This window comes from Bactrocera dorsalis, chromosome 1, assembly GCF_023373825.1.
Source record: "Bactrocera dorsalis isolate Fly_Bdor chromosome 1, ASM2337382v1, whole genome shotgun sequence".
NCBI lineage: Eukaryota > Metazoa > Arthropoda > Insecta > Diptera > Tephritidae > Bactrocera > Bactrocera dorsalis.
This window is the reverse complement of record NC_064303.1, coordinates 98,522,653-98,666,831: the sequence shown is the minus strand read 5'-3', so window position 1 is coordinate 98,666,831 and position 144,179 is coordinate 98,522,653. Positions and strand designations below refer to the sequence as shown.

At 38.6% G+C, this 144,179-nt stretch overlaps 1 pseudogene; it reads right to left on the bottom strand.

Moving 5' to 3' along the window:
- Nucleotides 1–32,163: 32,163 nt before the first annotated feature.
- LOC125778109 (uncharacterized) lies at nucleotides 32,164–138,444 on the bottom strand (annotated as a pseudogene).
- Nucleotides 138,445–144,179: the final 5,735 nt, after the last annotated feature.

The window sequence follows — 144,179 nt, the reverse complement described above, 5'->3', positions numbered from 1 at the left end:
GAGGCCAATCCGAGATATCAAATACTGTAAGGTGCTTCTCCACCTAATCTCTCCAAAGAAGTGAAGATCTTCCTCTTTCTCTGCTTTCATCGGTCTGTACTGAATCCAAATCCTTCAAAGTGGGAGTGTTCCTTCCATCCACACAAAATGACCTAGCCAGTGCAGCTGCCGTCTCTTAATTCGCTGAACTATATCAATATCGTCGTATACCTGTACCTCGTACAGCTCATCGTTCCATCGAGTATTCGCTGTTGCCTCTGCTCGATATAGCAGGACGAGTGACTTATAGAATTTGGTTTTTGTTCGTCGAGAGAAGACTCTACTTCTCAACTGCCTACTCAGTACGAAGTAGTCCTGTTGGCAAGAGATACTATGCGTTAGATTTCGAGGCCGATATTCCAAGTATGTTCCACGTTAGACGAAATTATTTACGACTTAGAAGTTATGACAGTCGCCAATGACGTATTTTTAGGTGAGTGGTGAGAACCCGTTCTAACTTAGTCTTCCCAGTTATTAAGCATAATTCAACCAAGCACGCATTTAATAAACGAAACCCACAAAGAAAAATATAAAATGCAAAATACTTCCCACTATATTTCTGTATTTTACATTTCTCACCCATTGGAATTTGTTGGCAAAAATTTATGGCACATTATAATTCGTTGCGCTTTTCCTGTTTTTAAAACAACTACAACGATTAACTGCACACCGGAAGAAGACCATGCACATATTACAAAAAAAAAAACATATTACAAATAAAAAACAACAAAAATAAATGGCATAAAAACACATAAATTACGAAGCCATCAACATACTGCTTAGTTTACAGTAGAAAACTAAAAAGAAGAAGAAGAAGCAGCAAAGCCATAATAATCTGAACAAGCACAATATGAACTAAAACAATAATAATGCTGATCGTAAAGTGTTGAAGTGATAATGGTCTCTTGCATTTTTCGTTAGCCACACTCGAACTTTACTACACCCTTTTTGATCACTTGCAATGCCAACAAAGCGAACAGCTGATCGGTGAGTGATCCTCGACAAGTGATCAACGAGTGATCATCAACGGCGTTGTTGGCTTGAAAGCTCCACTCTACATCCATACAGTTTGCCCAACCATTAAAGCGATAAACCATTATTCTCGCAAATGACTGACTCACACTAACTCCACTAATTCGCCGGAATGACGGTATGACTCTGGTGACTTGGTTGGTAAGGCGCATGCGGCACTGCGCCTCGCCTGCTGTCTAGTTGTCCGTTGTGCGACTGAGCAATTTCCAGGCAAACTTGACGTCTGCATAGGTACGCATAAATGGCTTAAATGAAGATTTGATAACTCATAACTAGGCGTGACTTCTGACACTCGTAAAACAACTTAACGACTAAACGCTATTTTAGCAAGGCATTAGAGTTGGTTCGACGCGAGCACTGTGCAGCAACCAGACTGCCAGACGTGAGATTGTTAGCTTATGTTTTTGTGTCTTCTACAGAAGTCTCGATCAGCCCTCGATTGGTTTGTTGGTGGTGTGCTTTGTTGCCCGGTTTGGACTGCAGTTAATATTTTGTTTTACAATAAATGTTTAATGACTTTTCAGTTGGCTTCTATAAGGCCATAAATGTGCCTCAATGTGTAGTGACAATGACGAAAGTCACAACAACAACAGTAATCAGACTAAATGACAACAAAACGCAGCGCAAGAATTGCAATATTAACGGTGCCGGAGCTGCTGTTGGCCACTCAAAGCAGCTCTGACTTTGACTTGGTCACCATGGCATCTGCTGCCCATTTACATACATACATACAAGTACATGGGTTAGCGCTGATCTAGTGCAAACGCAGACTGAGGGTAGTACAAAAGCAAAAGAGTTTGGCTTTGAGCATTCGTACTTTTCATGTTAATTCTCGCACTAGTGTTGTTGCTGAATTTTGTGTATGCAGGTGTTGTTGTTGTTATTACGGCCTTCAACACCTATCGTAATATAATCTTTAGTTTACATATTAACTATGAAGAATATATGTATGTACACACATATACATATGTCTACATACATATGTAAATATGTGCCTGTATTGAGTCCTGTATAATAATAAACCAAATTTTAAGTATTTGAGGGCTTTTTATGATAAATTTGCCCAATTGACTGGTAGCCTTAAGTAGATATTTGTTAACTTATGTTATGCTAAGTTAAGTTATGTTACGGTAAATTAAGGTAAGTCATGTTATGAGAAATTAATTCAAGTTATGATAAGTTAAGTCAAGTTAAGTTATCTTAAGAGAAATTAAGTTAAGTTATGTTACGTTAAGTCATGTGAAGTTATGCTATAAGAATTTAAGTTAAGCTATGTTAAGTTATGTTATGTTACGTTATGTTATGGTAAATTAAGTTGAGTTAAGTCAAATTAAGTTATGTTATGAGAAACTAAGTTAAGTTAAGTTAAGTGAAAGGGATCTAAAAACCGGGAAAAATAACTTATGCGGGAATTGTTCAACCGATCGTGCTGAACAACTTTTCCCAAGAAACTATTGGTCTTAAATAGGTTTCGAGACAGCGATTATGGGTTTATGGGTCTTTTATGACACATTTGCTCAATTGAATAATAGCTTTAAATATGTATTTGTTAAGTTAGGATATATTTTGATGAATTAAATTAAGCTGTGATAAGTTAAGTTAAATTATGATAAATTAAGCTAAGTTAAGTTGAGTGAAGCTAAGTTGTTTTAAGTTAAGTTGAGCTATGTTAAGTTATGTTAAGTGAATTTAAATTAGATTAGATTGTGTTACGTTACGTTAACTTAAGTTATTCAATTATGTACTAATATCTTGAACATCGAGCATGATCAAAATCATGTTCCTATAAGAAAACTATGCTCTGTTATGGTAAATTAAGTTACGTTAAGTTAAGTTACGTTAAGTGAAGTTAAATTGTTTTAAGTTAAGATACATTACTTTAAGTAAAGTTATATTAAATTATGTTACGTTAAGTTATGTTAAGTTACATAATTATGTAAAAATACCCTGAATATCGGACCACGATCAATGTCAAGTTCGTTTATGAACTTTTTTTTATTTGATAACATATCTTCACGAAAATTGGACCGGAATAGAATGGACCCTATAAAGTAAAGCTGTCATTCAAATGATTAATTATGTTTATTCTACTTTCTATTATCTATATTACTAGTATTAGGTTTAAACTCTCTCAAATATTTGAGATAATTTTAAGGGTTTTTCGAACTACAAAGTATTCGATAAATACCCTGATAGCTTCTGTAACTAGCTGAAAGCAATTAAAGGATCCGAGCCCTTTGTGTTAGATTCATTTTAGTTATTGAAATAGTTTTGAGAAAACGCTGGCTGGCAAGCGCTATGAAATCTGTGCCAATATCGCCGATTCTGGCTTTGGGGTCCCCGTTGAAGTAATGATTATATGGAATGGGCTTGCTTGAGAGTGCTATTTCGTTCATACTACCTTTTAGTTCTTAGTATAATTTCAAAGGCAACCAAAATTATATTCCTCAGTGGTTCTTCTAAAGGGCATCGCCCAGCGCAAAGCAGACCAAAGTCGAAGGAGACACATTTACGAACCAAAAATACAAAAACAAGAACATGTATTAGTCGAGATCACTAATATGCTGATAAAGGCACGAGTAGGAATATACTATATATTGATGTATATACGTGTAACCATACTTGTCCACACACATGTCCACAGTGTTCATATGAGAGTATGAGGATTATGCCTGCGAAAGAGTTGTTGTATTTTTCGATTATGGAAAGTTGCTGATTTGGAACAAATTAGTATTGTAAAAATTGCGAAGGAAATACTCGCACCAAAGTGGGTAAAAGCAAACCAGAAAAGCAAAGATACAAATCCAAAAAAATACGAAGGAAGAATATTTCAACAAAAATATAAATAAGTGGTGAAATTCGTCACAGACGTAAAAAGCATTTTCTTGTTTTATGATTTAAGTGGATTTTAAATGTTAAACGAAAGGATTACGCTGCAACATGCGCTTTATAGCCCGCATGTGTGTTTGTATTGATGCATATCTGCAGATACAGACACAGAAATCTTACAGCGGATTATCACGTGTGCAACGTCCTACTTCATTGACGGACTAACGGTCTAAATGCATTTTAACCGCTGTCATCCAGCACTCTAGGGCATAGGACACTAAATCTTCCAGTGCGAGAAGGAACAGAAAGTTGGAGTAAAGTCTCCGTTTGTTTTCATTACATTCAATAGAAATGAACAAATAAGACATACCCACATGTTTTATTTGGAAGAGAAGGTTCCATGTCACACTAAAAGAATATGGATGGCTCAGAGGAATGCGAATCACAGGTGTATCTTATAAGTTTAAAAAGAGGGAAAAAAATGGCTAATGAAGTGAGATTCGCAATCTTTGAATTCTGCGGTTTATTTTATTATAGGTGGAAGTCTTTTTGGTCAGAAAAGTGGCTAAGATAGCTAAAAATATAGGAAACACCATAAAGAAGATCAATATATACTTACTTACATCGATAGTTAGATGGCAAATAAGGCAATAATCTCACATCGTATTGCGTAAGCGAAGGTCGTTAGAACCAGGGAGGTAGTATATGTAGCGGCTACTGGTAAGCGGTTGCATATCTACTGGGTACCAGGCCACAACGGAATTTTGGACAATGAAATAGCTGACAAATTTTTGAAAGGGATATCTGTGTGGCTACTGTACCAGTACAGGAAATGCGCAAGTCCCTAAAAACAATACACAATACGATTTTCGAAAGGGTAGACAAACGGATCAAGGTGAGAAGGAATACCTTAAGGCTATACAGGATCACGAAGATTATGCGCAAGAGCATCAAAGGAAAACATATTTTTTACTCACATGGTATCGAATGAACTGCAGCACGGTTGTTGGTCTAATGAAAGGTCACAACCTACTGGCATTACATGCGAACCGGAAAGTAACGATGAAACAGGGAAGTAAGTGCAGGTACGAGTAAGTAAGCACTAGAAAGACGCTGGAACACTTTTTAAGACTCTGTAAAGCATTAGCTGAAATTTGGCTTAGTTACTAGGAGCTTCGCTGTTCAAAGACCTAGCTGAAGTATTAAAATTGGATATCAAATCGCTTTAAAAGTTTGCGAAAAGTGTTGACGTCCAGTATGACAAATTAAACTGGATCATCATCTGGCATTACTAAGGATCATTCGGTCTATGTATAGCTGACAGCCGGCCAGTATAACTTAACCTATGTCCTGGGCAAGTTCAATTCCTGCAGCAGAGCTTATGTAACGCTTTCAATTATTGCAAAACAGTAGATTGTAGGTACACAAAGTTCTTATTGGCAGTCGATAGATGAGACTGTAGGAATATGACCGGAATACTAATTGGTCACTATTTGGTGCCGACACACGCTCACAAGATAGAGCTGACAGATCGAGAGCTGGGCACCAGGAAATACAACGCTTTAAGCATCTATGGTCCTCACAATATGATACACTGGAGGAGGTATCGACAAAGACACAACGGACGCGTTGCTTTCAGAGAAGGTTAAAAATGGTATCAATCCATGATGGATACTTATGTACATATATTGACGTTATCTGGACTTTTGTGATTCCCACACACTAAGTTATAACAGTTTACTGTTGCAATATTGACAATGGTGCCTCAAAGCTCAAGCACCACAAGCAGCTAGCTGTTAGCGTGTCTGCCAGTAATTATTAGCATATGTGCGCATGGATTTCTAGATGACTTGTTGTTGATATGCTAACGCTTAGACATGATTACCGTACCTAGTGACCGATAAAACGAACGCACCCAATCCAGTCACGGCGACTGCGTCAGCAACTTATTGCATGCGCTTGTGGCACGTTGCGGCGTGAATTGGCATAAATGCCACATATTTATATGCAACTTTTCATTTTTCTAATTTTTTACAAATTAACAATATGCATATCTCGGTTTGTGTGCAGTATTTTATTGCGAGCTGAGTGCGCATGCGTGTTGCGTGTCGCCAACATTTCGCCTTGGCACATTATTAATAAAATGCAAATTCATTTGCGGAATATTACTCTTCCAGCTCTTACTTGCGCTGAATATTTAATAAATACAACAACAACAATACGCGTGCAACACTGTGAACTTGTTGTTGCCGCTATTCTACTTGTAGCTACACCATGTACTCGTACGTGCCTGGTCAGCGACGAGTCGCTCAAAATGAGAAATGTGAAATTTCTATTCTGCAAAATTGTTATTATTGCGTTATTTTTCAGTTTTCGCGACTCTCTTTTTTTTGCAAATTCTATTTTATGCTTACGCAGTAGCCGGCGAATCGTATGGACGCATGCGTAGTATTTGCCAAAAGTGTCAATCATCTGCGGCAGCAACACAGCGCCATTGACAGTGTCTGCTGGTCTCATTGTGGTCCGTCTAGATCAGCGGCGTTTGTACTAGACCTGTGTGTATGTGTAGATGTGTGTGAGTTGGTTTGGTGGCACCAACCTTGGCGACAATGGACTTGATTGGTATGTGCATGAAATTCGCAATATGACTCCGTAAATACTTAGAAACTATCCATTTATTTATTGTTCGCTTGCGTTATTGATCGCACTCGATTCCATTGAATTGTGTTATTAGGTGTGGGAAAAGCCCAGAGTTTCGCTTATCAAGTTAACATACATTGGTTAGTTGGAAGTCATAACTAGTTATGATGTGGGTCAGGTTTCGTGGCATTGGATGGAGAGGAGATCGGGTGAGCAAATGTCAGCAAAGGCCTTGAGGAGGCATAGAGGAATTCATATTGCACGGTTTTCAGCAGAAAATCGGTTAGTGAAGAATTTACTTTCAGTAGTTCCTTCTGGCACTCACTGGTTCTCAATTGAGTTTCCTAATTCTCAGTAGTTTTTTCGTTCTTTTTGCCTCTGGCGGCTATCTATAGTTTTCAGTGGTTCTCAGTGGCTCTCCTTTGTTCTCATTGGCTCTGACTGATTTTCATTGGTACACTCTGGCTTTCACTTGATGATTCTCGGCGTTTTACACTGATTGTCACTGAGCCTCCCTGGGTTCTCACTGGCTCTTTATGGTTCTCATTGGATCTCTTTGGTTCTCAGTGTAACTCTCTAGTATTCAATGGTTATATTTGGTTCTCCATGGATCTCTCTGGCTTTCAGTGATTCTTCTAAATTCACAGGGGCTCTTCCGAGTTGTCGTTAGGCCTGACTGCCTCTCAGTGGTACTCTAAGGCACTTATTGGTTCTTCCTGATTCTCAGTGGCGGTCTCTGGTTGTCACTGAGCCTCCCAAGCTCTCAGTGGTTCTCTCTGGTTCTAACTAGCTTCGACTACTACTCAGTTGTTTTATTTGGTTCTCATTGTATCTCTCTGGTTCTCAGTGTATCTTCCTGATACTCAGGGGCTTTTCTGTCTTCTCGTTGGGTCTTCGTGGCTCTCACTGGTACTCTCTGGCTCTCATTGGCTCTTCTTGATTCTGAGTGGCTTTCATTGGCTTCCACTGAACCTCCCTGATTCTCAGTGGCTCACCCTGGTTTCGACAGGCTCTCTGTGGTTTTTCATTTTTCTAAGCCCTCGTTCCGAGTTATGGAAATATAACCAGAAATATCAGTATAAATTATTATATATTTAGTTCTGCCTATTTAGACTTAAAAAACGGAATACAATCAGAGAAAACAGTATAAGTTCGGGATTGGTGGAAAGGAAAGTCGGCTTAATCAAAATCTAGTAAATCTAATCTCGATTTATATTGTTGTTATTAAACAAACTTCTCAAAAATCTTATTAGACACTCGGAATCTACTTCATATATGGAAAAATTCTAAGGTCGGTCCAAAAAACTTAAATTGTGCTATGAGATGATCCAAGGTCTGATAAAGGAATTATCTCTCAGCAAAAATATATAGACCTCTTCCGATTTACCCCGAGGCAGAAGGACCTTGTGACTGCAGAGCTGCTGGTTGTTGACCAAGTCTTGTTGAGGTGGTCTGAGGCTCAACGGTCCACTAGTAGACCACAAGAAGCCAACGGAGCTCTTACACGTTTCCATTATGCTGTTATTGAGACCGAAGTGTCTGTCTTAGCAAGCTCATCAGTCTTACAGCTTCCTACAATACCGCTGTGGTTCGACACCCAAATCAGTCTAGTCCTAAAGTAATTTGATGCTAGAGATAAAATTTAGTTTTATCTTAAATAGAGAGTTGGTGGTTCTAGGATGAAATGGAGTTCAAAATCGTAAGTCTATCAACGCTCTGATGAAACAAAAGAGTACTTCATAATTTACGTGACTCTACCGGTTGCACTTTTTCAGTACTTTAGAGAACTCTTTCTCTTCTTAGTCACTCTCCTTTGCACGAGTACTCAAAAGACTCTACTGCTATCTGGTTAAACGGACCTTCGGGAAAAATCAGTTACCAACTTAACCTCACATAACCTCAATTCTGGAATTTTGATTACTTCATGCACAATGCAGGCACAGAGGTCGGCGCTTAACAACGCTGTCGGTATTATACTTTACACACTCTGCAAATATAACCGTAATCTTTTGTTTACTTTACAACAATTAATTTCAACATTTTCACACTTTTCATTAATAAATATTATGTCAAAATAATCACACCATTCGGACGCTAAAAGGTGCCAACACACAGCATGAAGATAAGGAAGGCACAAAGCGAAACAAACAACAAATCCAAAAAATGAGCCTAAAAAACACCCCGAAAATGATTAATGATGTTGATGGCGCTTGAGGCGACGCAGTCAAAGTGGCCGCACATCGCTCCCATACAAACCTACAACGCAGTCGTTCCACCAAAAGTGTATTAAACGAAAGAAAGAAATCATTAAGCAGAGCAATGCTTTATGTAAATATTAAATATCCGCGTGTTAACCCCTTTTCAACACGCCGCGAATTAAGCGCTGTTGGTCCCGTAAGTGAACTTAATTGATTCATATGTAGAGTCGTGCGGACTCAGTACACCGCTGTGGCATGTCAAGACCCATCCGACTGACATTCGTGTGTGTGTACGAATGCGTGCGCAGCGGCAACCGTGTCGGTGTCAGACCTGACATTCGCTGTCAACCGTGACATTTGTCGGTGTGGCTGTGTGGAAAACTGCGAAAAATTAGTCATTTAAATGTCATTATTATCAGCTGTGTGTTTTTTGGCATGAGCATATGGCATCATTCATATGTATTTATGTAATGCAAATACCAGTGCTCATAGTACAAATGAATATATCTTTATTATACATACTTGCGTCCCGCTTCGCAATGATCGAACCCGTAAGTCTAATTAATGATCTTTGGAAATCAAAATGTCAGTTAGACTTTTCAGCGCGTAATATTTGGTTGAAAGCGGGGAAATGCAGGCAAAATTAATGATAACTTCAAAATATAAAATGGATTTATGTATGTACACATGTATTCTAAGATATTTGAAACAACACGGAAAATCACAAACTGTGACGGTGGTCTAAATTATGCAAAATAATTTGTTCGATCTAATATACATAGTATGTAGTATGTATGTGGAGGTATAACATTGTTAGCGAATACATACCAACAAAGCTATCAGATACTAAATATTCAGATTTGTGGATTGGGCAGAGCATACTTAAATTCCAACCATCCGGCATGCTTTCGTCTGAACATATTCTAAAAAGAAGGTAATGCATGCTCTTGATCAGTTCTTCGCCGCAGTATTTGCATAGCTCAGTCGGAAATCCATCGGACTTCTTCTGGTCGAGCAATGGAACGTCTGTTCCATCGACATCGATTGGCGAATCGGGTTCACAAACTCCTGGTGTTATGCTTTCGCTGCCTTTCAGCAGGCCGGAGAAGTTTTCCCTCCATAATTTCAGTATGCTATCCTCTGGTGGTTCTACAAGAGTATGCTCCGATCTCTATACCTCTGTAATCACCCTCACATCATCTTTTTCTTCCTTCGGGGCTTGTCCGCAAAACAGCGATATGTTAAAGAACTTCGCTTTGATGCGGATTGTGGCTAGACGTTCATCCACCAGGGTAAATACCAGTACTCGGCGACGGAATCTCTTTCCCACCATGAATTTGAGCTCCCTTAGATGGCCATTTTAGTAAATACCAAATGGACCTACTCGTCTCAGTCGTTGTTCCACATCGCTATTTTTCAAAGGCGGTGATATGAGCCTTTATTCTTACGAGGACATCAAACAGCTGGGCAGCGGCACCTTCCCAATTAAGGAACCGAACATTCCAAGTGCATACCCTTAAATCGTAATCCTTAATGCGTTTGCTGCGATCGTCATCAAAAAAGGGGTCTCTCATCCAAGGCTGTTGTTTCGTTTGCATTATTGTCGTTTTTTACGTGGTGCGTCCAAAACCCTGCGCGCAACCCTGGAGGGGGGATGGTTCGCCTTCTCACTTTAGCTCATCTTCAAACGGTTGTTCTTTGGCTACCCAGAGGATACTTGCTTTAAGGCCGCAAGTCGTGTGCTGCTTGTGCCATATGTAAAAGAATCATTTCTGGCTACTCCCAAGTGAATGGCGCTCAGAGTTTTCTATATACCAAAACAAGTTAATACGGATTTACTATAATACTTTGATCTTATTTACATTTTCGGTACTTGCTACCTCTACTCCAAAATTTATTGAAATAAAAGAAAAGAAAACATTATTATTATCGAAAATCGGATATATTTTCAAAATATTTTCCAAGAAGACCTAGACATCTGGCAAACAAATGGTCATGTAATACTAAATGTTTGCTGGTCCCTCTAATGTCCATCTTAATCTCACGATAGTTCACATGACAATCTTCCAATAACAGTTTGGGCACAGCATCAATAGTTTCCGGAACAACTGATTTTGGACGACATTCATCTTGGAGTGATCTACGGCCTCTATTGAATTCAGCATAAATAAAAGCAGGAGCTTGATAGAGCTTCATCGCTCGGAAATTTTCACGACTTAAATTCCGAAAAGAATATTTCAAGTTACTGTAAACAACACAAGTAGCGTTGCTATGCCGTTTTATAAGTGAAATACCGACGTGAGTCTTCAAAGTGTGGTTGCAGTTCATTTTCTGTCTCTTTTTGTTTTTATATACCTAACTTATACCAGAGTTGCGGTCTGCTGAGCAGGGCGTTCCTAAAATGATGTTCCTAGGATTCTGTTTTTTCTTTTTTGTGTTTAAAGAAGTGGAAATCTACAGCTTTTTTTAACTAAGAACTCCGTTCTGGAGTTTCGGGTAGAGAAAACGGACCATATTTTGGAATCATAATCTCGAAAGTAGAGGTTTGCCTACGATCAGGAAAACTTCGATAAACTTAAAACATCGTAAGTTAAAATTGAACCTGCGAACGGCCAATTTCTATTAGGAAATCTATAATATAGTACCTACTATGTATGACTATGAGAGCTGAACCTGGGAACGGCTAATTTTTCGATAGAATAAGCATCGATAACGTCCATATTTACACTTTAACTAAGCACTTATTACAATTTTCACGACCTAAGCTTGGCCGCGAAAAAAACTGAGCTGTTCTTGCTTCCTCGAAAACATGTTCCGCTACAGAAAACATTAAAGTTCTTTCAGTAACTATGCAAAATACGAAAGTCCTAAATAAATATAAAAATGGATAGCAAACTAATCATGCTTTTATCAAAACTTATGGCAAATACCGGAGGTCCGCTTAATCTTCTACTATTTACTGCTCATAACACAACACTGTTCAAATAATAATATAATAAAATACCTGTACAGCATTAGAAAAACAGAAATTCCTGCATGTACATACTTATGGAGACCAACTATTAGACGACGCAAAACATACCTTTTTTAGGTGGGAACGATGGAAAGAAGCAAGCAGAAGATTAGAAAACAAGCTTGGAAAAAATTTAATTGAATGCACTAAAAAAGAGACTTGGACGCACCGACCACGGAGAATTTGAGTTACGTATAGAAGGTGAGCCGAACAGCTTGTTATTTGCTACAAAGATGTAGGCATCCATGGTCGCAGACATAGAATTGAAATTGACCTGCAATAAGTCCATTTTGGAAACTTTGCGCTGAAAGCGGTCACGGGTAAGGGAAAACTCCATGATGGAAGGAGGTAGTGTTTTAGTGGTTTATTAAACAAATTTTAAAGCATTTTGCTTATTCGAAGTCGTTTAATAAGACTGAAGTCATCCAAGAAAGACTATTTAGTTCCAAATATGTCTATATTTCGCAATATACAGGCAACAAGATAATCTCACAAGCGCACATAAAATTTCACTTAACCGCAAAAGCACTTAAGATTCAATTCGAAAATCACCACCAAACACTTGGCCGCAAAAAGGAATATTTTACACTTAAAAAATTGACCGATTTATTATTCATATCTAAAAGCATGGCAACAAACATATCAAAGTGAATGGATGACTTCACTGACTTCAATGGAGCAGCAAAGCCTACACCAAGCGCACATATGTACATATTTATATATGTAAGTATGTATGTGCATATTAAATTTCCAAAAACCAATATGCCAATAATATCAATATTGCGGACATGTTCTGTAAACACGTACCTTCATATGTGTTTATGTGTGTTGGTGATTTCTTTCAAGGATCTTCGGCAATATGCTTTTCGAGAGCGCACGTACTCACCACCAGGAAAAGGATATGCCGAATAAGTGGAAATGGAAAGCACATTTGAAATGAATGGGGCAGTTTTAAATTGATTTTTATTGCCAAAGCATTTCATATGAATATGAAAAAGGACGCTAGCAACCGAAGAATCCTTCGCCAGTAAATGCAATTTATTGAATTGACTGAATATTGCTGTACTTTTACAGTGAATGTATTTATTTGTGTGCTTGAAGGTTATGTAAACATGTAACATAAAATATTACGTAATGGAGTCAGAGGTTGAATATTTTATATTTTTTTAGTAGTGAGTGGGGGAGAAGAAGTGCAATAAAAGGATGCTGAGCGCCGTCACTTCACTGCTGATACTTTGAGGCTGTATTATTTTGTATCTTTGTAGCTCTATTTATAGACTTTTCACTGCTATAATAATTTAAAAAAAAATACTTTAAGTCTTTATTGACTGACTTTAATACATATAAAAAAATATAAAAGTTTCTCTACTCCCCTCTAACTTCCTGTCAAATAAGTTTTCATATCTTCAAGCACACACACATTCTATGTTTGTACCAGTGTTGCCAACTACAAATACACAATGATATGTAGCCGTCCATTCACTGGCAGCTAAGCAATAATCCTTGATGGACAGCACTCGACGCATACCAGCTCACCCCCGTTACTTTCGTACGCGCTTCATTTACGTCCATCGCCACTTCCTTAAAGCGTTTCATACGCGCTGTAGCATTTGCCAAATAAAAATTGTTATTTTCTTAGAGAAAAATGAATTTTTGTTGCAAGTATCACGTACGAACTTTGTACAAATAAGGATATGAAGCGAGTTCGTGACTGAAAAGTTTTTCATTTGCAGCTGCAGCTTAAAGCTAATAAGCTTTTGGCAAAATATTTGACTTATTTTGTTGCAAATTGTATATCTTCAGGCATATGGGTCCATAAATTAAGAATGTTAATGCAACGGTCTATATTTAATGGAAATAATGAGTTTGAGTTGGTAGAAGCAAAGTTCTTAATTGGAAGAGCTTTTAATTTTGATGAATTCAGTTTAGGTCAATCTTAATTCATTCTATGTAACTGCCGTCATCCATCGACTGCAGTATTCACCGTCAAAGTCAATCAGCCTCATCCCATTTGGGAATGTTTCATCATAGAGGCTGAATTTATCGAACGTTGTGCCTCAGATACCTCTTTTGCCCACCCTGGTATTAAAGTCGTCAAGCACGATTTTTATAGGTCACATCGTACTTCTCTTCCGTCGGGATATGGGCACAACTTAGCGATATATTGAAGAACTTCGCTTTGATGGGGATTGTGGCTAGACGTCCTTCGACCATGGTAAACGTCAGTACTCGACAACTGAGTTTGTCCCCCACCACGAATCCCACACCGAATTTGCGCTCCTTTATATGGCCACTGTAGTAAATGCCACAAGGACCTAGTCGCCTCAGTCCTTGTCCCGTTTATAGCACTTTTTGGAAGGTGGTAATATCAGCCTTTACTCTTACGAAGACATCAACCGGCGAGGTAGCCGCAACTTCCCAATTAAGGGACAGACATTCCAGGTGCATGCCCTTAAATCGCAATCCTTAATGCGTTTGTAATGGTCAACATCAACAAGGGGGTCTCTCATCTGAGGGTGTTTCCTTCCTTTCATTAGTGGTGTTTTTTTACGTGGCGGGTCCTAAACCCAGCGCACAACCGTGGGGAGGTATGACTCGCCTTCTCACTTCAGCTCGCTTTCAAACTGATATTTTTTGGTTAACTAGAGGATACTTGGTCTAAGGCCGGAAGTCGTCAGCTGCTTGAGCCATATGTAAAATAAACGTTTCTGGCCCCTCCCAAGTGAATGGGGCTCAGAGAACGTTCATCACTTGCGTGAACTTCTGCAAATGGCTACATCCTCCACAATTTCCTTTAACTCCGGTATACAAACATTCAATTTAAACCTACCGAACTTTATCAATATACTTCATTTTTTCTAGATTACTCAGTTATTTATGAAGTAAAACCCAACTTTTTTTGTTGATTCAAACCCAAAAGTCTCTTTTAAGTCATGTCCAATGAAGATGGCATACGAGCTTGGCCCAATAAGTACTTAGATTCGCCGTCCGATAACGCAACATCGCAATGGAAACATGCTACCGTTTCATACTTTTCTTAGATGATTACTATCAAAATTTCAGCTGAGTCGGACTCTTGGTGTTATTTCGACCACGTGTTGAGGCAAGTGCGTTCTTGGATTTTAGAAGAATGAATATTGTACAATATCGGTCGGCGATTCGATTCTTGTGTGGTAGGTAAATCGAACCAAAAAGTACTTAAATGCTGTATACAGAGATTCTTCTCCTTCGATGAAAACCATCAAAAATTGGATGAATCGTTTTGTACCCTTGGAAGACACATGAACCCTTTGTTGCAAACCAATAAACAACGAATTGTCGAAACAGTGAACTTCATTCGGCGAACCTGATTATAAGAGGCCGAAACCCGTGGTCTCGGTCTGAAAACAGACGGGCATCATTTTCTGTGATTAACATGGCTTAATCTTCAACTTCCTTCCTGAAAACGTACCGGCCCACGCATCCACCGTAGCCTTTAACAAATTGGATGCGAACTCCACACTCCGATATTTCAGATTTGTCGGCTTGGCGGACAGAAGGAGGACAATGAGGAAATTAACGTCGCTGCGGAAGCCCATTTTCCAGGTATCAGAAATCTTGATCCAAGTCTATCGCGCTAAAACAAGACTGTGTCTAGAAATAAGTCGCAAAAACATAAGTATTACGTGAGAAATTATTGGTAACATATTCCTGTTTCAGAATTTTCATTCAATCACGTTTCCAACCTTCTTTGCCCTCATTTAAATCGATTTACGAGCTTTCGCAGCTTCTTAACTCCACTGCCGATAAGATTTCGGTACCCATTCCAGTAACGATTAGAATATCATAAACATATCAGAATCAGCCATAAACAGCAAATAAAATTCAATAAGCTCGAAAACGCACCATTTATATATTTTCTGCTCCGAAAACAAGCGCTATGAACCGCGGCTGCGGATTTTTGAGGTTACACAGCCATTTTGAGCGAATAAGTTGTAAGCGACCTGAGGAATTCTGCCGGCGAGGGCGTAAAGTCAGCCAGTTGTTACGCAGATTTGCTGCCACAATCCTTTCACGCCGACAAAGTTATGCGGGGGAGGCAAGCGGTTGGGTTGCCTGTGCACTTGGAACGAGCTTCGAAGTTCATAAACTTTATAAATGCGCGTGTCAGACGCCATCAAAATTCTGGCCACAACGCAGCGACAGGAAAAGGGTACTTGTCAGCCAAGGTAAGGAGTGGGTTAAGCTCAGTGCATGACTCGCCTCTAGGGAATGTCGTTACATTCATATTGCTATAATCTTACATTTATATACATACATATATACAAGTAAGGATAACGGTACGCAAGCACGCGAAAGGGTTGTTGCAATGTGATAGACATATTCATGTTGTTGTTGTATTATGTTATTGTATATATAAAATAAACATGGCTTGTGGCAACGCATTTTGTTGACACAAACTTTGACTTTTGCCGGCTCTCCGTCGGCAAATCTGTGGTAATGCGGGAAATTTGCTTGGCGTAAGCGAGCAATCGCCCACACATACACGCAGGCAAACAAACATGGAGATGGCGGCAAAGTTAAACCAAAAATATGTATACACTAACAAATGCAAACAGCGCTTATAAGCGGCAGAAAGGCGCAGTGTCCGGGGGAGAGGAGTCCCGGCAAACTCCAGCCAGCTGCCGCGCATGAAATATTCAACGGATTATTATGCGGTCGGGTTTGGTGTGGCATGCCGCTACTGCGCGAATCGCGTGTTGCATTCATAAATTTTGCCCACGTTGCGGCGCTCCATGTATGTGCCCCAAACTTGGTCGGCTCATGTTTATTTACGCCAAGTTAATAAAGTTGTCAAAATCGCTACGAAAGTTCTTCAAATCAAATGTTCGAGCAAATATGGGGTTGCACTGGTATTTGGGCGACGCAGTGTTGGGTTTGGGTGTAGATTTTTTGGCGGAGTCGTTGAAGTTGACTTACGTACCGGCGATGCGTTGAGTTCGCGCTAAGTTCGTCGGTTTACTTTGGAATTGTAATTTGTAAGGGATTCCACATTTGATATATTTACTTATGAAACGGAAACTTGAGCTTGCGTGGCTAATAATCGGAGGGGCGGTAGGCGGTTGAAGATTTCGGCATAAGAAGACTGATTTACCTACCTTCATATATCAAAAATGTTAGTTTAAAAATGATGTTTAAAGTCTTTTATTGGTCGCTGTTGATTAGTTTTGGTCCAGATGTCACTTATAATGTTCAGCTTATAATTTTCGTTGGTACTCTTAATAGGTGTTGCTAATTTACGTCACTCTAAATTGTTACTCAACTGTTGTCTCGTCCCTGATATCTTCGTAATAGATATGAATCCTCGTTGGCACCAGATTGTTGAAAGTTGAGGAATGCACTGCGACCCGTGGTGTATTGTGCCCACTCCAGTTATTACAACACTTCGTTCAACCCAGTTAAATCGAAGAGGCAGGCTTAGTGAAGCTCCCAGATTAATGATTGTAATGTGTACTTTCGATGTATTGAACCAATAACCTGTCTAGGTTTTCTTGCGATTCTTGGCAATACTGTAGTCTGTCCTCTGGTGTCTCTGCCTTTAGTCTCGAAAGCGACACAGATTCATTGATTAGTACTCTAACCTGTGCAGATGACACTGTAGCCTGCAGTGACCAGTATAAAGTCCCACAAGCTGCCATAATTTGTTTCTGGGAAAATCAATTAGTATCTTGAAACGTTTACAGCCTCGTTTGTCGTAATCCAGGCGCTAGTTGCTAGTAACACTTTCTACTGGCCATTTTCTCTTTTCGTAGCACCTTTCGTACAGAAAAAAACAGTAGCTTCTTTCGCCAGGAGATCGGCTTGCTAATTTCACTTAACTTCTCTATATGACGTAGGATCCGATCAGCTTACTTATTATTGCTCAAACGAAGCTTACTCCGTAAATGATATTGGTGTAGACTCCATCTAGAGTATTGAAACCCCTTTTTTGAAACTAAAATACCATAAGTAATAATGAAAAAAAAAAATAATCCACATCGGTAATCCGCTTTAGACGTGGGAGGTTTTGGATGTGTTTAGAACCGTTTTCATGTTCTGCGGCCGAAATTGAAGTAGATTTGTTTTCAGATCGTAAGCAATCGCCATTTGAACTATCAAAATATTTTCTTTTCTGTCGATCCTCGGGAGAATGAACTCAGGTTCATTAAAACGTTGGACAGAAGTTTTCTCTTTATGAAAATAAAATACTTACATACATGTAGTTTAGGAGATGGTGTCCTTAATATAACTGTACAATATTTAACCTTAAATAGTTTCTGAGGCATATACTTCTGCCCAATTTTAGGAGACTGGAAGAGATTTTTGTAGTGAAATATCTATTTATGTGTTCAACTCCACAGAGATAGATGGCACATAGATAGGTGAAGTGCAGTAGTTTAAGGTAATCAAGGCATCGAAGGAAAATGAAGCTAATGAGACTCTGAAAGCTAGATAAGATTTTTTACGAAGAGAAGAGAAAGAACGGCGAGTCAAACAATCTGACTGAGAGTCTTGGGAATTTTCTTAGATTAAAACTGAGTAGAGGAATCGTTTCTTAGAGTAGACAAGAAACCATAGTCAACTTCTAAAATTGGTACCAGGTAATGAGAACAACTATGCTTGCAAAATCGAAGAATTTAATGAAGCTCGACAATGTTTAATACATTTTTCAAAAAAAAAAACTTTTTACCAGACACCTGTCAGATTTATAGTTTTATTGAATTTTGACGAAGTCTTAGTTATGGATATAAATATAGACTTCTTTGACCTGACTGTCGTAAAAGAAACTCTGAACTAAGGCTACATTTCTCTAGATGGTTAAGAGTACAGCCTCTTCGCCATTTTTTGCACTTACCTTCAAATATTTCTATCTCGTTGCATTGCTGTGTTGAAACTTTTTGTAGCTAGACACACGAGGTTTGGTCACTAATTGATTCGATGGAGCAGGGCACTCACAGATGACGTGTAGAACCGTTACATTACAAATATTCGAGTTTGCAGCTGCAACGAATGTTGTTATGGGCCGTTCTCATTATTAATGCGCGTTCTTCAAATGGCCAATGCTCCGTTATACTAGCAATAAGGAGTAAAAACTTTTATTGGATCTTTGTAATAAGTGCTTAGTTCTAGTCTTGTCATAATGTGATCACATCTGTTTAGCGATAGCTGAGCTCTTGATTCTATAGGCTTTTCTCACTTCTGTACTCACGTCTACAGGGTATTAACAAAGAAATTCTGAAATTTTTGGAAACAAATATTTTAAACTCGGCCATTGCGACGTCATTTCCGGTGAACCCTGAAGATGCGCCCGCGTTGGGAAGTTATCTCCTTATAGGATCATCTAAAGTGAAAACAAAATACGTGTTTTAGTTACAACCTTAACTTAGAACTTAGAAGAAAAAAACCTAAATATTGGATTTTTTGAAGACATTTAAAAAAAAAAGAAAGAAGAAAGTTTCAATGAACATTTCGTGCCATTTTTTTTTAAATAGTTGTATACGAAAAAAAATTCTTCGTCCATGTCTTTAAGAATTCAGAATCTCAAAGTCCTGTAAAAAAATTTATGAAGATCGGTTGAGTAGTTCTCGAGAAATCTTGCCAACCGACTCCAAAAAATACAGTTTCGAGAAAAACGCGTTTAAAGACGGTGGACTTAGCCTCGAGCGCACAAGTTCTCAAGGCTGTATCTCCGAAACTATTACTCAGATCAACTTGAAAATTTAGGACAATATTCTAGAGTTGTTGTAGAGTTTAATAAGATAATTTTAGAAATCCGTAAACCCATGTAAACCCATAAACTAGCGATGTGAAGAATTCTACATACTGCAGTGCTTGCTTTTCAAGTATACTATATTCTGTTTGCAAAGTTTATATTTGGTCCACGGTCTTCATTCGAATTATTGCATTTCGTCCGTGGGTTTTCTACTCTTTACTAGTAGAGTTTCAAGATATTTTATATCAATAAGCGCGCACACTTAATTGTATGCATTTTTTATGGAAAATTGCTTCCACCAAAAGATTTATAAACGTCGACATACATACATATACTACAAATATCAATTAAAATAATAGTAAAAGGTTAAAAAGTTCAATTTTTTCGTAATCTTCCTTTTTTAACTGCTACCATTTCCAAAGAAGTCCATATCAGATGGTGAAATGCTATAATATTTCTTCCTACATTCACCAATCTGCATATGTACTTATGTACACACATGTGTAAAAAGTCGCTAGCATAGGTGTGCACATAAATTCATTCATTTGTCTAACGCTTTGTTAATTCATTTACAATTTGCTCATTCATTAGAAAACTAAACAATATCTTCCAGCTGAAATCGCAACAGTAAAATAAGTTAATTAATCTCATCTCGTAATTACAGACTAACAACTTCCGCTATTGCGGCAACAAATTATAGGCACGTTGAACTTATGCAAAAAAGAAAATCAAAAATCAGACAAGAAATATAAAAATTTGTAAATAGAAATGGAGGAAAATAAAATTTTGTGCGCTTTTAAAAAGTAAATGAAAAGTAAGTGGCAGAAATATAAACAGAGAGAGCCATAATTGAGATGGAGTGGCATTTGAAAGCAAGATAGTGGCGGGCAAGTTGCAATAACTTTTCTTAAAGCTTAGAAAAGCATATAAATTTACATAAGATGATGGAATACATACTTACTCATACATTTATAAGGTGATATGTCTGTACATAGTTGATTAAGTTGTCATACTTCATGCCATCTCTTCCTTACTTGTGGGTTCTTACCTTCGCCATACAATTTACTTTGTCAGTCGTTCACCACCTTGGTAGTTAAGTTAGGTTAGGTAAGATGGCTGATCAAAGATCCCATGTAGACTAACAATTACCACCTTGGTAGTGTTCGAGGCCTATCCAAAAGCTCTGTCGCACTTTGAGTCCGGTACCCGGTTGCAATGCAACTCCACATTCAATTGACAAAGTGTTAGTTCTTCCCGCATTCGAGTTTTCACCACAACCACCACGATACTCTCCAAGGGGCCAGTCCGCATGAGCAGGTCAGAGAAAACTCCAAGGGTTGCTGCTCCTTGCAGTACCAAGTCAGACCGTTAAGTCTCCGATCAGACCTCGTAACCAAAACTACTACCAGTTTAGCTTCCAAACTGTTATGGACTGGTGACCTTGGATTGGATCCCATACACACAGATGCCAATTCGGCGTAAGCAGAAAATCCAGGAGACAGCGTTATAGTCTTAAAAAATCATCGTTTCTGCTAGCCCACTATCCTTAATGATTTTAACGCTTCAAAATTAGAGTTGAAACCAGAGTCAACATCAGCGAATAGCTTTATATCTCTGAGTGTCAATTAAACGTGGGTTTTCATCAAAAGTTTAAAGGAAAGGAAAATGCTCCCTGCTGCAGTCGAACACGTCACGCTCTATTGAGACAGGGAGTTTAAGCGATGTCGCTAATCGTTTGCGTAACTAGACCAGTGTTACCAGTGGAAGCTTCCCCTCATGCGACCTTCGTCACTTTACAGTTGGTTTTGCAGTAGTTGCGTCCGATCTTTCCCTGTCAATTTCGCTCGCACTCAGTGTGTTCGCTTGGTGCTAAGATATCTGTTCAGCATGCCCTAACGCTCCACGATTTTGGCTGATGTTGCTTTTGACTCTGACCCATGTACAGCATCTCATAAGACGAGCATGCTAGTGTTGGCGCTTCCGCCGTGAATGAATACTCTACCCACATCACTTCCCGGCAAGCTTCCACTAGCTTCTCCTGACCTATTGTTTGCAGAAGGTCCCAACTCTGAACATCCTACGACTGGGTTAGCGGTTCTTTCGCTACTCCGGTCCATAAAAATGAAAATGAAAGCAAATAGGTTTCTTGTCGTATACATACATTTAGGAGTTGTTAAGTAATTCGACCAAAGTTGCATCTTTTCAGGTAGATAGACACTCGTATTCAATTTTTTCTCTCCAGCCACTCATTCGCCCACTTTGCCCACTCGCAGTATTTTATGTAATTTGTCTAATTTCCTTGTTATAAAATTTAAATAAAATTATATTGTGAATTGTAGCAGAATTTCACAAAAACAGTTGAGCTGCGCACACTCCGTTCACTCAATGAGTGAGCTTGCGCTTAAGCACCACAACTGCAGGCTTATAAACATACATATTTACATATTAGTCATATATGTACATACTTATGTATATGGTATAAGCTTGTGTATATTTTGACAGTTCAACTCAGCGGAGACGCTTAGGTGCCAGTGGCGTTTAACTGCCTTCTAAGTTCGGGTTTAATACACTCTTGTGTGTCTATGTATGTAGATATGCAATTCACTGGTTGGTTCGCTGGGACTGTGCAACGCGCCGGTTCTTTGAGTATTTATGTTGTATATGTATGTATGTATTAATGAAAAATTTAAGTCATTGTATATGAGTTGGAGCTGCAAAATGCCGGTTTATGGAAAAGATTGACCAGGAGCGTCACATAAGCAGCCACGACATCTTTAAGGAACTTATCATTCATCATAAAACGATTTTGAGCCATTTAAAAACCGCTGGCCACAAAAAGAAATTCGATGTTTGGGTTCCACAAAAATCGTCTGTGAAAAGTATAATGGACCGAATTAACATCTACGATTCTTTGCTGAAACGAAATGAAATCGAACCATTTCTGAAGCGAATGGTACCAGGAAACGAAAAGCGGATCAAATACGGTAATAATGTGCGAAATGTGGTCGCAAAGCCAGGATTAACGCCTCGAAAGGTTATGCTGAGTGTTTGAAGGGATTGGAAAGGAATCATCCACTATGAGCTGTTACAGCCTGGTCGAACAATTGTTTCCACATTTTACTGTCAACAACTGATGAGATGAGGCTGAAGCAAACAATCGAAAAAACGGCCAGAACTGATAAACAGAAAGGGCTTCATCTTCCATCAGGACAACGCTAGACCACACACATCCTTGATGACTCAGCAAAAACTGGGAGAACTTGGCTGGCCTTGCACCATCGGACTACCATTTGTTTCGGTCAATGCAGAACTCCATTAATGGAGTGAAGTTGGCTTCAAGGGAAATCTGTGAAAAATACTTTTCGCAGTTTTTCGCCAAGAAACCAGAAACGTTTTTCACTGATGGAATAATGTTTCTAGCGCAAAGATGGCAAAAAGTAGTCGAACAAAATGGTACATTTTAGTTCATTAAAGTTCGTTATAAATAAAAAAAAAAGTAAGTTGAAGTTTGATTAGCGTTTTTATGCGAAAAAACTTTTTCGACTACCCAATATAACGCGAACTAGTCGCATAATTTTTTACGATAACTTTGCACACGTCCTTTTCCCTCCAAGAACCTAGTCATTGGTTGGAACGGGTCATATGGGATCATTTTAGCATATAGCTGCCACACAAACTGAACGATCTCAATCAAGCGCTTGTATGGAGAGCTTTTTCATTTTGCGAGATATCTTAGTAAAATTTGGTGTGGTTTAGTATCTAAGACAATGGTGCAATCTGCGAAGAAATTGTTCAGATCGGATCTCTTTAGCATATAGCTGTCATAAAAACTGACCGATCAAAATAAAGTTCTTGTATGGAAAATTTTCATTTGACGGGATATCTTAATGAAAATTTGTACGGTCATTACCTGAGACCGTGGTGTAATCTGTGAAGAAATTATTGAGATCGGATCACTATAGCATATAGCTGCCATACAAATTGAACGATCCCATACAAGTGCTTGTAAGGAAATTCTTTTCATTTGCCGAGATATCTTCACAATTCTTGGTATGGGTGGTTGCCTAAGGCAACGCTACAATTTGCTTAGAAGATCGACCAGATCCGACCACTATAACATATAGATGTGAAGGTACTTATAGCTTCGGTGCAACCGGTGTTAGTCTTTTCTTGTTTTAAACTTTTTGTTCTTTTTTTGGAATTTTTCAATAACGTATACCAATGTTCTTTTTCTCCTTTACTATTTCCTTATATTTTTGTAAATTTTCCTTACAATTTATTTTTTATCTTCCCTCTAGTTGCAACAATGCTCACCCACACCGTTAACGCTGGCGGTGATAAATGCATAAATTCAGAATTACATGAGCATAAACAATATTTACATACAAACATATACGCTTACCTACATATGTATGGATGTGTATTCTCCTGCCTTATAAGCAAAATACAAGAAATGTCTATAATTTGTTTTATTTCCTTGTGCTATGCGCATTTAACACCGAGCTTTGCCCGCGGTGCAACAAAACCAACAAAACAATGGATTCGTTTTTACGTTGTAAATATGTTTGTGTGAGCGAAATAAGCAGAAAAAGATAAAATAAATTTAAATATAAAGTAAAAGAAAAGAATAAAACAAAATACATAATAAAATAGTAGTTATTTAATTGCATTGTATTTATGCGCATGCGCAAGCGCGCTCACACACTCGCATACGCGTTCACCCCCTATCACGTGCTTTTTTGATAAAATGAAAAATTACACTCTGTTGTTGATTGTAAGTATGTATATATGTATGTATTAGTATACTTGTAGATGCGAAATATCATTTGCATGGCTTTTCGACTAGAATTTATTTGTATTTTATGCCAAATGCGTTTACGCCTGCGCACTTCAGTAAGCCTGCAAGCAATTGTATTGTAGTGTAACACATACACATATATATTTATGTATGATATGTATTTATGCAACTCAGCCGATAAGATGTTGGCTGTGATGTTGCCTTGCGGTGTTTCACTGGCACAGCTGGCACTCGCCGCTCTTCGAACAGGTGGGAGTTGGCTTATTTCATATACTAAATACATAGACATATACATATATATACATTAAGTAACAACAACTATTTTGTTATTTGTTTCAAAGTAGCAGGTGAAAATTGAAGGGTATGAAGTGAGGTCTCAGAATTTATTATTTTAAGACACCTCCAATATAATTTTTGAAGCATTAGAGGTCACCGCTGTTACCACAATTAGTTAATACCATGATGCGTCGTCGAAAGCTTTCAAAATCTAATTTGAATCTGCTTATTGTTATCCTCAAATCTCTTTTATTCTTATTAGATACTTAGATCTCCAAGGTCTAAAAGGTCGATTAGATAATCCACTTACATAAAAAGCGCGTGCGATCCAAATGGATAAAAAAATGTTCTCAGGTACAACCTGTTTTTTACATTCGTGCGAGCCGTCGATCTATCTCTGTGACAATAACAACAAAAAAATCTAATAAATTGTGGTTGAAAACCGTCGACAGCCCTTTTGGTTAATGTTTTGGGTATGAACTCGTATCAAACGACCTGGATTTTTTGCGAAAACGGCCTTGAGTAGAAGTCACAAAAGAAATGATTCACAACGTAGCTGACGACCCTTCAATTATCAAACGCAACAGTAGTGATGACAAGACGTGGACTTGTGAATTAGACGTCGAAAGTATCCAACGATCGAATCGTAAAAACGAAAATTCGAAGACACTGAAGACCATCCCAGCGTTTCGGGACGGGAACTTTTGTGACGCACAATCTCAAAGAAAAGTGTTTATTTCGTCTCCTGTGGCTATTTTAAGAAAAGTAATTTGATAATATATTTTTAGCACATCCCTAAAAGGAGATATTGTCCTGGGATAAAAACATCCCAAATCCATCTGTATGCAAAAATATTAATAAAAATTCTAGACTTAAATTCACTCGATTTCATTTTATTTTGTCGTTTATATATTCAATTTTATCTTATAAGACATTTTATTTATATCTGATGGCAAGGAGTAAAACATTTTTTACAAAATGCCAAGTTGCAAGCAATGCAAATCTGATTCGTACGGCTCTATTTGCCCTTTTTAGCACAATTTACGCATCGTTGTCTCTTGTTCGTTCTTAGTGGCAAATGATCTCCCAGATTTTGTTTAATTTTTTCTTCATTGCGGAGACCGGTCCTGTTCGAACTTTGCGCTGAATTTTCGCATTATTTTTCCCTTCGTCGATGAGGCATTCGGATAGCTCTACCAAGAATCCCAAGAACGGTTCTCTTTTCTGACGTGGATGGTTTGTTTCCGCATGGATAATCCAAACATTTACGGCGCATGTCATCATAAGTCGAAAGAAAACTTTTCGCCACCATTTAGCAGACTTTCGGTCTAGTTCATACAGGGTAACCATTTTGTCGGCCAAATCTACGCCACCCATAATGTTTTGGTATGTTTTCACTAAATCTGGACAAGTCACATCAACTCTGGTGCCATCTTTTTGTTTTCTTTGAACGGTGCCCACTGTAGCCTCATGGCAATTGCTTAGAAGCATTACCTGTTTAGTATCTTGCCAAACCACTGTCAAAGTACCAGATGAATTACACTTGAAAACATATTCTCCTATGTTTAGTTTTTCAGTAACTTTAGGTAAATTTTTTCTGTTATATATACTGGTACCTAAAGCTGGAAAAGGAATATTGTTTATCAATTCTGTTGACGTGAAAAAACGGTCAAAACACAATGTAGTGTCAGGATATCTGATGGTCGATGCCAATTTCATAACAACGCGTTCGCCTAATGTGGATGATGTATGCGAATTGTCTTCTTTTCCGGAATATATATTAAAATCGTAAGTACCGCCAGTCATACTGTCGCATCTCATCCATAATTTTCTTCCTCTCTTCACTGGCTTCAATGGCATATACTGCTTCAAGGTAGAGCGACCCAAAAATTTGGTCATAGACTCATCAATGCTTTGGAATGGAGAGTTGGATCTACATTTTTTAAAGGTGCTTTTGAAGCAATTGACCAAATCATCAATAAAATATGTTTTAGATTTTGGATCAGGCTGGTATGATAACGAGGAAAAACATAGTTTGGACATAACGTGTAAGAACCGATCTCTGGACATGGCTTTTTTTTATGTATGGATTCCACAATGAAGGGCTATTTGAAAAATAGTCCTTCAAGGAAGGCACTCGATTATATGATATTACAAATGTGCATCCGAAAATTATGAGGATCTCACCAAAATCGGTTCTAGCTCGTTTGTTTTTTACATGGCTTATATTGTGAATATCAATTCTCTCATTGGTACAATATACTATGTGATGAATAAAGCTTCTAGGCAATAGCTTGAAAAATACCTCCAAAGGTTTCAGTCCACGAGTTATGCCCTCATTACTAATGATTTGTTCTTGGTTAATAGTGAATCGTGGCTTGAATGTCGGTTGTGGGTCTGTCCATATTATAATATCATCAGGCTTTCATTCACATTATCTTCTTCCAAACGTTCAACTTCCTATATTTCATCATCAGTACTTTCATTTTCACCATCATTTCCATCCATAGCACTTTCATTTCCACGATCAATTTCTATTTCTTCATCATATGCTCTGCCGGGCTGTGTGTTTTCTCCATCTTCTGAATCAATGTTGCTTTTTTCACTGGGACTGTATGCGGAACCACTATCAGCAAACAGAACATCCTCATCACTCGATTCATTCAAAAAGTTCTGAATTTGTGAAACACCCAGTCTGCGTGGTCTCTCCATTCTCTAAGTAAAATAATGTACATGAGTACGTATGGGATAATAATATCCCACAAATAAACAGATTTGGGATGATTTCTTCCCACGGAACTTACCTTGACTTCTTATAAAGAAAATAAGTTATTCTTTATTCTAAACTTTTTATTTCAATAGATTAGCACTATTTGCACAAAATGTAAGTATAATTCAATTAAAAATCACTTATTTTCTAAGCTCTTTCCAAATAAATACCATCTACGCAACAACGTGTCTAAGAAAATGACATTTAATAAAAAACTGATGACTCCAACCAACAGCTGGAATTTTTGTTTTTGTACCAACCAAATCGCTTCCATATTGTGACAGATACGATTTTTTGAATTTCTTCGGGATAAAAACATCCTCATCGTCCTTAACCGTTTCGGGACGGGAGCTTTTGTGACGTCCCCTTGTAACGGGTGATTTTTTTGAGGTTAGGATTTTCATGCATTAGTATTTGACAGATCACGTGGGATTTCAGACATGGTGTCAAAGAGAAAGATGCTCAGTATGCTTTGACATTTCATCATGAATAGACTTACTAACGAGCAACGCTTGCAAATCATTGAATTTTATTACCAAAATCAGTGTTCGGTTCGAAATGTGTTTCGCGCTTTAATTTTGTTCAGCGATGAGGCTCATTTCTGGTTGAATGGCTACGTAAATAAGCAAAATTGCCGCATTTGGGGTGAAGAGCAACCAGAAGCCGTTCAAGAACTGCCCATGCATCCCGAAAAATGCACTGTTTGGTGTGGTTTGTACGCTGGTGGAATCATTGGACCGTATTTTTTCAAAGATGCTGTTGGACGCAACGTTACGGTGAATGGCGATCGCTATCGTTCGATGCTAACAAACTTTTTGTTGCCAAAAATGGAAGAGCTGAACTTGGTTGACATGTGGTTTCAACAAGATGGCGCTACATGCCACACAGCTCGCGATTCTATGGCCATTTTGAGGGAAAACTTCGGACAACAATTCATCTCAAGAAATGGACCCGTAAGTTGGCCACCAAGATCATGCGATTTAACGCCTTTAGACTATTTTTTGTGGGGCTACGTCAAGTCTAAAGTCTACAGAAATAAGCCAGCAACTATTCCAGCTTTGGAAGACAACATTTCCGAAGAAATTCGGGCTATTCCGGCCGAAATGCTCGAAAAAGTTGCCCAAAATTGGACTTTCCGAATGGACCACCTAAGACGCAGCCGCGGTCAACATTTAAATGAAATTATCTTCAAAAAGTAAATGTCATGAACCAATCTAACGTTTCAAATAAAGAACCGATGAGATTTTGCAAATTTTATGCGTTTTTTTTTTTAAAAGTTATCAAGCTCTTAAAAAATCACCCTTTATTAGCTCAAAAGACGCTAAAGATAATAATGATTTGTATTAAAATTCAAGAAAATGTTTTTCTCAGTCCGAGTCAAATTTGATCAGATTGTAATATGTAGAATTTTTCGAAGTTTTACTACCAACTTTCATATAAAGTGAGTTGCATATTTCTTCAGTGAGCTGTGCACACATCTGACATTTAAGCATCCATCAAATTCCTTTGCATACTGCAACCTTTCCGTGAAGCAACTCACATATAAATTATTTTGATAAATTATCCACTTGTATGGCATTCTCATAACGAATCAAAACAACAATATTCTGGCACAGACAATCAGAAATCAATTCAAACTATATAATAAATCTCAGTTTCATTGCTATAAACATTCTGAAAATAGACGTTTGCATGTATGTGTGTGAATATGTGTCATGAAGCGGTGCATGACACATAAACAATTATGTACATACATTTGTATGTATGTATTGTATATATGACACTCACATGTTATTCATTTTTATTTATTTCATAAGCTTGTGCAACTAATAAAATTGTCAAGTTGCACAGATAATCGTAATACGTTAGCCATAAACACTGAGTGACATTAAAAATATTGACGCAGCAAAGTAACAATACTGTAATAAATATTATAGAAAAATGCTTAAAATTATATTCATATACAAAAATATATATAAATATAAATGAATCTAAATATGGTATTTAAGTACAGACATTTATCTACATATGTACATATCTAATAATTTTTGACTGCTCAGTGTGTGAGGTCTAAAATTTTTCGGGAGGTAAAGGCCAATACTAATATCTGGATCCGGTTGAAGCGTAGATCCAACTTTCTTATTGGTTTCAGTAACCCAGTATTTTCGGAAAAATAAGATTAGACAAAGTTTCCTAGTTCGTTGACAGAGTTGCTCCCTTTACCAAGGTACCTTCTGTTAAAATATACACAATTATAAGGCTCCAATCCAGATGCCTGTTGACTGACAGCTCAGTAGCATGTGAACAGACATCGTCTATCGATTGTGTTATATGAATAGTTTTAGCTTCGGTACTCACTTTTACCTTACCGTTTTGGGTAGCCCCACCAGTGACTAAGCTACAGCCGACATCCCTCTTAGGATCTTTGTACTTACTGAGCTCCCTCGTTGCGACAAGACAGCAGGCCTTGAGAGGAAATTGAAGAATACCGGTGCGACAATTACTTAGCCTGCAAAAGCAAAACGAAAAATTTGTTTTTTTTTTTTTTTAAATAGACCCCTTTTAACTAAACACACTTGTCCCACCGATGTTTCCGAAGAGGTACAAGCTGGAGTATACGAGTTCTGAAGGTCTATAAAGTAGGTATCTGGAGCGAAAAAACCTTCTTTTTCTTAAATTTCTACTCGTCAAGTGACTTTAAAAGGTTGGAAATAAATGATATAGAACGGGGCCAGTTCTGAGGAATGCGGTGAATGTTGCAGCGGTGCGTTGCCTAATTCGACCAATTTGGTTATTGCGAAGGCAGAAGTGTAAGCAGATGCTTTGTTATGGTGGAAGAACATATTTGACAAATGGAGACTTTTTCTGCAGTGCGGGATCGAATCGGTCCAATACGCCGGCATTGAAGTGTCCTATGATCGTTTTACTTTTTTCTGGTAAATCATGTAGATCCACCTTGCAATTTCCGGAAAACGTTAACCATTAGCATTTCGGCCTTTTGAAGAGACCTCTAATTTTTCGAAGCAGCTTGGCCAGTTTCGTCCGCCTGTTGCTCTTTAACATTCGCGAAAAGACCCTGAAACTCTCTTGAACTCCGCCAAAATAGCTTAAAACATTCCTACCGCTACGTTTGTTTTCCAAAGTGAGTCAACGCGACACAAATCACGTCGAAAGTTTTCTCAAGCCTAATATTTCATACAGTAAATGATCAACGAGGTATTTTGAGGTGCCTGCTACATGGGTGATCTGCCCTTTCTGCGAGATCGGTGGTTTTTATTATATAGTCTTCCGTGTCAAAGTACCTGATCGTGTCCCTAAACCGACTTATTTTATTTTTCTAAAACCGGGGGAATCACCTCCCTCTACAAGCGGTCAAAACAAAGCTGTAAATCCGATTCGGCTAAAGTTTTTACAGATCCGTCTGTTGTAGCTGGTAACGGAAAAACTATCTGTTTTGGTGAGCTCCGAACTTTGAGCGTCAACCTAAGTTAATTCCTCTTTACACCATAAACAAGGTATATTAAGTTTTCCACGAAGTTTGTAACAGCCAAAAGAAAAGGTCGGAGAACCTATAAAATATGTCTTAAATGAACAGCATGAGGAGCTGAGTCAATTTAGTAGTTGTTATTGTAAGTCTGCCACAGTCTCTAGCTGGATAAAAAGCCGGGTCAGTTCCGGCTACGTAGACCCGAGTGTCGTGGGAACGATTTTGTCCTGCCCGTCTACATGTATATATGTGAACTAGTCCCTTAGTTTTTGAGATATCGATCTGCAATTTGGGGCACATAATTTTCTCTCCAAGAAGTTGCTCATTTGTTGGAACCACCAGAATCGGACCACTATATCATATAGCTGCCATACAAACTGAGCAATCGGGATCTGGTACTTGTATGAAAAGTTTAAGTATTTAACGAGATATCTTTTCGAAATTTGGTATATATTATTTTCCAAGATAATCGTACAATATCTGAAGAACTTTTTCAGATCAGACTGCTATAGCATATAGTTGTCATACAAACTAATCAATCAGAATAAACTTCATATAGGGAAAACTTGAGTCTGTGATGACTATTGTAGTTTCAGTGCAGCCAAAATTAACTTTTTTCTGGTTTTTATCTTTCTTTGATATCAGTAGTGCCTGTTGGTCGCAATACTTTCGAACTCTTACTACTGGCTTTGAGTATCAGAGTCAATGCTACACAAGTTATATGGATTAGGCGCCTCCTAATTTATTTTTGTTGTAATGTTTGATATGTTGAATTGATTTAGTTTTTAATAAAAGAAAGGTAATAGTAAAATTTCAAGAGCTCTCGCAATAACTTTTTGATTTTATTTTTATGATTTTCTACTTCTTTCATAGAAAGGTTAAAAGAGGTTTGCACTGGGTTCTCCTTCAAGTAAAATTCATTTATTCCTGCGCTATAGAAAATATATTTTAGAAATAAGTATGCAACTTCTCGATTTTCTATTTCCAGATTTGCCAAACTTGCATTCGTACGGTACTTTTCAGCTTGCTGCCGCCTTACTTGCCACCCACGAGCGTTCACCTTCCAGCAGCTACCGATAAAAGTGCGATCAATAAAAATTATGCAAGTCGCTATAAAATCAAATTCAATGCTAACCAAGTCAAGCAAGCGCATCAACTGCCACATGCCACACTACACATATCTATGTACATATATGTATTATATCTTGCAACACAAACATTCGCTCGGCCACAAAGCCGTGGTGAGCGCATGCAATGCACACAATTTAACACGAATTGCATTGCATTGCTTTGAATTGAATTGAATTGCCTTGCAGCGCATTGAATTGCATGAATGTTGCTTGCAACAGTTAGTTATCGCCTCGTTGTTGCTGTTGCTGTTGCTTGGCACGTTTGCGCATATCCTTTTGCGTAGGTTGCAAGTTGCAGCGCCGCGACACGAGTTGGCTGGTGCTAATGCCTGCCTGCTCTGGCTTGCCGCCTGCCAACAGCTGTGTGTGTGTGGTTGCTGTTGCCGTTGCTGCCGCGGCGAGCGCATTGCTTGTTGCAAGCTTGTAAATTTATTTGTAGCATGAGTTATGACCATATTTGCGACAAATGCCAAAGAGTTGTCAGCAACAAGCTGCACTCACACTGCATCCACATATACTTTGTGTGGCATTATTGCTAAAACTTGTTGCTGCGGCTGCTCTTGCTGTTGCTGTTGTTGTTGTTGTATGTGCGGCGCTGCTGCAGCTTGTTATGTGTTGCATTTAAAAAGATGTTTTACTTCACGACGTTGCCGGTCGCTTGCCATATTTTACGCGACACCAGCCAACTAACTTACCATTTTGGCAACAACAGCAACAACGATAATAAGCGCAATAACAAACATCAACTGCCAGCGCGTTGCCATATTTTTATGTCATTTGCATGTCGGTCGCGCCGAAACCGCTGGAAACGTGTCGAAATATAAATATACAATATTTACATGAGCATTAGGGTGGGTCAATAAAAAAAATTATTTAGAAAAAATTAAAAAAAAAATAAATTAAATAACCATAAAGTTATAAAAAAAAGTAAAAAAAAGAACCAAATAATATTTTTGTACAATTTTTAACAAATACACATTCAAAAAAATATTTAATTTTTTTTCTCAAAAATAAATTAACAACCAAAAAATTCTAAAAATTAAGTTTAAAAAAAAATTGAAAAAATTTTTGAAAAAAATCCAAAAAATATTCTTAAAAAATTAAAATTTTAAACAAATTTTCTAAGAAATATAATATTTTTAAAAAATTTACTTTCTAACTAAAAAAATTCTAAAAATTAAGTTTAAAAAATTAAAAAAATAAGTTTTTGAAAAAAATTTTAAAAATATTCCTAAAAAATTAGATTTTTTCTAAAAAAAAATTTAAATAATTAAAAAAATTCTAAAAATTAAGTTTTTTTTTACTAATTTTCAAAAAACAAATTCCTGAAATCAATTTTAAAAAATATTCTTAAAAAATTTAGTTTTTCGAAATAAAAATTTTGTTAAACGAATTTTCTAAAAATTATTCTTAAAAATTTAAATTCTAAAAAATAAATTATATACTTAAAACTTCTAAAAAATAACTTAAAATTAAATTTCTTAAAATTTTAAAAAATTTTTTTTTAAAAAAATATTTTTAAAAAAAAATTTTTTTAAAAAAAAATTTTTTTGAAAAAATAAACAATTCTAAAAAAAATTAAATTAAATTTCTTAAAAATTTTTTTAAAAAAAATTTTGAAAAAAATTTTTAAAAAAAAATTTTAAAAACCAAATTTTTTCTGAAAAATTATTTTTGTAAAAAAATTTATTTTTTTCTAAAAAATTAACTAAATAACTAAAAATTTTAAAAATTACGTTTTTTTAAAAATTGTCAATAAATGAATTTGTGAAAAAAAATCTAAAAGATATTTTTACAAATTTAAAATATGTTTTTCCATCCAAAAAATTTTTTTAAACTAATTTTCTTAAAAATATTCTTAAAAATTTTTTTTCTAAACAAATAAAGTTTTTAAAATAATTTGGTAAAAAATATTCAAAAACAATTTTGAAATGCCAAAGAAAAGTTCTAAAAAAAAGTATTTTAGACAAATTTTCCAAAAAAAAAACTTGTTACAGTATTTGTCCAAAACAAACGTAAAAAAAATTTTTTCTTAGATACTTTTAATATTCTGTATAAAATGGCAAAATAAATACAAAAAAAAAATGTTTTTTAGAAAAAAATTTAAAAATTAAATTTTTTTTAGGTCTTTATAAAATAGCGAAATAAAAAAGTTTTTTAAACAAATTTAAAAAAAATATTTTTCTAAAAAAAAAATTGGAAAAATATTCTAAAAAATTTAAATTTTTGATAGATACCGTGAAAATTCTGTATAAAATAACGAAAAAAAATTCTTGCAGTAACAACAAAAAAAAAAAAAGAAATGTTTGGATCGCACGGTTCGTACGTCCCTAATGCAAATGTGTACATATGCATTATTATATGTGTGTATGAGTGCGCATGTTGCAAGCTGCCACAAGCAAATCAAAAGCCAACAACAACACACGCATACTCGTATGCAGATTTGTATGAATTTTTTATTGAATGAAATGGCGAAATGTCCCCACAACATTGTTGTTGCTTTTGCCTTTGATTCATAAATGCAAATCCACCAGCTGAACCAGCCAGCCAGCTTCAACCGCTTTGAGATGCGCCCCACAACATACGCGCGTGTGTGTGTGAGCTTGCGAGTAGGCAACGTTTCATCGGCCTACGCACCAGTCTCGGCAACGGCAGAATCATTTCTTTGCTTTGCTTGGGCAAAGAGGTGCAAATTAACAACAACAACAATGGTAATAAATGCATTTGAATATAAACGCGTTGTCACCACCAACAACGCGTTGATAATTTAATGCAAGCACCCAAAGTGTTGGAGCGCGAGCGGAGTGCGCGCCGCGGTGTGGGAGATTTTATGGACACAGTATCAGATTTCATGCGCCATGCGTTCGGTACGCATGCACCTTTTTCCAATGAAATTTCATTTTATAAGCGCAAACTTGTTGGTTTATTGAAAGAAATAGTTTATGATGATATTTAATAAATGACGGAGTGGTTTCGTCGACTTTTTGAGAAAATATGATTTTTCAAAGAGTGAGTATGTTGAGCCAGCAGTCGCCAATGTAAAGCCCAGGTTCGGCTGGAAATTACATAGACTTACCAAAGGCATTGTATTATTACATCACATCCCACCGTTAGTTTTTAAATTAAAGTTTGGTAGTCTTAGAAAGGTACTCCACCTGGTGCCGGTCCGCTGAGGCCATCATCGTCTCTGCATTTTTTGATTTTCGATTTCTTACCTTTACAGTAAGAACCTGAGCTACCTATGATTAACGCCAACCTACTGTTCTACCTTTTAGTGTTTCGTTGGTTAGTTGAATAAGGTCGTTAAAAGACAGCTAAAGGCTACCTATCAGCCATGACTAGACTTATTTTAATGGCTTCTTGACGATATTTCGGAAATTGTACATACATATAAAACCTTTGTACTGATAAACTTCGTCAGAAGCACGAGGTGTTTCAGAGAGAAAACAAAATAGAGTGAGAGGATTACAGTCGCGGTGCACTCAAAATGTGCATCCTAAAGACCTAGGTGCGTCGTTAGACATTCACTCTACCTACCTGTTTATCTTTTTTGACCTCTGGTGAGGTTCAATTATCTAGAGCTCGGAACACACTGCAACCTTTAGAAGCGTTTGGATATTCTTCCTTCATTTTAGATTGGGAAGATTGGATGAATAAGTATTCCCGGAGCTTCTGATGGCGCACAGCTCCTATGATATTAGTCAAAGCTGACAGCTTTTGGGCGATTGCTTTATTCACCACTGGTGACGGGGCAAGTCCGAATTATGAGTTTGACCTTAGGGCAGGAGCTCATAGTAGATATTTCCCTGTCAATTCCACCATCAACACAGCAAAACCTTCCTGCCTATCAGTTAGTCGCTTGTCGTAAGTGGCCTACTTCTCATCTGCACTAACTGTCATTTTGCATCCGGTACGGAATCGATGAAACCAAACTTGTGCAACATTATCAGGACCATACACTGTTCACATTTCCTTGAGCCCAGCCAAAATGGAAAAGTACTATTTTTTTTTATTGAACGCCAAAAAATGCTCGAAATGCAGACCGTTTCAGAGTAGATTGCCACCCTAAAAAGACCTAAGACTACTGCTTTTGATTTGCATTATTGCTGTTAAACAAAATATTCTTCCGAAGAAATGGTTAAATAACATGGTAGTTTTTAAGTTATTTTGGTTATATACATAAATCCACTTTACTCAACTTTAAATATATTCTAAAATATTTTTCAACACGATAATGCAACTCTACTTCGCTTTCCAATACTTCTCGACGGTTCCGTTTAACTAACGAAAGTGTCAACTGCCCAACGGTGCGAAGAGAAATTTCTAACTCGTAACGTTAACTAATAATATTTAATATAATAAAAAATATTTCAAAAATATGCAGATAAAAATTATTGATTAAAATACTTTAGCATTTAATAAGCCTGAAATACGGCCTAGCAAGGAAATAATAACAATGTGCAATAATCGCCAGCTTCTTTTGTTACAACAGCGGAGCACCAGCAGTCAGTTGTGATTTAGTAACTACATATAAATATGTGTGTATGTGACAGCAAACAAAACTTTATAAGTATGTGTGCAAATTTTGCAATAAGTTGCATTGTCAACGAAATTCTATAATAAAATAACAAAAGTAACGAGTAGGAGTAAATATTACAAGGAGAGTGGGCGCTCTCACCTTCTCATCCCAGCGAATGCTGTACAAAACGTAATTAGCTATTCAAAAGCTAGTTATGAATTGATTGATTTGTGTGTGTCAATATTAGCTGACAAAGAGAGTGAGAGTTGGTTGAACTAGCAGGAATCGTGCTCGCTGCAACAACAAAGCGATCGAATAACACGAATAACGAATTGGAATTGCATATTTGCATACAAGTCGATGCTGGAGGATGGTGAAGTTGAAAAATTTTTGTGGAAATCTTTAAATTAGTTTTTATATGTACAAAAGTTTTAAGTGTTTAGTGTTAAATTTAATAGTGATTGCGATTAGTAAATGTTATTGGAAGTGAAATAGTGTTTTGTGTGATAAATAAAAGTGAAAGACAGTTGCGAAAATTAGCGTGAATAATAGTATAGCTATGCCGGCCAACTACAACAACTACAATGTAGCGTTTAACCAAGCAAGCCTGCGTTGCAAGCAAGCATCCAATAACAACACCAAGTAAGTCAATCTCACACATACAGTAATGTGCATATAATAAGCAGCACTTGTTGCGCGAGAAATATTAATATTAAGTATGTTCATATAATTCAAGTATTTCGTTAAATTTACGTCAGAAATATGAAAATTCTATTATGTAATATACAAACTTAAGTAAAATAAAAATTATTGTTTAATTTTTTTATATGTATATATTAGACCTCAACTGAGCTTTACTTGTCTTCAGATTTTTAAGAATGTATACATTTATAGTTTATCGGCTTTTTTTTAGAAAATATGATTTTTCAAAGAGCGTGTATGTTGAGCCAGCAGTCACCAATCTAAAATCAAGCTTAGGTCGGAAATTCCATAGACTAACTAAAGACATATTAGCTCACAACACAAAGTTAGAAGTGAAATTGAAACCCGAGTGACAGTTTGCTTGTTCGTCCGACCGTGACGGTCCGTCAGACAAACTGTAAATTGAGTAAAAATTTAGATATCTTGATTAAACTTGTTATGGAAGTTTCTTCGTACAAAATCAATTACGAGTTCGTAGATGGGCGTAATCGGACAACTGCCAATATTTAAAAAAGTGGGCTTGGATCCGCACTTTAATAAGTTTAATATATGTATATATCTCCCAAACTAGTAAAGGTACAATAACCAAAATTTACTAAACCCAAATATTATAAGAAAAGCTACCGGAAGGGAAGAAATCGGTGGAACTCGGAAAATAACCCCACTCACTCCTCATATAACGGTACAGTTAAAAGCTACTGAAAGAGCAATAAATCAATAACTAAATACGTCGCAGACATTAAATTTTACATCCGTGAGGGCTTTATGAGACCCGGTGAGAAAATTGAAAGATGGGCGTGGCACGGCCCACTTTTTGGCGATTGCCATATCTCATTGGTGACGGACCGTCTGATTTCGATAGTAAATCGAAGCAGTCGAAGCAGCTAATATTGCACTAGGCAGCTCTCTAAGAAAAAGCAAACTCTTAATAGTAACCTATAGTATAGGTTCCCAAAAATATATAAAACTATAAAAACTCAAACTTAGTCACTGTAGAAGAAATCAGACAAGCGGATCTCTACTACTTTTATATGGCTACTTTAGTAAGAGGTTTTACTGTATGCTCCCGCCATAAAAAGAGCATTTGTCATATTTAATCAACAATCAAGCAATATATTAGAAAAGTGTTTGGAAATATTATTTCCATTAACAGGAAATTTTTATAGATTTCCATTACTAAGCTAACCAGATAGCAAACACAAATATTAAATTCGATTCGTAGAAATCAGCGATTAGCCATTTACTATACTTAAGAGTTAATGTTAACAATTAAATACCACAAATTTGGTAGACAACAAAAAATACCATATTAATAGAAAGAAATGAAAATATTTCTAAAATGACATGAGAATTTATGACTTGGACGTTCAGTATTTATTTCTATGCATTTATAGATATTTATAAAGCGATAACACAGTGATGAGTGGCATAGAAATGACCAAGCCACACAAGCCACCATGGAATTCATTTGAATGCATATTCTCGATATGTTTTGCTATGTATGTTTCCACACATACGGCTCTCCACCTATTTGGTTGCATTGCTTAGAAGCTGCCTTGCAACGATCGCCTATCTGATATATTGTGCAGTGCCTTTGCTGCCACACAGTCTCATATGGTAATCATATGCCCATCAAAATGTCTCCCAAAGGTCTGTATGCATTGCAGACCAAATGTCTGAGCGTGAGCACAGCGCAAGTACATATCCAGTTATGAGCAAGTACATACTTTACATATCGTTTGTGAATAAAGCTGACACTGCGTTGAGTTAAATGATGCCCAAGACGTTGTTGGCGGTTGAATAGATTGTGTTGGGGTAACCTGTAAGGAAAAAATTATTCGAAGCTTGCGTTTTAATTTTTGAAAAATCTTGGGTAACAATAGAAAGTAGTAAAGAAGTACTTCAAGCAAAAAAATACATTTTGCAAAGAGTTTTAAAGCAGCATGAAGAGATCCAAGAGCTGGCATTTCATCCAGAAAAAACAAAGTGTTGGTGTGGTGTGTAGACCGGTGGAATCATTGGTCCATATTTCTTCAAAAATGATGTCGGTGAGAACGTAACCGTCAATGGCGACCGCTATCGCGCCATGATAACCGACTATTTGATGCCTGAAATTGAAGCTCATGATCTCTGGGTCATTTTGTTTCAACAAGACGGCACCACTTCGCATCAATCAATGGATTTATTGAGAGGTTACTTCGGTGAGCAGACAATTTCGCGTTTTGGTCGATTGGCTACCAAGATCATGTGATATTACACCGTTATACTTTTTACTGTGGGGATAAGTATGTAAAGTCTAAAGTCTATGCGGATTATCCCGTTTCGATTCAGGCCTTGCAGTAAAACATCACGCTTGTCATTCGCCAGTTAGCGGTCGATATGCTTGAACAAGTCATCGAACATTGGAATTAACGGATGGATCATCTGAGCCGCGGCCAACATTTCAAGGAGATAATCTTCAAAAAATAAATAGTAAAAACTTTTATTTTGACTGATAATAAACATTCCTCATTAAACCTTAAGTTTCTGTGTTGGTTCTTTTACAAAGTAGGAATCTTCCAAATGGATCACCTTTTATAACTCGTATATATCTAATTATTTCGGTTATTTGATCGATATTTTTAACAGTCGACCTTCCAGGACGTTATGAGGTCAAAACAACTTAGGGCTTGTTTCAAAAAGGTCTTCATCTCTTTTAAAAAGTTTATTGCTACAATTTCCTACAGGGTATGTACCTCTAGCACCTTTTGGCTATGAAAATATCAAATCATACAATATTTATATACATAAATCTATATACCAGTATGTCCTACGCTTATGAAAGCATCTAAGCTGCGACTAAGCGCTAAGTGATGTCAACGTTTTTTTTTATACATTTTTCTATAAATTTTTCCAACATTGCTCGGCTATGTATGATCAACGAAAATTATGCGCGAAGCACAAAAAAATTTATTTTTATCTGGCTTGAGAAATCAGATATTTCTTTTTGATTCATAGAACTAATTTATAGTTTCCTTTTGTCTTCGGTAAGTGAGCGGCTATCATCGATTGAATATGTATGTGTGTGTGGTTGTGCGCTTATGAGGTTAGCCGCAGCATTAGAGCGCCCCAAAGTGTGGTCGATCGTTTGTGCGATATAAAAATCAATAAAAATATATTAAAACAAAAGCAAAAACAAAGTGTAGCTGAGAAATCAAATGCCAGCGGCAGCAATGGCGAGAAAAAGGTGGAGCAAAAGAATTGGAATATTAGATATTAAAAAAACAGAACAGAGAGGCATACAACAAAAAACCTTCTAATATTAATAAAGAATCAATTTGATCTTTGATTTCGTTTAACGATTTATTTAGAAGACATTTCATGCGCGGCGGTCCAACTAAACTAAAATTAATACAAAAAAAGTGTTTATATGTGGCATAAAATATTTTCGGGTATAACTTAATGTGCGCTATAAACAAGTTTCGTGGTTTCGACTTTTTTCGGATTTTTTTTTATTCACATTTTTGTGTTTGTGTGTGCGTTTGCGCTTGGTCGAAACGGTAGGTGCCAGCTCACATCTTCTGGTGCTACGCAAGCTGCAATATCTAAGTCGACAATCTACATATCGAATCGCTAGGGTATAGTGGGAATGCGGCTAACAACGCTACGAAGGTGGGTGCAGGACAACAGCGCGACATTAAAGCTGTCTAAACTGCATGCCTGAGACCTTTATTAATATTTTATGGTCATTAAATGATCATGCCAATGGCAAGCAGTCAAACTCAACAGGTAAATATGTATATTATTTATTTATTTTAATTTTCAATTTTTTTTATTTATATATTTCAATTTGCCTGTTTTTCTTGCAGCTCCTTGACATTTACTGTATAAATGTGGCATACGTGGGTAGTTTTTTTTAGATTTTTGACTTGGGTTGCTTCTAATATTGTTGGATCCTTTGAGATGCTATCAGTTCGAAAGTATGACTTACTTTTTTACCATCTCATTGCGACAGCTGTACACTGTTGGTACCAGTATGAGTAACTGACTGTAACCTAATATGATGGAGCCTTCATTTGATAACCGCGTTGTGGACTCACCGGTTATTGGTGAAAAATTTTACAAGAAAACGAGCTACGGCGAGCTTGAAACCTTTGATCAAAATCAAGATCTTTTTAAACCCTTTAACGCTATGATATTTTCAGAGGGGAAATATAATAACAACCCTAATATATGCATATATCCCTGCTGACATATTTAAATTATTAATTAAACAACGTTTTCCGCTCATTAAAAAGCATTTCATTTCATTATAAGTGCTTAAGCAGTGTATCTCCAAAAAGACGGAGCTACCTGTTCGCAGCATAACCTCAACTCAACTTTTTATCCTGTGGACCGATCAAATCGCCTGCAACGGAGCGGACAGGATGCTGTATGTGTGTAGGAGCAGCGCATGCAAAACACAAATGTCAGAACACGTACACAAACATACACATACAAGCAAATCTACATACATAAGTGGACGCGAATATATTGTGTGTTGCATGCAACCGGAAAACATTAATATAATAAATTGCGACGAAAAGGCATAAAATATACTGCAAAGCAGAATTCTGCAGAAACGGCAAGCGGCAGAAACAAAAAATAAAATAAAATCAATAAAAGGAAAATAAAAATTAATTATGCAAAAGTATAACGCACGCTTATTAATAGGTTAATATTTTGATTGTACATAAATCAGCGACAAGTTATAAAAAATAAATACACATGACTACAAAAACACATGCAAGCATTTCATTCATATTTTATTTGCAGCTACAACTGGAGTTGCAGTTACTAATTGCTGGGGATGTCGAAAGATGCACGCTACAATATTGAAATAAAAAGGAAAAGAGAATAAAATAAGAAAAGAAGAAAAGAAGAGAAAAACAAAAAAACTCATTTTAGCTGCAACGAAGCTTTAATACCCTTCATAGCTGTATTTTTTATAACATAAAAGGGTATAAAAATACTTTTAGCTTGATTTTGCTAGGTTAGCTTGTATGACAGCTATATGCTATAGTCATCCGACCTGAAAAAATGTAATCGGAAAATATAGTGCTGACTGGGATATTATTCTAAGCGAAATTTATTGAAGACATTTTGAGAAATAAAAAAGTTTTCTATACAAGAAGAAGATTTTGAAGGGCCGGTTTGTATGGCAGCTATATGATATAGTAGTCTGATCTGAATAATTTCTTCAGAGAATATTGCGATACATTTGATAATAATTCGTGCCATATTTCATGAAGATATCTCAAAAAACGCAAAAGTTTTCCATACAAAAAGATGATTTTGAACGATCGGTTTGTACGGCAGCTATATGCTATAGTAGTCCGATCTGAAAAATTTTATCAGAAATTATACAATTCTTTTTAAAAATAATGCACGCCAAATTACGTGCAGATATCTCTTGAAATAAGTAAGTTCCCCATACAGGGACTTGAGTTTGAGCGGTCAGTTTATATCGCAGCTATACGCTATAGTGGTCCGATCTAAACCAATTCTTCGGAAATTTGACCTTTGTGCCAAGCCATAAGCTGCACCGAATTTCAAAAAAATATCTCGTTAAATAAAAAAGTTTTCTATATATGGACTTGAATTTTATCGACCACTTTGTATGGCAGCTATATGCTACAGTGGTCTGATCTGAACAATTTCTTCGGAAATTATATCGTTTGCTTGGTCAATAAGTCTTGCCAAATATTATAAAGACAGCTCTTTAAATAAAAAAGCTTTCTATACAAGCACTTAATTCCGATTCTTCAGTTTGTATGTCAGCTATATGATATAATGGTCCGATATCAGCAGTTCCAATAAATATGTAGCAGCTTGGAAAGAAAAGAGCATCTACAAAATTCCAAATCGATAGCTCTAAAACTGAGCAGCCAGTTTGCATGTATAGAAACAGAACTCCGCCTATTCGTTCAGGGCATAAAAAAGAGAAAAGTAACCAAATCAACTTACGGACGAAAAAAAAACTCTCTTCACAAACCGAGTTGACAAGTTTTAATTTGCATATGTTTCTCTTTGCGCGCAGCTTCCACCAGACCCTTCAGCCAAGCCTACGACAGCTCGCCCCTCAGCATTGCGTGCAACGCGCTGCCACGTTCAAACTTGAAGTCCGCTTCTTAGCAGCCTCAAATGTAGCGCGCTTCAGGTGATATCTCATGCTGCCTGCCCCTACATGCACACATGTGCAGCCATAACAAATGAATTATTGACATTTTTTGAAGCAATATTCACAAATATTCTGGTCCATTCGGCGGTCCGTGCGCTCTGTCGATATGGACAACTGTCAACGCACTGCTTACATATCCAATGATTTTATTTTGCGTTTGCGTCCACTTCATTTCTTGTACAACTACAAATGTGTCACTATGTAAGCTGTCAGTCGTCGTCTACCTGTCGCGAAGACACACTCCGCACACACTGTTCACGTCAACAACAACAACAACTCTTCAACTCTTTGTGTTTATTATTATTTCATCGTTTTATCATACGAAGCACTCACCCAATTGGCTGGCTCGCTCGTTGTCTTCGTTATCCAGTAACTTTAAAATTTTTGCTCATTAATGAATTTAAATGGTCTCCTTTATAATATTTAACGGCTTCTTTGCATCATTTTATGTTGATAATATTTTAACGGTTACCTTTTCACTTTAAATCAGTTCCCCCACGCACCCTTGCAGCGCCGCTTGGCCGCTCGTCTTGGCAACTTCTTTAAATACTTTACTTCTTCATTGGCACTTATGAGCGCTTTGGGCGCTTAAGACATTGGCATAATCATCGCCGGTCGCCTGCATTAATATTGCATTCTTAATGAGTTCGCATTAAGTTTTGACAGTTGACAAGTAGTGCGTTTTCAGCTGGATAAGCACATACAGACATGTTTATTTATGGCAATGTTAAAAAAATATTAATAATGAACTTGGCAGGAAGGGCTGAGTTCGGATGAAACCGCACATTTTTTACTCTCGCAATTCGCAAGGATCAAAATATATTCAATATTAAACGTTTACTTAATTTTGTTAAGTTATCTGACATATTAACTGATATTTATAGTGTAAAATCAACCGGAAGTTCGAAAATCTTAATATTCGGTATATGAGGGCTAAGGTAAATATGGACCCGTTTTTATCCTTTTTGTTATCACGTTGTATTATTACCAGAAAAAGTTGCTCACTGAGTTTCATTAAAGTAACTCACACTTTTGACTAATTAATTCGATAAAAGGTCAGACATAAACATTGAGGTCCACAAATTTGTTAACTGACGCCTTGAAAAGTTATGGTCCGATTGCAGCCCATTTTTGGATGTAAGATAACGCTATTACTGCAAAGTTTTACTCCGATATTTTCATTGGTGGTTAAGTCCTTTACAATAAGTCGAAACATGGATGAAGGAATAGAATTAAACACTTTCTAAAAGTGTATCCAATCGCAATTCTTCTTGAAGTGGTCCCTCTAACGGAGTGGAGGTCTTCCTCTTCATTCCATCGACTGCGATACTCGCCGATACGTAAAGAGCCATAAATTTACCACAGAACCTTTCTCTCGAAAACTCGTAACGCCGACTCATCAGATGTTGTCATCGTCCATGCCTCTGTACCATACAACAGGACGGGGATGATGATTGACTATTAAAATTTGGTCTTTGTTCGTCGAGAGTCCAAAGTAGCATCTGTTGACAATGATTTGCTTACGTTGGATTTCGAGGCTGAGGTTGTTGTCGGTGCTAATGCTTTTCCAAGTTAGACGAAATTATCTACGTGAGTAGTAAAGTAACTTACTTCCATTAAAATACCCGATTTTAAGAAAATCAACTATTCGACGTACAGAAAACTGTTTGCCTTTCTAGCACTATTCCTATAGTCGTATAGTTTTACGCCTCAGAATATTCTTCGGGGTTTAGTTTAAGCTTTTGGATACTTTATTACTCACCGATTCAAAACAAGTCTCCACGGTTTTTGGGCAGAATAATTACTGGTCTGTTCCGGAAGAATCGGCTTTATGTCGAATAGATTCTTTGGTCAAAAATTTTGTAAATATAACCTATAATATGATATCCTTTGGTGTAGAATTCCAACTGTATGTTAGGTAGGATTTAAAAATGGCTCATTCTTAATGAGAGGAGCTCATATCAATAGTATTTCTGCATTCTTATGAACTCTATTAAAACTATGGTGGGATGATCTCAACTTGGTCCCGATTTGTATAAGATCTGCCAAGACTTGTGAATTTACTCAATAATGTTCGCTTTTACTTCCAACATTGTAAGGGGAAACCCTAAGCATTTTTGGAGATATAACGTTATATTTAGATTTAATGGTTGATCCAGACATCGCACTTGGACTACTATATACATTTCTTTAAGAAGCTATATAAATGGAGCTCCTGTATTCGATCTTATAAGTCAGAAAAGCGCCCGGTGGCCAATTCATAATTGATCAAACGTTGAATTTCTATTCTTACAAGTTCGTTGAGATCTTTGAAGGTGTTAGTGACCAAGTGTTTAAGCCTTGATCTCGCAAACTCGGGCAATCAAGAAGAAAGTGTTGAGATGCTTCCGCTTTATCTTCTTCAATATAGCTTCTCCACCTGGTGTCGGGTAAAATTCTTAACTTTACAGCATGGGGGCCATTAAGACAATGTGCTGTTAGAGTTCCCATAATTAGGCTAGTCCTTCAGCGACCAAAGAGCTCACTAGGTCTTTTAGGATCAATTTTGGGCCAAAAGTTTTATGCGTTAGCGCATGAACTGATGATAGCTCAACGGTAAAAAAGTTTCTGCAAAGCCCATCTATTCAGTAGTAGAACACAGGAGGAGGCCCGAGCACCCATTGAACATAATGGGCTTGACTATGGTATCGTAGAGCTAAAGGTCTACTTTCGGTGAGAGACCCAACCTTTTGTCAATGGCTCCTCTGCAGTAGAACAAGGCAGGCATTCTTTGTTCTCTCCTCGATATAAGGTTTCCCTGAAAGCTTTCTTTTTGAGATGAGCCCTCAATACTGCACCTGTAGATATAGGTTACAGACGGATACTTCCCAAGAAGGAACAACACTTTGTGGTGTGTCTCTTCAGCGGGGACTATTCTTTTTTTCTTTATTGGCGTAGACACCGCTTATGTAGTTATGGCCAAGTTAACAACGGGTGTCTGTATACATATTCTCGTTATCCCAGAAAAAAATATTTGTAATTGAAAATTTGTAATTTGAACATAACAGATAATTGTATAGCCACATCATGCTCTAAGATATGATATAAAAAAGAAGAAGCTTTATTCCGCCCTCTCCTAAGCCCATAATAATTGCCTCCAGCTTAAGTCAGCATATGTCGTTTTATCTCAGTTGCATTAACTGTACGACACAAATCAATGCAGACCAATTGTGACCGACGCAAAGCAAAAGTAAATCACTCATTTAATCCGGCAAACCACTTATCCGTAGCGCTGATGATGATGAAACGTCTTGCAGCATTTGATTTGTGCTAATAAAGAAAATTATTTTTTCATGTTACAAATAAGGCGGAAATCGCTCTGCACTTATGAAACTTAGTTAAGCTCATCATTCCCCCTCCTCCACTCTCGCTTGCCTTCTCCTGCCCTCGCTACACGCCAACATTGCGAAATAATCAAGTGGAAGTGCTGATCCGGACGCATTTATGCGCTGCCCAGCTGAGCTATTCCTCAGGGGATGTATTACCGTATGTCAAACACACACATACACACACTTGAATGTATATCCATATGCTCATGGTGTTGTACTTATGAAAACTTTTTCGCCTTAAGCCATTGCGATATGTGTAATCAGCAATCGTCAGCAGACAGCCAAGCAGCCAAGGAGCTCCACATGCCGGACTAACGTACAAGCGCGGCGGAGTTGCGGACTGCAGTTGGTATGTGGTACTTGCAGAGACCACGTTACATAAATGGCTTAGAACCTTTTCTAATGAACTCAATCAAAAATCGATTTGCTATTGATAACTGCCTCGGCGCTGGAGAGTTGCAGCTGAAGCTCGAACTGGACGCGTTTGGCGGGGTGGTTAGGTAGTAAGCGGGCACATATTGCCTACAAATGGCAGCTATGAGATAAATTGCTTGGCATTAAGTGCTTAAGTGCAGGGTACTACAAACACACATATATATAAGTCTATGGCGCGCACAGATTTTTCTATGAATTTTGCCATTTTCAGTTGCAAACGCTTGCTTGATTTTCTCTGCTGTGACGTTTGATGAAAAGGAATTATTAATAATCGCTGGGGAATACGCGCTTTATGATGCAATGGCCCCCTTAGTGCTTATAATTCATATGTGTGCTCGGCTAATTGTTGCTGGAATAGCTTGGCATTAAATGCTAATTCATGTATGAGTGTGTGTGTGTGTGGTCAGAAAAGATCGAAGCATCTACTTGCCTTTAATTGGAGGAAAAATGAAAGTTGAGTGATAGACAGCTGGTACTTTGCGATAAGACTATTTATAGAAAGTTTGTGCTGGAGTAGAAGCTAATAAGCTTACATAAATACGCGTCTATATATAAATAAAGTTACGTAACTATGTCAATAGATTCAGAAAGACAAAGAAAAACTAACTACATACTCGCATCAACTCCGCTTATTTTGATGTAAATTACTATGAATTGTGGCTAAGAAGTACCCGAAAATTGTAAATAAAACGCAAATTTATTTATTATTTCATCAATATTTATCTTGTCACCTTCAAAGTAATACCCGCTATTGTAGTACCAGTAATTTTTCCATTCCTCGAAACACTTTTTATAAGCACTTCAGCTCCTTCAGCGAATTTTGTTTTATCTCTCGGGTTCCATTCCGATGATTGTTGACTTGTTTGCATATCAAACTCATAAACCCATGTCTCATCGGCAGAATATAATCCATGGATATAGAGTCGAAATTCGAACAATCATGTGCACTATATAAACATATTGATATGCTTATTAGACGTTATCCGGGTCTTTCATCCACTGTTGTTTATTTTTCATTGAAGTTGGTTTTTAGGTGGCGGGTCACAAACCCACGATTTAATACATGTGATCACAAGCTCTACAAAAGGCTTGCTCACATTTGCCGGGTACGCGGCAAGGACACAAGTGTAGGCATTTAGTTTAGCTCTACGACTGTAACTGCGTTCACAAAAGCATGACTACAGCCTCCAACAAAGTCACAGCTGAAATTTAACTGAGTAGGCAATAGAAATGTAAAGTCCTCACTCGACGAACAAAGACCAAACTCTAGAAGTCTCTTATTATTTCCGTCCTCCTACATGGTGCAAAGGCATGAACAATGACAGAATCTGATGAGTCGGCTTTAAGAGTTTTGAGAGAAAGGTTTTGCGAGATATTTATGGTATTTTCCGAATTGGCAACGCCGAATACTGTGGTCGATGGAACGATGAGCTGTACGAAATAAAGACCACACTGACATGGTTCAACGAATAAAGAGACAGCGACTAAGCTAGCTAGGTCATGATGTCCTTGTAGATAAGAATACTGTGAAAGCATTCGGTTCAGTATTTGCCGGTGGAAGTAGTCGAAGCGGAAGGACTCCACTCCGTTGGAGAGATCATATGAAGAAGGCTGTACTTAGTGTCTCCGATTGGCGCCAAGTAGTGCAAGGAAAAAACGACTGGCGAGCTGTTGTTAACTCGAATGTAACCGCATAAGAGGTGTCTATGAAGTAAAGAAGAAGAAAAAGAAGACGTTACCTGTTTCTTAGATAGTTTAAACAAATGAATTATGTGGAAAAAAAGATCTTGGTTTTATCTTCGGCAGTCAACAATAATATAAGTTTAATGATTTCCATCCATCCGATTTACACCATGTAATTGGTTGGATGTGAAATGTATTAATACAATTATAAACTATTAAAATATATTATATATGTCCAAATTTTCCACATCCATCTCGATTATCTGAGTACACTAACTTCTTGACATTCGTTAACTCTATCCAGGACGTAATTCTACAAAGTTTGTATGCATTTGAACGGGTGTCAACATATCCGAAAAACAGTTTACAAAAAAAGATATATAAAAAATCTTAAAAAGACTCGGACCCTTAGTTAAGCGAAATTGGTCATTAAGTCTTTTTGATTAGCTAGGCGTCTTTATACCATAATTTGGGTAAGATTAGTTATTCCTCTTATGTTCATGATTTATCCGAACAGCTCTAATTTTTTTCTCGGTAATATTGTGTTTAATAGCTCTCAAAAATAAAGGTAAACCTTTACCTTTAATACATATATGGGGAACTTGGTAAGAGCTGCTATTAGTTATTGCGCACTCAAGGCTTTTGGCATAAAATGGATCGCCAAAGGTCTAATGAGCACTTCGCCTGCAGTAAGATTAGCCTTTCTCCAGTTGTAGAGGTTCTAACTATTCGTTGGCCCTGTCAGTGTCCACGCGGTAATATTTAGAATCTTGCTCATTGTCAATTGTAGAGCTAATTGAAAGTAGAGGAATGGGAAATGTCCCGCCTTTGTGAGGTCAAGGCTTTAACAGATGGTGGTCCATAGTTCTAGACATCTCGCCGAGCTGGTAGGCATAGAATTGACACATCTAAAGATATTAAAGTTGGTCTCAATTCGGTTTGTCGACTTATGAAATCTGATTACAGTAGGTTTTCTGACCACTCAACGGATTGTATATATTAGTCCAAGTGCGATCCCCATTTGAAGATCAGCAATTGTACTTAACCTAACCTAACCTTTAAAATATATGAAATATCATGTAATTAAACAAATTTTTTATCTTTTCAGGATACCAATTGTAACATGAATGATGTCGGTAAGTCTCTTTTGAATCAATATCATATTTTTCTAAACGAAAGTTTTGTGAAATATGAAGCTTTTAAAGCTATCATTTATCAGTGAAAGTGGTCTTTTTTCAATACTACTGAGGGTACCACAGTTTTATAAGACCTATTTTAGTACAACTAACAACTTTCTTGTAATTTTCGAAATTATTTCAAACAAGGATATCGAAAAAATACCCTGAGCTATTCGTTAATAATACTCTCGCAACAAAGTTGCTAAGGAGAGTATTATAGTTTTGTTCACATAACGGTTGTTTGTAAGTCCTAAAATTAAAAGAGTTAGATATAGGGTTATACATACCAAAGTGATCAGGGTGACGAGTAGAGTTGAAATCCGGATGTCTGTCTGGCCGTCCGTCCGTCCGTGCAAGCTGTAACTTGAGTAAACATTGAGATATCATGATGAAACTTGTTACACGTATTTCTTGGCTCCATAAGACGGTTAAGTTCGAAGATGGGCAAAATCGGCCCACTGCCACGCCCACAAAATGGCGGAAACCGAAAACCTATAAAGTGTCATAACTAAGCCATAAATGAAGATATTAAAGTGAAATTTGGCACAAAGGATCACATTAGGGAGGGGCACATTTGGACGTAATTTTTTTTGGAAAAGTGGGCGTGGCTCCGCCCCCTACTAAGTTTTTTGTACATATCTCGGAAACTACTATAGCTATGTCAACCAAACTCTATAGAGTCGTTTCCTTCAGGTATTTCCATATACAGTTCAAAAATGGAAGAAATCGGATAATAACCACGCCCACCTCCCATACAAAGGTTATGTTGAAAATCACTAAAAGTGCGTTAACTGGCTAACAAAAACTGTCAGAAACACTAAATTTTACGGAAGACATGGCAGAAGAAAGCTGCACCCAGGCTTTTTTAAAAATTGAAAATGGGCGTGGCGTCGCCCACTTATGGACCAAAAACCATATCCCAGGAACTACTCGACCGATTTCAATGAAATTCGGTATGTAATATTTTCTTATCACCCTGATGACATGTACGAAATATGGATGAAATCGGTTACAACCACGCCTTCTTCCAATATAACGCTATTTTGAATTCCATCTGATGCCTTCTCTGTATAATATATACATTAGGAATCAATGGTGATAGCGGAATAAAACTATACACAAATACGGTATTTAAGCTGAGGTATCCCTTGTGGAAATATTGTCGTGATCGAACTATAACTTTTCAAGGTCCCTGATATCGAACACGAAGAACTCAGTGCCTAACCTAACCTAACCTATTTTTCACCGAAAATATCGGTAAATCTCTCAGAATTTAATTCTAATTAATTTTACAGCAACATAAAAAAATATGTAAATGACGGATAATGAAATCTCAATTATCACTTTATCATGTAAGAGTATAAAATGTTCGCTGACACCCGAACTTAGCCCTTCCTTACTTGTTTTTGTAAGCTTTTAGGAAACGTAATTTTAATTCTACGCCGAAATCTTCGTGACAACCTCGGTTTTTATGTTTTTGACGTTCTTCTGTTAGACGTTTTATCCAACTTTTCTTTAACGAAAGTAACGTTACTGTTATGAAAATAAACTTTTTAAGGTTAGCTATAACTGAGCTGGAATCAAGGTTCCTCTTCTGCTCTTTTCTGTATGCAAGTGTCTCGAAATGCAAAATGCATTTTCTGGATCGTTTTCGATAAAAAAAAAAATAATAAAAAAATATCAAAACAATAAATTATAACATAAACGATTGAATTAAAATTCCATAAATGAACTGGGTTATGAGGTCGCAACACATGCCAAAAATGATGAAAAGTGACGAAGAAACATAAATCGAAACAGTAGCGATTGCAACACTGCAATACAAGCAACAGTAGACTGAAGCGCGACCTACCCACAACCGCAAACTAACAACACACCGTAAGTCTGCCTGTTGGTGTGTAAGTCAACTTGGACGATTTGTGTGATATTGTCGCATCAAACGCGCCGCTTATCTGTGAACAATTCATCAAAAAGAAACCTTGCAGCGCGCCAAATACATACAAGTTATACAGAAATACAAATTTACACATACGCATGTAAAAGTGACGCGCGACGTCGTTATGCGCGTCGCGTGTATGTACATATGTGTTGGCAGCGCCTCGCAGCTCATATAAATAAATAAATTTATCATTGTAAATCATGCTCAGTATTTTGCAATTTAATTAATCACAAAAAGAAACAAAATACATATATATTACATAAACAATACGAACAGCGCTTAATAAGCCACAACAACTACTCGGAGTGCGCCACCAAAAACGGCAAGAACGCTGCAGTTAAGTAGCAAACGCGTTTGATATATTTTACGGCTACTTATTGTATTGAAAGTCAACATTGAGCCGGCACCGCCAGCACAGCGCGCAGTTGGATATTTTCAAAAAAGATGATATTTATGGCAACTTTGACAATGAGCGGCTAGCGCGCGCGTCCGCGTTGATGGTTATCGATGCTTACACTGCACTTTTCATGGAGCGCGCGTTCGCGTCGAAGCTTGTGTTCCCCATTTAAACCGCGCGCGTTTGCGTCAACGCTTATAGCGCGCATTTAATGCTGCGCGTAGACAACTCAAATGACAATTGAGTTGCGCGCGTCATGGTCGCAAATCACAATTTTCAACTTGCCACTCAATTGCACACATAAAAGCAGAGTTGAAATAAAAAGCGCAACAAGAATTACGTACGCATTGATGACGGAAAGCGCCGCGTGAGCGTACGCGGTAGGCGGACAGCGCGCATCTTAAGTAAGTGAAGCGACGTACATTTGCGCGCTATGCGGTCGGGAAAGTAATGCCTTGCAATGCGGTCTAATCGATTGATGAATGATTGAATGTATGAATGACAGCGATATGCGCACTTAACGCAGCAGGAAAACAGCTGTATATTGCAACAAAAATAAAAAAAATTGTATGTTTGAAGTTTGGAATGCGCGCTTCATACTTTTCAACATATACATATGCGGGTCACAAAGCCTGTAGTCGTTCAATTCATACGTTGTATGATTGGCGGGCAGTTTAATGCCACAGCGGCGCGTCGCTGATGACAGCCGAAGCAGCAAGTAAGCCTAAGCAGAGTTGTTGCAATGTAGACAACAAAACAACTGTTGTCAACTTGTCCAATATATTGCCACCAACATTGACAAGCATTACCAACAGCGCGCCGACATATTTTAAATATATTAATTGTAAAATATATGGAAGCAGTACTAGAGCGACAAGCGCGCTTAGCGCACTGTAGCGCCAAGCGTAAATGTCAATGAAGCGCTGCTCTTAAACTAAGCGCAGAGTGAAGCACTAATATTTTCTACACCCTACTATGCACTCAACCTTAGCTTTTGTACTCACGCTTCACATACTCATCATTCGTGCAGTTCGTCAAATACGCTGCTGAATTATTAAATTCGTTCTGCTTTGGAATTAATGATTTATCGTCGGCTTTTTGCGGCTTTAAAAAATAGCAAACAGTTCGGTGCGCCTGGTAGGTGGCCAAACCAATTGTAGCTGCTCTCAGTGGCATTGCGCGCTCCCCCAAAAGGCGGTCAATTGTGACAGTATTTATTGTTAGACGCGTTGGCCTCACAAGTTATCCGCGCGTTCGTTAAATCGCGGCTTATATGGTATGGGATCGCGTATACAAGATTAGAAATTTGAGTGATTTGTTGTTCATAGAGTAAATTGCACATTTTTGACTAGGGACTTGACCCTTTGATAGCTTGTAGCAAAGAAACAATGAAAAGCCAATGCCTTGATTATTCAACATCGCTTCTGAAATAGTTTATATTGCTTATGGTTTACATACAGGATGATCCAAGGGACGTATTAATTTTCAAACGATGGTAAAAAATAGATAAATTAGTTCCTCACTAGCTCTCCTTAAAGGAAACATGAACTACTGATTACTTTGTAAACGACCTTTTGTTCTTGTGTCAATTTCCTGCGATTCCGCTATGACCTGGCGTCCATACCAGTCATAAAGACATTCGATGCTATTGATAGCGAAGTTAGGAAGTCCTCGACCAACCCGGAACGCACTGATAATGAGTTCACGGCTAGTATCGCCGCTTTGCTATCTGACTAAAGGAGGCTGCACTCCGGATCAGTAGATCTTCTTCTTTATTGGTATAGACAGCGCTTACGCGGTTATATCTGAGTTAACAACAGCGCGTAAGTCGTTTCTTCTTTTTGATATTTGGCGCCAATTGGATATTCCTCCTCTTCCTCTGCTTCCCCTGGCGGGTACTGCGTCGAATTCTTTCAGAGCTGGAGTGTTTTCATCCATTCGTAGCCGCTGTATCTTGATTCGCTGAATTATGTCAATGTCGTCGTATATCTCATACAGCTCACCGTTCCATCGAATGCGATATTCGCCGTGACCAACGCGCAAAGGACCATAAATCCTTCGCAGACCCTCGCAACGTCGACTCATCAGTTGTTGTCATCGTCCAAGCGTCTGCCCCATATAGCTGGACGAGAATTATGAGCGACTTATAGGTTAGGTTTTTGTTCGTCGAGAGAGGACTTTGCTTCTCAATTGCCTACTCAGTCCTAAGTAGCACCTGTTGGCAAGAGTTATCCTGCGTTGGATGATCAGTTGATCTACTACTACCTTAATGGCTACAACCTCTGCTTGGAAGACGCTGTAATAGTCAGAACGTCTGAAGCTGAAGTTGATAGAGAGCTCCTGACAATAGATTCCTCCCCAAACTTTGACCTAACCGTAAAGAAGCTCACTGCCCCTCTCCCCCAACTGCGTCTTCCCATCCACAATTCCCATCTCGGTTTGGGTTGATGGCGAGATTACTTCGGGCTGTCTAATTTGTTACGACGCTAAGGCACCCTTGCTCCAACTCGTACACGGTACTCAGGAACTTTCCTTGGACCATAATTACTACATCGTCTGCATAGGCAATCACCCGGCTGCCTCGACATCAAGTGTTTTAAGCAGGTCGTTAACGACGTGGATGGATAAAAGAGGAGAGAGAACTTCACCGTGCGGGTTCCCCTGCTCACATTTCGTCCACTGGTTTCAATCACTCAGTCGCACAGAAGACTGAGAATGAGATGTTTGAGGTTTGAATCAACTCCAAAACCGTCCAGAGCTGTAGTAACTGCTTCCAGCAGGACATTATTAAAAGCTGCCTCAATATCAACAAAGATCCCAACAGCAAATTCCTTAACCTTAATGGCTTCCTCAAGCCATGACACGATAGTATGCAGGGCAGTATCCATTGATTTGCCTTTACAGTAAGCATGTTGAGCTCCTGAGAAATAGTCCCACGGAATGCAGTTCCTTATGTATCAGCCCATCAGTCTAATCGAAACCATAGTCTATGGTAAATTATAATACTCCTAGATCCCGTTTTCAAAGGCGCTTTCGAAATTACATAAAATCGCGGGTATATATGAGGGCAGAACACACTCTAAAATAAAACACCTCTGAGCTTTAAAGGGAGTATCAAACAATGTGCTAAAAGATATGAGCGGTATTTGAGATGTCTTAGAAATAATACACCTGCTTGAAGCGGAACCGCTTTCTAGGAGCATCAAGATGCTATTCCTGGACCTACCTTCGGAAGAGGTCGTGGACAACTTATTTGAACCTCACCATCCTAATGTGTACTAGGTAACCCTTACAATAACAACAGCAAGTGTTCTGATTACGAATTTGAGTTCAAAATTTTTCCAACCGTTTGACCCCTTCGATCGCTTCAGCTGTGCCATATCAGCCATAAAATTACAGCCCATTACAGACATAAAATGCATTCAATAATTGTAACTCATTAGAATCCGCTCCAAACCGAAAGCCAATAAACTCATAAGCAAGGTAATAAGTATATAAACCTGGGCCGCTGAAAAAGTCGAGCGAAAAGTTTCAACATTTGTTTAATGGATTGTATTAATTTGTTGTGTTGTTGTTGCCGTTGCTTGTCTTCCGCGCTTGCCAGCAGCCACAGTGGCGCATAATAAGCGATTAAAACATCTTTAAGCAAGCGATTAACGCAGCGGGTGATATGCGCCGTACCAACAGACGAGGCGAACACTGCAGAAGCCTTTGGCATAGGCGCGCACAGCTGTCTGCTGATATGACACTGCATAAAGGCAGCTTACCCATATTCACGTGAGTTCATGAGTTGAGGACGCGCAACACACCGCGGCTGGTAGCGCGCCGCTGGAGCACACCTGTCGCGCAGACAGCTTGATTTCATGTAATCCAATGCTTTAGGCGCCGCCAGCATGGCTAAGCATCTGGTGCACAGCGCTGTCACAGCGCGAGTTCGATGCTGCGCGTACCGCATGCCACAGCTTGTGCTTGCAACGCGCCATGCCGCGCGCATTTACACCTTTTTCGACGGCGCGCCGCGCTCCACGTGCGGTCATTATAATTTCATAATTTATTTGAAATAAAGCAGAGAAGGAAATAAAGTGCAACGGTTGCACACACACACACATACACACATGCGCGCGCAAGCACTTGGCGGCCAGCACACCAATAACCGCTAAGCAATTTAGACCACTTTAACGGTAACCGCAACGCTTTCCGGCATAAATCTTTGTAATATTATTTTGTTACGCTTTGATAGCGTAAATATTATCATTTCCCCACAATAATGTGAAAATATATTGATATTTTGCTTGTTTACCGCACGCTGCTGCTGCAGCCGTGTCAGTAGGTGGCAACACGCGCTTTATTTGCCACAAACGCGACTCCAAGGCACTTCATCTTTAAATGGCCCTTTCACCAGCGCGGCCTTACGTTTGTTTGTTTTTTGTTGTTTCATGCGATTTTTGTTTATTTGAAAGGCAATTAAAAATCGCGTTGACAGCCGTTTATTGTTTTATTTGTGTTTGTAGTCTAATTAGGAATTAATTGCCCAGCATACGCTTAATGGCCGCGGCACTCACATGCATATCACACACACACATTCGAAAGAGTTTCCAATGTGTTAAGGAAAATTTTCAATGTTTTTTATACTCAAAAATTAAGATAAAGTGCCTCTAAAAAGCGCCTGAAAATGAATGAATCGCTAATGAATGAGTTTATTTATTTACTTCTTAGCATTTTATGGTGAAATATTCAAAATTAATTGCATCATTTTTTTCGAAATCAAAATATGTAATTAGCGCAATTAACGGTTCGACTGCTTACGAAATAATCTGTGGAAAATTTCTATGAAAAAGTGAAATTCTTGTGAAATCTTAATTTTCTCGCCAAATGACCAAGCAATTTTTTTGAATTCCTTCTAACCAAAGCTCTACTGTAAAACATCCAAAAATAAATTCCAAAAAAGTTAGTTTTAACGAAAAGGGTTACACAGAAGTCTGTGTGTGTGGATTAGTTCAAGATTAGATAAGTATTTAAGGACTGCATTACGACTTAAAGTATATTGTGCCTTCTCCTAAGTCACAACATCTTACCTACCTCATCAAATTGATAAATTCCAATATACTGCTAGGTGCTATTGAGGCGATGTGATCACCCTTTGGAAACATGGATCCAAGGGCCTTTATCCTGTGGTTGCAGACTTCTGTGCGGTCTATTAGCAGATGTTCTGGTATTTCAGACTCCAAGTCGCAGAACCGGCAATTCGCACAAGAAGCGAGGCCCATGCTGTTCAAGTGCTTCTTAAGCTTACAATGGCCAGTGTAGAAGACGACAAGTAGCCTGATATTTTCCCTTGGGATGTTGATTACATACTTAAACCTTTTAAGGTTGTAACCACCCATTAACCACTTCGCATGGCGAATGCCTTGATGTTGTTGCCAATGTTTTTCCCCGCCCACTATTTAATCCTTGCGGAGCAGCTTCTTTATGGTGTGGAAGTTCCGGTCCTACCATATTGGTGGATGCTGCTGAGCGGGCAAGCTCATCAGCCAGTTCATTCCCGCCTGTATCTTTATGACCTGGTATAAGGTACATTTGGTTTCAATCTGATAGACTATTAAGATGTTCTACACACTCCTGCACCAATAGCGATTTGATCTTATAAGCACAGATTTGTTAAAAAATAAATAATAGACTTGACAGCACCAAGTTAGATTAGTTTAAAGGATAGATTCTATTACACGCTTCAACAGAGCTCTTGCTTAGACAGTCAGAACGCCGGTTCGTTATGTGGTTCGCCGCAGGTAAGACTGCCGAGATGTTTCAACCTTCAAACTCTTCACCAGCAGTGTGAGTTCCGCACCATCGTCATTTCTGATCCGATCCTCTTCGTATAAGCGCTCGAGATTCAAAAGGGGTCCATCAACCGACAGACCGCCTTTCGTGCTCACCACGTCTGAGAAGATAGAGCCGATCTCCATTTTAGGTTCGGCTGGAAGCCTAACACGATAACGAGATCGAGATTGGTTCCACTAACTTTTAGAAGTAACGTCATCTGATGAAGTTGAGGCAAACGATACTATTATGTCCTTTCGTTATTGTTAGAAAATGAGAAAATATTTAGCCACAACCATGCCCACTTCTATTGTGAAGGCTAATATTATATTTTTCTATGCGGTAAATAACTCCACTCTCAACAAACTTTATCAGTCATATTCAGGAAAGAAGGTCTATATTTTTTTCCTGATTATATGTACTTGTTGTGTCGTTTCTGACCCTTCGATAAACTATTCCTATGTCATTTGTATTGGACTAAGTACAGTAGACGATGTCTATAGAATGGCATCGTTCAATAATTCTTCTGACCCTCATATAGGCGACCGAGTAAAAATAAATTCATTATTAATCCAATATCGATTAAACAATACAAGTTGGTGAGGCAGATCCTCACATAAACACAGAAACCGTCTGGAAATACGAAAATAAGGCTGGATACAAAAATAAGCCGAATAGGAATGTGGATCACTTATGGCAACGTCAAGCGAAGACGTTCATGGTCGAATCACGGAGAGCCGGCACAAACAGTGACTAAACCAGAATTGACGGTAAGGGAGGCTTAGCTAAGTGTTTGCTGGAGTCCGGCAGGGATTTATCTACAATCAGCTGCTCTTTTAAAGTCAAGCTCTTAATTCGAGCTGTGCTGTCAAATCTTAGTCCGTCAGAAGGAAAGAACCGCCCACCACCAACCAAACCGTTTCCACGGTAATCAGGTCTATGTAACCGGAATGGACCCGGACTTTTATCCGGCCAAGGACTGTCAACTCGACGTAATTTTGTCGCTAGAACAACAGCAACAACAGCTTTGCCCGATAGGAGCGGAAATGTGATCCACCAGAACAAAGCCAGGCCATACACATCGATAATGTCTTGCCAGAAGCACCGGAAGCTTGGGTGAGAGGTTGAGCGATTCTAACGCATCCGCCTTTTAGTTGGGACCTGGCTTGAAATGATTACTACATATTCCTGAATATAGCGAATGCCTTTCCTGGCGATTGTTTCCCTCAAGAAAAGTTTGTAAACAGTTACTAGTCCAGTTTTTTTACCAATAGGGGATAGGGTTTCTATGAGAACGACTTTATAAAAGTACCTTCAGCCAGCTGAAGTCTGGGAACTTCACAATGCTACAACAGAAAAAAAAAATATTATGTCCCCGCTTCTTTACTAAAAATATCAGAACATCACAGTTCAAGCAAGCGCCAAAATCCATTGTGGTGCTACGTGCCTTAATGTGTTGAATTCATTTCGATTTCCCTACACATATCGCTGACACATTTGTATGTATCAGTTGAATGCCTACAAATCGCCACTAATTCCTGAACGTTAAATGCGAGGATAAGTCACTTGGAATTTTAGCTGAGCAGAGTTCGCTAGCGCCCACCATTTAATCGCTGGCAATCAGACAATTTTTCGCTTTTGCTTACAGCACAAATAGTATGGCCTGGAGCCGTTTATTGGCGCACTAAAATCCTTAACGTGCATTCGTATAAACCTCGTGTGTACGAATGTAATCGCATTGGTTCGAACAGTGCTGCTGCTGTCGGTGGGAACCATATTCATATCGCATAATCTGTGAGCAAATATGCAAAATGCAAGCGACAAATCTGGGTATGTGCATATGTCGGCATGTATATATGTATGTATTATCGACCGACTTGTAACAATTCACTAACTGCTGTACTTCCTTTAGGCCCTAAGTAATTTTTTCACTCGTATTTTTACTCCACTTCTTCTTCTTCTTCTTGCTTCACTTTTATGTTGTTGTTGCCCTCAGCTCACTGTTTAGCATCCTTAACGACATTCAAAATTCATTACAATTGTTATTGTTTCGACTACATACGAATACAAATATATATGGGCCTACATATGTAGATATGACCGGCTGGCTGATTGTCTCGATGACTGCGAAAGGGCAATACAACTGGAGCACAACACCCGAAGGCGTACGAGTACAAACAACAACTAACTAACCTAGTACAACAAACAATAACTACAACCACAACTCCAACTCAACTAAGAATGGGGCGAGCTCAAAGCGTTATACGAGTATGTGCATGAGTACGAGAGCGGTCATGTAAGTACTGGGCCGAGTTTGCTATCTTTGGATGGACAACTTCATAGCAATGTTCAACTCTTTTTAAGCGCAATTCGGAGTAGTTTCTGCATCGTTTCATGACCATCGACCAAGCAGGGATCTGCTGATATACACCCGGAGGCAAAGGAACAGTCAAAAGAGGGAACTTCATCAGACATAGCTGGTCCGAAAACTGTGAAAACTCTCTATCGACCGGAAAGGTGAAGCGACTCAGAAAAGAGAAAAACGGTCGAATTACTGAAGCAAGGTGATCTTCTACTATGATTACGAACATGATCAAACTTCTGCCGCAACCCAGCCGAATCGGAATAATTAGTTTACGAACTTATGCCGCATGCACCTTCAACTACTTATAAAAGGAGAAATCAATCCCAATTTTTGGATCGAGGTACTCTTTTAATATGACCACTACCAGTTCTCACCTTTGACGTTCCTCTGCCAAATGAAAATTAGGCTAGAAACTGATTTCTTTTGCATTCTAACCTCCAAATTCGCCCTATGCGACTTCATTTTGTTTTCAGACTTGAAAAAGTGACTCACTGGATAGAAATTCCAGTCAAAAAAATATATCCATGCCACAGTAGAGCACAAAAAGTTCGTGATCCCATCTCTTTCTGTACTCATCCTTCACGTGAACGGCTCCAAAGACCTTGCGCAGAACAATTCTCTGGAATGCTGCAAGAGACTTCTTATCTTAACTTGTAATCGTCCAAGTTTCTGCGCCGCATTATAGGACAGGCATCATAAGAGACTTATTAGCGTAATTTTGCGTGGGATCTGTTTCTCAATTGCCTACCGATCCCAAAGTGGCACCTGTTAGAAAGAGCTTTCCCGCTTGATCTCCAGGCTAATATTATCAGTGGTATCTATGCTTGTTCCGAGATAGTTCATAACGTTTCTTAAATTTATATGTAGCTGCCGAAAGTGACGTAATTCCCAAGGCGCGAAGAACTCTTATGTGTGGTTTTCAGGTATTTTTCCTTGCTTTCGCTTACGACAAGACCAATCTCTTTCACTTCTTTTCTTTTCATAAACTGGAGTAAGCTGAGCTGACGGCTTTGTGATTAAGACTTATGATTTCATTGTTCTTTTAGAGTAGATAGTGCTACTGTGATCCATATTAACGGCATGTATCACCTTGCGAATTACCCCAACTAAAACCTCATCTGGTATGCAATGGCTTGAAATCGGAGGCTATCTTTTTGACGTCATTGCCATTCAATTTTTACATGAGGTGACCGAATTTGCCGACAGTGGAGGTCCCGACCTGCAAAAAAAATTTTTTCACACAACTAAAAGAAGCTTGATCATTTCTTGGTTAAATGCGTCGACCTAAAAGGAGACTATGTTGAGGAATATAGTATAACGCATATTTCCAAAATTTTCCATCTTTCTTTTCTAGTCTCAGTACTTATCGTACAGCTCTCATATGTCTACTTTTTACCCCACCAGTCTTTCCTTTTCTTAGCTTTACATAGCCCTTTGGCCATTTCATAGGCGTCTACTAGACGCGCTGCTCTCAATGAAAGGGCGCTGTGGCACAAAGCAGTTGCTGCAATTGCTCCTACAACTGCGTTTTGTATACTTTAACATACTCTTACGACTATTCGCTCTTGTTACTATTGTTGTTGTTACCTACCAACTGTTGACTGCTGGCTGCGTCCAGCAACAATATCAGTCGCGCCACATCAGTGAAAATACACAAAAAATAACAATCTTGCTAATTGGATGATTTTAGCATAAACAAATGTATTTCGAGCACACCGGCAGCATTGTCTACCATTGTAGGGGCGGCGCTCATATCGTGGTAGGCAGAAGAAGAAGAAATAATCAAATAAAAGCACATTTATGCTCAGCTAATATGTAAAATACTTACATAAATATAATGAATACCCATGTGCCTTTTATTTTTTATTTTTGCTTCTGGCAGCGCTTCGCAGAAGTTTTGTTTAAACTTTTTTAAAGCTGATGGTACTCCTCAGGCATTGGATACCACGGAAGTCAAAAATTTGCTCATAAAGAACTTTCAACAGTACGGAGTTTTAGTAAAATCTGCAGGACTCTTCAAAGTCTGAAAACAGGAAAGGAAGATTGATCAAACCTTTTAACGGAGTAATCCTAATTTTTCCTTAGACGCTGTTTCAACCTTATAGAATGTCGTTTTGAGTGATCAATAGAAAAACCACCTCCACTTTTCTTGGTTTTACTTTCGGAATGACATATCGTGTCTGCAGACGTGTTTTACGGATCGAATCCATTTCAGAGAAGTCGGTCGATCCACAGCAATTCTAATACGTGAAGCCTATTCTTGTTCAGAACTGTGAAGTATCATTGTTTTGGGGAGGAATAAGAGTTCACCACCAAAGTCTTAGAAAATCGGAATACTTGTGATGGGTAATAAAATTTTCAAAAGAAGAATAATACCGGGTATCTGTCTGTCCAGCCGTATAATCGATCGAGCGAGTAGAACTAGAAATATCATTAATAAAACTTAGCTTCCGTGTTCCATTTTCAGGAGATTGGTGTTGTAAAAAGTAAAACATTAATCCAAAACCCTAATGGATCGATCTTTAGTCTATGAGTCGTTACAGAACCGTAACAAAATCGATACATTTCTGAAACGGTTTATTACTGTAGGGTCACTTATGAGCTCGTCGTGACCGAATTGCGGTGAACCGGAGCAAGTGGTGGCAAGCCAGGATAGATGGTTGTTGTTGTAGCAATTATCCCAATCCTGATTTTGGAAGATCAAGAAGTTAACTGTCATTATAATAAATTAACAGTAGGCCCTGGAAACAAGCTGTTCCGACGGGTTTGGACCATAGGGAAAGGGGATTTAAGTAAGTTGTCTTCATTGTACGTGCAAAGAATGGATTAGTATCATGCGGAGACTCATTGAATGCAGGTTTCAGGTTTCAGTCTCAGGGTCTATTTTGGAATTGACAGGAATCCGGTTAAGGACAGTTTTTCGAGGATCTAACCCGATCAGAATTGATGGCAAACGGTAAATATGATCCATCAGTTCAACGCTAGACCACATACACATCGATAGTGCCTCTTCAGAAGTTTAGAATTGATAGTCAATGAGGTGAGGTGTTCCCCTACGGCGAGACCCTTAATTCGGATCTGTACTGTCAACAATTAGATTGTCTGAAAAAAGTAATAGCTCAGAAGCTGCCATCTTTGGCTAACAGGATCGTAATTGGGATCCATCAGTCCAACGCCAGACCACACACACCTTGATAGTGACTCGGCAGAAGTTCTGGAGGTTAGAATTGAGGTCAACTCTTATGAGCTGTTCCCCTATGACAATACTCCCAGTTCGGGCCTATACTCCCAACGTCTGATGAAAGTAGTCGCCCAGGAGCTGCCAGCTTTGGCTAACAGGAGCGAAATTGTGATCCATCAGTCCAATGCTAGGCCACGAACAGTTACTCGCCAGAAGTTCCGGAGCTTAGTTAAGATGTTCTTATGTATCCGCCTTATAGTCTGAACCTGACACCGAATGATTACTTCAAACAGTGGTTCGGAACTTTACCAAAGGGAGACTTACTCCCTTTCTTTGACACCTTCGAAGAGCAAAGTGGTACAGTAAATACAAGTATATTCTACGTTCATTAATTTTAGTTAGAAAATGAAACTGCTTCTACTTCTTCTCGAAAATAATTCACTCTTCTTCTAAATCTTTGACTTCCCCTCTCTCCTTAAGATCTCATGAGTGCCTTACCTTCAGTATTTCTCGCCAAATGTTTGAATAATTTTTGTTTGCAAGCAATTTCAGGCGATTATCATGTCATTCAGTCAAATGCTAACTGTTAAATTTAAGCAACGTCCGGGCCCGATGCGATGGATGATCACGTTTCTGACAGCCCTGAGAGCGCATCATCAGCACATCATAGTCAACAGACAGTTAGGGAAATCAGACAATACTACAATAATAATAATAATAACAACGACAACAACAATGCCAAACCACTAGTTATAACAAAAACAACAATAATAACATCAACACCAAATTGCCCTTCCCAAACCAAAAAGCGAAGCGACGCCTTCGTGAAGGAGCGCTGTGCTCGCAAGAGGGCACAGAATGCGCTGCAATTCAGCTGCTGGCTCTTCTTCTTCTTCCCCAACTGTTTGTTACGTAAACTTTTATTTTTTGTGTGGCATCTTTTGATTTGTCATTACTGTCATTGCGAACTCGCTCGTGAGTTTCAACGGCGCAACTTGAAAATTACAATGATATGGCAACACGTCCATACTCCTTAGATATATATATGTATAGTACGTATATGTGTTTGTGCGTCTATGTGGGTGTATGTGTGTGTGGATATTATTACATATATTTTTCCATGTCATCTACGAGCATTCAAAGCTTCAGCCATTATACTTTTATGCATTTATTACTTCACTTCTTTACTATGATCGTTCTGCTACAACAACAACAACAGCAATAATGAGTACTTTTTGATGTAACCTAAACAAATTTTCAGCAAATACCAACAATAAGCACCGCCTCCACCAACTAACAACGCCGGCGCACAACCAACCAGCTGAGCTGGCTGAGTCGTGTGCAACGCTCACCATTGAAGACAATGGAGCTGAGCTCAGACCCCTCTGCGCTCAGCGTTCGCCTCCGCTTGGCTTGGTGTACGCATTCACAGACCAATTTTCCTTGCCTAACAAAAGGTAGGAAATAAAATGGTAAAAATTATACATAATAAGCATAATAGTGCATAACAAAGCCAACCATAAATATAGATGTACATATGTATGTATGTATGCATGAAGGTGTTCGTATGGTGTGTGTGACTGTGTGCAGTTTGAAGAATTCCCGCCTCACAAAACCATTTTTAATATGAACCAAACTTGACATTTAAATTATGGGAACAACACAATTTCAGCAGGAAGGCATCTGTATCTCTTAGCTCATGCCGTATGGCGAGGTGCCACATATCCACAGTCGTATGCTTACATATATTTGTTGTAAAGGTTTGCTTGTGTTATTGTGTTTAATGTAGGTTACTCAGTAATAGGAAATGTAGCTAAGAGCCGAATACAAATAAATGATATTGCTTGTATAAGCGAGTTTCAGGAAACGCGTCTTTCCATCATATTCTCTCGAAGGTTTCGAACAAACTTGTTTTTGCTCAAAGCTTAACGCTCTAGCTCTACATAAAGTTGGGTAATAGCAATAACTATATATATAACTATTGTATTTTCAATTGTTTCAATGTCTAGATTAATTTGATAAACGAGCAATTCTCTCCCGAATCACAAAGGCTCCCTTAGCTTCACCATATTGATAAAGTCTGCTGGGTGCTAGCGAAGCGATGTGATCATTATTTGGAAACATGGATCCAAGGGCCTTCAACATCTGTCTGCAGACTGTCATGCAGTCTATTATTGTTTCAAGTTCCCAAGTGTCAGGTTCTCTGTCGCTGAACCTGCAATTCCCGCAAAAATCTAGGCCCATGTTGTATAAAGTAAGTGCTTTTCAGCTTGGCCAGTGTAGAATGCGACAAGTAGTGTGAATTTGCTTCTAGGGAGATTAATTATATATTTAAACCTGTAGAGATTGTTTTGGTGCGTGGTCCTGCACCAATTTCTTCCGACGTTTTCGAGCCGTCAGTGTATCACTTGATTGTAATATCCCTATGCTATAGCTCGAGAGCGGAATTATTTCATTCAGCCTTTCTGGTAAGGGTTAACTTGAACTCCTTTGGAAAGTTTCCTCTTTTGGTAGTGCTGTCCCTTGAGAGAAGAGTCTATTGGTATTATACCACTTAACTCTTTCATCCGCTGGGACGAAATTATCTTATCTCTGCCACACCCATCTGCTGTCATCAGTAGCAGTGTGTGTTTGCTTACCTGGCCAATTGCTAGGTGAAGTGGTGTGAACTCAAACTTCTAGCGCTGCTGTCGGACAAGTACGCATTGGACCCGACATGCAGATCGTTGCAGCTTCGATAGATAGATCCCTACCGAAGTCTGCGAAGCTTTTGAAGCCCAAGCCACCGCCCCCTAAATGATTATCGATCGCACGATCATGCTGTACAACTGCTTAACGATTCTTGGCTTGCAGCCCCAAGATTTACCACTTAGTCGATTGCACACCATTAGTCGCTTTGACCATGGTCTGGTCAAGATGCTGCTTCCACCGCAGAGTGGAATCCAGCGTGAGACCAAATACCTCCACCTCTCGACCCCCAAAGGTAAGGCTATTGAGCCGGGCAGGGACTTACGGCTAGTGAACGGCACGATGGTCGCTTGGAGGGTTGATGCTTTGCTCAACCCTTCTGCACTACTTTTAACCACTTTAGCCAAAATTAAATCTCTTTGTATAAGGTCACCAAGAGTGTCCTCGAATTTTTCTCTGAATATAATGTCTAACAAATCGAAATAAATTACTTAACTCCTCTACACACAATCCACGACCTTTCATACTAAAAATACTAAAGAGAGTTTACTAAAACAAGATCGCAGTATGCTAAGCTAGAATATATTCAAAGAGTGGCTCTCATAGACATCTCTGATGTACTGACCAAATGGTGTGGTACACCAATAATACTCGTACCAATTAATTTTACACATAGCACACGTGCTGCAAAGCTGGTTTTATAGTTATTGATCATCTCTAGATACATATCACATTTCATTTGATGTCTTGCGGGACTATCTATCGTTAAGGGGTTCATGGGTTTCCTGCGGTAAAAAACAGCGTTTTTGAAACTATTTTTCGCATATAAAAAATTAAATATTTTTTTATAATTTTTTATTGTTACAAACATACACTATTTAGAATGAAATTTTTGAGATTTTTGGAAAAAAATATTTTAAACTAGGCCATTGCGACGCCATTTCCGGTGACTCCTCAGAAAAAAACTTCGCCCGTGTTGGGAGGATAACTGCTTAAAAGATCATTTATAGTGAAAAAATACCTGTTTTAGTTAAAAACTTAACTTAGAACTCGGACGAAGGGAAGCAAAACTTAAAATTGGATATTTAAGAGACATTTTTACAAAAAAAATCTCACAATTTTTTTTTTCAAATAGTTTTAATCGAAAAAAATACTTCGTTTAAGTCTTTAAGAATTGTATCTCAAAGACCTGTGTAAAATTTCAAGAAGATCGGTTAAGTGCTCAAGAAATCTTGCCATCCGACTTCAAAACACAGTTTCGAGAAAAAGGCGTTCAAAGGCTTAGCCTAGCTAGCCTCGAGCACTCAAGTTTTCAAGGCTGTATCTCCGAAAATATTACTCGGATTAACTTGAAGATTTAGGACAATATTGGAGAGGGGTTGTAAAATTTAATAAGACGATAAAAAACTTAATATTTTGAAACACGTAAATCCATATAACCTCTTAACATAATTGCAGATATGCAGTTTTCTTCGTGGTGTTTTCTGTTGCTTTTTATTATAATGATAGGTTCTCCGCATTCACAATTATCTGGATGTATTGCATCGTACATTTCAAATTTTCTGAATTTGATGTAAGTTTTCTTGCTTACGTCTACTTTTTTGAGTGACTAGTATTGTTTCTAGCTCATTTTGGAGTTTAGTAAGATACTTTACGTTTCATAGCACATTTTTTAAGAATTTAAATATTTTTATTTATTTTTTGGATGGTTTTTTCCAGCTTATGAACTTAAACTTTATTATTTTTTTTTTATTTTGTAAACTTTTCTAGAATTTGTTGTTTTACAAAACTCTCTTATAATTACAAAAAGATCTCAGCTTTATTCAATATGCCGGGAGCAGATTTTTAAATATTATTATTTATTTAACATATTAAAATTTAAATATTGCCGATTTTTAAAGTTTCATGGAAATGTGTGCATATACATATGTATATTAATTATCGCCAACAGCAATACCGTCACAACTAATGATTACAGTATCGATGATTATTGAATAACTACCGACAATAAGTGGCAGATAAGTAGGTACATGAAAATTAAAAACGAATGAAAAAGCAGTAAAGGGTAAATAAAAATGCATTTAATTAAAAACGCCGCAATAAAAAAATTTAAATGAGAGAAAAAAACGTAAAAAAAGTTGACTATAATGCATGCTGATGTATGAATATATAAGCGGCGCAAATGAGTATGGCATGAGCAATAATAACAACTGTCAGATAATTAAATTATTTAAACAACAAACATGCGCACACATGCGATGGTTTAACCCCCATGCCACCCCCCTTGACATGCCGCCCACACTTCAAACTGGCATTGATTGGGCATTGACTGACAGCCATTTGCATAAATGTGTGTTTGTTGTTGCACGCCAGCAAATTATAGACTTTTAATAATTGCAATGCATTACATTTTTTAAACGCTCGGCAGTTTATACGCTTTTTTCGCATTCTTTTTTTCAGCTTTTAATTGACATACACACACATAACTGTATATGTAATATAGTACATATGTATGTATGTGTGATGTGCGTTGATTTTTCTTTTTTTTTCGCTGAATCACCGTGTTTTCATAGTTGCAACCCACTCAATTATCATAAAATCAACATGACTGTGATTATCGCACGATGACGCTGCTGGCGCTGCTCATGAAAAATGGAAAAAATGCTTTCAAGGGAGCAAAAAAATACAGTTATTGAAAAACTCTGCGCATACATATATCAATAAAAATATGTAAATTTAAAAATGGCGAACACTTACGCACACAAGTTGCTGTTTGTAAATTCGTGAAGTGCAAGCCTACCCAATAGGAAATTCGATTGTTGTAGCTATTTTAATAATGGATACGATTACAAAGGGGTTTACAATAGCGCGTCAGTCGCAAAACTGGAAAAACATTGAATATAACGTTTTTTTTTGGAAACTATCGAACTTCGAAGTGGTTTGAGATGGTTCATCCTTTTAATACCATCATCTCTTGCGCCTTACATTCGTTTAAACGACCCTCTTTATGTCGTCACTATTAATGTACTTCAAAAGTGGATCATCGTCAATCTCTTAATTTTGTTCTCTAAGAACACGAGGAAGCCTTACGTCAAGCTTCGGCATTAGTCCTTGACGTTTCATATGCTTGTGAACGATCGCGTTATAGAAATTTAAACTTTCAGCAATCTGTTGAGTTGTTATTCGACGATTTGCATCGAACAACGACTTTATTTTATACACATCGAGTTCAAGAGGTCTTCCAATTTTTGTCATTTTTACCCTTTTGATCGTAAAACAGTAAAATATGTTAGCGCAATTCCCACAATCCCAGAATATTAAAAGTAGGTCTACTTTCCTTCTCTCTGAACGCAAGCTTACTGCCAGTACGAAGATAATATTCCTTGATTTCTTGGCCATGAATGTGATATCTTGTCTCTACTGGGTGTGAAGAGCTATACTCTCTAAGCTTGATTTAAACTGGATTGAAGTTGAAAGAATCACTATATTTTCTGTTTTCCTTTATACAGGAGTCTCAGCAGCCTATCTTTTACACTATGCTAAGTTTTTTTGTAGGTGTCTCAACTATGAGTATTTTCTTGTTAAACTCTATTTTTAACAATTCCAAAAAAGTCGCCACCTTAAGGCAGATATTTTAATCGATAGCATTTCAATATAAAGGGGTTTTCAATAGGAAGGCTACAAAAATAGACCGATAGGGTCAGCAACCGCGCTATAATTTCCCCGCTCTTTTGACAATTCTCTTCAGTAAGATTTGCCATTTTGTCATGAAAACATATACGATCCAATGACGAGTAGAAATTATTACAACTTACTACCGAAATTCGGAGTCAGTGGCCTCAACTTTAAGAGCGCTACGTTCAATTTATAGTCGTCATAATCATAATTGTCAGGTCAACAATTGAGCATCTGGCGCAAAAATTTGAGTCCACAGGCACAGTACAAAATATTCCCGTGTCAATGAGACAAAGAAGTGCCCGTAGTGTTGAATATATTGCTGCAACTAGGACACCAATTGAGGAGGACTTAAGTCAGTCTCTCACACGTCGTTCTCAAGCGTTGGGCCTCTCTGTCTCGGTGTCTCGAATTTTGCGAAAAGATCTTGGCCTACATCCTTACAAGATCAAATTGATGCAAGAACTGAAACCACTTGACTGTCAGAATCGTCGTATGTTCGTGAATTGGGTTGAGCAACAACTTGATACCCGAAAAATTGCGGTTTGGTGCGGTTTTTGGGCCGGCGGCGTCATTGGGTGATTCTTCCGTGATGATCAAGACCGGCACGTTACTATAAGTGAGAATCGCTACCGCTTAATGATACCAAATATGTTTGGCCCAAACTGCATAATATGGACTTGGACAATATGTGGTTCCAACAGTTTGGTTAACTCACGAAATGGCACAGTCAATTGGCAGTCTCGGTCGTGCGATTTGACGTCGTTGGACTCTTTCCTGTGGGACTACGTCAAATCTGTCGTCTACGCCAACAAACCAGCGACGATTGATGAACTTCGTACGAATATCGAAGGTGAAATTTGAGCAGTATCGGCCAATTTATGCTTAAAAACCGCCGAAAATTGGGTTCAGCTTCCGGACTTCTGCAAGGGTGCTCGTGGCGAATGCTACTATAACACTTTTGTGAGATTTTCTCTTTTCTCATTCTTTTCTCTCTCTCTCTCTCTCTTCTAAATTTCATTACGCCAGTCTCTTCTATTTATACACATACTTATTGGATTTACCACATTGAAATTTTTAACAAACTGAAATTTTCTAAAATATACCAAACTTCACATTCTCCATTTCCCGCTTGGCCACAAAATGGCTTCCGCATTAAATTTTTATTCAATTTACTTTAACATATTTCTCCATCGCTGCCTTAATATTGATTCAAAATGATATGACTTTATGAGTGTTTGTATGTGTGCGTGTGCTTTATATAATGCAATAGTTGTGTGCCTGCAAGTACATTACATTGTTGGCATGCATGTAGTTGTGTGTGTGTAATTTCATTAATTAAAATCGCTTTCAGTGCGCCTAACAGATTATGATATAAAAATAAATTCGAGTGATGAATGGAATTTTGCAAAGGATTTCACTACCTTTTTTGCAACTGTTGGCCACTTTTTTGTTGTATTGCCTTGCATTTTTCACGTAACTGTTTTTATACTGACTCCTGTGTTTTTATTTATTATTATGTATTTTTTTGCTTTTATGTTTTTTCTTCCTGTGCCAGTTGCGCTCTCATTCATTTTAATATGTGGTTTTGCTTTTTGCGTTAAAAATTTTAATTGGTATTTGTTTTTAATCTGTCAATCAATTAAAATACATGTAGTTGAGATTTATCTGATGATGCGTTACACACGAGTTGCATATGCAACATGCATATTGGCATAACTCATCGGGGAGGTTGCATGTGTGGACGCAGGTGTTTACAGGGAATTTCATTAAATATACGAGGGCTGTCCGATAAATAACCGACCTAACCATGATGCACGCGACTTTTTCAAATTTTTTTTTTTTATTTTTCTACATAGCCTCCTTGTAACTCCACACACTTCTCCCAGCGATACTCCCATCTCTGCAGCCCTTCCAAATAGTACTTGGCGTCTTTGTCTGCAAAATACGAGTTCACGAAAGAGATTGCCTCCTCATTTGATGAAAATCTCTGTCCGCCGAGCGCAGTTTTAAGATGAGGATACAAAAAAAAGTCGCTTGGTGCTAGATCCGGTAAATAAGGTGGATGGTCAAGCAGTTCGAACCGCAATTCGTGGATTTTCGCCATGGCGACTGTTGAGGTGTGAGATGGTGCGTTGTCTTGGTGGAACAAGACTTTCTTTTTTTGCAAATGTGGCCGATTTCTCGAAATTTCTTCCTTTAGCTTGTCCAATAATGATGCGTAGTATGCTCCTGTTATAGTTTTTCCTTTTTCAAGATAGTCGATAAAAATAATTCCATGGCTGTCCCAAAAAACACTCGCCATCACTTTCCCAGCCGAATATACTGCTTTAGGTTTTTTTGGGGCTGGTTCCCCCTTTTCAATCCACTGTTGAGATTAGATTTTTGTTTCGGGCGTATAATGATGAATCCAAGTTTCGTCTACAGTTATCAATCGGCGCCAAAACTCGGTCTTATTGCCTCTGAACTGAGCCAACAGAGCGCTGGAAATGTTCATGCGCGCACGTTTGTGGTCTAGCGTAAGTAAACGCGGCACCCAACGCGCGGACAGCTTTCTCATACCCAAATCTTGGTTTAATATGTGACAAACAGTTTCTTTTGACATCTTCATAATCTCAGCTATTTCCCTAACTTTAATCCGGCGGTCGTCTAGTATCAATTGATGAACTTTAGCGATGTTATCGTTAGTGGTTACATTTTTTGGACGCCCAGGACGTTCATCATCTTCCAAGCTCCTGCGACCACGTTTAAATTCAGCTGCCCAAAATTTTACGGTGGTAAACGATGGTGCAGAGTCACCATACACAGAGTCCAACTCATCTTTGATTTGTGAAGGCGTATTGTCTTTCAAAAATAAAAATTTAATTACAGCTCGATATTCAATTTTTTCCATTTTGGGGAAATCACCGAAATAGACTCACAAAAACGACTGTCAACAGATAATTGCGCAAGAAAAATTTCTGAAATTTTGGCGAGTAGCTATTATAATATGCACAATTTGAAGTAGAAACTTTTTTTTCAGATGTGCCGCTAGCTTCACGTTGAGGTCGGTTATTTATCGGACAGCCCTCGTATACCTTTATATGTACAGTTCACTATGTAAGGCTACAGAGGTAGGAGAACGTTGTAGCAAAGTATGAAATTAAATTAATTGCAGCATATTAACGCTGAAATTAAGTTGGCGGAATATATTTTCTGAAACAAACTTAATCAAAAATTGTTTCATTTATTTTTTTTTTTTAATTTTGGTTAAGTTATAACTTATATCTTCAAACCAACATACTAATAAAATTTTTAAACCAATAGCTTTAATAGTATCTGAGTTAGAGTCTTTTATAGAGAAGTCCCTAAGTTCAATCAGATCCATTTGCCTTTTTCTCAACAACATTTTTCGAGTTTGACGCAGTGATTCTTCTTTTATTATTGTAGACAAGATCCAAGTGTAGTCAGGTCTTCCTCTAGCTGGTCTTTCCAATGGATCGAATACCCTCAGAGCTGGAGTATTTTCATCCATTCGGGCCACATGACCTAGTCATCGTAGCCACTGGTCTCAATTCTTCTTGTATATCTCATACAGCTCATCCGTCCATCGACGACAATATTCGCCGTTGCCAATGCGTTAAGAGCCATAAATCTTCCGCAGAACCTTTCTCTTGAAAACTCTTAACACCGTCTCATCAGATGTTGTCACCGTCCATGCCTCTGCACCATATAGCAGGACAGGAATGATGACTGACTTGAGGAATATGGTCTTTGATCATGATCATCGAAAGAGTACTTACTTCTCAATTGGCTACTCAGTAGCAGCTTTTGGCAAGAGTTATTCTACGTTGGATTAGGATGCTGATATTGTTGTTCGTGTTAACGCTGGTTCCAAGATAGTCAAAATTGTCTACGACTTCGAAGTTATAACTATCAACAGTGACGTGGAAGCCAAGTCGCGAGTACGACGACTGTTTTTTTGATGACAGGAGATATTTCATCTTGCCCGTCTTTCACTACCAGCCCCTTTTGCTTCGCTGCTTAACCAACCTGGCTAAAGCAGAACTAACAGCACGGTTGTTATCTTCTCTTACAGAAGATTGTACTTCTCTATGCAGATCTGCAGCTCGAATTCTTTGCTCCAGGAGTAGATTGAAGAAGTCGCACGATAGGGTGTAGCCTTTTCTGATACCTCGTTTGTATCGAATAAGTAGAAGAGGTTCTTTCCAATCCAGACTGTGCTTTTAGTATTACTCAACGTCAGTTTACACAGCCGTGTTAGTTTTGTGGGAATACTAAATTCAGACATAACGGCATAAAGTCAGCTTCTTTTTTTTTACAAAATACGTTTTGCCCAATACTTGTTTTAAACTTAAACATTCTATATTCTTCGGGGTTTCACTATTTTTCCTTTCAAACTTCGACACTTGATGACTATAATACATTTAAACAGATTCAAAGGACTCAGTGCCCTCGTCCCAACAATACTTGGTTATACGTTAACGTAACAGACTCCGATTTTTATCCAGTCAAAGTCTCAAGTCATTCAAAAGCTATATGAGCCCTCACAAAAGATAATACATTTTTAGGATCGAATTTATTGTCTAATACAGAGATTTATTCACTGTTTTGCAGCCGATTTCTATTTCGTTATAAAGATATACCATACAAGTAAGGTAGTTTTTTTTTCCTTGGGGCTCAAATCTCATCATTATACAACTGTTTTCCTTGACGATCTTTACGAACCTCCATCCATTTAAGTCTTCAGATACTATATTATTTATAAGACATTATATATAAGACCAATATCCAAACTAATCATGCATAACGTCATTTTGTAGGTTATGTCAAGACCTTTCAAAGATGTATAGTATTGCCAGATACGAGCTCTGTAGCGCTTCATATATACGCGAAATTAAAAAGACAAAAAGGCGGAAGGGAGTTATTGGACAATCTAATATACATATATATTCCCACTTTCGTTAAGGTCTTATATACTAGTAGTTGTCTAAGTGGGTGACACTCTCTAAGGGAGTGAGTTTATTTAGCACCATACTTTGGGGAAGAGGGCCTCACATACGCAATGTGATGTGAATATTGAAGCTTTAATATTATTTATTTTCTCTTAAGCACCCTTTCCTAGGGACCCAACGAGCCAAGTGAGCCGTGCTGCACTTTATTTCATGACATTGGGTCCCCTTCAGTGGCCCAATAACGCCACCAATAGCATAGATGAGCTTATGAAACGGCGCTTTACTACTAGATATTATATATTAACCAAAATCGTATGATATGTTTATCATACGAGCTAAGTTCAATAAAATTTAATTTTTAAAATGTCTAAATAATTTTCTAACATAACTGCACCCTATATAATTGTAAGACAATTGTAAAGGGCTTATATAATTGCAATATCCATATACAAATGTATGAATAATCTCAAAAACTTTTATATGCAGATATTCATATGTACTCATATATGTTTAATACAATATATATATATATAACACCATACAACATAGTCAGATAATTTAGTATCTTGACTTGACTATTTGAATTGTGTGCTCACATAGTGCTGGCACTAATTTACATAATTACACGATTATGTTGGCCAAGTTACTACCAAACAACTAACTACTTTCACGCCAATAAACATGCAACAACAATAACAATAACAACAGTTATAATAACAATTACAATGCTAATAACAAAGTGTTAAGACACGCACAACTGGGTTGATAAAGAAAATATACGAGGGAAATGTATGTATGTGTGTGTGAATGCTACATGGAGTTGAAAGAATGAAACAGCTAAAGACATGTAGTTTGGGGCGCTGAAGTGGAAATTTCATATAAAGTAGACGGTAGATAGCGGTGTAGACTTTAAAACAAGAGGGCGGTGTGTGGCAAGCACCCGCGGGGTGCCTGAAAGCGTTGCTGATATTAATTATTATGTACATATGCCTTTTTATACATATATGTGTGCGTGTTTAACAAATGGCGGATATTTTATCATATTACAAAATGACTCTCAGAGGAGGCATAAAATGGCGAATCGAACAAGACTTCAAAGACTTGCATGGCGCATTTCCCGAAGTGGATTTTCTTGTTTCGAGAGCGGAAAAAAAGATACATGCAGCCAAATCTTGCGAATACGGTGGCTGACCGTTGCCTCATGTTTCGGAAAATCTTGGTGGGAAATCCATCAAATTTCTGCCCACAAATGACGCCTTAAAACAATCCTTATTGACCGTTTTATCATGTAAAAACGAATTCATAGTGAACCACACAAAAGTAGTCAAAAAATACGATAAGCATTACCTTGATTTTTGAGCTAGAGAAGAAATTTGGCTATTATCAGATGAAGAAAGACTTTTATGTCACATCTAGTGAGACATTGTACCAAAAACAGTTGCCTAAGAAATTTCCATTGAAATACATTGTTATGAAAAGCTAATATAATTATACGCGAAGGTATTATCAAAATCATTAATAAAAGTGTAATTATATGCTGTTGCTTTCTAGCCGTCAACTTCCATAAAACAATCTATAGGTTAGGTTACACTGACTGGCCGCCAATTCAACGAATCAACTCTTTTTGCGAATTTTAATAAAGACTTGATATCTAATTCGGATAGTTCATCCAGTCCCTTGAACTGCGAAACTTCTAGATAGGTGTTCGAATGTATCCCTTATGCCAACTTCTCTCTTTCTGATACGTGATGCCAGTAAGTTGGGACCTGTCATTAAGCCAACAACTGTCTGCCAGCTCTTTCGAAGATCTTATTGTGTATTGTTTTAGAGGCTTACGTATTTTCTGTACTGGTTCAGCAACCAGACAGATGGCATGCCTCTAAATCTTACTCCGTGCTATAGATCTCCATCAGCCATTTTTGATTCGTCCGTGTAAATGTTATGTCGCATGCCGCTGCGCCATCCACCCTGTTTTAGCGTGACTTGAAGCTTTCTGTCCCAGTTAAAACGTGATGGAATGAGATTTATTTTATCCAGCCCTTTTTAGAGTCAAAAACATTATACAGCTCACATAATACTGAAAATCGGCTGTAGTGCCGAAGTGTTGTGGTCAGTCAACTTTAAACTTTAAAAACTTTAATCGCGTTTTCTTAGGGTCTAAATATTTCAATTCGAGTCTCGATCGCACTCGGGGGACTATGTAAATCGCACATATCAAGCAGGGCCCAATTACATTGATGTAAAAAGTTTAAGTGCTTCAGAAAGAAATCTTCGAATTCAATTTGTAAAAGGTTTAAGGCAAGGCTGCATGAGACTATATGGAATACAGCTTCCCTTAATGTACAGGTAGATTATATTTCAAATATTTTGTAAATCTCGACAGTGAACTTTTTAGCAATATTTGAAGTGACCTCCACCGCGAAAATCCACGGCGAAACTCGAAATCTTTTACTACTTTCGATGTATTTTTATACACTAATACGAGTATTAAGTCTGTCACGAAGTTTTTAACACCCAAAAGAAAATGTCGGAAATTCTATAAAATATATATGTACATAAATGATCAGCATGACGAACTGAGTTGATTTAGTCATGTCCGTCTGTGCGTCTGTATATACACGAACTATTCCCTCAGTTTTTGAGATATCCATCTGAAACTTTGCACGTGTCCTTTTCAGAAACACCGATATCGAACCGCTATAGCAAATAGCTGCCATACAAACTGAATTATCAGAATCAAGTTCTTGTATAGAAAACTTTCTTATTTGACAAAATATCTTGACTCATTTCTCATTTTTTACGGGTTATTGTCTAGTCCAATAGTGCAATCTCTGAAGAAATTATTCAAATCTGATCACCATAGTCATAGCTGCCAAACAAACTGCCCGATCAAATTAAGTCCTCGTATGCAAAACTTTTTTATTTGAGGAGATAACAATATCAAGTTTGACATGCATTATTGCTCAAAGTAACGATACAATTTTCAAAGCCATAATTCAGATCAGACCATTATATCATACATAAGATCTTGATCTTTTGTGTTTGTAAAGGGCATTATTGCTCCGATGCAACCATTTTTTTTTGTGTTTTTTCCCATTGTAACTCTAAATACATGTATACCAAAATCGATTCTTTCTCTGGGTATTGGACACAACTAATTTGTTTCCGGAGGTTAAGTCTTAAGTCCTAAATATTTATCTTAGAATTTCGAAATTGAGCTTATTGAAGTATATTAGTTGATAAGAATGTTTGTCTGGACATTTTCATCTCATTTCCTTCGTATTTAATATTTTTTGGCCAAGCTTAAATGATATATTTTCTCTAAAAAAATTAGTTCCATCCAATACAAAGCCAAGTGCAATATTTTTAATTTTATATTCGCTTTATAAATATAGTATAAATAAATATTTTATTTTTCATTTGTACACATAACATATAAAGCTTCGCTCTTAAGGATAACATCTTCATATGTAAATCTGCTGCCAAACGATTCTTGACTAAAATCACCACTTTATGCATATCAAATTCATATATCTGTCATAATTATATGCCAATACATTAAAATAGCTGCCGATATCAGCCAATGCCATCAGCTTGAAGCAGAACCAGTCGATCTAGCGCGGTCGATGGCTAAAACTGCTACACAAATTTTATTTCACACACCTGACTCAGGCGATAAGTTTGTCGTTGCCGTTGCCGCTGCTGATGATGAGTCGTCGGCGTCGCGTGAAGCTGATAAGATCGATTCGCATGAAAGAGAACCAGTTCAAATGTCTTTCTAATATTTATGCTTAATTGAATTTTTATTCTTTTTTATTTTCGGCAAACGATATAATCGACTAAAATTAATAAATGCCAAATTGAACGATTTGTTTGCGTCGCCAATACACTAGCAAATTATGAATGCCGTTTTGGGAGAGAAAATAAAAATAAATTAGTTTTATAGCAACCGCAAAATGAAATGCAAACTTGTTCCGAAATATATATGTGTGCATGTGTGTACATATTATATATCGGGTATCTAACCGACTGAGATGTATTTAGCGACCAGCAACCACTTCATACTTGCGCAAATCGTAAATTGTCACAAAAATTCGTGGGAAAAAATCCATGCAAATTTGTGGCAGCTAAAAACACGCAAATAATTTTTTCGCAAATTCATTTTTGCAATAATTTTTTATGTATGCATGTGTGTTTTATATTTTATAAGTTGTTTTCGCAAAATAAAAACAAAAACTTTTTTCTTACTAAATTTTGGAAAATTTTCGCAAACTGTTTCTCATGGCATTTTTAGCGAATTTATAACAATCAATTTGAATAAGTGATTTATTTATTTATTCAACACTGCAATGTCACTCTGGTTGACAGCGCGAAAGCAGGAATCGAACTGTGCGTAGAGCACAGACCTGTGGCCACCGAAGACTGATTGACTCAGCACACCAACTAATGAACTTGTTATACATTTAGTAGCACTCGAGAGCAAAAAAATGCTGCCATAAATAAAATTATTCAAATTTTGTCTTCGCTTAGTGTGACAAACCGTTAAGATTTAATTAGCGCATTTGAAAATTTTTTTAATTTATTAAAGTCAAGTCGAGAGAGCTGACAAGTTTCGATATAGCGATGAGAATATTAGAATTCTAATGACTTTATGACACAAGTAGGGTTATATATGTTGTTCCAAGTGACGTCTCTTTCAGATAGCTGAGATTTACTCCGAGAGCAGAGCAACAGTACTTTTGGAATAAAAAGATAGGTCACTAATCAAACTGCTGAAAAAAATCCCTACTTAAAAAAAAAACACAGAAATTTCAAATTTAATTGTTGAATGTTTATTATCATTGAAGAGAACATTTTTTTGCATTTAGTTTTTGAAGATTATCTCTTGCTTTGGCCGCGGCTACGTTTCAGATGGTCCATCCTTTTCGATTACTCGTTCGGGCATTTTGACTGGTAACTGGCGAATGACACGCGTGATGTTTTGGTCTAAAGCCTGAATCGATGCGGAATTGTCCACATGGACATCCCCATAGGAAAAAGTCTAACGGTCTGATATCACACAATTTTGGTGGCCGAACGACCTGCCCAAACATGAAATTATCTACTCACCGCGATAACGGTAGCCATTGGCGGTTACCATCTCACCGCCATAATGTTTGAAGAAATATGGCCCGTATATTCCACCGGTCCACAAACCGCATCAAATTTCGCTTGTTTACGTACCTATTGAGCTTGAAATGGGCCTCATCCTGGGCAAAATTTGGCTCGAAAATATCGGATCTTCTTGGAACTTTTCAAAAGCCCATAGAGCGAAGCGATGTCGCTTGAGAAGATCGAGCGGCTTCAGTGTTTGCACAAGCTGTATTTTGTACGCTTTCAGTTTTAACTCTCGACGTTAAATGCGCCAAGTCGTTCTATGTGTCAGTCCGAGTTGCTGCGAATGGCGCCGAATCGACGCTCCACGATGCTCAAAGCTGCGCTCAAAGTTAGTTAAGGCGAGTCTCATTATGTCACTTTATTACCAGACTCGTCTGTGTGTCTAATGCAGCAAAGCCTAATTGACCTTAGGTCACTTTATTCATTAACTTAAGTGGCTCTAAAGGCCACGAGTGACTCTCAACATCGCGTTCAAGAATTACTGGTGAGATATAGAAGCAGTTTGATGAAACTCGGAGCAAGTTTAATTCTATTTAAGAAGTTAAAAATGCCTGGTCGAGTTGGCAAGTTTGAGCCTGCCACAAAACCTAATAGTAGTAGCTTAGTTTATATTTATATCTGGATCAGTATTACCTCTAAATTCAAGATTTATCACCAGAGAAAATTACCTTTGATCACTCATTAAAAGAGGAACCCAAATATTGGTTAAATTGGTAAAAAGATTGCTAAAATAAGGTTGCCAAATCCTGGCAATTTAAAGGCACCCCTCTTAGAAGATTATTAATATTCATAGAAATTTGCTAGTCAAAAGAGGAATCTAAATACTTTCTTGTAATAATTTCCACTGGATAACTTTATTGTTTTTTGCATGAGAGCAAACCTCAAACACAGCGAGCTTATTCGACCACAAATCTGAAACCAAAATGAGTCAAGTGATAGTAAAACAATGCAATGCAGCAAATAAGAAATTAGAGATAATTAAAACGAATGATATTGCTGGAAAATGTTTCGCTTGAAATTATCAGCGAAAAGCACCAAATGATTTCGGTTTTGGCAGAAACAAAATTTAAAATAATTAAAGAGTAAAAAGTCTGTATCAAAACAAAGATTTCATCTACCCTAACCAACCACCTCACCTTCAAGTCGTCTATAAGAAAAACACTCATATATACTATATATATATAAGCATATATGTCTACATACGAATATAAGCATCCTTTAAACCTCAGCTGCGTTCGACAAAGCGAATGCCAGTAGCTGATACTAAGTAGCCCGTTGTTTCACGCGTTTGCATTTCACAATGTCAAAATGTAGTGATTTAGAGTTGTCGAATTTTATTTAAATTGGAAGCAAACATGCAAAATTTATTGTACAAAATCAATAAATAAGCGAAGACACGGAAAAATAAACAAATAAAAATGAAATCGTTTAAAGGCAGCAATTCATATACTCCGTGTCTCAAGGAGAGGAAGCCCAAACTGCGCATGCGTGTCTGCTGCGCGCTTGACCTGCCAGCCAGGCTGCCTGTTTGACTTCAAGCTGACTGTTAGCCAGCTTCGGAGTTTGTCGCGGTGGCGACAGGGCAACCTGTTGATCGCGATCGATATTTGCATGTCACTGAGTGGTGATCAACGAACGATTGCACGACTGAAAGACCTACATACATATGTATGTACATACACACTCGCGCACGCATGCAGTGAAAGGAATGAAATACTTTATTAACTTGGCTTCAAAACATTTTATAAGGAATAATTTGCGTTGTCCTCCACGTACATGCGAGTTCATTAAAATTTTATTCCATTTCAATAAATATATTATTTTCTTACTTAATTAGGCTAATATATATACCCGCAGACGGTTTATTTATTTGTATTTTTGAAAAGGGAGCGATGTCATTGCAGGATGTCTGCGCAGTTCTTCGAATCATAGTTATTACACACATCCACATACGGATTTTTCGAAACGGATATCAGATACCAAATTAGAAAGTCACTTGCTGTAATGTTTGCAGTTTGAGGCTCAGCTTAAGTCGTCTCTTCATTTCCTCTTATATAATGAATTCGAGTCCTTAACTTTACGAAGCTTCGAAATTTTCTCAGAACCTCTACTAATACTACTTGGATGGAAATTGGTCCATTTAACTGCCGAGACCTATTTCTTATCAGTTGATAGTTCCAAAATTTTTATACTCTCGCAACAAAGTTGTTGTTGTTTGTAAGTCCTAAAACTAAAAGAGTCAGATATAGGGTTATATATACCAAAGTGATCAGGGTGACGAGTAGAGATGAAATCCGGATGTCTGTCTATCCGTCCGTCCGTCTGTCCGTCCGTCCGTGCAAGCTGTAACTTGAGTAAAAATTGAAATATCATGATGAAACTTGGTACACGTAGTTCTTGGCTCCATAAGAAGGTTAAGTTCGAAGATGGGCAAAATCGGCCCACTGCCACGCCCACAAAATGGCGGAAATCGCCATTCACCCTGATGACTTGCACGAAATAAGGGCGAAATCGGTTCACAACCACGCCTTCTTCCAATATAACGCTATATTTGCCTTCTCTGTATAATATATACATTAGGAACCAATGATGATAGCGGAATAAAACTTTACACAAATACGGTATTTGAGCTGAGGTATCCCTTGTGGAAAAATTGTCGTGATCGGACTATAACTTTTCAAGGTCTCTGATATCGAACACGAAGAACTCAGTGCCTAACCTAACCTAATTTTTCACCGAAAATATCGGTAAATCTCTCAGAATTTAATTCTAATTAATTTTACAGCAAAATAAAAAAATATATAAATGACGGATAATGAAATCTCGATTATCACTTTATCATGCGAGAGTATAAAATGTTCGGTGACACCCGAACTTAGTTCTTCCTTACTTGTTAGATTAAAGATTATGATAAACCTCACTTGGACAGATATTTGTCCTTTGTAGTACCGTCGAACTCCTAAAAGTTGATCAACAGATCTTCATAGATCGACGGAGCGTTTTGAGCTTAACAAAAGGATATCAGCGTTGCTGAAATTACGTAAACGAAATACCGTTATTTAATTTCCGACCATCATACACGCTCTGGTTCTAGCAGTTAATGACTGTTCCTACTCAGTCCAGAGATGGCGTTACTCATTAGGCACGGTTCATGGATCAGAACGTTTTAAGACGAATCAGTAAATTGACGGAGGCCGCCTTCGCATGTGTGAGATTAATCTGGAGGAAACTCATGCTTCAGACTCTCCTTCGGGCTGGCCGAGGGGTTCCTCTTACTACCTTTAAGAAGAGTGATGAGATAGCCGCCACCACTCTCTCATGCGACCTTTGTCGCTTGACCGCTGGTTTAGCTTCAGTTGCATCTGGCCTTACCTTAACGTCTTCGCTTTCACTCAGCACGCTTTTTTACCACTTGAGTGTATTAGCAAGCTGCACTTGACCAACACGCCTATCACCCCGACGTTTAACGATTTCGGCCGCAAAGCGGGCTGCTCTCTGTAGAGCACTTCAAGAGTCTAGCAGAGGTTCCTTTAAAAGTGCCGGCGGGCACCGTCTTTCCCCATCCTATAACTCGTAGAGTCGTCTGAAGTAGAAATTTCTACTCTACCGGTATTGCTGCATTTCGATAGCGACGGTTTCGTCGCCCCAATAATAGCGTTCCCATCCGGGACATATCTGGGCGTCGGTTTTGACATCCTTTCATCACCTTTTCGTCAGCGATGGTCTTCTTATTAGTATCCATGTAAATAGGGTCCCGACTCAGAGTCGCTATCCGTCCCCCGGAAAGGCAGTCGATTTAATGGTCCCAAGATTGTCTCAATAACGAGGCAAGGCGAAGGTTGTCGCACGCCTTTATGAGGCTATACGTTCAGACCCAACCAGCCCAAAGAAGGAGTTGTCTCAACTTACACCCATCACGCCAACCTTACTACGACGAGGGAGTACGTTCTTCTGAGGCCTGCCACGGTTTTAACGAGACGGGGGCGATTGCGACATTAGCCCCATCATACTCAGATTTCAGAATACCGCAACTATCAGTCCAAGGTTCTACCAAAATTCTACTAATAATCCGGTTTCACAGCTACAGCCGTCAAGAATTGAAAGGCCGATCATTAATCATCATCCAAGATGCACCAAATGCACTGTGAGGCTTATAAATTCCAAAAAATTTATAATTCTCAGGCTGAAACAAACCAGGCAGCTTTAGGTTCATCATATGAACTTTACAAATTTTTAACTCAAACAATAACTTATTTGCGTAGTGTACTTCGCACAAGAAGAGGCGTTCGAGACCCAAGTCAATAGAAATCAGTCCAGTAAATTCAGGTTGCTAAAATGGCAATATCTTTTCTTGAGAGAAAAACCTATAGTTTCGTTTTCTCTTCGAGAAGAGTTCTATAGTAATCTGTACTAAAAGGCTATAAGGCCATTTATGAATTGCTCTACTTTTCAACCCAACCTAAGCTGCCCTAAGTCCGTCGGCACTTTCACACAAAATATGGATATTGAAACAGTTTCACAACTTTTTTCATTATAAGCCTAGCTCTTCAACTACCATCTCCATTCCTACTAAATAATGTCTCTATAAAGTGGAAACCCCCATGTTAACCTAATAATTTATGCATACGCCATGGATAAGCAAACACAGAAGCATAGAAAAATGCATTAAGCGCTTTAATTAAATTCCATGAAAATAATGAGTGTCACACCTTTAGTTTAGAGCCTTTCTGCACTCGGTGGAAAGGTGTTAAAATGACACTACAAACCATAAAACTGTGATAAACGATGCCAAACAATGCGCTTAGTGAATTGAACCTAATCTGAATAATAAAACCAGACAAAAAGTTAAGTAGAAAATATGAGCACAAAAGGAAGTGCAGCGAAAAGGTCAGCGGACAGGACAGCGCCAGGCCGCAGCAGGACATGCGCATGCAGAGTGTTTGAATTCTATGCGCAGGCGCAATGAAGAATAGCTGGAACCACGCGAAACAGGTGTTAATAACAGCCGCTTGATGTGGCGTTGTGGCAGCGGCACAAACCCCGCGCACTGCGTGTCCAGCGATGTTTCATGCATATTTATATAGCGGGTGTGTAATTCTTCTCTCCCCAAAACTAATCGTATTATGTGCGTTTGTTGTTGCATTTTTTTGTACGAGCGGCGCGAACAATGTGCTTATCAAGTTGTCATACACTCAAGCACAACAATTTATTGTACAAAAACACAAACAAAAGTTGGGGAATAATATGTCGAAAAATAATAAAAAAAAGAAAATATAATACCAGCGTCTAAAAAAGGGCGCGTAAATTATAAATTCGATGTCTGTACGCGTCAAACAAATAATGATAATCGGGCCAACATGTTGCCAAAGGGTGAGCACCGTTAAAGAAGCGTCCAAATAAGCAATTACAACATTGAGTAATGACACCTTTACGTAAATACAAACGGAACCAGCATTGATACTTTAACTAACAATAAAAGAAACAAACTACAACGTAATACCCCTCATGCCAGATAGAATTTGCGTTTAAAACAGTGTTGCTATTTTTCTGATTTTGAGAAACTTTGAAAAAAGAGAGGAGAGGGTTGTGATTATAAAGGACTTCGTGTGAAGCGATCCCCAGATATTTGGAAAAATTACATAAGTAAGGTGTTTTGATTCCCGGTTTCTGGAGAGAAAGCGGAAAGTAAAATCAAAAATCACATGGATTATATATACAGTGGCATTTCTCGACGTCATCCAACGGTAGGCCCAAGAAACATCCTGTTTTAAAGGGATTGGACCAAAGGAAGTAGGGTGTCAGATGAATAGGGTTAGTTGGGCATGCAAAGAGGTGGCTAGTTTAATGCGGAGACAGAACGAAGCTGCGTAAGCGTCACTCTTGGTTCTCGCGGACTCGAGCTCTTCGTCTGCAATGGGTAGTAGTTTGACTCCAAGTACGTAATTCACTGAAAAGGAGTCAGTGATGGTGTTGAACGCTCACTGTGAATGGCGGTCAGTGCTTGTAGTTGCGTTCGAAGTCTGGTCTGGCATATTGTTTGATGTCGTCGACGTAGTTGAGGAATAACCTCTCGATGTTCCTAAGAGCCAGTTCCGCTACGATCAGGTGACTTCAGAAGCTAAAAAACTTGTAACCAACCAGCAGTGCTAAAGGAGCTCGAAGAGCTGAGCTTTATCAGTTCCCCTACAAAGAAATTACTGCATTGTTTCGAGGCCATCTCAAAAACGACGATAGACTGGTACACCCCAAAGACCAAGGAAAGGAGAAAGTGGAAAGGTTAAGCAAGAAAGGAAGAGCCACGTTCGGGTGAGACAGAACATTTTATACTCATGCAACTGGCAAAAATCAAAGCCAGGGTAATACCTTAAGCAAAACGTCAAAGAGAGGATCGAAATCCACTTGGACTGCATATACAGTAGGTAGCATCTATCCGATTTTATTTATTGTTGCCAATCGACCACAACACGTGCGGTATGGGATAGATACCGAGAATTGAAGAGGAAAGAAAAACTCATTTGCAGCAAAAGAAAAAAGAGAGGGGCCGAAAATCATGAGTACGCAGAGCTGGCCAACAGGGGTGATGCTCGAAATTTCTAACCGAAGATTTATAACCGGAGAACCCCCAGAGATGGTCTAGTGACCCAGAGCACTGAGCATACTAAAATTATGAAGGGAACACTTCTTCAGTCTCCTGAATGCCAGTGAAAGTATAGTATAAAACCAGAAGAAGGCGAACCCGATTCCCCAATTGATGTTGATGGAGCGGACGTTCCATTGACCGACCATAAAGAAGTTCCCATCAGAAGAACAACAAAGCAGCGGGGGCCGATGGATTGTCGATGGAGCTATTCAAACTTGGCGGCGAAGAACTGTTAAAGAGCATGCAACAGAGTCTTTGTAGAATATGGTCGGACGAAAGCAAGCCCGGCGATAGGAATTTAGATGTGCTTTGTCGAATCCCAAAAAGGGAGTCCCCACAAAATGTCAACTACCATGAGATAAATTTCCTCAACATCGCGTATAAGGTTCTATCGAGCGTATTGTGTGAAGGATTAAAGCCCCGTCGCCAAGCCCGCTCCTAAGAAAGAGAAGACTGCGCCTAAAAATGTCTCAAAGCTCTAATATGTTTCGAATTTTCCAGATGGAGGTCTTTTGACTTGTCGGAAGTAGTCACTCTTCAAAAATTTAAACCGATTAAGAAGCTCATTTACACATCTCCAGTAAGGTAGTTTTCAGTCAGGTTAAAGAAGTTGAATTAACGGTTATTCAAGTCTAGATCCATCTATTCAACCCCTTGTGTGGTATTCAAAACCTGCAATTGTCAGGTCAAACAGTATGCAAATGGAATTATATTCGATGGTTTTCAGCTATAGGGTGTATCGAATGTTTCCAACAACTCTAAATTTCGAGTCACGGTCGAAACCAAGGTTCACATCCTGTGAACGGTATAAAAGTATTAACTTTTCTCTTGCTTACTTAAATATCTTATTATGCAGGAAGTTCTAAAGACACCCAATTAATTCCAAAGGATAATATGTTGTACCTACTTAGTTTGCGCATGCGCTTAAATACATTCGAACAAGCCACCGCTGTTTCCTACAATTCTCTCGAATGACATGCACTTGCGCGCAACACATGCATATTTATGCCTAAAATTAATTTGTAATATCGTTAAAAAAGCCAACACATTGCACCCTCCAAAAAAGGGTCGTGAAACCAAGTAAAGCAAGAAAAGCGAACTAAAGCAGCTTGTGTGAAGCGAAAATTGCCTGCGGTGTCGGCAATGCATCCTTTTGCAAGATTATTATTATTCCGGCAACGTGCCACTTACTTAATATTTTACCCACGCATCCTTTTTCCTATGCTCTCGCAGGCGACGCTTCCCTGTTTGCACTGCTGTTAATACTCAGCGCTTTTAATGCGCACATTTCTCATTTGAAAATGTGCAAAACTGCAATAAATGCTTACATAAGCGCATTTAGCTTTGTAGCTTCTGGGCTTCGCTGCCTTTGCAGCCTGTTGCAATATTTTATTTGCCATTGTGCGCCGACATATTCCTGATCCTGCGAGGATATGCGCAGAAAAATGCGCGATCAACGCATTACACATCGAATATGTCATGTTCGCCAGTCAGTCGATAAATTATTTAGAATTTTGCAAGCGCGACTTAAAAATGTAGCAAGTTGCTGTTTTGCTTCCAGAGGAGTTCGTGGCGCAGCAGTTGCCACTGGCAGATCCTTATCGGCCTAAGCATTTGGCAGGTATTTAAATGCATATATTTGTGTGTGGAAAGCGTAATGTAATTTATATCTAGTAAGCGCATTGAAACTCAAACATGAAAAAGTACATTCACCTCCTTGTGATATTTGAGCAATGGCATCCTTGCTCCTAACCGTTTATATTTAATTATTCATCAATATTTCATTTGTCGCCTTCAAAGTAATCTCCACCTTATGCCAACTATTTTCCGGTCCTTGAAACACCTTTCCTAAGCACTTTTTGGGACATCCTTCAGCTCTTTCAGCGAATTTTTTTTTAACTCTCTGGTCGATCATTGCGTTTTTGGCTTTAAATTCGGTCACAATCTGTGGCTCGATGCGCATTATTACGTGTATAATCCAAGAATTTTTCTTCCACAATTCCTGACCGGTTTTGACGGATGTTCTAACGCAAACTCCTCAAGACGGCCAAATAGAACTCCCTTTTGACCGTCTATCCTTCAGGAAAAACTTCATGATGCACCAAACCTAGAATATCGAAAAAAAACAATGAGCATCACCTTGATTTTTAAGCGCCTTTGGCGTGGTTTTTTTGATTTCGGCTCGTTTTTATCTCCGTCCATTCCGATGATTGTTGACTTGTTTGCATGTCAAACTAATAAACCCATGCCTCATCGGTAGTTATAAAGGCGAGGTTGCGATATGCGCCTTTCTTGACATCGAAGGTACTTTTGACAATGCGTCCCATATAAGTGTCATCGAGGCTGGAGAAAAGGAATAAGTCGTCTCCAGTATGTAGATGGATGGAGGCTGCACTGCGTACTAAAATAACCGAAACCACTTTTGGGAAAGGAAAGATTCGTCTTGGTACTACAAGATCTGCACACATGGTGGAGTTCTATCCCCCCTACTATGGAGTTGCTATTAATCCTTTAATTGCTCGCAAACAATGGGATTCACTGCAAGGGTGCGCCGATGACAATGTTATAATGACACGAGATAAATTTGATAATACAGATTGCGACATAGTCCAAAGAGTCTTAACTCTAGCTAAAGGATGGTGTAATACGGCAAGGTTTAACATTAACCCGCCCAAATCAACCATTGTCCCTTTCACAAAACGAAGAACTCTTCCGGGATTGAATCCCCTAAAATTAGTAGCAGGGAGCTGAAGATATCTAAAGAGATCAAATTCCTAGACCTCATATCAGATTCAACCTTACGATGGAATAAGCATGTGGAATTAACCCTGAACCCTGACCAGAGCCACCAAAGCACTCATTGTATGCAAACGCCTAGCCGGTAGATCCCCCGGCTGCAAGCCTTGGGCATCGAAGGCGAAGCAGTCTTTGGTGGGTCTTCAACTATCGAAGCTGCAAAGACTCGCTTGCGTCTGCGCTTCAGGGACAATACGCCCATGCCCAACCGGAGCACTTGAAGTCATGCTGGAGCTCTCACCGTCCCAACTAGTGATCAAACTGGTTGAAAATGGAGGATATTTCGTCTCAACAAATGAAGGCGAATAGACACGCTACTGGCCCTTTCAAAGAGATGGCCTTGTGAAGAGGGTAAACTTCACAAAGAAGATAAACGTTTCTCTTGGCAATAAATCGGAGTGGAATAGTAGAGGGGCGGCACTATCCAGTGGTACACTGACGGCTCGAAAACACCGGTAGGTATTGAAGCAGCCATCACGGGACCGCTTACCAAGTTATCCATACCAATGGAATGTTTTCCTAGCATCTGAAAAGCAGAAGTCTTCGCTATAAGTCAGTGCGCAGAAATTAAGATCGAACGCAACGAACGCTACTCAGCGATAATCATATGGCACTAAAAGCGATCTCAGGTTATGAAATCATATCGCTATTAGTGGAGGAGTGTTTAGGAAGGCTGAACTGATAGGCAGTTTGCAATCGTGTACAGCTGATCTGGCTGCCGGGGCATAAAGGGGGAGTCGGCAATGAGCTACACGATTAACTAGCCAGCTCTGTGACGGCTTCCAGTATGAGGAGGAGAGAGAGAGGGAAGAGAACGGCAGCAGGCAACAGGAATGCGCCACGCCAAGTTACTATTGGGAGGTTACAACTTAGCAAAGTTTAGAGATATGATCTACCTCTCCCGCGACAAATTCCGTCTGCTTATCGCGCACTATACTGGGCACTGCAGGCTCGAGAAACACTTGTCCAACATGGGCATAGTCTCTTGTGCAAAATGCCGGTTTTGCGAGATGGGACCAGAAACTCCAGAACACCTGATTCTATATCGTCCAACAATTTGTACAAACAGGCTCAAGGACCTTGGATTCATTTACATACGTGGACAAGGATCACATAACCTCTTTCGCGTCCAACAAGCTCCTGGAATGCAAGTTCTTTGTGACCATATGTGATATAGGAGAGGGCACAATAGGCCGTAGCTCGCAGTGCAAAACCTCAAATATCAAAAATATCAGTATTTTTATCTCTATCAAGAACCAAAAAGATTATTTATCCAATAGTTTTAATTTATTTTTAATACCATTCAAAATAAACAAAAATAATAATAACAATACCTAGTACCACCCAAATCGATCAAATATTTTTATTAATTTGAAAAACCAAAACATGCTTTCAAACAATTGTACGTTTGCACCCAACACCACAACGCAGCAAACGAGCAACCGGGCCACAATGATGACTGCCCGAAAAGGCGTTGCCATAATTTGTCAACACCCAAATATTTTATTGCCCGCGATTACAATATAATTGTGTTTTTCATTTATTTATCGTTGAAGCGCAGAAATGGCAAAGAGCATGCGCGCAGCCAATGAATTATTGTCGCAATTTATATACAAAAACACAGAAGAAGTGCTTAAATGTGCGCGCGCATGCGTGTGTGTGTGTGTGCGGGTGCACGCAATTGTTCGTGCGCGCTAGCCGAGCCAGTCGATCAACCTCATTCGCCGTGGCATTTGGTGTGCGAGCGCGCGTTTAAGCCAATTTAGCTTATGTTTAATGTATTAAGTAGCCACAACAACATCAACAACAACAGCAAGAGTTGGCTGCATGTTTGTTGGTAAGCGAAAAAAAATACTTAAACCCATTGTGTCACATATAAATCAGATCACTTTTTTCTGTCGGCTCTCCAACGCTTGGTTTGAAAAAAAAAAAACAACAACGAAGCGTCTTGTCGCACAACACATTACATACACGTATCCACTAAACACACACATACATACATACATAAATGTCCAAGCCTTCAGTTATGCGACATTATAGCCACTTAAGAAATGGTAAAAACGTAAAATTTTGACAACGATTTTTGGGCTTTTCTCAGCTTACTTTGGAGCGAAATTAAAATTCAAGCCACAGCGCGTGGCGAAAAAAGCCGAAGATTTGGGTTTCTTAAAGCGTCTCTACGCTGCTACGTACCGATATGTAGTTTTTTTTTATAATTTTTGTTGACTTCCCCGACATACCCCCGGCGGCCACCCTCTCTGCGATGCGTCGTGGCCCTTAAAAAATCATGTCATAAAAAAGACATAACAAATGCCACACGGAGCCGAAGAAAACTGAAACCGAAGAAAATATGTTGTATAGCAACTGAACACATTCGCTCTTCCGTTTCATTTTTTTTGTGCTTTTTGTGGGCTAAAGCTGCTCGTTTGTCTCGGCTGCTTAAATTTGACTCGCATCCATCATTGGTAGTATAAAAAGCCCATAATTTCGATGGTCATAAATAAATTTAACACGCTGGCAAAACATGTTCAACACATACACGCCTCAACGCTGTAGACACGAAGCGTTGGACACGTTGGACACTTAAAGGTGCTGGGATTATGTAGGTTCCTCGATTTGCTAATGTGAGGCCAAAAAAATTAACAGTTCAGCTGTGAATTTGATGGTTTAACGGCATAATGTGAGACCAAAACTTTCAAATGGGGATGCTTGAAAATACCAACAACTTTGCCACATATATTTCTAAATGCAAAAGAAATGGCTGACCCTAGTAATCATTGCAGCTGGGGTAAGAGACCGAATTCAGACCTCGCGGCATAGAGACAGCTCCTTTTCGTGCTGTCAAAAGCAGCTTTGAAATCGTCGAAGAGGTAGTGCATGTCGATTCTCTTGTCACGGGTCTTTTCCAAGATTTGGCGCTTAGAGAATATCTGGTCAGATGTTAATTTTACACGTCTACAGCCGCACTGATAAGGTCTAATCAGTTTGTTGAGTGTGGACTTTAATCTTACACACAATACGCGCGATAGAGCCTTATATGCGATGTTGAGGAGGTTTATCCCACTATAGCTGGCGCAGATTGTGAGGTCTCCCTTTTTGTGGATTGGGCAGAAGATACTTAAATTCTTACAGCCATATTCTACCAAGTAGCTGATGCATGCACCTTATCAGTTCTTCGGTGGTTGGTTGACTGAAATCACCACGCTGTGCTCCCGGAAGATAACCAATTTAAGAACTATTCAGTAACTCAGTGGATTTAGTAAGATAATTTGATACTTAACCCCGATTGTCCAATGTCTCTTAAGTTGGAGCATCGGAAGTCGGGGAATATGTCCCGTCTCATCCAGCTGAAGGCTGAGCAATCATATTAATAATATTCCAGCGTCTTATCATCCGCATGCTTCGCATACTATCGAATCCACTTTTCCCATTTTCTGAAGATGGAATCTTACGAGAAGGTGCTCTTTGATGACGACTGCAATGTTACTAAACTCCTTTTGCCTAGAAGTGGAATCTTGTTGGTCTGTCCAGCATCAACACCACCCCAAAGTAAAATTTTAGTATGCCCTGTACTACTTATGTTCCAAGAGCTGCTTCAAACAACTCTTAAAAAGGCTGAATATCTTTGTATAGCTTAGGAGAGTTATGTCGTCAACTGCCCGTGAGTCGACCAGCTCGTCTGCCTTTTCATTTACTAACTCAAAGAATGGTTAGAGCAGAAACCCACTGTAACCTTATGTTATGCCCACAATTTCGACCTGAAAGACTGAATCTGACTGTTTTCTGTGTATAGATTACTATAGAAAAAGCGCGCTTCTGTTCCTGTTTCATCTTTGGTGCCGTCAGTGAATATACCATATAAATTTCGCTGTTGAAACTGTTAATTACAGAACCATTGATCCAGTTTTCTCTACTGGGAAATAATAATGATGTATTTAGTTCCTCGTGGGTTTCCTTTTCTCGGCCACATTGCCAGCTAAGTCCAGGTACATTAATAAACAAGGTCGAATATGATAAAATGCCCGTAGTGACGCCTAATGTAGACCTAAACTCATCAGCCACCAGCGAAGTAGTCCCTGACATTCCGCCCTGTTGGCGGTAATCTCTCTCTCTCTATAAAATATTAAGATTTAACCCTGAACAGCAGACGACCTTGAAGTTCTCCCTGTCGAGAAGAAGTAATAATTCATTGTAAGGTCATTAAGGTGAAAGCTGCTATGTTCTATGGGCTTTTGAAAAGTTCCAAGAAGATCCGACGCTTTCGAGACAAATTTTGTTCAGTGATGAGGGCCACTTCTGACGCAATGGGTATGTAAACAAGCAAAATTGCCGCAGTTGGGACGAAGAGCAACCTGAAGAGATTCCAGAACTGACATTTCAACCAGAAAAAAACAACGGTTTGGTGTGGTTTGTGAGCCTGTGGAATCATAGGTCCATATTTCTTCAAAAATGATGCCGGTGAGAATCGTCAATGACGACCGTTATCGCGTATTGGTAATTGATATTTGATGCCTCAAATTGAAGCTCGTAATCTCGACGGTATTTGGTTTTAACGAAGCTACGCCACTTTCCACACATCGCATTAACCAACGGATTTATTCAGATAACACTTCGATGAGCAAATAATTTCACGTTTCAAGATTGACCGTCGATCTTGGTGATCGTGTGATATCATACAGTTAGAATTTTTCTTGTCGAGATAAATAAAGTCTAAGGTCTATGCGAACAATCTAGCTTCGATTCAGGCTTTCGATCAAGACAACAAAGTTCATTTGCCAGTTACCAGTCGAAATGCTCAAACGAGTCATCGAAAATTGGGCACAACGAATGGACCACCTAAGGCACACCCGCGTCCAACATTTAAAAGAGAAGATCTTCGAAAAATAAGTGCCAAAGAATGTTCTTTCAAATAATAATAAACATTCCCCATTAAATTTTAAGTTTCTGAGTTTTTTCTTTAAAAAAGTAGGCAACCTCGAAATGGACCACCCTTTAATTAGAGATGTTGGACAACCAAAATATCAATCAAACATAGGAAAGATAAAGAAGCGAATAGTTAATCCTCCCCATCATAGCACCTTTTTTAATATACGCTCCCACACACACACACACAAAATTTTTCTCAATAATATTCCGTGTCTCCAGTGAAATGCTGATTAATTAATTCCTTTGAAATGTTGCAAAGTGAAATCCTGCAAATGAAATTTCCGTGGCAAAAACGCACTCAATTATAAATTCTTAAAAATACAACAAAAATATAAATATAAAGCAAAAACAAAAATGCTTACACGCATAAGTTTATAAGTGAGTGTGGATGTTCAATAAAAGAAAACAACAAAACGCTGAGCAGGACACGTGAAAGCATGACAACGCACACACACACACATGCTGCAGTTGCAGAAAAACAGGCGTGACGCTTGTTGGTGTGCGTGCGTGGCAGGGCTGCGTGGTGTTGCGCAGCCTTGATTGAATTTATCAGCGCCATAAGCACAAAGTCAAAGTGAATTGATTTTCCTTTAATTTTATTCATTTTGATTACTCGCCATTTTTTACAAACGCACACAGACGCACATACATATATAAATATGTGTGTTCATGTTTGTTTTTGTTTTTGTTTTTGTTTTTATGTCACACACAAAGCTGCCGCGCCATGCCAGCTTTAAACCGAAAAGTGCGAAAATGTATCCTTTTTGTGACGCGCTCAAAGGGAATACTCAATAACGGTATAAGCATTCATATATGCGCGCGCGTGTGTGTGTGTGTGCTCGCATAAAATAGCTTTTCAGCAATGTATTAAAACATTTCGTTTGACCAAAGTTGTAATGCTATTTGTTATTGGCCGTTGACGAGTTGGTGACGCTGGCTATATGCCATTGCCCTCACAGTCACACACCCACTAACCCGGCACCTACCTGCGCCACCTACTCGCTGCTCATGCATACTTGCACAACAGCTGTTAAGCGGCCAAGCACCAAAAGCTGCTCTCACTCTCCTCCTCTCCAGCGTTTGTGTGTTTGTGTTGGCAGATTCTTTTATGCATTGCATATTGCTGAAGCGTTGAATGGTGCCCGTGGGATATGACAACGACGCAGCTGCAACTGTAGCGGCAGCGACTGTGGAAACTCGGTGTAAGCACAGTGTCGCGAAAACGTTAACCTTGACTCAAAATGTATTCCTTGTTTGGCCAGTCGATAGGAATTCGGAGTACTGCACACCTCGATAATCGAAGAAAACTTTTAACATAATCCTGATTTTTGACTTGCTTTGACGTGCTTTTTTTCGATTTCGGCTCACCTTTCCACGATATTCGGCCGAATGATCGTCTGTTTCCGAGTCGGAACCATAGATCCTAAACTCATCGCCATTAATAATACATTTTGTGACATTCTGGTAGTCGGCAATCATAGTTTCACAGACGTTAATTTCGAAAAAAATTTAATGATTTTGAAATTAACCGTACTTTCACTTTTCTTAGTCCTAAATTATATTTCAAAATGGTTTTCACTGATATTCCAGATATTCCAACGATACCGGTGCGATCCCTGACCATTTATCATCTATATCAAACATCGAGATCGTTTCATAGAAATCTGATTTTCTATGTTACTTCCCACTCTTTGCAATAGAGTTCCACTTCTTCTCAAGACTTCGGCAACTTCGCAAATGAATTCGTGAAAGTTCTTCATAGAGTTTTTTGCGCTATTATGGAGTAACAGAAAAGCTACATGCTCGATTGCATTTGCACTGGCATTTTATTGCCAGGAATTCTGTTTCGTCGATCAGATCTAAATGCATAAATTCCTTGAGTGCATAAATAAGCCAATAATGCAGAACTGGTGTAGTAGTTGGCGAAGAAATAAAATGATGGACGATTAATGGCACAGCCGTGCAAGTAAAGTAAATTTGCAAATTGTAACAAAAGCCTAAATCATTGCGCATCAAGATAAATTTTTTGCCCCAAGGGCGTTGCCTGGCATACTACTACAACTACACTGCTGGTTTTTGAACAAATTTCTTCGTCAACGCAAAGCCGTTATCTCATTGGAACAATGCAAAAATTTTTGTAAAGTGCTTCAATCAATGGCCGTAAAAAGATTTTCTTTTAGACTTTCCCTTACAAATAATATATAAAATTTAAAAATTGATGTCTCAAAGAGTTTTAGAGTTACGGTCTTCTAAAATTTATTAATATTTTTAAAGGAGGAGAAGGACCTTTTTTAGAATCATCGGAGATGGCGTGTAACTCGAAAAACACTAAACTTGTCCTCAAAACACACATATTCTGAGATATTTATAAACATGCCCTTAAAAGTGGAAAGCAATTTAAGGAGTTTTTTTTATTTAATTCTCAGCAACCGCTCTTTTACGGTTTCACACTAGGTGTGCCTCTATCAGGCCTTTGATGGTTATCTTAAAAAATAAATAAATAAAAACAGATGTGTGGAAATAGAAGATTTGCCTCGAAATATTGAATTTGCCGAATTTCAATATTAAACATTTTATATTTAGCATACCTACAGGCGCACACAGATGGAGCTCTTCCCATTTCTATGGAAATTTAACAAAACAACTTATCTCCACTATTGTTATGTAAATTGAAAAGTTTTAACATATTTTGCAACAGCTATTTTTGCAATGTCCTAAAAATTTATTTGAATTACTTAGTTTATCAGCGAGTGGTCAATACATATTAATTTACATTCATCTTCTTCATTCTTCAAAATCGCTAATGTGAAATAAGTTCTCTGGCCAAATTTCACAGTTATCTAGCATGAGAGGTACACATTCGTATTGGTAACTTCATATTTTAAGGAAATTATGAAAATTATATAACGCTGATAAATAATAAATTCTTTATTTTTTAAGGGTTTATATCCAGTTGTATATCAGAAGCATTTTATTACAAAAAAATTCTTAAATCGACCAATAAACGATATTATTACAATAATAAATGTGTTAACAGATTTGTCTCCGGTCAAACCTTGTAGTTTTTGCTACTATCCGTTGAGCACTCATCAAACTCAATGGCTGATGACATTTGTTGCTTAAAATTCAAATGTTCAACTTTAACTTTTCGGAGTATATTTTCAAATATATGGGGGAGTGGAACCTCCCAAAGGTACACACGTAGCGGAGGTGCCTTTTAAATGCACCTCTGAGCAAAAAACTATGTAGATACATAATTATATCTAATTCGAATAATAATCGAACGGTAGAGCATAGTCTAGAATCATAGTCGAGCGTAGTAGAGTTGAAGATGTCAAGAAGGGCATATCAGCGGCATCAGCCGCTGCCTGACAAGAAAATTAAATTAAATTGAAATACATACATACGTTATTTTATATTAAAAAGTTGAAATGTAAACTAAAGTCAAAATGTGTAAAAGTGTTAAATAAATGAATTTGCATTGAAATTCACAAGTGGTTTCCTTTTTAGAAATATTACGCAACTATCATATTTTGGCTTTTTTAAGAAAATATCTCTTTTGGCATATTTTCATATTCGGAAGATAAATAATTAATTTACCAACATATATTGAAAATTTAAAAATTACCCTTTTTTAAATTTACAAGTTTTCCATGCAATGCAAACACGGTGCAATGTCGCTAACAGCAGTGGCAGCAACGTAATCCGGATTTTCATTCGCCCATTCAGGAATGTGCAAATGAAAAATCTGTTTTTGGAAGCATTTTAGCGTAAAAATGCAATATGCGAATTCATTTAAATGCTAAAAAGGTAAGCGGCCAAGCGGTGTTGCATAAAGCGAACTGCACACACGCATACATATAGTACAAACACATGTGTGTATATATGTACTTGTATATACACGTATTTATTTCCAAAGGATAAACATATGCCAAGGAAAAACAAGAACATAAATTTTAAAAGTAAGAAGAAATTTTCACTTCGGCTACACCGAAGCTATAATACCCTTCATAGGTGCATTTTTTATAGCGTAAATGGATATAAAGAGATATTTAACTTGAGTTTTACCGATCAGTTTGTATGGTAGCTATATGCCGTAGTGGTCCGATATCGGCGGTTCCGACAAGTGAGCAGTCGACATGTCGTAACCTGAAGGACTAGTTCGCCTATAAGCAGACGATCAGGCAAACGGAAATAAAGCAATCGACTCAGCTTGTCACGCAGCTCATTTAGATATATGTATATTTATAGTGTCTCCGACGTAACGGGAGAACCATAAATATAACTATTTTGTAGGGTTAGGACAAAGAAAATAGTCGTTTTCATTTGACTGGCAAAGATAAGCTTTCGTTGGAATATATGATATGTAGAAGTTATGTCCCAATGGGGATGATTCCACAAGTCCTGCCAGGAAAATAATGATCTTAGTCTTTGTTTGGCTGAACTGGCGCTTCTAGAACGAAAATTTGCAGAAGGTTGAAAATTTGGTTGGGTTTTAAAGTTTTTGGGATGGAAGATATCGTAGAAGTACTCTAACACTGGTCTTTTGAACGCAATTTTTTCTTCAACCACCTTCAACCACTTTCGACGAAACCAAAACAACTGACTTTAAGCTTCTGAAAGGTTGTCCGAAATTATCAAAAGACATACTTTTTCAGCCGATCTGTAAGTTTTTCATCCCCATTCCCTCAAGACATTTATTCCATTTATCACCTTATTTAAGGAAAATAAGAAAAATAAAGATTATTGATCACCGCCTGGTTTGAAGTTCCCCTTCTCGATTCCGCCAGAAATATTTTGGTAAAGGAATATATTTTTAATTTAAGCCTGCACAGATAAGGTACAGGTAGTCGTCGGACTAAAATTGCTGCGACTAGGTGGGTCGTTGTGACTTAGGAGAGGGTACAATGCCATCCATTGTCTGCTCTAGTCATTTCCTTCAGTCTTCTTGACCTGTCAACCTGATCCTGCGGACATGTATCGCCACCAAACAATGTCCAGTTAGTATTCCCTTTATGTTCCTATAGTCTCTTCTATCGATTTACCATGCTTCTGTCGAGATCGTACAGACAGTGCATGAGTTTCCCAACGTTGATTACGTTTTCGGATGTTAGCCGTACCCCATTCTTGGCAATCTCGTCCACTATTTCATTGCTCTCGATTTCTTTGTGGCCTGACATCCAGTAGAAGTGAAGTTGCTTGCTTCTGACAAACTTTTCCACTGCTGCCCTGCTTCCCAAGACTCTTCTGGCCGATATGCGATACAAGACTACTGCCTCCATTGCTGCTTCTTGTCTATGTAGATGTTGACTCTGGATTCGCCTGCAGGTGCATTAAAGGCCAGCTCCACGGCTTTCACAATAGCAAAGACCTCAGCTGGAAATATACTGCAATGGCAACTTGAAAGGTTGCCTTATGCCGAACTCTGGAGAGTATATTCTCGCACCAACTCCATTTCCATACCTTTACGCCAGCCATTTTTTCTATGTTTACTTTGAACCTTTTTTCTCAGTTGAAAAGTGGGGTCATGTAGTCCGTGTCGTGTCCAACCGCCATTACCGACAGAGCTATGCCCGAAGGCTATATGTAAATTGTCCTGCAGCCAGTAGTCTTCCCGTCGATTTTGCTGCACCGTCTTCAACGAAGATAAGTGGCAGGTTTAGTACCAGTTCAAGAGCCGCCGTTGGAGTTGTTCGTAAAGCTCGAGATATGCACAGAGCAGCGTGCCTCTGAACACTTTCCATTGACTTCCACATTGGACTGTATTGAGAGTCCTGGTCATTATACTGCTAATGGTCTGTAGACACCTATGTGTTATGGTCGTCCACATATGGCACTATCTTAGGGGCTTTGCCTTCCTTAGCACTTTCATTTTAGAATCGTTTGCTCTTATCCATCCGTCAATAGGTCAAAAGGCTTCTGATCCAAGTTTTCAAGTCCTTTATGATGTAGACAATGTAAATCCAACTGTAAATACCACAGAACAGGCATAACTCGATATTGACAAGTGACAAGCGCATTCATCAAAATCAGGCAAAAAGTGCAACAAGAAAACCAAAAATTACGCAGAAATACAACAATCATATATGCAAAGGTCCATGCAATAAATACAAATCACCTCACGCCGCATTTTCAACTGACTACTCATAAATTCGCCGCAAGTCATTAAGCAAACTAAAGCAGTCAGGAAGCCAACGAGGCAGACAGGCGGGTGCCCCACGAAATTTCAAAGGTAAAAATGAAAATCTGCAATAACAAAATTGCATACACACATACGTACTTCAAAACAACACAAAAAGATCTGTGTCACCTATCAAAAATGCCCTAAAAGGACATAACTCCGCAGTCACAATGCCACTGCAATCGCTGCGCATTCTGCAGCAGGTAGCAACATATAGCATATACAACAGCGACACGTACTAATGCGTGTAGTCATTGCTATGCAGAATGTGCTGCCAGCGGCCGAGCGGCGTAAGACAGCAGCAGCCTCTTAGCTGCCGCGTTGCCAATCGCCAAGCCTGCGCAGGCATAGCTGACAATCGTCGCTGACAATCAAATGTTTGCATTGCATTTATTTATTGGAATATATGAATAAAGTGATGATGATGGCCCATTGTCACTGCATTTAAAGCAGCAGTGGCACACACACGCTCACACATACACATACTCAGGCGCAATCTCTGACTTGCCGCTGTAAAGCAAAGCTTAAACAAAGCCAACTTGTCACTTTTCATACTTTTTTCCTCAATTTTACTTGTGTTGCGCTCTTTTCTTGCGAATTGTCATCGCCACAGTCAAAATCAGATGCAGTTAAATCGGTAACAAGCTCACCGATTCCAACGCAATCTCTCATATAAATACATATATACACAGATACATGTGTGTACATATGAATGTATTCATAAAGGTAGAGACAAAAGCATTGCCATTAATGTTGCCATGCTTATATCGCGAATCATATTTCTTTAGCACAAAACTGACACTTAGAGTGGAGAGCCACAACAGTGTGTCGGAAACTATGATGAACTAAAAAACCATTAGCTCCAACTGCCCGAAAGCTATAAAACCCTTTACAGTAGCATTTTCTATAGCATAGAATGGTATAAAAAGATCTTTAACTCGATATTTTGAGCTGTCAATTACTTGAAAACTATAAAGAGTAATACATTTCGAGGTTCCCTATTTTTTAAAAGAAAAAACACAGAAACTTGAAATTTAATCTGGAATCTTTGTTATCGTTCGAAAGAACTTTCTTTTGCGCTTATTTTTTGAAGATTATCTCTTTCAATTGTTGGACGCCACAACGCCACCTCAGATAGTCCACTCGTTGAGCCCAAATTTCGATGACTCATTCGAGCAATTCGACTGTTAACTGGCGAAGGAAACGCATGATGTTTTGCTCCAAGGCTTGAATCGAATCGGCAGTGTCCGCATAGACTTTAGACTTTACATATCCCCACACGAAAATCTCTAAAGATGGGATATCTCACGATCTTACGTGAAATTATCTGCACACCAAACTACAATAAACCCTTGATTGAGGTGATGTGTGGAAAGTGGCACCGTCTTTTTTGAAACCAAGTGTTACGGAGATCACGAGCTTCAATTTCAAGCATCAAATAGTGGGTTATTATGACGGGACAACGGTCGCCATTGATGGTTATGTTCTCACCGACATCATTTTTAAAGAAATACTGGCCCACAAACCACACCAAACCGTTGTTTTTTTCTGTATGAAATGCCAACTCTTGAAACTCTTCAGATTGCTCTTCGTCCCAAATCCGGCAAATTTGCTTGATTACATACCCATTGAGCCAGGAAAGGACCTCATCGATGAAAAAAAATTTGGCTCGAAAAGTCGGATCTTCTTTGAACTTTCCAAGAACCCATAGAACGAAGCGATGTCGCTTGGGAAGGTTGAGTGACTTCAGTATAGACAAAGCTATATTTTGTGCGCTTTCAATTTAAGGTCTCGACGTAAAATGCGCCAAGTCGTTCCACACATCAGTCCGAGTTGCTGCGAACGACGTCGAATAAAATCTCCATGGTCTTCGTATACACTCTCAGCTTCGGCTGCAATATTTTCTTCACTTCTATATGACATGTCTCAACCCGATCAGCCATTGTTCCATCAGACATCGAAATGGTCTCATCCGATGTATAAAAGTCCAAAAAATAGGGATACAATATAACAGCTTAAAACGAGCGATGAGGAGGGTTAACGGGAAAAGTGGTCAAGCGAAAGATCGAGACAGGTTAGGTTAGGTTAGTCTGGTAGGCTCGTGAGCCGCGCTATTGAGCCACACATAGTTTTGGTCCTCAGCGATGACAGCGATGACAGATGGAGTGCCATTACTTAGTTTATGAGAAATATTCATGCTTCAGGATGCCAGCAATTGACGCGAATTTCAAGAGGTTCTACGGTCTCAGTATCGTCATCTCCATCTGTCAGCCCCATTCTGCAGGCATGTGCCGCCACCAGAATGTGACCAGTGACTCTTAGTAATATCCCTAACAATCTCATTACCATCGATTGTGATCAGGCACCCAATGGAATTGACGTCGATTGTTCCTGGCGACACTCTCTACTGCTGCCCTGCTTCTCCAGATACATCTGGCTGATATGCGAACCGAGGTTACTGCCTCGCAACACCGACTCATCAACTGTTGTCAACGTCCATGCCATTATTACACCAACATTATCGCCTTGCCTCACTGTTCTTGTGTCATATTGTCAATAAATAATATTATGCATTTATTCATATCGCAAAGAAATCACATTTCTTGTAATTTCGAATTTATTTCCATGCATTTTTCCATATTTTGCACAGAAGACAGCTTCACATTCAAGATTATGGCGCGAGCGTCACTCATATTTTGCATATAAAGAAGAAATATATCACAGTCCGATATGCAAAACCCAAGTCGCAATTCATGCAAATGAAGCCAAGATCGCCGATCAGTAGATTTGAGAAGTTATGACGCTCAGCGAGAAAACTTCGATAGCAAAATAAAGGATAGAAAGGATGTTGCTTAAAATTAACAGATAAAGGTTTTCACACAACAGATATTTAAATTCGCATTTGCAATCGAACAAAAATAATCAACACTATGACGATCAGCTTAATAATCAACACATGCGACTTCGTTCACCGAAAGCGAGCTGATGCTGCAGCTGCTCGTTGGTTAGACACAAAGTAACCAACTAACCGGCCTCTAGCGCTTGCGCTTGCTTGGTATACACAAGGGGAGCGCTGGCCATTCGCCTTCTCGGCCAGACAGCGTGGAGTCGGCCGATCATTGAACGCAACTCACACACACACAGTTACCCACAAGCTTGTGGGGACATACTTACAGATTCCGTGTTTGTGACTTCTCGAAATCTCGCCGGATGCTGATCATTCAATGAAATATTTTTGCACATTTTGTCATTTCATTTATGCGACAAAGCCCAAAGGTGATCGCGATTTTTTCGCGCCCCAACATCTGAGGCGATTTTTTCATTGTTATTGGTGTTATGTTTAAAATTCACTTATTGTTTAACAAATTTCTTTGGCATCATTTGCACCGACACCTCGTATATGTAGAGAAACATATGTACTTGTGTAGCAGAACCAAACGATCAAGTAGACGCACAGCTGCGTACCGGGGGCCAATCAAGTTTTTAAACCCAAGTCAATACTTTGTTCAAGTGTAAATAGGCTAGCATACATAAACAGTTTTCGAAACCACATGAAGTTCATAGAATTATACCTCAGATCAGATTTTAGGAACCCCAAAAAACCCTATGCTTAAACCTAGTGAAGTTAGGTATAACATAGAAGATACCTTGTATAGCAACAGAATTGTGTTTCCGTCAACTTTTTATTGTAGGAAACCTAAGAAGGGAGCCTTTACTATTAGGTCATTCTGTGGCTTAGATCCAAGGTCTACATGCATTATTCTGAAAAAAATACCAAGGAAGCTCGGTCTTTTTGATCGGAAAAAAACGTGTCATATATGTTATTTTTTGCTGTCCTGAGATAACACTTTGGATTGCAGGAAAACATCAAACTTCAGACGTTCTCAAAACGGCGTTTTTATATGTACATATAGGTTTTTTTCCGATAGGAGACGCATCGGATCCATATTTCTGGAATAACCTCAAATGCAAAGAAGCTCAAAACTTTGACTTCTTCCCGTAAGCTAGTCCGAAACCATCCTACAGGGTTTATCCGGAAATTAATGGACTGATTTTCTTGTTTGATATAATCAAGCAAGCTTACCCAGATGATGCTTTAGCCGGAAGCGGTGTGGACACCAGTCCTTTTTGGAGGGCCGGGAAGAGGTCGCTAATGAAGATCGGAGGAATGAACAAATCCAAAGTGAAAACGATGCTCATTGCCTTTTTTGACATTTAAGGCATTATGCACCATGAATATGTCCCTCCTGGACAAACTGTCAACGCTAAGTTTTACGTGGAAGTCCTCAATATCCGCGAAGCCCAGCTATATTGTAGTAGAAAACTTCAGGATACGGGAGAACCGAATCACTCCCATTCCACCGATAACGGTTCTAGGGTACCTTTTCTTGACAGCTCAACAACTTTGCTGTTTCCTGCGATTCCGCTGTGGCTTAACACCATGGATCTCTCTCAGTTATAGCGGTCAGGAAATAAGACCTCCTTAGATCCATAGCAACATGGACACACGTCAGGCTTCCTGGGTTTTATATAGTATTTTTTTAACTCCGGTTGGATGGTGGGTGCGGATTCTTATATTGTCCCCAGGAGCTGCCCAGCAAGTGCAATGATCCTGAGCGCTATGCCGTCGGTAGCTTAGATAATGGGAGGTCGGGGACGGGATTAGCGGACGTCTGTCTTGAAGTTTTATTTATTTGAATGGGAGGTTCGTAGGCCAAGGTAGCAGCCCTAACATTAAACTTGGAGAGACCTAGTGTAATCACCTATTTGTCTGAAAATACTGGATTACTAAATCTAATAAGAAAATAAGTTGAGGACTTACCGGACGACTGACCGGTTACCTGAATTGGAGACTGGTTTATAAAGTAGTTCCCAAAATCGTTTTCCGAGTTAAATATCTTTTCTCTAAGTAGTGAGTGCATCGATTCCATATTTCTGGAATAACAACAATTGCAAAGAAGCTCAAACCTTTGACTTCTTCCCGCCCGAAGTTATCCCTTCCTTACATATTTCTTCAAAAGTTTCTCCACTTTAGCTTCTATATATAATAATCTCCACATGTATATATTTTATTCTCCTTAACACCACCACACCGCTGGCACCCATCACTGCTTCAGCAAAATTTCACATTCATAGTTCGCTCTCATCCTGCTGCTGCTGATTCAGCCCCTAAGCAGCTAACGAATGCTGCCCAACAGACAGCTCGAGCTCTGCTTGTTTGGCCATTCAGTATTATTGGGTTCATATCAAAATCGCATAATATTTATGATCGTCGCGATATTTCTGTCAACTTGGCGGCATATTTCCCTCTTGTATTTGTATTATTGTCGCAATACTTTTGAGCTTGGAATGCCGTTCGGTGCTTTTGTCTTCACGTGTCGTCGCTTTCTTATACAACTCCGCGTTTCTGCTGTCTTTAATGTGATGCACGTTTTGTTGTTGAATGTATGGACACGTACGTATATAAGTATGTACGGCGGGACGACAAAATTGTTTGTGGCGAATTGAATGGCATCTCTGGAGCATTGCTTGTTCCAGTGAAAAAATACATAAATTCCTATATTGTATCAATACTTGTCATACATTAATGGAATTTCGCGCAGATCGTTAATGCGCAATCTTCACACCTTTGTTTCAAGGTTTTTGCGCGCTGCTCATTTTGTGCTGCGGCGAAAAGGCAGCAGCAGTAACTTTGAAGTTGAGCGAAGCAAGAACCAAAAGTTAAGAAATTGAGACCAATATTTCATATCTATAAAAAATGTCTGAATGTCAAAAAAAGCTGAGAGCGATCTTGCTGGAACTCATCCACAGTGTTGCTTTTTAAAAGTACCGTAGATATTTGCAACAAAAACAGTAATTCCTAATTTCTGTTTCCCATATTTCTGTAGAGAACGATAATAAGTTGTGCCATACTTATGAATTCTCTCTAAAATTTTTGAAAACCAGGTTTTGTGATAATATTTTGGTCAATATAAGAGTTATTTGGACTAATTTATTCGAGACTGGAAATAGTATTGTTCATACAAGCGGAGAACACAATTAGAGTATATAACAAATAAGGATGGGCTATCGATTTTTTATATTTTTGCAAATAACACATTCTGTAAAATGTTCCCTGAGACTCTCTAAGGTACCATACCATCTCCAATCATATGCAGTAAAGTCACCCAGATATTATATGTTAGTTACATATATGGGGGCTAAGTTAAGTTTCGCCCAACTTTATCCATCTAGGCAAAAAGATAAGCAAAGCATGCTCTCCCATTTTCAATGAGACAACTCACATGTTGACCGATATATCCAATATATTCACCAGGAAGTTCGAAAATATTAGGTATATGGGGGCTCCGGGAAGTATTGACTTGATTCAAACCATTTCTTATACACAGAATTAGTATTGTCAGGAAAGAATTCTGTCTGAATTTCAATTGTATAACTCACACATTGACCGATATTTTCGGTCAAAAGTCAACTATAGATACTGGGGTCCACATATTCGGTACCTAGGGGTTTGAAAAGTGAGAAGAATGCCACGAACTAAATTTAGTCAAAATAGGTCAGGCGAGTCCCAAGATATATTATTTCACTTAAAAGTGGGCGGTACCACGCCGACGTCAAATTTGTACCCTGATTCTTATAAAGCCCTTTCATCCCACCAAAATTTTATGGATTTTTCAAAAGCGAATTTAGTTATTGTAGTTAGTTAAAGTGGTTTTTGGAGATGTGTACATTAAACTAAAGAGAGATCGGGGCCCGGCTTACTTTTCCAAAATGTTTAACCCGCAGGCGCCCTTTGCCTTGAGAAACCTATACAGCTTGGTATTTGTTTGTTGACTTTACTTTTTAAATGCCTGCTCAGCCCTAAATATCACTTGTTGATTCTGCCTGAAATTTTGAAGCTGATACCGTTTTTGGCGTCAATGCTGGTTCAGAGATAGACGAAGTTATCGCCAAGTCCCGAACGTGATGACTGTTTGTTTAAAGACTGGAGATATTTAGTCTTGTCCTCGTTCACAACCATACCCACACATTTCGCCTCGCTATGCAGTCCGGTAAAAAACAGAACTAACGGAACGCTTATTGAGGGCAATGATATCAATATCAGCTGTACACTTTTATTGATATCCTTCTCTATTTATCTCTACAGCTTGTATCACTTTCCTCAGCAATAGATTGAAGAAATCGCACGATAGGTAAGGTTTCAAGATCGCTATTAGGGCGAATTCTTTAACAACAAAATCATTTGCCATAGGGTTAGTAATTCCTTGGTGACAGTTCCGGACTGCGAGGTACATTAGCGATTATTTCTTTCAGACAGTCCAATTGTTGACACCAAAATTCCGAACTAAGTATTTGGCCGTAGGAGAAAAGGTTCTAATAACTAATGCCCTGTCAATATCATCATACACATTAGAAATGCTTCCTGATTGACAATCTTGGCTTGGCTACGGTTTGCGCCGGCTCACCGCATACTTATACATCGAGCTTCTTTTTGTATCCAGCCTTATTTAAATGATTCCGAACGGGTTGTTGTGCAATGTTTAGCTCCTGGGCAATCGAGGCAATTCTTATGTTGGGTAGTCGAAAAAGTCTTTTCGTATTTCTAATCAAACTTCAACTTTTTTTTACATTTATAATGAACTTCAACTTGTTTGGTTTCTTGGCGAAAAACTGCGATAAATAATTTTCACTGGCTTCTCTTGAAGCCAACTTTACTCCATTAAGAGAGTTCTGCATTGACCGAAACAAATAGTAGTCCGATGGTTCCAGGTCAGGTTGCTGGCTTGTCACCTTTTTTATAAACAAATTTTAAAATGTCGCGAATTTCTTTAATATATTGATTCACATTCTGCCCATTAGTCCTTGTCATCAATTTTACGTCTACAGAAGAATACTCTAAAACTATTAATTTCAAAGTCTATACAAGAACCTTAGTAATGACTTGAACCTCCCCACTTTTTTCCTGCGCATTTCTTTAATCATTCTACACAAACAAAGTGAAGTACTTCCACATACCCTGCGGCCACAGGTGTGTCACTACCGTAATTATATTTTCAAATGTGCTATTTGTTTTTTTTTTTGCTGTTTTTCTATTATATTATTTGCGAATTGCCAGTCATCTGCTTCCCTTCATTTCTTCGTGAATTTATTGTTTCTGACACTCCACGTCTAGCTGCGGCATGTCATTGCTGCAGCGGCGCTGAGTTGTGCTTTTGAGGCTGAAGGCTGTAACGGCATCGAAAAAGGGGCGCCGAGCAATTTTCCATTTGATATGCACACGTGACATGATAAAGTGGGCGTTCCATATGTTCCATACACGAAATGGCCGCGGGCTTGTGTGCTTGAATGCCACCGACTGTGTGTGTTGAGGGCATTTTGCATTTGACAGCTCGTTAAAAAGAAGTTAATAGGCAAATTATAAAATTTAGTGACAAAGCGTGCCAAGCGAAATTGCTGCAGGAGGAAGTGCTAATATATATTTTCGCAAATATTTGTGGTGATATAAGGCATTTGAAGGGGACAAATACTGCGCATTGACATTAACAAACTGATTGAACTGATCAGTGTGGATTCAGGCCTGAAAAATCAACAACCGACCAGATATTCACCAACCGTCAAATCTTGGAAAAAGGACCGAGAAAAGAGGATCGTCACACACCACTTATTTGTCGATTTCAAAGCTGCTTTTGACAGCACGAAAACGAGCTGCCTTTATGGCGTTATGTCTGAATTTCGTATCCCCGCGAAACTAATACGGCTGTGTAAACTGACTTTAAGCAGTACCAAAAGCTCCGTCAGAATCGGGAAGGACCTCTCCGAGCCGTTCGATATTAAGCGAGGTTTCAGACAAGGCAAATCCCTATCGTGCGACTTCAATCCGCTGCTGGAGAAAATATTTTCGAGTACTACGCCCGTCGGCCAGTTTGTCAAGCTTTTCGTACTCACGCATTTCGGTCTCTCTCCTTTTTTTGATCACCATTAGTATGAGCACATATACTCTACTTTACAAACTCCATTTTATTGCTCATTGAAACCTTACCTAGATTAATTTCGACCCTTACTACTAAATTAAACACGAACCAAATGCTTAAATATGGACTCTTTCTTGTTAAACATCAACAACCTTTAATATCCAACGTCTTCAAAAGTCCTTCAAAAACCATGAACCACATGTTCCTATAAGTAGTTACGTATATACTCTCTTCTACCCATGGTCAGCTCTAATGGAATAATTGAACAATTATGTCCAACTGTCCGCGCTGGCACTCATTATATGACAGACAAAAATGAAGCGGAGCATGAAAGGACATTTATAATTACCTCAGGGCCATTTCAAGTTAATTCCGATTTTCAAGCTTACAACACACGCGTCCACGCATTCTTCAACGCAGTCATGCACTCAAGCGTGCAGACTGAACTTAAGACACGCAAAGAGAGAGCAGAGTGGAGAGCTATGGCTTTTCTTTTCATTTCATATCATCTTTTATTATTTTCATTTCTTTCTTAGCCGTCTGCAATGAGCCAAAGAACGTCCAATGACAGAGTAAGTGAGTATGTTTCTTGGTTGCCCCAAGTACATATGTACTATGTGTGCCTTGTTGAATTTTCCTCTTATAAAGATTGTGTTCATTTGATTATCTATAAGCATTTCTGCCATCACAGCCCTGAGAAAGCGCGACACCCACACAACTGTCGTTAAGAAAGTAAAGTAAAAATGGAAAGAATTTATTCCAGAAAAATATTTTCGAAAAGGAGTTTACATAGCTGTAGCCACAAATGCCAGAAAACCGCCAAGAATATGCGCTACGTGACCGCTGGGGTTGGCAAGCTGAGCAATAACGTTATTAACTTAACTCCCAAGAAATCCAAAAAATCAGTGGTAGCTAACAGTGACGCTTCCAAGCCATCACGCGAAGTCAAAGGGCAGTCATTGGCGCAGCGCCACCCTTTACTTTGTTACCCTTACAACCATCTACGGTCGCAGATTAGATCTAATGAGCATGGCCGCAGAGCAACAAAAGGTATAAAGAGAGGGTGTGAAGAAGGGTGCTACGCGACTTAAAAAAATGCTGCGTACAACATGAATGTGGTGAAAGACATAACTGAAGGTTTTGGAATTACGGAAGAAAAAAATTTTAAAATTTTGTGAGAAAGAAAGCCGGACAATGTCAGTCGAGGAAGCTGAAAGTCACCAAAAAATTAAAATTTCTCTGTACTAGTCATTATAAGCAGCAGTAATTCCAAATCAAATGGAACTTTTGCAACTACTTAGCTCGCAACGTTGCATTTTTCAACAAGCGCCTACAGGTATGCAATGATTTAGTCAATGCATTTTTTACACAAAAAGAAGCAACGCAACCAAATTTTCAAGTAAACAGCAAAATAAGCAGGCTTTCGGTTATCAAAATAGCAAGTAAATGCCCCTAAAAGTATGCAACAGATTTTAAAAAATCAATAATTGCTAAATTCTTCGCAGATATTACTAGTTTTTAAACTTCATAATATTACGACATAACTTCTTTAGTCAAGAAATATAATAATTTGATTACACTACCTATATTTCTTTCAAAGTATGTATCGACTTACAAATCTTTAACAAGCATACTTCTGTGCGCGCTTTTAATTTAAACTTTAACCATTTACTTAAATCAAAATGCACCCTTTTCTAAATATTCTCGTACAATTACCGTATAGTCAATTATTACTAAGCTAATTCATCATAAATGTATACGCGGAGCCCGCTTGGCAGGTGTAATTCTAGTCATTTGTTACGCCTAAATGTAGGCACACGCCACCGCTTATTAGAAAACTTCATCGCTGTGGCCTTTAGTGTGCATTGAACCCTAATTATCGGTTCACCGCGTACCATGTCGACTGACAGCCCGCAGACACTTTGACACGCGATGCTCAAACGCTTCGTGGTTTTTGTTGCCTTTACAGATACTTAATTATTCAAGTTTTGCTTATGAAATAGTTTAATAGGGTCGGTGAAAAGATTTGTGTTACTCAATATCTGCTCTACATTTTCTTCTTCTTACTCTTCTTCTTCTTTTAGAAGCAAAGTCATATGTTGCCAGATTTAATACTCTGTAGATAGTTTAAGATATTCTACATCTAAATTATTCTATCATCGCAATGAGGTAATTAAATTAACTCTTCATATAACTGTTTGATGCTCACCTGCTCTAACTGGCTCTCGAAAGTCTTTCCCGGCTTTTAGTAGCCCACTTTAATTTTCGCCGATTTTCATTGCCTCTTATTGACTCTCTGCTTCCTCTCTGGCTTTTGCCAGTGGCTTACGGCAAATCTTTCACTTCTAACTGATTCTTTCGTTTCTCACTGGCTTTCAGTAGATATGGTCCCACCTTATCGGCTCTAATTGCCGCACCGCCTCCTATTATCTTTCTTTGACTTTCTCCGGCTCTCTATGGTATTTTTGTCACTTCGTGGCTCTCCATAAGTCTCTCATTGGCACTCTCATGCTCTTACCACGAACTTACAGCGAATCTCTAACTTCTAAGGGACTGTTCTGATCCTCACAAGTTCTCAGTGGATATGGTCATCTCTAACCGCCTCCGGCTCTAACGGTCTCTCTGGCTCTTATTAGCCCTCTTTTACTCCCACCGGCTCTCCATGGTATTTTTGGCACTTTGTGGCTCTCACTTCCCACTAAGTTAACTGAGATATGTAGGCACATAAGGAAGATTTCTGCAAACACTTTTATAAAGCTCATTGTCAAACCATCATTGACTAAAATCTACTCTTCTTGCATGGTACCTCCAGTCTGCTGCCGTCTCTTACATTCAAACAGTGACCAGTTTGCAGGCCTAGAGTTCGTATTGTCATTCCTTTTGAATTTTAGTAGTTCACATGTACGGTCCATATTCCATTCATGCCACATTTGTCTGCTTGTTGAACAAGTCAGAAATTGTTTGTATGCAAGTAGTCAGAGGCACACAAATTCCTTCTGGTGCTCGCTATGGCTTGTTCGTCTGTCCACAGTTGCCACGTATTACACTATGTTCTGGAACCCATTACAGGTTTATCGTGAAATTAGATGTTAGATCCACTAGGAGATAAAGACACTTTCTCAGTATAATATTTTCGATGAAACCCTAAGAGCCTTTTATGATTTCAAAACCGTTTGGTAAAGCAAGCAGACTTTCTTTAATTGCTGTGATCTCTGCTTGAAAGACATTATCCAGGTCTGGTAGTCGGTAGGCGATTCTGATATCTAATTTTGCTGAAAAGACACCACCTCTTACCAGAATCCAATGGAAAGCGTTCAGAGCCTCGCTGCACTGTGCATAACAGGAGCCCTTGAACTGGTACTAAACTTTTCACATATAGACCTCTCCGCTGAAAACTGCGCAGCAAAATCGTGCGGACGAGCCAGTACTCGAGGAGCATTTACATATGACGGTAACGACGATAGAAAAAGGTATAGACGATAGAATTGGGGCGGGAATATACTGTCCAGAGTTAGCATAAGGCAACCTTTTAAGTTCCCGAATCACTATAGTATTTTCCAAGCTGCGGTCTTTGCCCTGCGAAAGCCGCGAAGATGGCCTCTAATGCACTTGCTGGCAATCCAGAGTCAACATCTACGTAGACAGCTAAGCGAGGCAATAACCACGTATCGCATACCGGCCAGTACAGTCTTGGGAAGCAGGACGGTAGTGCAAAGTGTCGACAGAAGCAAGCAAACTTCACTTCTACTGCGTAACAGGCCACAAAGACATCGAGGGCAATGAAATAGTGGACGAGATTGCGAAAAATTGTGTACGACTAACATCCGAAAACGTGATCAACGTTGGGAAACTTATTGTTTATACGACGAACTCGCCAAAGCATGGTAAATAAAATCAAAACCTGATGGAACGAGCTATCTGGGTGCAAAAGTCATGTGCAAAACGGTAGATCGGAAGTACAAAAAACTCCTATTGGCACTCGATAAAAGAGACTGTAGGAACATGATGGGGAATACGAACTGCTCACTATTTAGTGGCGGCACACGCGCGCAAGATGCCAGAATGAGAAGACTGCAGGAAATGTCTAGAGTAGGGCACCAGGGAAACAATGGAGCATCTCTTGTGTACTTGTTCCGCATTGGCAAGACTACACTGTAAGCATCTGGGGTCTCCATGGTATGATACACTGGATGAGGTATCGATAGTGAGGCCGCAGATTCTGTTAAAATTCACATTTCTTAATATTTTACACCACATTTTCATAGATTCTAAACCACCCTGCAACACGCTATCACCTGTCGTCCACGCAGCTCTGATTCTAATAATAAAGTTGGTAAATATTTTACAATATTTACACTTGAGGGGCGCCAGAAATTACCTGTCCTTAAGTAATTAACTGCTACACAACAAATTTATTTTTACCACAAACATATTTTATTGCGGTAAGTGCCAACACGCGACGGTAATTTTTTCCAGGTTTACTTTTTTGTTTTTTGCTTTGCTTGCTGATTTTTGAAAAGTTGCCGACACGCTACGAGCGGACTATTTAAGTCAAGCGAAACATGACGGCGCTGTCAGCGCGTAGCGAAGGATAACTAAATGGCAGGAAGAGGACTTTACAGGGATACGCTTACTTATATTTATAAGGGGGTTATATATAAGTACAGCGTAACTCAACCCGAACTTGTACTGTGGAATTCCTCATCATTTCGAGTTTGTAAATTTTCAGCCACCACTTTTTCAAGTGCCGTGTGGTCGCCCGGTTAAAACGGTAGACAAATTTGCGGTGTGAAAAGTTTCGAAGTACTTTTTTCGGAAAACTTTTCAACAACTTTATGGCGCTTTGATGAATGATTTGATGGGGAATTCAAATTAAAATTGTTTGACACGCGCGCATAACTATTTCAGCACTACTTATATACCCGTTATATACATTATATGTATATATTTTATGTATAATATAATCACATTGAGTGGCCCTTCGTACCTGTCGAACGTTTTTCCCGGCTTAAGGACGAAGGATCTGCGCCCATTTGGTTCGCGTGTCTGCCACTTAAGTGTTGTTGCATGCCACCGCTTGTGTGACGCAGCAGAAACTCATTCAAGCAGTTAGACCCTAAATTTAATTGCGGCAATTTCTTGAAATCACTCACTAGCTATACTACAACAACACTTTCCCTCAGCAATGCGTTTATTATAATGTTTTTGCTTTGCATGTGTCGCTTTCTGGAATCCTGGAGTTGGGGCACTATTTGCCTATTGGTGGTCGAAGGCTGTCGTAAGTTGGCTGCGTGATTTTGATTTGTGTGGCAAGTGCCATAAAAGCAGCAAAAACAAACAGCTTGTTGGCCAACAACAACAAATTACTAAAGGCTCCTTCACTACTCTGTGTTTGGACTCCTGAACTACTGTAGTAAGTGCTTTGTTATTATTATTATTATTGTTTTTATTATTGTTGTTGCTTTCGGTTTATTCATCTACCCTCCACTTCCACCTCCACTATCGGCGTCTATTCGTCCGTTCGCCTTTGAGATTTTGACTTTTTAGCCTACACTTATGCTTGAGTAAGCGCCATTACGGCTCGCCGCTTGTTCGATTCGCTCGCTTACTTGCCCACCTTTCCGTATGTTAATTCATGTGGAATTAATTGCTTCCGGTATTTAAGCTTTTCCGGCCTTCACGAAGTTTTATACGCCGTTCTGTTGCGTCGTCTCCGACGCTCGGCGCGCAAATCTTTTGTTGTGGCCAGTGCTACCACTCTCATTTATTTGTGTACGTAAATTTATAATTTTTGAAATGCGAACATTTGGCCAACTTCGTGGTAAGTGTTTTGATTTTTTATGCTCTCATTTGCATGTCCTGTTTTATTTTGTTTTCTTTTTTCGATATCCTTGATTGGCCTACATGATTTGCGCATGAGTTTCTTTTTGGCCTTATCCTGGCACTGGGGTGCTATTTGTTTGGCCAAAATTGGCGCAATTTTTGTGTGTTGCCTAATTTTTTCACATTTCACTTAACAGCTTAATGATGTCAATGGTGTGGAAGCAATTAGATCAAAATATTTGATTTTGAATTTTTCCAGCTTTTTTGGTCTTAAATTTGAAAAAAAAAATGAATGTATTTGAATGTCAGCTTTAGACATTTGTACTACAGCAAAATGTAAATGGTGTGGTCATCTAATGGTACCTTATCCATACCTAATCCAGATATATTTAAAGATAAATGAACATATTAAAAACCCAAAAGTGAAGAGCCTTAGGTTTTCCATTTTTTTGCAGATAAAATTAGGCGAGCATATGTCTTTTGATTAGAAAGATTAATACCGAAAATGGATACCTTCTCTCAATATTTTCATCTTAATTCCATATAATATATATGTTTATTGTACAAAGATATAATTTTCTAGTTTTACTTGCACTATACAAATTTGTGACGAATTGTCTAACCTTGTCCTAAAAAATCTTGTTTTTTGTACTATGTGACCAAAATTTCTCTCTCAGTAGTTTGCTATATTAAATGTAATGATCATAAAACTCTGAAGACGAATATTCATTACCTCACTTAACGGTGAAAGAAGCGCGTGTGCCTAATTTTAAACGGATATCTGGAAAATCGAAGAACTAGACATATACATATACAGGCCGAGAGCCGACATAGCTAAAGCGACATACATGGCTTGTCACGCAAATCATTTATAATATACTATACTTCATCAAGTCTCCGACGTTTACTTTTGAATGTATGAAACATCGTGACAGAGTTAAGATACACATTCAGGGCATAAGAAGACCAGAGAAGAAAAACTAATTAAATAATAAAAAAATAAAACGTTGGATGGGAAGAACTGATACGACCAGAATACACATAACGTAAAATCAAATTCTGGCTAGAATTTTTCAGTTTTCAAAAGAGAAAAAAGTCACAGTCTCCAAATTTAGCAAATACGGGGGCTGAGCAATGACTATGTTTTGTGTTTTTGACGGCGCATTTAGATCTTTAACATCCAGCATTGACACACTTCATACCCAAAATATGTTGAGTCCATACGTAAGTAATGATGGGGTCCGCTACTATTCCTCTGATGCCAACAGGACGATTTTCAAGAACTACATACATGACTTGTCACCTGTGACTACGTTATTCAAAAATTTGGGATCACTTTTACACATGTTCAAATTTTCATGGTACACTTCCACTCGCCGCAATTTCTAGTCGCCTGTGAACACTTGTAACATCTGGGCAATTGAACGAGTTCTTAGTCGACGTCTGAGTTCAAAACTTTGCTCATACGAGGAACATTGTCAGTATTTTTCGAAGTCGAAGGTCTTCCAGCACCTCTTCCCGGACTTCTTCACGGCCCTCCAAAAAAGCAACTTCTTTCTAAAGCAACATCTGGGTAAGCCTGTAAAAACATATCAAACGTGAGTTGAAAACTTTGCGCACATGAGTCATATTGTCGGTGTTTGTCGAAGTCACAGGTCTCCCAGCACGGTTTTCACCTTTTCCCGGACTTCTTCCCGGCCCTCCAAAAAGGCCAATTCTAGCTAAAGCAACATTTGGGTAAGCCTCTATGAACTTATCAAACGTCTCTGTCGCAGATTTATCGAGTTTCACACAGAATTTCATCGCTTACCTCTTCCATAATGAACGCTGCATTTTCGGCTTCCAGGTACTCGGAGACAACTGACCAGCGCTCGTTCGTTAGCTAGGAACGCCCTCTACCGAATCCAGACGGTGCGCGCACGCTCCGAAATACTGTCGCGGAGAAAGAAAATCAGTCCTATTATTTTTCGTACAAACCCTGTATTCTTTAACTTTTTCGTTGATATCGTCTTTAAAAGAAGTGGATAGACGACTCGCAGGAGGCAAGTTAGCAACGTTTTCATAACATTCACTGAAAGTTTTTTGCCATTCAAATACTAGTATTCGTGATAAAGTGGACTTCCCAAAGCAACTGTAACATTTTCAAGTCCAAAACAATCAACTACCAAACCTCCACTAAATAACATATGGAGACCAAACTCTTAATATTTTTAAACTTGTCCCGAACATAAATGAGATTGTACCAGGTGTTATGCTTTTTTTTCATTTTAAATAAATCAGTCCGGGTCAGTTTTGATCTTGAGTGTAACTCACTAAGCTTGTGAGATCATAATGCCAGTTAATTGATTGATTGCGTAATTATTGTTTTCAAGCAACGTGCGATTCCACCTTTTGTTTCAAATTTTGCTAAGGTTTCATTAGAATACAATTTACACCTTTTTATCAATACTTTCTCGCGTTCAAGCTCTCCTTCGAAATGAGCGAAACATGGAAGTGTTGAAAATTAGATAGATTAGATTAATAAATATGAAATTATATTTTTTTATCAAAAATTTTGACAAAGAACCCTTGGTATGGTGACTTGCCTTATTATTGTTTTGAAATTCGTTTCAGTTTGAACTCGGTTTGAGTTTCGAAATCACTATTCTCTTAAATTAAAAATAGTTTTGGATCTTTTAATCAATCGATACCATGAGAATCTTTAAAGTATACCTTGGTCACCTAGTACAAGATAAAATTTTTATAAAAAGAAATCAATTTCAGCCTCACAAATACTTACGTTGCATATGGAGAATATAATGTAACACTCTATAACGGCACATATGTAGATATACATATACTACGTTAATAATATATACAGGGTAGGCCATTTAAAGTTGACCCATTTGTTTCTAAAAAAAAAAGAACAAAAGAAAACAATGTTTTTTGTTCATTTCAAAAATAATTTATTTTGGTCCAAGGGGATTTGTTTCAGCTAATATTTAAAAATTAGATCGCGTAAATGGGCACCTTTAGCTTTGACAGCTAAATGCACTCTTTTTTCGACATTTTCCATGACTTTGGCCAATGTTTCGGATGATATGGCGGCTGTTTCACGTCGAATGTTGGCTTTCAGTTGAGCTAAGGTCTTTGGCTTATTAGCGTATACCTTGGATTTCAAATAACCCCACAAATAAAAGTCTGGTGGCGTCAAATCTGGTGATCTCGGTGGCCAGTCAACATCACCATTTTTCGATATCAATCGCCCGGGGAAAAATGGTCGCAATAAATTGATTGTTGGTCGAGCTGTATGGCATGTAGCCCCGTCCTTCATCAAATCTTTATGAATTATGCGTCGGAGAGTGGTGCGAGAGATGTCTAATTCCTGAGAGCGGCGATAACTCGATGTCGATGGAGTCTCCTCAATACTGGCTCGTACAGCTTCGATATTTTCATCAGAACGTCTTGTGCGTTGTCTGGATGCATGACTGGCATTACTGAGATTACCGGTGTTCACAAATTTTGCGTATAAAGACTTAATTGTGTTCTTAACTGGAGCACTTTTCACTTTATTTTTTTTGCGAAACGCACGTTGAGTTAACACAATTGAAAAGTTATTTTGAATATAAAGCTGAACAATTTCAGCGCGTTCTTTTGGAGTGTACTGTTCCATGGTATAAATTGTCTTCGAATGACGCTTCTAACGCGGTATGACATTAGCCGATTTGTCAGCGCTGTTAAAAGTTACAGCGTTGCCAGATGGGTCAACTTTAAATGGCCTACCCTGTATATAGTAGTCACATATCCACCAACTATGAGTAAAGCAATATCTGAAATGACAACAACAACAACAAGCATATAGTTAATATATTGACTGACGTGAAAATGACATAAAAAGGATTAAAAATACAATAACAGCAATAGTGAGAAAGAATTTATTGTAATTGACAGCAACATTGACTGGCTGACAATATGAAAGGAAATATACCAATACACATACACATATATTAACATATGAGTGTATGTGTGTAAACAGCGCGCGAAGAAAATTAATTGGAATTTTAATTAATGAAATTTTTTTGCGTAAAAGTGAAAGAAGAAATGGCGGGTGTGAGAGAGATGGAAGAGAGTGGAAATTAAAACCTGCACAGCGTGTAGGTGAAAATGTGTGTGGGTGTATACAAGTGAAAGAAGGACTATGAAGTAAAATATATACGTTTTCTGCTTTGAATATATATATATACAAACATACTTATATATGTGTAACTTTACATATATATACACTTGTATATTTGATATGATAGTTATTGGTTTTATAATCTACCGCCAGGCGCACCGACTGTATTTCTCTTCATTGATTGCATTCATATCCTCTGATTGGCGTGTTTCATGATGCTGTTATAGATATACACATATTTTCATACATACATTTCAATGAGTTTTCGAAAAAAGTCGTCATGCATTTATTGCAATTGAAAAGTTTGCATATGTATTGGTTGACATATCGTTATGTTAGTGTTTTATCAATGCTTATACTTTTTTAACATTTTTCGCGGAATTTTAAATATACAGTTATTAAGTGACTGAATGTCAATGACAATTGACATTGTGTTGACAAGATTGCTGAAATGTTAACTGTAATAGACAACAACAGTGGATATAAAAAGGAATTGAAGTAAGCATAGTTCGTTTCAATCAATATGTAAGTTAATATAGTTAGTTGGGTCTGAATAGGGTTATTTGAAAAGTATTAGTGCATAATATAATTAATTTTCTGATATAAGAAGCCACAATGCAATATATGTGCTAGGAAGCGAAACTTTATCTGAAATCGATATTTATTATATCATATACATATGTATAATAAACTGATTATCATTTAAAGCCTTGAAAATCTATCACCTTCTCTGAAACCTCGTTTGGTATTGAACAGCTCGCAGAGGTCATTCTCGATCTTGACGGAGCCTTTGGTGTTGCTCAACATCAGTTTACACAGCTGTATTAGATTCGAGGAATACCAAATTCAATATATAGTACTGAAAGGCAACTCCTCTTCGTGGTCTCAAAAGATGCTTTGAAATCGAGGAAAAGGTGGTTCGTGTCAATTTCCTTTTTACGGGTATTTTCCAAGATTTGAAACATCGTGATTATTTGGTCAGCTGTTGATTTTCCAGGCCTAAAACCACACTGATAAAGTCCAATCAGTTTGTTGACGGTCAGTTTTAATCATTCACATCTCAATGGAACCTTTTATGCGATTTTGAGGAGGCTTATCCCTTTGTAGATTGCGCAGATTGTGGCGTCTCCCTCTTTGTGAATTGGGTAGAGCACACTTAGGTCCCAATCGTTGAGAATGCTTTCATCCAACCATACTCTACAAAGAAGGTGATGCATGCTGCCTATCAGTTCTTCGCTCCCGTATTTGATTAGCTCGACCGGTAAGCCATCGGCCCCTGTCGCTTTGTTATCCTTCAGATGGGTAATTACTATTCGAACTCCATCGTCATCGATTCGGGAACCGAGTTTACCATCCCCTGGTGTTATACTTTCACAGCCATTCAGCAGACTGCAGAAGTGTTTGATTCATAATTTCAGTATGCTCTGGACATCGGTCACTAGACCGTCTCGCTTCCTTCTTCTTCTCTCGTTATCTATCTCATCCCTCACGTGTCATAGTCGATTGTAACGTTGGGAGGTAGGCAGTCTGATTTCTCTTCACTACTCCAGGTCCAGTCGATCAGACTCATCTCATTTTGGTATGTTTTCTCACGGAGGCTGAATTTATCGATCGTTGTGCCAAAGATACCTTCTTTGCTCACCTTGGAATTAAAGTTTGACGTCGTGGCGGGGCAACTTTCTTAGCTGCGCACCAAGCGCTCATAGAAGTCATCTTTAGTCACATCGTCCGTCGTGGCGTGGGCACAAGTCAGCGATATGTTGAAAAACTTCACTTTGATACGGATTATGGCTAAATGTTCATACGCCACGATGAATGCCAGGACTTGGCGACGGAGGCTCTCTCCCACCACGAGTCCCAAACCGATTTTGTGCTACTCATCTCAGTCCTTGTCCCGCCCATAGCAGTTCTTGGACAGCAGTGAGGTTAGTCTTTACTTTGACGAGGACATCAACCAGCTGGGCAGCGGCCCCTTCTCTTTTTAGGGGAAGAATATTCCAGGTGCATGCCCTCAAATTGCAATACTTAACAAACTTAACTTGAACTTAATAACATCCATACATTATAATATATAACTAAATAGTATATAGAACTACTATATGAATGTATCGAAGTACCTAGCAATATTTTGAACGGAAAAAAATATATGATCCCTGCCTATAAATATTATACTGAAACTAATTGAATCCATCCATATGTTCCGACATCATATCTCCGCTCATCTTTTAAATTCATTCACCCAAAAAGATTATCTATCTACGACTTTAAAAACTACATAACCTTAAATTGACAATTTGTAGTTAATGCAATGCATTTAACACAAAAAACGAAAGTAATTGCAATGAAATTAAAAATAAACAAGCAAAACATTAAACACGGAAGAACCCCGGCAAACAAAGCACAGAGATCACGCAGCCAACTCTTATCGCTGCCCATCGCATAGCGGGAACAATAGTTTTTAGAACCAGTTACCAAATACACACGTACAACCCTCGAATGCACAACAACAACAATGGCAAACATGGAAACATTGCCATCCCGTTACCCTCCAATTGCTGCCAATGCGAATCATCAAATAGTTGGGTCACAATTTTTGCGCATCAACTGCATTTATTTACGCCTAAAAGTCTGCTTCACATTTTTTTAGTTTTTATGACATTTTTTTCGCTCGTTCACCTACGTCACTCGCATAAAAATCTAACACTCAATTTTCGATATTGTTTAATTCAATTTTTTCGAGTTTGCCAATTTTTTCACTTTTGTACATACATATGTGATAGTGTATGTGCGTGTGTGCCGTTATATGGCAGAAATTCCACATTTAATAGCGCAAAAATTGTCATCGAAATAAATTTTTACATAAAATGTATTGATCCACTTATTTATTTGCGCTGATGGATTCTCGTCGAACTTGCAGAGTAAATAAAAATATTGTGCAAAACTTCAGTACAATATGTTAGGCTATTTGCATATCGAGACTTGCACGCTACATTCAAAAGAGTCTGTCTATCAAATATTGGCATACTTACATTCGTCAAATCTTGGAAAGTGGCGAATCGAACATATAACTAGTATAAATCAAGTAAGATGCTAAAGTGAAAAACGTATGCGAAGCTGCTAGTCCAATCAAATAAGGTCTCTCATACGCAAGACTATTTTACGATAAAAGAACGAACTTTACGAATAAAGAGTTTAGGTTAAGTAAGGTTAGTCTGATAAGCTGATGAGCTACGCATAGACCAGTTTTGGCGCTTAGCGATGACAGGTGGAGTCACGAAGTTCACAGATGTAGTCATCTTTCAGGATGCTAGCGCTTGACTCGAACTTCAGTAAGTTATCCCGCCTCACTATCAACACCTTTTCCAGTATTTGACACTGCGCGGTGCACAAAGGTTTGAAACTTTACCTTGCTGTGCGAGACATGTACAGAGATGCTCCTTGTTCCCCTGGTGTCTTTCTTTTTACATTTCCTGCAGTTATCTCGATCAGTCAACAGTATGCTGGCGTGTCCCGCCAACCGTGACCACTCAGCATTCCAACATAATCCTAAACTCTCCTATACAAAAATCAGAAAATTTGTCTATTTTTGATATACCGCCTTCCACATGACCTTTGCAGTTTTGCATCCCGATAGATTCTGTCGAACTTTAACCTTTCTTGCCATGCTACTATCCAGATCATCGTCACGACAATACATTTCGGTTATGCTATCAGATAACAGCCGTAGACCACTCTCCGCAATCTCGTCCACTATCTTACTCTCATCAGTATTTTTGTGGTCTGGCGTCCAGTGGAAGTGAAGTCGCTTGTTTCTGACGACACTTTCTACTACTGTCCTGTTTTTCAAACCCACTTCTGGTCGACATGCGATTCAAGGTTACTGCCTTGATTGCTGCTTGACTATCTCGTTAACACACGGAGTTACTTGCAGATGCATTACAGGCTAGCTGCTCGGTTTCACAGACCTCTGCTTGACCTCTGTTTGAGATATACGGTAGCTTCAAATGCTGTCTTGTGCCTAACTCTGGGCAGTATAGCCTCGTATCAGCTTCGTCTTTCATTTCGAGCCATCCGAATAAAGATTCTTCTCTTCTCTCTTCTCAATTGCTTACTCAGTCCGAAGTAGTACCTGTTGACAAGAATTTTTCTGTGTTAACTGCGAGATGGGATGGTGTGAATGCTGGTTTCAAGGTAAACGAAAGTACTTCGAAGTTACGACTGTGAAAAGTGACGTGGGAGCCAAATCGCGAGTCAGTCGCTCTCATCCGAGGCTGTTTTGATCTTTTCATCGAGTGTATTTTTTACGTGGCGGGTCCCAAACCGAGCGCACAACCACTTGGAAGGAATTATTCGTCTTCTCATCTTAGCTTGCCTTCAAACAGTTGTTTTTTGGCTATCCAGAGGATACTTGGTCTAAGATCGGAAGTAGTGAATGGCATTCAGAGAATTTTCTTCGCTTGCGTCAACTTCTACACATGGTTCCCATCTTCAAATTTTACTCATGGCTCCATCCTCCTGGACTGAGAATATATTCCTAAATAAAATCTGTAGAATTTTCGGTAAAACTTAAATGTTTTCGGAAGGATGAAAGAAGGATTTATGTACTATATAGTATCAGGTCACCTATGCCTTCAATCTTTCAAATATTATATATCAAATACGCACACATGTTTATATTTGTCAAAAAACTGCCAATTAATTTTTGAATAAGAATCGCTTTGTTCTCTAACGGAGCGTGTCGGCAGCAATCACTGTAGTGCTCATTGAAGCGTTGAAGTGTTATTGTCCGTTATGACTTCATCTCCTGTGAATTGCAAATTTATTTTATTTAAATATGACTTTTTATCAATTGCACTTTTTGCGCTCTAAAAATGCAATTATTGGCGAGCAGCAGATGAGCCGCGAAAACCCAGCACAACGGCAGGAATTCGCTAGCAAAAATTGCAAAAGAAAATTTAAGTAAAAATTCGATTTTCATGGCAAAATGTGGCGGCTAGAAAGTTTTTCATGGATTTTGATGAATATAGTGTGTCTGTGTGCATAAAGTATTTGAACATGCGGATATTTTTTTTAATAAAATTTGACAGCACTCAATTGCGAACTGAAATGGTACTTGAAATAGTTGCGCAAATTGTATAACGTTTTTATTGTAAATCTAGAAAAAATGGTTAAAAATTCGTAGAGTAATATTGTCGTTATTTTATTATTGTTTTTTTTTTACTAGTTTAGAGCTTTGTATGGAAAATTCCTTAATATATGTATTTTTAAATTGCATATGAATATTTTAAAGGATATGTTTGCGACTCTTATAGAATTGGTCTGCTTTCATATTTAATTTATTTTCATACAATATACTATGTTTGAAAACAAATTTCAGTTCAATAAAGTTAAATTATTTATATTGGCATATTAAAAATGTAATTTTTTTCTGTTTCAGATCTTACCACTCGACATCAATTTTTTCGGGTAAGTCAGAATGCTTCATTATAATTTATAAAAGAACCTTCCATAAAATGATTATTTTGTTCTAAAGGGTGATTTTTTTGAGGTTAGGATTTTCATGCATTAGTATTTGACAGATCACGTGGGATTTCAGACATGGTGTCAAAGAGAAAGATGCTCAGTATGCTTTGACATTTCATCATGAATAGACTTACTAACGAGCAACGCTTGCAAATCATTGAATTTTATTACCAAAATCAGTGTTCGGTTCGAAATGTGTTTCGCGCGCGTGTTTTGTTCAGCGATGAGGCTCATTTCTGGTTGAATGGCTACGTAAATAAGCAAAATTGCCGCATTTGGGGTGAAGAGCAACCAGAAGCCGTTCAAGAACTGCCCATGCATCCCGAAAAATGCACTGTTTGGTGTGGTTTGTACGCTGGTGGAATCATTGGACCGTATTTTTTCAAAGATGCTGTTGGACGCAACGTTACGGTGAATGGCGATCGCTATCGTTCGATGCTAACAAACTTTTTGTTGCCAAAAATTGAAGAACTGAACTTGGTTGACATGTGGTTTCAACAAGATGGCGCTACATGCCACACAGCTCGCGATTCTATGGCCATTTTGAGGGAAAACTTCGGACAACAATTCATCTCAAGAAATGGACCCGTAAGTTGGCCACCAAGATCATGCGATTTAACGCCTTTAGACTATTTTTTGTGGGGCTACGTCAAGTCTAAAGTCTACAGAAATAAGCCAGCAACTATTCCAGCTTTGGAAGACAACATTTCCGAAGAAATTCGGGCTATTCCGGCCGAAATGCTCGAAAAGTTGCCCAAAATTGGACTTTCCGAATGGACCACCTAAGACGCAGCCACGGTCAACATTTAATGAAATTATCTTCAAAAAGTAAATGTCATGAACCAATCTAACGTTTCAAATAAAGAACCGATTTTGCAAATTTTATGCGTTTTTTTTATAAAGAATAAATTAAAGTTACACAGTTCAATTAAAGAGGAGTGTATATATGTACTTACATACGTACATATGTACATTACTCATTAAACTGCTATAACCACTTCTCATTCCTTGCACATTCAGTATTTTTTAGTTTTAAACGAGTTGTTTGATCGATTCAACAAACTTCAAAGATCTACATAAATATACTTATTATTATGTTAGAATCAAGTATGCGTAAGTTCAGAATCTTCATGCAACTATAGGGTTTTCCAAGAAGAGTAATATGATTTCTTAAAAAAACACACAGACACACAAATTGTTAAGGAAATTCAAATGTTTTTTTATTTAATGAGAAGGACAATCTATACAATTAAGTTCTGAATACAACCATTATCCAAATGGCCTCACTAAATCGGGTCCTATGCCATGAATAGCACGTTCAACGTTGATTTTTAAAGCTCGAAGAGACTCTGGTTTATTGCTAAAGACCAATGTCTTCAAATAACTCCAAAAGGAGTAGTCTAATGGTAAATCACAACCTCTTGGAGGCCATTTATTGACACAATTTCTTGAAATAATCCAATCTCCAAACTTTCCTCGCAATAGTTTGGTTGTTGCTCTTGTTGTGTGGCAGGTAGCCCCGTCCTGTTGGAACGAGATGTTGTCAAGATCAACTTGGTTGATTTTCATCGATCTATATCGCTCTCCATTAACAGTAACCATGTCAAGAGTTTCATTTCGAAAGAAATACGGACCGATGATTCCACCAGACCAAAAACCACACCAACTGCCAATTTTGTTGATTATAATGGTTGTTCGTGAATAATTTGTGGGTTTTCTTCGCTCCAGAATCGACAATTTTTTTTATTTACCGCACCACTCAGATGAAAGTAAGCCTCATCGGAATAGGTGATATTCTTAAAACAAATCTTTATCGTTTTCAGCTTGTGCCAAGGCAAAATCAGCAAGTTCGCGATGTTTACGGTGGTCCAATGGCTTCAGTTCTTGAGTGAGAATAATTTTATATGGTTGCAAGCCCAAATCCTTTCTGAAAATTTGTCAGATTGACTTTTGAGACCCAATGCCTGAGAATGGCTTGGAAACGACATATTGTGGCTTTCGGCAATGCTAGCCTAAACGGCAGCAATATTTTCATTACTTCGAGGGGTTATTTGTCTTATTGGACATTATGTAAAGAAAATGTACATTCGAAATTTTCAGCAACTTGACGAAAAGCGAGCACAGGTGGACGATATTACGACCATAAAATGGCAAAAGCGCAAGATAAGTTGCAATTGGAGAACGATAATTTTGATAATAAAACAGAATAATTTATAAACATTCCTCTTGCTTTGATTTAAACCGCGGAAAATAAATTTCATAAATATTGAATGTCTTCGCCTTCTTCTTTGGCATTACAAACGTCGGTCGATTCGGACCGAGAACACAAACACTTGTCAGTTGGCTCCATCCTTTGCGTGGTTATGCCAGTTTTAAATCCCAAGTGCAGACAGATCGCTATGCATCCAATGGGGGGAGGATACATGGACGCCTTGCTTCCGTTTTCCACTCATGGAACTCGTATCTTTCATGCGAACAGGCCATATGTCTAACTAGCGTATTCGTTGAAGTTGTATGCGCTTAACTCTATCCATGTCGCCGTAGTACTCATATAGTTCGTGATTACATCTCCTCAGATATTCCGCAATCACATGGACAGCTCCAAAGATTTTGCGGAGAACAGGTCTCTCGAATGTTCCAAGTGCTTTCCCGTTTTTTACCCCAGTAACAATGTACGCTTATAGTAGATAGAAGCACTACCATTCAAATTAGCGGCACGTTTCATTTTTTCTAGCATTATATGGAACACGGCACACAAGAGGGAATCATTCTGGCAAAAACCTCGTCTCGTATCGAGCGACTCGGAGATGTCCTTCCCGATTTTGATGGAGTTGATAGTTGTATGTATGATTTTTGTAGGGATCCAAATCTATGTAATTTGGCAGCTGGAATATGCGCCTTTCCAGTCTTCGTGGCCGGCTTTAAACAGGCAGTCCTACAGCTGCTTTCACCACGCCTTGGTTGCTCCAGTAGACTTTAAGTATCCTGCATTCCAATTTTTTTATTAGTTTTCCATTCTTTTTGAAAAAAAAAAATATGGATGATCAGGTACTTTTTCGATGTTCTGAAGTGAATGTCTTACTTTATATTTGCTATATAGGTACAATTGTTGAAAAGTTACCTAGAAAGTAGAGATCGAATGGTAAGTCCTTTAAAAATACTTATTCATAGTCTCTTGAGCTGAATCCAACCGGAGAACGTCAAGCGCAGGTATCTAATGGATGACTACTGTTGGACCTAGCAACTGAACTGCATCTGGTACCGCAAAGGTCCAAAACTGGTCTATGCGTGGCTTATTGGTCTACCAGATTAACCTGAACTAACCTAACTGGAGAACTTGCTGTTGCTTTAATATCCAGTTATTTGACAAAAATCGCACAAATCTAACAAAGCGACCGTGGAAGTGGGCGATTCGAATACGCCTAATTTTTCTTACTACCTAACTATCAGAAGACGTCCAGTCTATTAGTTTAGGTCGGCTCCATCTTTTTCGTCTCCTTATCGTATCTTACTAGATATCCCATCAATTATATGTTCACTTTCCGCTTAGAATATTACTTTTCGAATTTTTTCCCAAACACTAGCCTAGAAAGCGTACCCATAATTATATTCACATAAAGAGTTCTTTCTCTTACTCTCCCTTTTCTTGTAAAATATTTATACAAATATATACATAAGCATATCCTTTCACATTTATAACCGTGTAATGACGTGACACGCGGAAGTTGTTAAGGGATTAAGTCATAATATGATTAAAAAATGTACGAAGACGGCGACTGACGGTCGGGTGTCAAATTATGAAAATTCATTCATACACAATCCTAATCATGAACACAATCAACATGCGTCGATACACTAACACTGCCAGTGTGCTTTGTGTCCGGAAATTACTGCTATTCATGTAGCTGTTGTTATGGGAATTACGCATGTGGGCAAGTCCGAAGGGTATTTAGTAATGTGATGCCACGCACCAGACTGACTGACGCAGCGAACACATACGTACGTTTGGGCATATGAAAATGTAGATTTGGGCGTACAATATCTTCCTAATGTCGCATAATATTCGACGCGTGCGAGTATTTAACACCGAAATTTATTGGAAGATTAGACTCATATAAATACAAGGACATAAATGCGATGCGCAATACATTAGTAATATGGAAAATTTGTATATATGCATATATTTTATATACAACCTTCAAAGGTTGTTTATAGCAATATGCCCAGAGGAACACCTGAAGTCTTGGAGTACTAGAAACACAGAGCATACCACAAAGTTACTTTAGGGTAGTGGTGATGGTGGAGAGACCAAAAATTTTCTATTCTAGATAAAATAGAACTTAGTAATACTATATAGTAAGGGTCGTCAGAATGCACCTTTCTTTAAGATCAAGAGTATACGCGGAACGTTATCTTTGGGAATGATCAGCCTTCAGCCGGATTAGACGACTATATTGCATACACTACAAGTTAAGAGACATTGGGCACCTTAGCTTTGACAGCTAAATGCACTCTTTTTTCGACATTTTCCATGACTTTGGCCAATGTTTCGGATGATATGGCGGCTGTTTCACGTCGAATGTTGGCTTTCAGTTGAGCTAAGGTCTTTGGCTTATTAGCGTATACCTTGGATTTCAAATAACCCCACAAATAAAAGTCTGGTGGCGTCAAATCTGGTGATCTCGGTGGCCAGTCAACATCACCATTTTTCGATATCAATCGCCCGGGGAAAAATTAAGGCGGATAATCAGCTGGGTTTAGTTTTTGTGCCATTTGAATTTTACATGGAAACATCTTCAAATCTTTATGAATTATGCGTCGGAGAGTGGTGCGAGAGATGTCTAATTCCTGAGAGCGGCGATAACTCGATGTCGATGGAGTCTCCTCAATACTGGCTCGTACAGCTTCGATATTTTCATCAGAACGTCTTGTGCGTTGTCTGGATGCATGACTGGCATTACTGAGATTACCGGTGTTCACAAATTTTGCGTAGGAATCGAAGTGCTGCTCAGCCAATGTGTGTCCCATTGATGAAAGCAAATGGTAATCGGAAGGCCAAGTACTTTGAATATAAAGCTGAACAATTTCAGCGCGTTCTTTTGGAGTGTACTGTTCCATGGTATAAATTGTCTTCGAATGACGCTTCTAACGCGGTATGACATTAGCCGATTTGTCAGCGCTGTTAAAAGTTACAGCGTTGCCAGATGGGTCAACTTTAAATGGCCTACCCTGTATATAGCAAGGGTCGTCACAATGCACCTTTCTTTAAGATCAAGAGTATACGCGGAACATGATCTGATAGAGTATGGTCATCATATATTTATTGACTTCTTATTATTCTTATTCTTATTGTGTACTGACTTCTACTTGATTTCTTCGTTGTTGCTTGACGCATGACAACTTTTTGACAAGAAATTAGAGCTCTAATTTAGCGTGTGGTGAATCGAAGACCGCTACGGATCATTTCGATATTGTTTGGTTTCAAAGTTATGAGCCCTCAACTCTTGGTTTTGGACTGGGTTCTTTTTCCCCCTCCACCTCCTTCAGGACAAGTGAAGTAGCCATGATCTCTTCTATGCTGAGATCCTTTTCTACTTCACCCGTTTCCAACGTGTTTTTGTTGCCGTCCGCGAGGTGGTACTTCGAGGTGGCGCTTCTTGAGACAAAGGAACACGCTTCCAACGCACCACCCCATTTTCCCGAACCTCGCCCTCTGCCGCTTTATTGATATGGCGTATGTAGCTTTGGCATTCATCTTCGTTGATCGATTTCGCCACGCTTAATGCCCTCCAGTCGTCAGTTGGCACGTCCGGATTCTGCCGTTGTAGCAGCCACAGAGCATGTTCCAGGTCCACCACACGAGGTATAGTTACTTTCGCTTTGGTTGCCGATAGAATTATGCTGCGGTCCACCACTTCCAGTTTAGATGCTTTCTAACTGCTTAACTTACCAATGCTAGCGTCAGGGTGGTCGTTACCTTTTAAGAATTTGACTCCGCTAAGCCATCCGTCTCCATAAAATGACGGCGTGGGTATGCCCGGTTCGGCGTCTATTTTCGAGAAGAGAGCTTCCAATAGCTTCATTTCCACTATTTTCCACTGCTGCGGCGGGTTACTGCTGTCTATGAGCGCAGCGGTCAAATGCCGTTTCACAATCTCATTAGTTACCGCCGCTGCATTAGACGACATCCGCGAGCTTGACGTCTTGCATTCCGACTACGTCTTAGCACTTACTTTCGAGGGCACTTTAGGTTCGATTTCCCTTGAACGCTGCCTCTTTCTAGCGATGTGCTTCTTAATACGATTAACATATGCAGGATCTGAGGCATTGCACCAATAATAAGTTGCGAAGTGTGCCGAAGCATTCTTCATCGCCTCTTATGCCCAGACAGCCGTTTCACCTCCTCTTCCTTCAGGTTGGACTTACCTTCAAAGCGGTTGCATATTCCGACCGCCGCTTTTGCCATCAACCCCTACTTGCTTGGTTTCTTCCGGATCCCCCTCTTGTTGCCAAAGTTGGAACCCTCGGTCGCCTGCACAGGAGAGCGAAGAAGTTCTTCTTTCCTTACCACGTTTATTCGCGCTTTCTCTGTCCGAGTCTTCATGGACTATGGCATACGTGCGCTGTAAAGTTGGTTTGACCGGAGGACTACAACCACCGCAGCCTGCTCCCCTTACAGTGGAAGTGTGGCCGCTAGTGACACAGCTCATAAGATCGCTGTACCCACCGTTGGTAACAGCCGCGTCTCCCACCGACGTTTGAGCTGATATCCTAGTTTGCTTCGCTTCGTTTTTATCCTCCAATTTGTGTTTTTGATTCGGGACCTTTGTATTACCCATCCATTAATTCTGTCCAACATAAGGGAATGCTTGTGAAAATACGTCAGAATCTGCTAGCAGCCGCCTGCCTGACTCTGACAGGAGCCAGCTTGAGATCATGATATTGAAAGCAGAGGCACCCATTGTCCAGTAGACACCCGCGAAGGATACAGCTAAGAGAGGAGACATTCGGCAGACATTAATAAATCGTTTCTACTTACGCACGAGAAACGTATATTTGCGAAAAATTTCACTCAAAAATCAACCCACCACCTCAAACATAACAGTATCTTTGCAAACGAAGTCTTATACCAACGGCATATATTTTATAATCAAATAGAAATAATGCCACACAAAGCGATTGATGTGACAAGTGACATCAAAATAGATTCGCCGGCATATCTATCACGCAATTTTACTTGCCGTGTGTGTGGTATGAGTTTGAATAAACTCGACTTTATAGCATGACATTTGTCACAGCGCCAACGCCGTGCCAAAGCGCCGCAAAATATGCAAAGAAAATATTTACAGTACAAAAGTAAAAGCAATCAAGTGTACAAAGTTGATGAATTCTAAAGTGAAATAGCACCTCGAGAGCCGGCACCTGCTGACAGTTACGCGAAAGCATACAAGAAATGTTGGAAGAAGTCAAATTTTGAATTCGAAAATTTACATGCACAAGCTTACAATATGCTCATCATCATCGATCAAATGGCAGACAGTCGAAGGCGAATGGATGAATGATTGAAGAATGCTTGAAGAATGAGTGACAGCAACGCATTTTGGCAATTTCACAAATTTCGCATTACATTTGCAACAAAAAAAAAACGGAAAGAAAAGATGAAGCATAAAGTAAATTACGCTCAAGTCGCTGGAAGTTTATCAAATATTCAAATTTTCCAAGCGGAAAGCATTAAGTGAAGAAAAGCTGGTGACTGTTACTAGTATTGATGATATGTGTATGTGTGTCTGCGACCGTTTAATAGCGGTATTATTAAATCGTTGTCTTCCTGATGACAAACAAATGTATAACTAAAAGCCCGTTGGGCCGCTCTTCACAGCATCGCTTTCAGCAAACGAAGTTAGCATCGCGTGATGAGCGTGAAATAACGGTACTGATGAATTGATAGCAAAGGCGGAATAAAATTGCAATGATGCTGCAGATGTGTTGAGCGATAATAATGATGGAAATAATGCTGCCACACAAGCGCACATACACCAACAACGCAGCTGACACAATGGCAACGGCAACGGCAATCAGTGTCTGCTATCAACCAGTCAACGCTGACAAAAGTCTGATGATGAGCTGTATCAAAGCGAAAGTTAAATGTTTTCCACCAGAAAGCAGGCAAATATTGATACCATGGCTGCGCCGCCCTTATCCTTGCAGATAGCACATCTATATTGTTGTCTATGGTGTTGCTGCTGAAAAATAAAAACGCAAAAAAGCAAACAAAGCCTTGTCATAGCCGTCATCATAATAATACAAGCGTGAAAACGCGCATACAATTACAAAAAAATAAAAAAAACACAAAAGCGGACACGCACACTCACACAAACATTCATTATCCGTATCCTTCGACTTTCATCCCTATGCAAGCATAATTTTTGCAGGCGCGCAATATCACGGCAATTTCACAGGGTGACAAGCTTGCTGCCCTTAGCAGCGGCAGCAGCAGCAGCCTCACTTTGAGTGGCTAAAGTAGTCGCTGGCAAATTTGCATAATGAATTACACTTATCTACACACACAAACACACTTTACTTTTGTAATATTCGCACTTGCAGCAAGCGTATGGTCGCTCCTCAGGCGGCTTGTGCGCGCGCATCCTCTTGACAAGTGTTGCTCCTTGACAGCGTTGAGCCTGCTTGTTGACAGCTAACAAATATTGAAGAACACAACACCTGAAATTAAAGAAAAAATATTAATTTTATATTAAGGGTGACATTTCATGTGTTTCGTGTGGTATTATTTAAGGGTTGACGGACTCTGATAAGCAATAAAAATATTTAAATAGCATACATTTATGTAGCGTAAGATATAAAAATGTCGAAGACGTTTTTCTGTTCTGTTTAACTGTTCTAATTGACTGCCCTTGTCTAATTTGAAATTCGGATATAATAATCCTAAGTTTAATAGCTTTCAATAGTTTCACCTGTCAAGTTCAAAAGCTTTTACTCAATAAATTTAATTCATCGACGAACAAGAGTTGAAGATCCTGATACTTTGCACTCAACAAAAAATGGCTTTCTGACGACGGACCTAGATCTATTAGATGCCCATTGTAAAACCATCAAGACTAAAATTCTCTCATACTATTTACTCTTCCCTGAACCACGCCGTGTTTCGATGAAGTTCATTAATTCGAAAAGTTTTCTATGTATAACTTCCGAAACGTCGTAAAGAGACACTCGAATCAGAGTTGCGATTATTTTCCTATGCAAAGTGTTGTTTTATAATATCCTCTTCTCCTTCCTTTTGACAGATTCTATACTAGTTATTACAGGGCCTTTCTAATCTGCTGGCATATCTGCCAATTAGACAGTGGCCTGTTAGCACTCCTACTAAGGTTCGTACGCCATTCCTTATGAATTTTAATATGCGCCCCATATTTCACTCATACCACGTTTGTTGAGCAATATTCCCTATTTTTCGTGGTCGAATTATGGGGTGGTGCCTGCTGCGACTAGTTCATCTGATTCACAGTTCCCTTATCCTGGAACCCATTGCAGGTTTATCGTGAAATAGGATGTTAGTTCCACTAAGAGATTGAGGCACTCTTTTACGGCCATTGACGAAACCTTAAGAGACTTTGCTGACTTCAAACCCGTTTGGCTATCTGTATATCTTTATATATATAAATCTTCTGACCGTGGGTTTGCATTTGAACTGCTCCTAAACGGATGGACCGATTTTGATGAAATTGTGTGTGTATGTTCAAGGAGATTCGAGAATGGTTTAGATTTACAATTTGGTCCACTGGAAAATGTTTTTTAAATTATTATTTAATTTTTAATCAATTGTTAATTTTGGAATGTTCGACCGATAGATGGCGCTACCATCGCAGTATCCAATATTCAAACCTTAAATTGGCATAAACGTGCATTAAAGAAAACGATACCAAAGTAAAAGGCGACATCTATGGATCAAGTTTTTATATTGTGGACAGAGTTGTTCGTTCTTAAGTAATGAATTGGGTGACTCAAAACATCTATGAGTAGCTATAACATTTTTTTTCATACCTGCTAACTATTGGGGGGGGGATCTTGACAGGCAATTTAAAATGCAAAATGCGTTTCTTAATATGCAGTCCACCAGGCTGACAATCGATTGGACTCGGTTGATTTCACTGATGTACAGCCCAAATTTAATAGTATTTTTACCACGAAAACCAATTTTTTCTTAACGCACGAAATGCTTTTTGATTCATTTTTGTTGCTTCATCAAAAATGCGATTATTCCTTAACTAATACTTATAATCTAACTAATAGAAATCATATAGATGGTATTAGTAGTACTATCTATGTAGCAGCCACAGTAAAACGTAAGCGGGGCCTCTAGTATTCATATATATCTCGTTATGAGCAGAGCAAGAAGGCTTTCCAGGTTTCGAGACTGGCCTATTTAAGGGCCCTAAGCCAGGTTGATATAAGAACCCCCAGCCTGGTTGATCCTCGACATGGGTCGTATGAGAGCTGGATCCAGCCCTTTCTGTACGATTAACCATCTGAATGCATGCTATTGAGAAACAACGAATAGTGAGATAAAAAGTTAGATCTAAGTTAGATATCTCCCCGCTGCAACAGGTGCTACTGTGGTACCAAATACGAGCCGCCACCCTTCGGAAAGATTCAGCGGACGATTTGTGCCAACTATTCCGTAAGAAGCCGAAATCAAAAGAAAGCAAGCAACCTATAGTAACACCCCAGTTATTTTTTTCTTTAAAAAATTATTCCCAACTCACCGCTAAAGAAATAAAAGCCCATATACTTTAGTTTCTAAAGAAAGCCTACTAAGCCTTTTTGTGGTAAAGGTAATCCAAAATTCTTTATAAGATTATGTCTTTCGAACACCTAAATACCCAGAATTATATATATTGGGATAGCAACGAAGTTTGTAACACCTAGAAGGAATCACCATAGACACTTTAAAATTCTTAAAAAAAAAAATTAAAAATTATAAATGGTATATATATAAAAGGTCAGCACGGCAATATCGATTGGTTCTCCCGATTATCAAAACCTGTAGCACGGTATCATGTGGTATTATGTTCTCGATACATTTGCGATTTAGGTCTTTAAAGCAAATGAGAGATAAAACTCAAAGGCGTAACCAAAGTCTAGAAAAACTAGGCAGTGTTTGCTATTTCCGATAAACGAATAGCTACCCAATTGAGCTGTTCCCCAATGAAATGGAGCTTCTATAAACATCATCTCACAATCATTGTATTAATGTCGGTAAGATAAAGCCAGCACGTTACAAAAGACAATACTTAAATCTCCCGTTCTCATTTCAATTTCAACTGTTTTCCAAAGCCAATACAACAATATCATTATTTGCATTAATACCACACCGAATGAGCTTAGAACTCAATTTAAATGTCCCAACTCACAGCAGAACATTTTTTATTCACGCGCAACATGACTTTTAGTGGCACGCCCAATTGGTTTTCAATTCAAAACCGTGTAATCTTATTTGCCAAAGAAACGAGTCCCCACGTGTCGCCCAGAGATTTAATGCGCCGCTGGACCGTGGAATAACACGCTGCGAGCGAAGGAAAGCCAGTTTTCTTTTATTTTAAATTTCTTGCGCCGCAATTATTTCGGGAGCTTAACTTTTAATCGGAACAAGGTAATTGCAAATAATAAATCAATCAATTATGGCGCACTGAGGCGTCTAACGGTAATCGAATTTGGTGGATTTAAAAAAGAAAAGCCAATGGAAATTTATAACGCTTAGGAAAATATTAGAAAATGGCACTTACAAATGCGGCAAATACAAATTAGTGGATTTGGAGCTAATTTATTTACACAACAAATATGTATATATACAATGTAAATTTGTATATATTTGTATGTATATAAATCTCCGCGCTAGCACAGCGTGTTAGCCACATTATATGCTTTCGGGTTTACGTGTTATTTGGAAAACCAAAGGAAACTCAAGAGCACCTTAGAACATTGGAATGTGAGTAAGACTCTCGAGCACATTGAGGCACGGCGTAATGTGGCATTAATATGAAAATTTGAGGTTATTGTAAGTATGTACTTATATGTATATGTATATACGAGAGCGGTCCGTTAAGTACTTCGACTCATAAGGAAAATAAACCGAGAACCCTCTCAGTGATTCTAATATTATTTTTGGAAGAGAAACTGAGAAGTAAAATGAAGAAGCGATGGGATTCTGTATATGGGGACTCAGCTTCTTCGATGATGTATCTCCGAAATTGGTTTTCTAATTTTCCCCACGTCGGTTTTTGCTGAGCCAGACTCTCCGAAAATGGATACCATAAAACACAACGTAACAAAATAAAACACTCTCGCATTAACAGTCCAAAACTGCAAGATGCAAGGCATACTTGAGACAGTATACGGCTCAAAAGACCGCTTATGTCATATCCTGAGAAAGTTGTGGGCATCAAAAGCTTTCAGAGTGATAAGTGATCCCTTCGAATAAGAAGCGCAGTGTTTGACACTGTTTAAGTGGTTAGACTTGGTGAAGTTTGATGGCTGATCCTGATATGACTGATCCTGAGATTCTGGTTAAACGGTTAAACTATATTAGTTTTGAAGACTGATCCAGAGATCGCACTTGGACTACTATATGCAGTCCTTTCTGATGCCATTAAAAGAGAACTTCTCCATTTCTTCGAACTTACATCTCCTGTCGCCAAAAAAATTTGCTCACGCGCTTAATTTCGATTCCAACCAGTTCGGTGGGACATCTGAAAGTGTGAGCCCCCAAGTTTTTAAAGCTTGATCACGCAAACGCGGAACAACCATGAAGGAAGTACAGAGTTGTTTCCAACTCGTCTTCTTCCACACAGGTTCTACAGGTGTCACCGGGTAAGCTTCTCAACCTTACAAGTTAGAACCCTCTCAACTAAGGAGACGCTACGCGTACTGAGTGCGAAGAACTCACTGTATCGCTTACGATCGATCTTGAGCCAGAACGATCTTGCAACTGCGCATGAACTGATGGAAGCCACCACTGACCGAGTTCCCGCGAAGCCAAGGTATGCAGTAGTCGAGCTCACGAGAAAAGGGGAGCAACGACCCGTTCTCTTTATACTGTTTGCACGGCTAGAACACTTTACCAGTTCATCAGCTTTACAGTTACCTGCCCAGCAGCCATACTAGTCTTGTAACAATGTGAATCACTTCCTTTGATAACGAGATTAAGCATTCCTTAACCAGCTTTGAATGCACGGTAAGTGAGCGCAAGGCTAGTATTGCCGCCCTGCTATCAGAGTTGATAGTCACTGCTCTGAAGGAAGCTGTACTCCGGCGCCGTAAATATATCGCTATCTTAATGACCGCAACCTTCATTAAAACGGTATTCGAAGGAAGATTTCGTCAACGAAACATGAATTTATTATTAAACAATAAGCTTCGACAGGCAGACCTGCTCGGAAGAATAGGAAGACTGACTTATCGGCCGAATAGACGATGAACACTATTTTCTTGGGTTGACAAGGTGGGATCTACATCTACTTCCTGGATAAAAACGGTAACGGGGCTCTCATGCCGATTCGGCGCCCAGAAAAATAAACTCATTTGTAGTAGAAAATGTTTTTTACCACATTCGCCGTTACAACAGCTAAATTGTTCGATCTAGGTTACGACCCTCTACCCGCCTTCTCCAGATTTAATCGTGTGCAACTTCGTTTTGTTTCAGACTTGAAAAAGTTACTCGCTATATACAAATTAGGGTCGACATGGTAGCACACTTTGTAGAACTCTAGAAATCAATTCTTCAAACAATTTAGAAAAGCTGAAGCCACGATATACCAAATTCGTCGAGCTAAACGGAGATGTTGAGATAAGAACCGCCATTTTTACAAAATTTTCGCTTTTCTTTTGTGGTCCACATACTTATCAGACCGCCCGGAAATATGCACAGATTTATTATGGGCTTAAAAAGTTATAAATAAGTTCATATATAAATTATATGTCCGCATAGCCACACTTCATGCCTATCTGATCTGACTGCTCACCCACAAAAGGTGTGGAGTAGCCTTTAGCTTTTAGCTCCGCTAGCTGCTGTTGCTCCTGCCACGTGCCGCTGCCGCAACGATAAGCATCTGCTTGCATTTAACAGCAGCCAAACAGCGGGCAGTAGAATATTGCGCGCCAACATTGACACTGCAGTCGGCGACATTTGCCCTTGAGCGTCTGTCGCTTAGCTTAGCTCAGCTTCAAGCTAGTGTGCCTCACGCCGCCGTTACACGCTAATCGCCGGCACGCCGCTGTTGTAGCAACACATATCTTTAAGATTTACATGCTGTTGTTACACGCTTCTCATCCGGCTGTCGTTTCTCATCTCGCCCAAACAACTAAACGTTTTGCCTTTTCGGCCGCCCATTGACACCCAGCATGCGTAGTTGTTGTTGTTGTTGTTGTCGCCGTAAGTTAAGTCCATGTTGTCATTTGATAATATTTTTTCTCATTTTCCATTTTTTCCTTCGCATATCTAGTACATATGTACATACTATACATAACATAAGCTTGTTTTCTTAGTGTTTTTGTTGTTTTTAGTAGTGTGTTAGGAAAATGACGAATGTACGGGGTGCGCGCAAATCCGCGGCGTGTGTGCGCTTACCTTCATGCATCGGTGTGGTTGTTTGTACTTTAGCGTCCAATGTAAACATAACGGGGTACACGTCGTTCTTCTTCGCTCTTGTTTCTGTTGTTCTCATTGTTTTTGGTTCATATCGTTTTGACAAATTTTCCGCCTTTTTGGCTTCCGTTGGTTTATCGCAGGCTTCGATTAATATTTTACGTTGCCCGAAGACAATTATTTATTATTTGACGGTTCACAAGAAAACCCAGTAAACAAAAAGTGTGGGTATCATCTTCTTCTTTAATGGCGTAGACACTGAAGCGTTCTTTGTTTCTTCTTTTCGATATTTGACGCCAATTCGAGATACTAAGTGCAGCCAGATTCTTTTTCACCTGATCTCTTCTACGGAGTGGAAGTCTTCCTCTGCTTCCCCCGACGGGTACTGCGTCGAATATTTTCAGAGCTGGAGTCTCTTAGCCGATGTCTCTTTATTCGCTGAACTATGCTATTATCGTCGTATAACTCATACTACTACTCGTTGCATCGAATGCGATATTAGTCCGCAGAACCTTTCTCTCTAAAACTTGTAACGTCGACTCACCAGATGTTGTGGGATGTCTAGAGTCCTGATCTCTAGCAACGAGCTATTTTATTATAAGACTGGTTTGGGTACCTGTTCTAAGCGGTAAACCAATAAGGCTGATGAGTTTTCTAGAACAGATATTTCTGTCTCAATAACTGCGGAAAGAGAACGAGTCGAAGCTCCTTGCCTTTTTGTGGTTTACTACTAGACTCTTGTGTCTCAGACCAGCGCAATAAGCGTTGGTCAGTTATGGGCAACTGTGCAAGTGCAAGATTCTTCTGGACGAGCGTAAATCTGAAGAGGTTTAGGGAACTATACATGAGATCCGAGTCATCCTTTTAGACATCCAGGTAAAAAAGTGAAAATAGAAATAAAGCATCTGCAGATTTGGGATAGGTTTAGTAACAATTACAATAGTCTGTCGTCCGCCATACTCAGAGATTAGCCAACTAACCTATCCCAACTCGAGGTAGGTTCTAGTATAGAAAGAAGAATGACGTATGTTTTTTGTGGAAACTCATGGTGAGCATTGCCCAATAAATAGGTAAACTCGCGGATTGGTTATTAAGAATTCCGTAGTATCAATAACCAAAAGCTCCGTCCAACTTATCCACCTTTCTTATAAGCGCCTCACTTCCACTTGAAAGGAAGTTCCATGATTTCGGAAATATATGTTTAAAAGCCGTAATCAGCTGATAGTACCGTAAATCAAAAAAGTCTTGCCACTAGCAATATGGTTTACTGGGTATACTCTCTCTATCTCTCTACTCTAGCTCACTCTCAACTCTCAAAAAACTAAGCTGCAATCGCACGTGTGTATTGTCAATACAAAATGTCAGCACTACATCGACAATCAGTGGAAGCATCGTAAAAAGGATTAAAGTGCAAAGTGCCAGCTTTTCCAGGCGGCTGCATTTCATTTTTCATAGCTCAGCATAAAGAGACATTCATAAATAATACATACATTTATATTTTGTTGTTGCATTTGCCTTTAACGTGTGAACAAGCAACAACAAGAGCTTTGCATGTAAGTTGAGATTTGATATTCTGTATTAATTTGCGATGCGCTACGTGTGGCACATGCAACGTGCGCATTAAGTCAACAAAGGCGACGCAGAGGTTAAATTTGATTAATGATATTCCTTTGCGATTGTCTTTCGGGCGCTCATTGCTGGCGGAAATGCGACATTGCGAGTTTATTTAGTGGGGAATATGAGCATATAGATAATGTTAATGTGGTGTTAATGACCATTAAAAGCGTTTTTTGTTATTGAGTGCGTTTTTGAAATGATAAAATTACAAAATAGCGCCACTTTTTAATATTTAGGAAAATTACTGATTGGAGAAATGCGATGTTGTTGTGGTTGTTGGGGGACTAAGAACTTGTACAGCCATTGTACCCATCCTTTCGAAGGTCACTACTTTTTTGAAAAAAAAAAACACAGAAAGTTTAAATTTAATAGGGAATGTTTATTATCACTCGAAAGAACATTGTTTGACATTTTTTTTTTATGGTTTAACTCTTTCAGATGTGGGCGGCGGCTACGTCTCAGTTGGTCCATCCGTTGAGTCCAATTTTCGATGACTCTGTCGAGCATTTCGACTGATAACTGGCACAGGATATGCGTGTCACACGATCTTGGTAGCCAATCGACCGACCTACAACATGAAATTATCTGCTGACCTAAGTTTTCTCTCAATACATCCATTGATTGATGCGATGTGGTAAGCTTGACACAACTTAGGCGCGATCTGTCAAGAAAAGGCTTTTGAAATAAGTACCTCTACCTGGATCACAAGTTATTTGGGTATATAAAGAATGTTAATGCAAAATAGCGACTACTGGTTTAATCTTCGGAATTACCTTGCTTTTATATATAGATTGCACAGATTAGCCGGTATTATTCATCAGAATCTGGAGTCTTGAATAGTTTAAGTCCGATTTGAAAAATTTTTGGTGATAAGTTGGCATACTTCAAATGCACTATTCGTGCGAAGTTTTATGCGGATTGGTTTACTGTTAAATGAAAGAATCGGAAGTGAGTTTGCAGGTTTTCGCATTAATATGTATAAATCCCAGAATAATATTACGAACCGAATTTGGTTAAAATCGGTCGATTACCTTCCGAGATTTGAGGTTTCCCCTAAATGGGAGCGGTCTCCCGCCAAGCGTCTTATATTGACATCGGCAATTAAGAAATTCTTCCGTACTATCTCAGGTATAAACTGTTATGACTCTGGAGCATTCATTTAAGAATCTATCACACTAGTTTTTGACAAAATCATTATATGGGAATTGGGCGGTGTTATAATCGAAATTCACCCACCAGTGGACTGGGTAAGGATGCCGAAAAGATGTGGTCTCAGTAAATTTGGTTATTATAACTAGAATAGTTTAGGAAATATTGATAGGGTAGTTGAAAAAGTCTTTTCGTATTTCTAATCCAACTTCAATTTATTTTTATATTTATAATGAACTTTAATGAACCAAATATAAACCATTTTGGTCAACCACCTTTTGACATTTTTCCGCTAGAGACATTATTCCATCAGTATAAAACTTTTTCGGTTTCTCGGCGAAAAACTGCGACAAGTAATTTTCAGGGCGTCTCTTGAAGCCAACTTTACTCCATTAAGTGAGTTCTGCATTGACCGAAACAAATGACAGTCCAATGGTGCAAGGTCAGGGCTATATGGCGGATGCATCAGAATTTCCCAGCCAAGTTCTCCCAGTTTTTCCCGAGTCAACAAAGATGTATGTGGTCTTGCGTTGTCCTGATGGAAGACGAAGCTTTTCTGTTGATCAGTTATGGCAGTTTTTTTTTTGATTGCTTGCTTCAGTCTCATTAGTTGTTGGCAGTAAAATGTAGAATCAATCATTCGACCAGGCTGGAGCAGCTCATAGTCGATGATTCCTTTCCAATCCCACCAAACACTCAGCATAACCTTTCGCGGAGTCAATCCTGGCTTTGGACCATTTGTTGAGCTTCACAATGCTTGGTCCATATTCTTTTTCGCATATTATTGTCGTATTTGATCCAATTTTCGTCTCCTGTTACCATTCGCTTCAGAAATGGTTCGATTTCATTTCGTTTCAGCAAAGAATCGCAGATCATAATTCGGTCCATTAAAAATTTTCACAGACAATTCATGTGGTACCCAAACATCGAGCTTCTTTTTGTAGCCTGCCTTTTTTAAATGGTTCAAAACTGGTTGATTTAGAATGTTAAGTTCCTTAGCTATGTTGTGGCTGCTTATGTGATGGCCTTGGTCAATCTTTTCTATAATTTCATCGACTTTTTCAACGATAGATTGACCAGAGCATTTTTCACATCGAAATTTCCAGAACGGCCAGCGAACTATTGTTGTGCTACACGAACTGATACAGCATCGTCTCCGTAAACTTCACAAATTTCGTTGGTGGCTTGCGTGGCATTCTTCCCTTTTTTATACAAAAATTTCAAAATATAGCGAATTTCTTCTTTACTTTCACTCATTTCTGAAGAGCTATAACTTTGTTTCACCTTCCCTGCATTTAAACACTATATGGCATGAGACAATGTGATTGGCAGCACTGGAGTTATACGACTGCAACGACATCTCTTGACAAAATACGAAAATACTTTTTCGACTACCCAATATTACTCTAACGGTCATGTTTTGAGAATTCTTGACTAAACTAAACTAAAACTTGTAGAAAGTTGTAGATTATTTTCTTTTTGAATTTTAACGTCTTGATTCAAATTAAACTTATTTCTACCCCGTACATCGGCTC